Consider the following 107,613-nt stretch of genomic DNA (forward strand, 5'->3'; position numbering starts at 1 on the left):
ATTGTGTTTGGAGTGTGGACACCAGGATACATTCGGTCACAACCACTGATTCTCTACCTTCTCCCACACAGAAACTAATTAAACTCAACACTAAACTGAACCCCTGAACCCCTACTATTTTAGACTTGGATCACTCTGAAGCAGAGACTATTATTCATGCTAAATTGTGCCGAATTATGGCCCTAGTTCTGGAACTCTTACTCATGCATGGAGTCTATCTGAACTCAGTGAAATTCCTCTCCTGAGTAACACTGCTCATAAGAGAGAGTATTGTAGGATCAGACCCCTGGTGAGTTTGGTCCAGTAGGGAATAGTCTGAAGCTAAAAAACTTATTTTACTTGAGATGTGAAGGTGATTTCCATAAATGACTGTCCAAATATCCTCTCTAAAGTTGATGACATATCTGCTGATATGATAAAAGCATCTGGAATTGATTTGTAACAGTCAGAGGCAAATACTGAAAGCAAATTTACACAATCGCTAATTTCTTTTTAATCAGTGGCTTTAGACCCTTCAGACCAGTCCTTTAACATTTACATCTGAAACCCATAGAGACAATATACAGCTCATTTTCAGTGAAATACCTGTTCCAGCCTTGATACTCAATAAGCAGTCTATTATCCTGCCCTGGTTATATGGGAGATTAACAAGAATAACTCATTACTATTAATGGTGGCTACATGCATAAGCCCTCCCTTACATCAATGAGAAGATAATGGACCCCAAATACATGTACATTAGAGATGGGCAATGAAACATAAAGTAAATTTCACCTGTATTATTTGCTTTTCCAGTTAAGGACAAAGTAGCCTCTTCTGATAAGTACCATTATTTTCTGGTAACATGAGCTAAGGTGAAGTGAGGTTCCCATTATATACACATTATATGAAAATCTAATTATAGTATTAATCTTACTATTTCTGTAACTGATCTAGGGCCCAGTGATTGGTATCAGTGTTGATTCTTCAGTGTGTCTGACAGGGCTTGTGTTGCATATTCAATACTTCATGCTCATAGCCTCGAGGGAGCACTGTTGTGCAACATTTTTCATATGTCATGAATGATGCAGAACTGGGATATTAATACTGTCTCTATTCTCGGTTAATTTGCCAAATACGAACATTCACACACTGTCTGGGCAGCAGAATAATCTAGAGGCAGCCCTGCCTGGATGGATCAAAATTGCCACTAATAACCTGGCAGCATGCTAATGCATTGCCTGCTCTGTCACAGAAGATATGATTTATGAATTGCATGGAAGAATAAATAGCTCTGGATGCTTACATCTGCACTATGATAGCAATATTGCAACCCTTCCTAGTATGAGGGAAGTCTTCATTCATATGATAAATCAGTGGGAGTAAGTACTTACTTGTGGTCAGTGAGGGCTACAGGATCGGGCCCATTCATTCAGTGGGAATGAGAAGAAACCAATGATGTCTCTCTTTCTCTGCATGCAAATAAATCAATACACTTCCCTGGCAAGTCTTACTTCCTGTGTTCCTGGAATCTGGGACAGATCCATAAGCCCACTGCCATCTCTGAAACGGAGAAAGATCTGAAATGAGAGACCAATATCTGTAGTATGGTAGTAAGAAAATATTTAAAATATTAACATGTAGGGTTCAGAAAAAATGTCCTAAATTATATCTTCCCCCTTTCTCTGGTTGACTGGCTACTAGTTGGACTTCCAATATGAAACGCTGTTAGCCCATAGTATTTGATCATCATGCCCAATATCAAATACAGTAAAATGTGAGGACAAGGAACAACATGTAAGATAGAAGGATACAATATAAGAACAACACACTTCTCTTTGGGAAGATTTTTCATACTAGTTTTGATGGTTCTTTTCTCTCTTTAATTTTACTTGGCTGGAAAAGATTAAGCAAGTGTGTGAATGTGCAGCTTGACCACAATCACTTTCTTCTGCTCATTCCCGGAAGGTAACCCTTTCTAACCTAGGCTATGTCTATTTGCCTCTGTCAGATCAATTTATCCGGTTCGACTGAGTGGCAGTGAAGACACGCTCAATGGATCCGGAAGTCGATCTAATAAAGCTACCTCCCCAAAAAGCATAGCGCTGCGTTGACGGGCTCAAGCTCACTATCCTGGCTAGTCACATTCCTGTCTCTGTTCACGACACAGCCCAGAACTATTATCTTTTAATGTTTGTGTTTACCCTCTTGTTGAAGTTACTAAGACATCCAGATCATTATCTTTCTCTAATGACACTTTATGACCGGATCAGCTGAAATTTTAGGAGGGTTTAGCACTCAGATAGTCCCATCGGCCTCAAAGTTTGGCCATGCATATTTTCCAACTTCAGACATGAGACAAGTGTGAAAGTTCTCAGCTTTAGGCAAGACAGAGTCACACTTCTAATATTACAAAATTAGAAATCACATGTTCACATAAATCAAGTCTGAGCTTTTATGTAACAGGTAGCTATTATTACACGCCATGGGAGTCTTCTGATAATGTTGTCTATAATAGCCAGTAAGTGCATAGGTGGTGATATCATCAACCAGAGCTGCTAAGAGCTTTTATTATTTGTTTCCATTTCAGAGCAATAAAGCACTCTGGGAAAGTCACAAGACTCCTGCACTTCTTGGAGGCTTAAAGTCACTCAGCAATTCACAATTTATATCAGTGCCAGTCAAAGTCATCCGAATGGTCAAGGGCTGATCCTGAGTCTTGAAGACACTGAACCCATTGCAAAATCAGATCCTCAATGGAGACTAGTGGTGGTGATTCCAGCTGAGTTGAATCCTGCAGGTGGGAAAGGGTGAGGGAAGCTTGTGCTGCTGCTGTCCGTAGTGAACCTGCTTTCTGGAGGTTTAGAGCTCAGTGTCCAGTGCTCGTCAGTCTGGCACATTTCAAGAGCAGTCAATCATTCAAAAATAAACGCCTGTGAAAAAATACACCGCTCCTTCAGTCTGGCGCCTTAGGACACCACCTGATGTTTCTTAATTTACCTTAATATGCAGTGGCTGTCAAGGCTTATTGCTTAACTTTAGAGAGTGTTCAAAAATAAATAAAAGGGGGAAATCTCCCACACAAAAAAAAGTGGCCCTAAAGTTCTGCTTCAAATTAGAGAGTTCTTTCATACTTCTGGCCTGACATGGTTTCACATCAGTTGAGAAATGCAACTGTTCCATGAAACCCTTGAACAGTCATGTAGTATCAATACTCCATGGAACTTGGCAGCTGCATTGAATTACCACTTGGTCACACTGTCTTGTGAAACTGCAGCTGGAAATGTGTCTGCAGTCTCATGCCAGCTTCTCATGTTGCATGAGTTGAGATGTTCAGATGTCAGCTGGGACAGCTTGCTTTTCTTGTCTGAATTAATCCTTCCCCTGACACTCCCTTATACCCGCCCAAGGCCCTGCCTTTGAAGGCACCTGTAGTGCTTTTAGTGGAATGTTGGAATGCAAATCTGCGAGTCAATAGGACCCTGTGTTCCAGTGCACCTCCGAAAGCATTCCAGTGAGTCACAAAGTCCTCAGCCTCCAAGATATAAATTACATGATTTAGGAAATTGAACAATTGGATAATGGAGAATTTTTAATAGCACTGCTCAAATCGAAGTGTGACCTGTGGAATAAATATTAAACTAACACGAATGCTGCCATTTCAACTGACAAAACCTGGGAAATTCTGAATTCAGGCTGCCACTCTACCCTCACCTCATTCCTTCGTGTCTGGGTAGTTTTGGCTGCTGAAAGTGCGGATAGAGGGCCGTACATAGCCCTGACATTCTCTGGATCTTGGCAAATCACCTAACTCATCCATTCCTCCACTTACTCCTCAGTAAATTAACACTCAACTCACCTGTCTCTCAGGGGTTCTGTGAGGAAGGATAGTCCAGTGGTTAGAATGCTAGCCTAGGGTTCAAAAGAACAGGGGTCCATTCCTGCTTCTACTGCAGTCTTCCTGGGCAACCTTGGGCAAGTCATTGAGACCCAGAGGCTTTTAGGCTCCTCACTTCCATTGATTTTAATGGAAGTGAGGAGCCTAAATACCTTTGAGAATCTGGGCCTGAGTTTCTCCATACCCCAGTTCCTCATCTGTAAAATGGGGGAACTGCTGTTTCCTACCTGACAGGGTTTTGTGAGGATAAATGCACTAAAGATTGTGAGGTGCTCAGATACGGTGGTGATGGGGTCATATAAGTACCAGAGCTCAACTGCGAAGCTTCACTAATTAGTATTTATAATGAACTTTTAGGTCCTCAGATAAAATGTGCTGGAGACACGCTAAGGATTAGGGTGGAATCTTTGTCCCCTTGAAGCCAGAGGCACAACTTCATAGACCTCTTCCTAGATTTTCTTTTACATCTTTCCCTTCAGGAATCTGTCTATTCCTGAGTTTAGTTTTTAGGTCTGAACCTACACTTCATCACTACACATCTCTGCCTGGCTCTGCTGTCCCATGTCTGGTGATTCTTGAAAGCATTATTTTTAATTAATTCAATAAAGCTGTATAGGCCATGGTTCTGTGATGTATTCTGCATGTTTTGTTTTTAATCCTTGGACTAATGGACCAGCATCATTATCACTTTTACACCCCAGACCAATCTTTTACACAACAGGCTGCAAGAGCTCTTTTAGAGCCATTAACATTGATAGTGTCAATGTGGATTTATGGAGCCTTTAATCTGCAGATCCATACCTGTGCAGTCACCCTGAATGCTCAATCCTTCATGGAATTGCAGTGTGACCTTATCAAAAGTGCTATGCATTGGCTTCTTTTCTAAGAGAGATAAATTAGTCATTTTATTCTCTCTCTCTCTCTCTCTTTCTCTCTTTCACACACACACATTATTTTTGTGTTGCAGAAGAAGAGGGGAAGGGATAGATATAGATAGAGACATAAACCTTGCCATTCATTGGATATTTATTTACACATATAGGCCCAGGTTCTCCCCTGTGATACAACTGATTTGTGCTGTACTGCCTGTGAATACTGGACCTAACACAGGCATGTGTTAGGCACGTGTAGGAGCATCCTACAATGGCAAAGAGTCCACTTGGCTGCTATTGTAGGGGGCATGGCCAAGGGAAAGAGATTGTGGCTGGGACTTCCCTGTGTCCTGGCAATCTCTGGCTCCTGTATCAGCCCCTGTGGCCATTTGCATTTGACGCAAGTTAGAGCAGCCTTCAGGTTGCTCTAACTTATTTAAGGGACTTGGACTAGTATACTGCTGCTCAAGAGGGAGGGAGTGCAAAGCTGATTAAAGGCACATTTGTGCTCCACCTCACACCCCCCTTCTTGGGTTGCACTGTGCACTCCTTCACCATAACCAAGGATCTGGGCTAGACAGCATATCCCATGTATAGTGAGCTCAGATATGGGAGAAAGGCAAGATAATTGGGAAGGGCATAGGGAGCGAGAAGGGGAATAGGGAGAAAATAAAGCAGAAAGCAGGATTCTGTAGTCTCATAGGTGAGGGGGAGTTCTGTGGGAACCATGACTTCCCTACCTACATTTCACTGTACCCATGGGCCATAGCAACTGTTTCATTAGCCACAGTGATACGTTCGATACAAAAGGTGTGAAAAAATCCATTATATAAAAAGCTAGACCACATGCTGCTGAACTTGTCTCTCTACTCAATTACCTGAAATGCTGTTTTTCCATAGTTATCATGCACTCATGGCCCAGCATGCCAGTCTGCTGGGCTAACACCTTTTATTGATTTCCAGTGTCAGGGCATGATCTTGCAAAGTGCTCAGTGCTTCCTGCCTGGTACTGGGCATCCTCAGCTCTCATTGGCTTCAGCGAGAGTTGAAAATGCTAAGCATTTTGCCTCAGCGGGTCCAAGGAGCATGAAAAATGTCCTGTGCACAAAACAAAACAAGGGTCATGTCAGCTTACAAGAATAAAAAAAAAAAAGGAAAAAAAAAAGTGTCTGCAACCAGCAAACTTTCATTGCTTCAGTTTTTATTATCTTTAGTCCTTTGAAACGTATCTGAATCTATTTCCAAAAATCTTGAAGTTACATTTCTAAAATAGAAAACCGATGATCCTGCAAGAAGCTCTGCGTGGATGTACCTGTGCACGCACATGAAGCCCCTTGCAGGATGGGGGCCTTTAACAGCACTAGAAAAAAGTCCTTTGTCCGTAGAAGAGCGAGGGCATGGGGAGTGGCTATGCTATCTAATCCCAGTTGTGACACATTTAGCACTAATCTGGTGGGACCATCTCTTGTAGAGAAAGTGTCATTCAATCTGGATTCTTAGTCAGCCAAAAATCCACATATCCAAAAACCCAAAAAGCTCTGCTTCCAAGATGAGAACTTGCATGCCAAGTGATAGCCTGGATTGGAATGGTTTGACTGAGATATAGACCCCTGGAAGGACAGGTTTAGAATGAGACAACCTCACTGGTAGTGATGCCAGTGGGTATCATTCTAATAAAGAGAATCTTAGCAAACTTCAGTGTCACCTTATGAATGAAGGATCATTGAAGGGATGGGGAAGGATAATCTTGTGGCTAACCAGAACTAAGATCTGGATTCCTGGGATTTATGTTTCCAGATCTGTCTAGACTTCTTGTGTGTCTTTGGACCTGGGTTTTCAAACGTGACCTCTATGGGCTGCCCAGGTTTAGGTACTGAGGGTGAAATCCTAGCCCCACTGAAGTCGATGGCAAAATGTCCATCAGTGTCAATGGAACTGGGATTTCATACCTTGGACCTGATTTTCAGAGGTGCTGTGCATCTGCAGCTCCAGCTGAAGTCAACGAAAACTGTGGATGTTCAGCAGCTCTAATAATCAGACCTTTGGTGTGTATAGTTGGGCATCCGAAAATTCAGGTATCCAAAATCTGAGTCCACTTTTGAAAATGTTGGCCCTAAATCTCTCTGTGCTACAGTGTCTTCCTTTGTCAAATGAGGATACTAACATTCCCCTTCCTCACAGGGATGTTGTGAGGCTCAGGAGATTAATGTTACAGAAGTATTTAGCAGTCTGTAGAAGGAAGGTGCTATGGAAATACAAAGCAGCACTATCAGCAGCCTCCACAATGAACAAGGCTTCCCAGGAATCAGGGGGGAAACGACAGATTTCATGCACTGGTTATGGCAGATTTCGCAGACTGTGCAGGGTTGTTGGGGGTTGATGTCAAAGCACAGATATAATTGATGTTCTTTTAAATGGGTCTGGTCATTAGATAGGAAAAGAAACAGCATGAAACATTCAGCTCCACTCTGTGGCTTCTTCTTTCTGACACGTTTTCATTAGGCTGCAGAGGAGAGGAGAGCCCAGTAGGGATGTGCCATGCTACTGGCTGTCCAGTGCTGCCCATTTTTATGGCTGCCTGTGGTTCCTCTGGCAGAGAGGAGGTGGTGAGATGTGTGTGCCACGGCAAACTTTCCCAACAGAGGCTTTGCCTCAGGGTCTCTTTTGGCCTCTGATGGCATTCAATCCAGAAGTGACCCTGTACAATTGCTCTTTAATTGCTGCTCCAGAGGTAAGCATAGATTAGCATAAACAATTAAATAATGAAGAAGTAAAAGCGCTCCTTATTTGTACAACAAATATAGATTCTAGGACACACCCTCCCTTGACATCTTTTAGCTTTTTATCTGATTCTGAAGTCCTTGGCAGGCAATATTCCTGCTACTGACGTCGATAAGAGATCCAGGCATGGCATGATTGTTCAATTGGACCCATCTGTGTCAGATTTATGGAGCTTCGGGAAGGTCTGGGCATCGCTGCAGTAAATCCTTCCAGACACACTAAATATAGCTTCCTGAGATAAGCAATAAAGAAGGAAAAAAAAGAGGTTGGCAATATCTTCTATTTGACTACTGAATATCAAAACAGAACAAGCATACTTTCCAGAATCATGCACACATCAGGCCATGAAAAGTGGAGGTAAAATAAAGTGATAGACACAGCCCTAGGGAGAACAATGAATCAAAGGGGAAGCACTTTAAGCATGTGAGCCCCATAAACATCAATGAGATACTCACATGTTTCAAGTTATGTATCTTCCTGAACTGAGGCCTCAGGTAGTAGGCAATTGGACTAATCCTGGGCTACCTGATTCAGGAAGGGTTTGCAGAATTAGGCTTTGGAAGTGTAGCTATCTCCCCTCAAGAAATATTCACTTCAGGGTTATCTTTATACCTTTCTTCACAACCTCTGGAGATTCAGTATGGTTTTCAGATGCATAAAAAGGCCTGATCGATGCACAGTCACTTTTGTATCCTGTCTCAGTTTATCCAGATAAAACTGGGAGAAGAATCCTTTCTGTGGCAAGCTATTTATTATTTCAGTTGCAGTGTGTTGCTATTTCTCTGCGATGGTTCCATTGTGTTATAATTTTTGTTTGAAAATAGTTTGTGCACATGGAGTTTTCAAAAGCAGGAACTGGCACAAAGAAAGTAGGAAACTGAAATAAATTACACAGAGGCGAGGTACTTGCAGACACAGCTGCAGTCCAACTTTTTTACACTGTTTCCAGCTGATAGCAGAGAATTTAACTCAATCCAGCATAATACCAACCTGTTCCTGTTGTTTCTGAAGTAGTATTTTTACATTCTGATACCAGTGTGCTTGACCGAAAAGTGCAGCATGAGACTTTTTTATTCAGGTTCTAAAGAATGTTCCCTCTGCATTCATAAAAAATAAAACGAACCTTCAAACATTTCCAGCAAAAATAAATATAGCAAAAGCTCCTTAAATCCATGGCCTTCCAGGTAATTTGGTGTCTTCTGTGGGCACATTAATTTCATCTTGAATAAAATGTGTTTCATTGTGTTTGACTGCATTAATTGGTGCATGTCAGATTACGTTCAGTGAACAGGTCAGAAAATCAATATGTATCGCTATTTGAAACCAATGGGATTTGTGTCCTTTTAGAGGTCTGACTTCTTGTTTTAGGAATTGTAGGGACTTTTTTCCTTGTTTGTTTTTGTTTGTTCTTTCTTTCATGGCTGCTGATTTGAAAAACAACAGTTAATATGAGGTTTTCTCATGACTTTGGGCATAATCCTGCTTTTCTTGGGTATAATAAAGGAATGCTTTAATGGGCTATTTGTCTCTTCAGCCTCATGATGTTCAAGCGAGCACTCTATTCTGACACCACTGCAACAAGTTCTCTTGGGTTTATTTAAAGGAAAAATACCACTGATCATTCATGGTGCAAAAGTCACATTTTTGCCAATAGCAAAGCTCTTATTGACTTCAGAGGGAGGAGGAGCAGTCCCAGAGATGTACAGTGAATTTTGCTATGTATCCATTTAGCTCAGTGGAAGCAGTGGAGGTACCACATTATGATCAAATAGGTCTTTTCCATCTCTTATTTCTGTGATCTTATTATCCTGTTGTGTTGGTGCTTTGCAGCAGGAAGCATGTTGCAGAGTACAGGATGTATCTGACCCACTCCTTGGGCTGTGGTGGAGTGGGGGATGGACCAAAGGCTCAGTCTCCTCTGGAATCCTTCCCTCCCATTTGGGGGGCAATGTGTGCCCCCAGAGATACATAGAAGGAGAACCCATACTCACACAAGCACAGAGACTGCACATGCAGTTGGCTTTTAGGTGGGGGGTGCAACATCCAGTATCAACTGTTACAGCTCTCTCAGGGGATTTGCTGTGTGGCTTAGCAGACCTTGCACTAATCTAGAATTCTGGAGACCTTGGTTCTATTCTTGGCTCAGCCATTGACCTGCTGGATGACCTTGGGCAAGTCACATCACTGCTCTCTATGCCCCAGTTTTCCCATCTGTAAAATGGGCATAAGGATACTGACTCCTATGTAAAGTGTTTTGAGATCTGTGGATGGAAAGTGCTATATAAGAGCTAGGTATTATAATTTGTGACATGTATAGTGATATTTGGATAAGTTTATATAGATGCAGAATATCTCAAAATGTAGCAAAGTATGGGCTTTGGTTGAAGAACTTGGTGGAAGGTAAGAGATGGCCCATTAAGGCCTTTCTACCTCTAACTTCTCTTTACGAATGATTCAGATGTGATTTACGCACATAAAAATACTAAAATAAATCCATTCATATGCGGGCACATTTTAAATGAATGTTGCTGTGGTTGCATTATCCCCTTTTCCCCTGTCCGCTGCTCATAAATATTCTTGTTAGCGAGTTTAGGAAACAACAGCAAAACAAAGGCTAAATTTGAGAAAACTGCCACCTGTTCTTGGAGAATCTGCAAAGAGAAAAGGTGGTGAGTTCATCACTTCACTGCTCTGGATATTTACAAAGCTCTGCTCATGTGCAGGTGTGGTGCAGGCAGGGCGGTGAGTCTGTCTGTCTGTCTAGCCTCTGCTATTCAGTGGGCTATGGCTGCCCCTTTAAGGAGCATACGTGTCGGGTTTTTGCAGCTACCCAAGTGGGACTGGCAGGGTTTGATCCCAAACCCTCTGAGGCCAATAGCAACCAGGCTCCCCCCTTGACGGGCTGCGAAGATTTTGGACCAGAGCCCTCCCCGCCGGCGTTGCCCTTTTAAGAAGTGGACCCCACCCGCAGCAAGCGGTTCCCTGGAGGCGACTCTTTCCCTTGCACCGCGCGACCTCCCCGGCTGGGAGCGGAGGCAGCTGTTCTCTCAGCCCGGCTGCTGCCAGCGAGAGACGGCGGGCGGAGGGGGCTGCCCTGCCCTGCCCAGCCCAGCCCCTGGATGCGGAGCCGGAGATGGTAGCGGGCAGACCCCAGTGAACCAGCCCCTCCTCCTTGGACCGGTGCTTTCGGCTTCAGAGCGGCTGGAGGGACCCGCCGGGCGTGGAGGGGAGAATGGGATGCTGCACCGGGCGCTGCACCTTGATTTTCCTCTGCTCCCTGCAGCTGGTGAGTAGCCGCCGGGAGATGCACGCCGGGACGATGCCCTGAACTCCTAGCCAGGGAAACTTTTTAAACCGGTTTCCAGCCCAACTCGATCCGGATCGAGCTGACGCCGGTTTCTCTACGGGCAGAGGGAGGGAGGGAGGGTGGCTGTTGCTGGGTCCGCACCCGGGTCAAGCCCGCTTCTTCCCCCCCCCCCCCCCCCAGAGGAGGCACAAGCCATCCGGCTCAGAGCCGCCTGCAGGAATGGGGAGTCCCGGGCGTGTGGGTGAGTAGGTTGAAAATGTCACCCCCCGCCTCTGCGGCTGCTGTCTAGTGCATGGAGTGATGCGTTTATCACGGACTTCGATCCCTTTGAACTTCCAGCCTTTGGATTTACATTATGAAAAGCGGGGAGTGGGGGAGTAAAAGTCCGGACGTGCTCCTGCATTGCCCGTCCCTCGGGGTTTGCTTGCTCATTGTACCGGTTTATTTTAAAATGTGGGGGGCACCTTTTAAAAAAAGCTGTCTTGAACTTGTAAGCTCACCCCTGGTGGGGCTTTTTTGTTTTTTAAATTACACCTGATGTGAAAAATGGAGAATTCTCATAATGATCCTCATCCCCGACAGCAAAAAGTTCAAAAGTGCTGAAATAATCAAGCTATCCAGAGGTAAATAATACATAAGGCTGCAAAAGGAAGGATTCATTTAATATGCACTTCTTCCTCACTGATTGTATGTGTTCATGCATATTTAAAACGACTTATTTAAAACAGTCGCATAATTGTGCAAATATATCTAATCCGAAGCAAACTCCTCTAGCGTCTGAAAGAGTGGGGGTTTTGTACAGCACGGCTTTCAGTTACATCTGCATACATGTCAGTGCTGAACAGGGATAAACAAAGGTCTGGTTGTTTTATGATTGTCTGTGCATCTAGCTTGTATCTGGAGGTTCCCCTTGTCAATTGCTAATAGGCTTTAGGGTTTCTTTTGCCTTAAAAAGGAAATGCCCTTCCTTTATTTAATTTTTGTGTGTTTTTTTTCTAAATTTGTTTTATTTAGGAGAATAATCTGTAGATTTTGTTGAGGAAAGGAGCCAATTTATTTTAAACCCTGGAGTAAGTTAGTGCCACTGAACACTCTAGGTAAAACTGTGTTTTGGAATTGTTTACTGTGACAATAATTTATTTCCCCTGAAGGGACAGGTCTATGGAGGAAAGAAGCTCTCATTTAGCAGAAACTGGAGGCTGCTAGTTTTTAAAACCTAAATCACGTCTAAAATTTGGGAGTGGAGAGAGAAGTTTAGCCCATTCACTGTGACTAGCATAACTAAAAGATGTAAGATTTGCCTTGTGGATAAACAAAATAAGGTGCTGTTGTTTGCATGAAGCATATTACTAGACATGTTTTATGCATGATGATGATGGTGGTGAGTATTTAGTCATTTGGTGTATGTGTTTTTTCCCTTAATTTTTCACCCACACTGTACAGAAGAAAGAGACTGTAGCCGTGTTACATTTGAATAAATTAGTGCTAGAACGCCTAATTGTCTTTTAAATCCAAGCAGTGTATTGCCTGCTTTTAAAAAACACTCTTTTTTAACATTAACTGCTGCTGCTGCTCTTATTTTTGACAAGCATGGGAGTTTTCTGGTATCCAGGATACTGGAACAAAGAACCCCATGCATTTTTTTCCCTTCAGACCCTCCTCCTTGAAGAAAAGAATCAGCTTTGCCCATTCTTAAGCAAGTTTAGATGCCTCTGCCTTGGAGATTTCCCATGGTACTTGCCTTGGTAAATTGGTAGAGATGAAAAATGTAAAGTATGGGGAGGGAATTCCTGAAGCTCTGTCCTGATGAGCGTGTGATCTAGAGCTGTTGGCTAAACTCCCAGTAAGTTACTGGGGGAAGCCGTGAGACCTTTCCCTGATACATTTCCAGCTCTCTTTGTGCATAAATTGTCACATCATGTATACATCAATATAGCTAAGTGAACTGCAATAGAATGAGATACTGTAGGTAATGGAATCAATTAATACAAAAAACAGAAGTGATCAGACCATCATCATTAATAAATTATAAAGATGTGAACTTTCTTTGATCTGCTTATGTCTCTCTTCTATTTCACTTGCTACTCTGAACGTTGTGTATTCTTCCCGCTGTGCTTTTCCACACACTGGGCTTCCCACAACAAAATCTTGGGGTGAAATCCTGGCTTTACTGAAGTCAATGAGAGTTTTGCCATTTGACTTCAGTGGGGTGAGGATTTCACCCATGCAAGCCTAAGTGCATGCTTTTTATACAACCTTATTTGGAAACTGCGCATTCTACTAAATATATTTATCCAGTGCAATACCTGACTTTATAGGGAGTTTTTATAAAAATAATAAATACAAGAAAAACAAGAGTTCAATTTGCAATGGCTCGTGGAGGTCTTATTACTCCTTATGTGCAAGTAGTTGGATAATATGGCAGCTGTGCGTGGAAGTGTTCACAGATCCTGAATTGTTCACAAATTGCAGCAGAAATGGATGCCTGAAAAACACCACAAAATACCGAAGTATATTAATCATTATTGTTTGTTGTTCTCCTAATTAGAAAAGTTTGTCATCCAGCTGGAGAGCAAACACAACAATATGTGAATTAGGTGATCACCTATACCACATGAATGCCAAATAGAGCCTCAGCAATGCACAGGCGGCAAACTCTTTGTCTAAACTAGATAGAGCAAGCTAATGAATACGTTTGAAGAGAATCAGGATTGAGTCGCAATTGATTCGCTGATCAGAAAGAGGCTGCAGTTGTAATGAATAATTTGACTCTCTCTAGTCTTAAACTGTCGTCCCCTTGAGCCTTCTGAGTTAAAGTTTCACTCCTTTGCGGCTCTGTGCTGGTGTGCCTAGAGAAAGAAAGGGAACTTCGGGTGCCCTTCCCTGCCACCCCTATGCATGCAGCAGGGCGAGGTAGCTCCACTGGTCCTGATCCAGTGTGGCCTTCAATGGAACTTAAGCATGAGCTTAACATTAAGCACGGGCTTTGGTATGTTGCTAACTCAGGGCCATAATACATAGAAGAGTATGAGGTGGGCTCAGCTAACATGCTGCCTGCACCCCTCATTCCTAAGGCAGGGCCCACATTCAGTAGATTGACTGCTCGCCATTAATACACCTAGTATTTCTGCCCTCAACCTACCAGCAGAAAAATATCTATCTATCTTTGGTCCCCATCACTGTGCCTGGCAAGGGAGAGTTGGTTCTTGCATTGACAATCTGTCCTTTTAATTTACACTGTATTGAGAAATGTAAGGGCCCCGTAGTGTGAACTGAAGGTCAAGACACAGCTCTGCTTTTGTTGTCTTTACATCACTTTAACTCAGACACTAATGTTATCTGACTGGACTCCCCCACCCCACATGAATCTTTGTTTAAATAAGAATGTTAGGGAAAGTTTAAGCAAAACCTAAACCAGTTGTATGTTTACCAGTGATGGACTGGTACCTGGACTCTATCCCTGTGAAGTGAGTTAGAGAAATGTGCAGTATAGAAATTAACGTTAGAAAAGATTTCTAGTGCAGGATTTCACAATCTATGTGGAATACTGCAGACTGGGTCACTAGGGGGGCATGCACCAGGACTGTGGGATTGGATGGGTCCCGGCAAGAAACTAGGGACAGTTGCTAGGTTCCAGATAGGAAAAATGTTAATAACCGCTGAGCCAGTCCTTCCTCCCTGCCAGCAGCAGATTGTTCCTAACAGTATATTTCTTAGAGTAATAACTGATTGTGTGCTGAAGGCGCCATCTGAATTTATTTCAACCAGACCAGGCATGGAAAAATTCCCTCCTTCCCTAGAACCCGTGCCAACAAACCGAGCAATTGTTGTTTAAATTCAATCCATGGGTTGGGAGGTTAGATGCCAAGCATAAGCCTGGAGGCAATTTTACAGATAAGTTTATAACCCCTCTTCTCAGAGGCTTTACATGGAAAAAATGACAAACATTTTGCAGTAACAGTGAGAGACGAGCCCACATAGAATTTCTACACACAGAAACAAACCAAAAGTAACTACATCCATGTATTTATTTATTTCCACTCTCTGTCTCTTTCCCCCACACTCTTTTCCTGGCAATGACTTTTTAATCTCTTACAGAAGTGGGTGATCAAGTTTGGAAAGTTTTTGAAACCAGCATAGATCCTTTACTAGCAACCTTCTCTAATGACTAAAGTGGTCGTGTCAGCTTGTTCTAGCAGAAAGTTGACAAACTAAAACACTGGAAAATTCCAAAAGGTACATTGGCCTTTGGGATTACGCAGGGTGTAAATCAAAACAGAATATGGCCAAAAAATGAATGAATATATATATAAAATGTATAATCTTCCCGCTCCGTTTCCTACATTAAAGGTAGCAACAGACCTGAATGTTGATTTTAAATCCACCCACCCTCAATCTCCAATACAGGCAAATCTTGGATTCACATATGGGCTCCCAACTTTTCAGCTGGCTCTTCGCCCTTCTTTATATATTGAGCCGAACCAAGGAGCCCAAAACTTTGGAGAAGTTCACAGGAGCCTGTCAGTTGTAATTCATATGCTCTTTGGGGCAGGAACTCTCTCTCTCTCTGATGGCCTGCAGTCCCAAGCACACTGTCTGCGCAGCATAACAATCAAGTAGTAGACTCTGCCTGGCCTGTACGTGAGTTAGGGCTGGGAGAGAGGGTAGAAGGAACCTTCTCCTGTACTTTGTGCAGCTTGGCAAAGAAGCAAGCAGAAGTACATTTCTTGAACTTTTTGAGTGCAGGGACTGCTCCCTCACTATTCTCCTGGAGGGGCCCAGCATGCCAAAACTGTGTGGGAGGAGGAGGCACCTTTGCCCCCCAACACCTGCCCATGGAGCAGAGCTGGCACTGCTGGAGGAGTTAGATACATCTCCTGAAGTGGTACTGTATGCTCCCTGGGTCTCCCCCGGGTGGTATGATTTATAGACTCCTAGACGTTAAGGTCAGAAGGGACCATTATGATCATGTAGTCTGACTTCCTGCACAACGCAGGCCACAGAACCTCACCCACCCACTCCTGTAATAGACCCCTGACCTCTGGCTGAGTTATTGAAGTCCTCAAATCATGGTTTAAAGACTTTAAGGTACAGAGAATCCACCAGCAAGTGACCCGTGCCCTATGTTGCAGAGGAAGGCGAAAAACCTCCAGGGCCTCTGCCAATCTGCCCTGGGGGAAAATTCCACACAGCTGCTAATGCTGCACTATGCCTAACTGGCGTATCTGAACCCAGAGTGGGTAAAACAAAAGCAGGTGCCAGTATAAGCCATGTGCCCATTGCTTATCACACTGATCTGAATCATCTCATTGTTACCTTGTGCTCCCCCATCCGTTTATCATCTTCCCCTGCTTTCTCTCATCTTATACTTGGATTGTAAATGCTCCAAAGCAGGGGCTGTCTTCTTGTTATGTTTGTACAGCACCTAGCACAATGGGGCCCTGATTCCCGCTGAAGTACTGCCACAAATTATACAATAATAGCCACATTAAACAGATGCTGTTTCCTGAGTGTGAATGCTAGACAAAGTAAAGTTAAAGCTGTGGCATTAACGGGGTTGGTTTGAAAATTTCCATTAAAACTGGTCTTTAGTGGAAAACTGGTGTTTTGACTAAATGACTATTCACTTTCCATGGAAAATGTTAAGTTTTCATCAAAATCCCAAAACCATTTTGGCTGAAAATGTTCAGGTTTTGGTTTGGTTGGGTTTTTTTGGACAAAAAGTCAAAATTTCCTGTGGCGAAAAACCCTGGTTTCCAAGAAACGTTAGTTTGTAACGATTCAGACAGGGAGTTCCGCTACAAAGCTGGAGAGCAGCACAAGGGAAGTGTTTCTTGTGCAGTATCTGGTATTTCAAAGATGCTGCACTCAGTTCACATTGCTCAGACAATCCAGATTCATACTTCCCATTGTGGCAGTAGATTACCAGTGACTCCCAGGAATCTTCTGCTTTTGTGTTCTCGAAACAATCCCATTCAGAGGTTTCAGACCATGAATGAAATCTGGCAAGGTCCAAAATAAAAACAATTCCCTCTGCCCTTCAACCTCTTTTTCTTAAAGTGTTTTGGCACAAGCTTGGACTGGTTCTTTTGTGATACGATCTTCTTGTACATTTTAAATGTATTGGAAGCACGAATAATGCATAGCAGAAATTCTTCTCTGACTTCTGCTGATGTGCTGATGGACGTGACATTGTGCTATGGTTTATACTATATTACAATGGCTCTCGGCCTGTCCAGACTACTGTACCTCTTTCAAGAGTCTGATTTGTCTTGTGTACCCCCAAATTTCACCTCACTTAAAAACGACTTGCTTACAAAATCAGACATAAAAATGCAAGTGTCAGAGCACACCATTACTGGAAAATTGCTTACTTTCTCCTTTTACCATATAATTATAAAATAAATCAATTGGAATATAAATATTATACTTACATTTCAGTGTATAGTATGTAGGGCAGTATAAACAAGTCATTGTCTGTATGAAATTTTAGTTTGTACTGACTTCTCTAATGCTTTTTATGTAGCCTGTTGTAAAACCAGGCAAATATCTAGATGAGTTGATGTACCCCCTGAAAGACCTCTACGTGTACCCCCAGAGGTACGTGTACCCCTGGTTGAGAGCCACTGCTATATTGTATGTATGTGTGTAATTGGATTGTACAGTTATTTTTCTAACTGAATTTTGTCCCACATAATCCGACCAGTGGTGGCTGAAATTTTACCAGATTTATAACTACATCTAAAACTTGATTTGGGAATATATATATATATATATATCATGTGATTAAATCCACTGTTGGTGTATAGCATGATTAGCCTGGCTGCACTGAGTGAAAAGCCAGAGCCGGCCACACACACACACAAGAATATCCTCCTTAGACTCAAAACAACTTCTCTCTCCTGCTGCTTTCACTGTAGGTGCCTTGTCTGATTTCTTTAAATCTTACTTTGCCACTGGGATGAGATCTCTGCAGCTGCAACTCAATGGCTCTTTTCCTATATCACTGTATTCCCTGCTCTTTTTAGCTGCCCCTTGTTTAGGTTTTCCTGTTCATATCATCCCTGGGCTCTACCTTTCATCTCTCTCTTCTCTCCATGCATTTGAGCCTTTATGGCACAGTTCTGCCAACAGACAGGAATTTGCTTTCTTTGCACTGAGCTTGATTCTGCAACCTTTACTCACATTAAGTAGTAATTACTCCAAAAAATAGTCTCATTGAACTGAACAGGATTAGTCCCATGAGTAGTTTGATACTCAGCATAAGGGCTGCAAAACTGGGTCTGTTCTAAGTAACAGATAAAGAGAACCTCACCTGAGTTTTGGCATATAAGGTATTTAAGGTTATTTGGGACCTGGATCCACACAAAACGTTGGGGGCCCCCAGGCTGACTCTTCCGCAGCGATCTCATTTTTCCTGCCCCCTCTTTGTTCCTGCTCTTCCTCACTTCCGATACAATCCATCCCACCTCAGGTGCCTGGCTGGCAAGAGACAGCCTTGCCTGGCTACAGCCTGCTGCTCTGCTTCTCACTTGTTTCTTCTTACAGGCCCCTCGGACTCCAGGAAACAGATTTTATGGATCTTGCCTCTCCATTTTATCATGGGATTTTTTTTCCCATGCTCTGTCCCGTTACCCCATATGCTGTGTTCATCATCAACTCTTGAGCTTCATTAACTGCTGCATAGGCAGATGACGCTTGAATACAAACAACAGCACAAGGTAATCCTGGAGGGAAAAGTAGTGGGGTACCAGCGGCAGCAGATTATCAGGCTCCATTCAGCAGGCATTATCCGTGTACGGAAAAGATAAGTGAGTCCAAATAACGAAAATGAGGAGCTTTTATAGCTGCATGGGAGAGGACGTGAATATGTAGGTCTGGAACTGTGACAGGTTTCTGTGAGGAGTGGAGCTACACCTCTTTCTTCATTCTCTTTCCCGCCTCTCCCTCCCTGAAACGTATCACACCAGCTTGGTGTGTTGCTCATCTTCACCGATCTCTCTGGTTTATGGCTTATTTTATTTTATTTTTCCGTAAGAACGGACAATGATCTGTTGTTCTGGGGCTGATTCCCTTTCCTCTTCGCTGTGTCTAGGCGCTGGCTCAGATGGAATTAGGGTGACCAGATTTTACAGGGACAGTCCCGATATTCGGGGCTTTTTCTTATATAGGCACCTATGATTCCCCAACCCCATGTCCTGATTTTTCACATTTGCTATCTGGTCTCCCTAGATAGAATGCCACTGGAAATGACATTCAGCTCAAGAAAACACCCAGCATAGCACAGTGCCAGCCCAGAAGAAGAGCTGAGGTTGTTCCATTATGTAAGGAGGCTGGGACAGAGACCTGCAGGGACTGTGCTCTTGAACCACTTGGACACAACCAGTCAGGACTCTAGTGCTTCGGCGTCTATCTCTCGGGTCTCCAAACGCCAGTGCTGCAGCCTCCTGACTCTGGCCCCGCTGTGTTCAACACGCCTGCTCCGCCTGGAAATCCCCTGCGGGACCCCCCCTTGGATGGGTCCCGGGAGTTCCTCCACGCCCAAAGGGCCATGCACCCCGCCTTGCAGTCAGAAGCAATTCACAGCCAGCGTGAAAGTCAGAAGGGTCTATTAGTTCTCAGCTTCACAGCGTAGAAAGATGTTGCTAGCTATCAGCCTTAACTAGGAGTTACAGCAGCAACCACCTGGAGAGCCTGATTCTGCGGCTCCCTCCCCGCCGGGCCCACCCGGGGGACTGGCCTCTTTCCCCAGCCACCCCAGTCCCTCCCCAGTCCTTTGTCTCCTTCCTGGGCAAGGTGGCCACTCCTTCTGCTCACATCCTGTTGCAACTGGGTGGGCCAGGGCAGGGGGTCCTGGTTAGGTCTGCATATGTGTGGCTGGGGAGGGCCCATCTGCCTTCTAGTGGTCTTTGAAATGATCACATACTCAGATCACATCACCAAAATACATGAGCAACACATGGGGGTGGGGGGGGGGAGGGGGAGGAGAACTGAGGCACATATAGCATTCAGAGAAAACCCCAAGAATATCTCCACTTTGTCACAGAGACTATGTACATTTTCACTGGGATGTAAAAGGCAGTGTTTCCAAGAACCTGCTACAAGGGACTGTTAAACCGGAGATCTTGGAAGGATAAAACTAGAGAGCGAAAGGCCTGATTCTCATTTCTGCTACACCAGGGTAAATCTGGAGTAACTCCACTGTAGTCGGGAGAGTTGAAGGTGTTGTTCGTGACCTATCAAATCCTAAATGACATGAGACATGCCTTTTCCCCACTGATATACCGCCGCAGTTGTGATCAATGGAATTTGTTCTGCTTTCTTATAGAAGAGAGGGTGGTGGAAGGGCATCCTGCACCTGGCCTCAAATTCTGGAACTTGCTTCCCTCGCTGCATGGTCCAAAATAGCCCAACACGATGCCTAGAGCCGGTTGAAAATTGTCTGTCTCAACTTTTTTTTGATAGAACACTGGGCTTTTCGACAAAATGAACATTTCCACTGAAGGGCCTGCTTTCCTCGAAAATTTTGGATTTTTTTTTTGGTCTGAAACCCAAGCAACAAACTTACTGGCAAAAAAACCCCCAAAAGTTTGTCAGAATTCAGCAGCGCTTCTCCAAAATTATTGTGGTTGTCAACACCTGCCATGTTTTCAGTTTTCTTTTTTTAATGAAAAGTTTAAAAATGTCACTAAAATTTTTGACAAACATGAAAAATGTTTTGGTTTTTGTCAAAATTTGTCATGAGAAAAAAAAAAACCTTTTTCCAACTAGCTCTATTGCTGAACTTTTGGGCACTCTGCAAACCATTAACGTGACAGGGTTTTGCAGGAAGATTGAGGATATTTTCCTGGGGTGGAGAAGAGAAGGCTAAAACGAGCTGTTTCATTGGTTTGGTTTATTGGCTGGCTGAGTTAATCTGTTATCTCTGTAGGAGTACTGAATGCTTTTTGTATGGACACTTTTATTATTTAAATCTAAAAAAATAAAGAAATAAAATCAAATTTATGCGGTATCTCCAGTCTGAAGCATTCAAAAGTAGTGAATCAGGCCCCCAGAAATCATGAAATTGTCTTAAAAATCATGAGATTTTAAAAGTAATTCAATTGAGCTTCTGTATCATTTGGTCTTCTGGTGCTTGAGCATTTAGTGTTCACGGTTTCAAGTTTTGTTTTTTTTTCAGTCATGAGGGTTAGAATCTTACTCTAAAACAAAAAACGAAACAAAAAAGGCCGAGATTCTCTGGTGATAATGTGACTCCCAGAATTGAGGTTTTATGAAAAACAGCAGATATTGTAAAACACGAGAGAATTCCATAAGAGTAGGCAGCACTTTTCTCTGGATTTTCACTGGCTAGCTGTGATCAGAGCGTGACCCTAAATGCATATATAAACTGACAGAGAACAGAAGTTTTGTGTCCATTGCACTCTGAGTTTTACATATTTTAATTTGTCTCTTTAAGGGGGAAATTTAATAACAAAGGATCATGTCCGCAGTTGGTGTAAATGAGCAGCTGGTGTAAATCAGCAGTAAATCATGACTTCACTTATGCTGATTTATATCAGCTGTGGAGCTGGCCCAAACTGCCTTTTCCAAGCAGTATTTTTGGCCTCATTTATAAAAGGGCATAATTGCCATTTCCCTGGTGTCTGTGGCTTATTCTCAGGACAGCTGCTTCGGTGTCAGGATGCTAGACATATGTACGTTGGTTAGCAGAGAAACTGATGTCCCAGATTTTCATTATGTGGTGAGGACTCAGTGCAGAAATGAAGACAGCAGCTTTTCACGATCCCTCTTGTCTATCACTTCCCCTTCTCCCACATGTTGTTTGGGTGAATCCAAGTTGAGTAATTTATGCATCAATTTCATTGCTACCTTTCCGCTGAAATTATGATATCGAAACTGTGCTCTCAGATGCCATCTGCCATGGCTTAATGAAAAGATAATGTGGGAATCAATGCACCAGCTTGCCTCTGTCACCTGCTTATGGAAGGCAAACACTAGGCACTGTTGTGCCAATTTACTTTGCCACCTTTCAGTGACTGCCCAACTCAGCAGGAAACTGCACCAGCTGCTTTCAGGTCCTTCTCAGAGCAGGAGCTTGACAAATAAAGTTTTTGCTTTCTCCCTCGTTTTCTTTTTCCCTTCGAGGAATACATTCTTCCCCCAAACACTTGGAACTCCTTGAAACCTGGACAGTCGTCACATTCCTGTGCTGGTGGAGAGAGGATGCACGCTCCACCCGGACCCAGATTTTCTGAAAAACGGGGAGCGCATTTCCATGCCTAATTTCTACAGGGAGTGATCACACTCAGACATGCAACAGGACTTGTGCACACACACCCAGCTTGCATGTATGATTGTGCATCTGGGGACAGATCCTCAGCCCCGGTCTACTCCCTTTTGTGCTGCTCCAGTAGAACAAAAGGAGACTTTGAGCTTTCCAAAAGGCTGCTGAGGATTCCTCCGACGTTCAGTTTTACACTGCCTGTTCTCCCCCAGAGACTCCAAATAGGGTGTTCTGGAGCATGGTGGGTCAAACAGAGGGCTGTGCTTTGGCACGGCTGAGCCACTGAATGGGACCAATTCCAGCTGACATAAGTTTCAGCAGCCTTGTAGTTCAGTCTCCCTGGCCTGCTCAGATCACCAACAAATCTGTCAGTTTTAATTGTGTTTCTCTGTGACATGGACACCTCTCTCATCCCAGTAGCTACTCGACTCTCTTTATAACAGCCAATTTGCTTTGGTTTGTGTGCATCACCTGTCAGACAGTAATGACTTTGGGATGTCACCCACCTGTAGAAAGCCAGATCAGAACTGGTGATCTGGAGGTGAACGGCATTGTACGCCTTTGCCAATCCCAACTGCCAACCAGACCTCAGCCATACAGATAAATGAGGTAAGGATTCTGCCCTCCGCAGGAGAGCTGGTTAAACTTCCCATCAAGAGTAAAACATACTCAGTGAAAAAGGATCTTGGTATAAGTAGCTATTAGTGGATGTACAGTCAGGAAGCGCCCACAGCAAGGGAGACTTCTTCTTATTAAATGTTTCATAGGAGCCCTGCTTGGGGATAATGCTGCATCCCTTTCAGGGATACTACCACCTCCCCAATGGGACAGACCGTGGAATTTCCGGAAAGTGTCCTCACATGGAAACGGCGGGACCTGCTGAACTTCAAGGGGACAGCGGGAGGGGGGAGTTGAAGGTTTGTGTGAATAGTCTGGAATCAAATCCAATATTTTCCCAATTTATGGCCTGGCCAGGAAGAGAAAGCCATTTCTAATAAAACAGGCAACACAATTATTGTGGTATCGCAGAAATGATGTCCCAGCATAACCAAATAAGATGGGTACTTAAGTTCTCACTGAGTCCAGACCGATATATCCTCTTGGTAATAATACTAGACTCTGACTATTACAGTCCAGCAGATAATTACCAGGTGGAGCTACGGCAGGACAATGAGCTATTAATTGCAGTAAGGTTGTTTATCCCTGAAGGATGAACACACCAGAGACAGTGCCCTACACAAGGTTACACTCAATATTTTATAAGTACCATGTGGGTAATAAAATACCCTGTCCCCATCTTTAGTGTCTTCTATCTCACCTTCTTCTCCATTCAACTGAAGCTGTGCTTAAAAATGAACATCTCAAAGGGATAGTGCTTCCAGAAGATAATTCAACAGGAACCATTTTACTGGTCCAGGGCTGTTGCCAAAGTGTCACCGCAACATAAGGGATGTGGCATCCCACATCTAACCAAACTCTCCTCAGGAAGGCAGACTCCTTATGTCATTCAGCTGTCCAGGTGGGAGACTGGTTGGCAAGTGGGACTGGGAACGGAGTACAGAGCCTTTTACCTCAAGGATGCCAGCTCTGATCTTGCCTTGCATGACATTGCAAAGTCATTACTCTCTGACAGATGATGCGTAAAAGCCAATGTAAAATTAAAAAAAACCCCCAACATTTTTGTTTGAATATTAACATTTGTGATGGGCCTGCAGACTAAAAGCCCTCTGCTAATCCATAGAATAGAGCAACTATTCTTGCAATGTTTCCATCAAGGACTGGAAAGAGAGCTTCCTGAGCTTTGCCCAAGTCTGCAGACTCAACACATCTCAGTCGCTTGAACGAGCATCTGAACTCTTGGTTATCCAAACAAAACCCCAATCCCAAACTCTTTGGGGTTCATCCATTGTTACAAATAAACTCTTGAGGCAGTTGGTCCGATGTGTGAAGAATGGGTGCACGCAGCTGTACATGTCTGCTAAGTACATACATGCAGTAAACTGCATTTTGTGGCCCAATAGGAGGAAAGAAAAGACACCCAATTAGCATTTGTACATATAAAATTACTGTAGAAATCTGATTATCCTAATTTCTTAAAAATCTCTAAATATGTACTTTTAAATCTACTAGTAGCTCTTTCTTCACAGACTGTTTATCATGTGTCTGTGCTGGAAAGGATGGGTTTCTAACACACTCAGAGTCTAAGGAAAGGTGACGGTCAGTTTCTTCCTTTTAAACTGAGCCAAACAGACCAAAGCCTCTTGCCTTTTTCCCTCTGCTATCCAGAATAACAACTTTGGAGATTCAGGAATGTGTCTGTATGTGACTCGCAAATATGCATGGCCACTGATTGCTCGCAACATAGGGCAACGTGTGGGCCCGTGGGCTTCAGATCAGAAGCAAGAGTGTGGTGTCAGTTTCAGACAGCACAAATTGGGAAATTAGATGTGCGACGTTACATGGGCCCTCAATGAGGCCTTCTGCCCTGCTTCAAACAATGAAGACTGCATCTCTGACCAGATGACTAATGGCTCTTTGTTTTATTTCCTCAATGACAGTCCCGTTAGCGCTGCGGCGAACGATCCCACTGTTAAATATACAGCTGTGTAATAAAGGATCTGCAATCCTGTGCGCTGGGATTGAGTGGATACTTGAGTGAATCATGTAAAAAACAATGAATTTCTGAAGAAGTTCATGGTGGCAGCAGGTGGGCGGGCAGAGAAATTTGTCTGCAGCCTGCTTAGCCAAAGAATATTTTCCTTGCATAAGAAGTAGCCCCAAGTTTCATTTGTGCTCAGATTTCTCATGAGGGTGATTCTTGGGGGGGAGGGGGGGGGGGAGATGACATCCATGTAAGCAGAGCCTCCCAACCCACACATCAGGGCAGGTATAAACCAATCCAGATGGAATTCATTTTTGATGGCCAAATGCTAACTATATATTTCTTATATAAAAAGCAGGAAAATCCTGCTCTGGGGGACATGATAGCTCATGTGTTGGTAAAGAGATAAGGATTTCTTTTCATGTTCCAGCAGGTCATCCTTTAAACTGTAACCCCGATAAAGAGCGATTAAAAATTACCACCTGATGGGATTTAGGTGGGGTTGAGAAAAGGTCCTGTTGCCATTAAGGAATTTCACACTAATACAGGCAGCTGAGGGACATGCACAGCACCAGTTTAAAATGAGCGCTCCCTTCCGTGTGTTACTGGATTTAACCGCACTGGAGGAAGAAGTCGGTGTAGTTACATGGGTGTGAATTTCCTTCATGTAGACAGGGCCTCAGTCTAGTTCCAAGCAGCCAGATGTCCGCACATCAGAAACCCACAACTACTGGGGCAAACTTGTTGGCACGTTTGGAGTAGAGAGAGGCTAAGGCCTGAATAGCTATGGAAACGAAATGATCTTCTCTGACCCTCAAGGTGAGCTTTCCAGGTTAGCGTGGATGTTGCCAATGCTCTGTGGATGAAACGTTTGTAACCCACGCAAGTGTGGCTTTCTGTCCCCCTCTAGTGGCTAGACCGAGTTATAGAGATTTTATGAGTCTGCTAAGGCCTTTGAGCTAATAGATCTGGTCCTCTTTTGCTGGTTCATGCTTTTAGCTCCAGGGGTCCTGGGTTCAATCCCTGCAGATGACCTATCCCAGCTCACCGTTAGGTTCGCTCTTCTGCTGCCCATACTGTGCATGTACTGTGGACAGAGAATTTAAGTCTCCAGAGCTGACATGGTGGCACCTTTTCACAAGCCACTAATTTTAAAAAAAAAAAAAAAAAGTGGGGGGGAGAGAAATTCATTTCTGCTCTTGAATAAAACATGAACCATTGAGGAGCTGCCAGCTGGTTCGGAAGAGGAGAAATAGAAGTAAATATAAACATGATGTGAAAGTTGTAGAGTCGGAGTGGTGTGACTATTGTGGGACATGCATGGAAACTTAACTGGAGGGTCAGTTGGTTAGAGGCCAAAAATATATAAACACAATAAAACACAGAACCTAGACTAGACTATAAGAGGAGCCACTGGAAATCAAAGCAAATTGGGTAGCGCTGCAGAAGAGATAAATTATGCTCATAAGATAAACAACGCTTGAGTGACACTGTATAAATAGTTACATATAATAGCTCTACTGTGTGTCTCGGCTTCTCTAATTGGAAGGCTGGCCAACATCTGGTGGAAACTCCAAGTTGCAAATTTTTCTCTTATAATAATGAAGATTTTTTTTTTCCTTTTTATTCTCCCCCTCCCATCAACCCTATTTAATACTGAGTTAAAAATCCCCCTCTACCCTGTTTAATTGAGTTGTAGGAATGGGAGCAGAATGGATGTTTCCCATGGCAAACAAAGCACAGCAGGATCTGCATTATAAGAAGAATGAGTAGAAAACGAAAATGAATGAAGAACTTGCCACTTGCTCTTATTTTATGTTGAAGCAATGTTCTCAAGGACTGAAGTCAATGGGAGTTTTATCTCGATAAGGGCTGTAGTATTTGGTCTTGGAAATGAAGACCATATTTTTAAATGTGTAGTTTTGCGTCCATGCATCTTGAGATGCGTGTTAAACCTGGAATGGTTTATCTCCATTGGCACTTGTTGGCACGCTACATTTCTCCTTTAAAAATCTGGCTTAGAACTGTGTTTTGGGTTTGTTTAAAATAATGACTTTTTTTATTTGCATTCATCCCTATCCATCCATCATGTGGGAAACCCAGCAGCATTGGATTAACACGTGAAAAACCAAAAATGAAAGTCACAGTTCTCATTTTGTCATATAATTTGAATGTAAAGCAAAGGAGAAATGAACAGCACCTCTAGTGAAAAGTAAATTAATTGTGATTAATAAAAATGAAACCATTTAAAAAACCTAAGTACTTTTTTAGCTTGATCAGCATGTACAGCTTTGTTCTCTTTCCAGATCCTTAGAGATACAAAATTGGTTTTGCACCCCAAATTGATCTGGAAACCTAAAAATCCTGAGTTTTATAAATATTGGTTAAAAAAAATAGAGGTCCAGAGAGAATGGAAGGAGAGTTAGATTTGTTACCTGTAATTACTGAAGTAATTAATCAATAATTCAAACTATGTTGGATTTTCTCCTCTTGGTGCAATCAGGAGAAGAAAATCAATGGTGATTGATTAATTGTGTAGCCATTCTATAGAAGGGAAGTTGTTTGTGGGTATACTGGGGCTGGACTGTGGTTACTGGAAAAGCCTTGGAATACTCTCTCTGTGAACATGCTGACAGTCGCTATTTTAAACAAAATACATTTGCCTTCTCAGCTTCTTCTAAAACTTCTTGTTGAATGAATTTTCTTGGCGCTAAATGATGGACTCTCTATTTTCACCCCAAATATCTTGTTTGTAGTGAAATCCTGCCCCTATTAAAGTCAATGGGAGTTTCACCACTGACTTCAGTGGGGCTAGGATGTCACCCTATAGATTTTAAATTTTGACAGGTAGGCATAAAGCATTTCTCTGAGTAACTACAGTTCCTAGAATGCTGGGATTTCTGTTAAGTATCCATGGCCAAATATATCATAGAAGCTAGACCCCAAGTGGGTTATTAGTAACATCAGACCATAAAAATGTCTGTACTGGGTCAGACCAATGGTCCATTTAACCTGTATCCTGTCTCCATCAGCGGCCAATGCCAGAGGCTTTAGAGAGAATGAACAAAACAAGTCAATTACTGAGTGATAATGCTCTGTTGTTCAGTCCCTGCTTCTAGCAGTCAGAGGTTTAGGGACACCCAGAACACAGGGTTGCATCCCTGACCATCTTGGCTAATTGCCATTAATGGACCTATCCTTCATTAGCTTATCTAATTCTTTTTTTAACCCAGTTATGTTTTTGGCCTTCACAATATCCAGTGGCAATGAGTTCCACAGGTTGACTAGGAGTTGTGTGAAGAAGTACTTCCTTATGTTTGTTTTAAGCTTGCAGTCTATTAATTTCATTGTGTGAGCCCAGGTTCTTGTGTTATGTGAGCGGGTAAATAATGCCTTTCTATTCATTTTCTCCACGCAGTTCATGATTTCATAGACCTCTAGCATATTCCCCCTTAGTCGCTTCTTTTTTAAGATGAACAGTCCCAGTCTTTTAAATCTCTTCTCATATGGAAGCTGCACCATTCCCCAAATCCTTTATGTTGCCTTTCTTTGGACTTTTTCCAGTTCTAATATTCTAATTCTTTTTCAAGTTTTTGAGATGGAGCAACCAGAACTGCATGCAGTATTTAAGGTGTGGGAGTGCCATGGATTTATATAGTGGCATGATGATATATTCCAGGGGTGGCCAAACTAGCCACATCCGGCTCTTTTACGGTTAAAACGTGGCTCGCTGAGCCCTCTATGCCCTCTATGCCCCACCGCCCCATTCTCTGCCTACAGGACTGGAGAGTTCAGAGCTTGTGCCCTGTGGCAGGGTGATGGGGCTAGAGGATTCTGCCCAGCGGGACAGGGCGGTCTCAGGGATCAGTAAGTTTGGTCACCCCTGATATATTCTGTTTTACTATCTATCCTTTTCCTAATGATCCCGGATGTTCTGTTAGTTTTTTGACTGATGCTGGACGTTGTGCAGATGTTTTCAGAGAACTATACACCATGACGCCAAGATCTCTTGCTTGAGCAGTAACAGCTAATTTAGACCTCATCATTTTGTATGTGTGGTTGGGATTATGTTTTCTAATGTGCATTACTTTGCATTTATCAACACTGAATTTCATCTGCCATTTGGTCACCCAGTTTTGTGAGATCTCTTTATAACTCTTCACCGTCAGCTTTGTACTTAACTATCTTGAGTAATTTTGTATCATCTGCAAACTTTGCCACCTCACTGTTTATCTTCTTTTCCAGATCATTTATGAATATGTTGAACAGAAGTGGGCTCAGTACAAGTCCTTGGGAGATCCCATTATTTATCTCTCTCCACTGTGAAAACTGACCATTTACTCCTATCCTTTCTTTGCTATCTTTTAGCCAGTTCCTGATCCATTAGAAGACTTTTTCCCTTATCCCATGACTGCTTACTTTGTTAAGGAGCCTTTGCTGTGGCACCTTGTCAAAGGCTTTCTGAAAGTCCAAGTGCACTATATAAACTGGATCACCCTTGTGCTTGTTGATACCCTCAAATAATTCTAATAGATTGGTGAGGCATGATTTCCCCTCACAAAAGCCATATTTACTCTTTCCCCAACATGTTCATCTATGTATCTGATAATTCTGTTCTTTACTATAGTTTCAACCAATTTGCCTGGTACTGAAGTTGGACTTACTGGCCTGCCATTGCTAGGATCACCTGTGCAGTGGGTGGTAGATAATTGGAGGATATTCCTGTAGCAATCATTTTACTATCCATACAGCACCTTATAAAAGATGATTCATTCCCAAAGGCATGGCTGACCTCTTATTTTCCACCAGTCTGGAACTCCTAGTTGTCTTTCTGATCTGCTCATAATGAGGTTTTAAGAGAGAGTCTTGTCTAATGGGTAGAGGAGGAGACTGATAATTAGGACTCCTGGATTCTATTCTAAATTCTTCCGATAGCTTACTGTGTGACATTGGGCAAATGACAACTCCTCTGTTTCCCCACGTGTAAAATGGGCTAATAATATACCTGCTTTATACGGGGGATAATGGGAGGTTTAACTCATGTTTGTAGAGTGCTACGAGTTCCTTTAATGAGACATTAGAGAAGCACAAACTATCGCCATATGTTATCATTATTGGTTGTTCCAGGGTAGCATTGTGCATGGGAACGATACAGTCTCGCAGCTCTCACATCTCCAGCTGGCAAACGTCTGCTACTACCATGCTTTCCCTATCTTCTCAGTCACATTCATGAACGGGGCAGGAGACCAATAATGTTATTATTTCTTGGTGTAAATTCAGTCAAGATCTGTGCGCCTGCATCCCCTGGAACTTCGTCCCTGCTTTTGGGCTTTGAAGTTTGGCTGTCCAGGGGAAATGATTTCACCCAAATCCCTGGAACACCTGGTCAGGAATGCAGATTTGATTCACTTGCCCATTATCTCACTGCTGCATGCTCCAGTTCTTAATCTTCTATTTCCCTTCACATGAAAGGGAGACAACTGGAAGCTTAATAAACAGCTAGAAACTCAGTACCGAATAGATGAGTTACTAGAGCAGGAGGGTTTGGGTTTATACACCAAAATTTACCTAGGGGACTTTCTCTTCCACATACTTTAGCAATATACTGAATGTTTGCAGCTCAGTTAGGAGCCTGAGGCTTTCCAATAGTTCAGATACAAACTGGCCACCTGAATTCGTTGCATTCATAAGGGACGCTGTCAGTGTAAAATGACATGAAACTGACTGCTAAATATTCACTGCCAGCTCTAGAGTGAAGGTCAAATTTTAAGCAGGACTTTGAAATTTTTTGCCCACAAAATCATAATATGTACTCATTCCCAGGCACAGAAAGGGCAATTGCATAAGCCAGTTAGTTAGAAACACAGTTACCTGATCTGCATATGCAAATAGATGTTTTGCATAGGAAAGGAGGTGCACACTCACATTTTACAGGAGAAAAAGGAGATGATTCGCATGCATCTCACATTAATTTGTTTGTATTTTATTTAAGTAAACTTGGAAAGGCTAATTTCTCATTGTTAATTACTAAATAGGATGTTGCTTTAGCCATTGCAGATACCATATACCAAGGTGCTATTTATACTTAGCATTTATATAACATTAGCACCTAGTGTCTGTATTCTGCATTCATGATATGTGACTACACTTCTCATTGGAGGCGATGCCAAAATGTCTGAGGACAGAATTTTTAGACCCATATCTCCAGGTGGAGAAGGAATCTACTTGTAATAGCGTGTGGATGCTTGAGTGCTGGAACAGATAGTGTTTTCTGCTTTAAGTGGAACCACTTTCCTGAAATCGAACATTTTCTGTCCATAGTCCTAATAACTAATACTGGCCAGAAATTGGGGGGAAAGTGTGAATTTTTCAAAATTTTATTTTATTATTTATTATTTATTATTATTTATTATTTATAATAATACCTTTGCACTTACATCCTTTGATTCAGAATCACACAGTACCTTACAAATATAAAGTGCCTTACAAAAACACACCGAAATGATCTAGGAGTACAACTCCCAGTGGGTCTTGTACTCCTAAAATCACTTGGGCATTTGTGAAATCCCACCCATTATCCCCTTTTTACATGTGGGGAACCTGAGCTAGAAAGGGGGTGAGGTACAATTTTCAGGAGTGGCCTCAATTGTGGGGTTAACTTTGGATGCCCAACTCCAGGTACCTGATTTTCAGAAATGTGGAAAACCTGCAACTTCAGATAAAATCAATGGGAATTGCTCAGTGTCTCTGAACATTGGGCCCAAAGTGTCCCAAATTGGGCCCTGGGAAACTGAGGCACCCCAAACCAGTGGCCACTTTTTAAAGCTGTGCTTGTTAGGGCAGATTTTCAAAGGTATTTAGGTACCTAAAGATGCAGATGGGCACCCAGAGGGATTTTCCGAAGTGCCTAAGCAGGTTCAGCGCTTAATCCCATTGATGTCCATGCTAATTATGGCCTAGGCACTTTTGAAAACCCCATTAGGCACCCATTGCATCTTTAGGCACCTAAATACTTCTGGAAATCTGCTTCTCAGGGCATGTCTGCTCTGCAGTCAGAGGTATGATTGCAGCATGTGTACGTACCTGAGGCATTGCATACCTGAGTTACCTTTAATCAGGCTGGCTCTGGTACCAACAGCAGTGGAGCCGTATCAGCATGGGCTAACTCTGGTATGTCTACACGTGCATCAGTCACACCTCCGACTGCTGTGTCGATATACCCGAGGTGACTTGCCTGCGGTGGGGCAGGAGCATATGGCAGAACCAAGAACAGAGACTACGTCTTCTCTCTGCCTTAACAGCAAACCCATCTCTCCTCTCCAGCAGTTACTTCTGAAGTTAGGAGGCAGCACCCTGGCTAGGAGAATGAATTATGGCTTTGGAGAAAAGAAAAGATCTGTGCTGAGATGCCCTGGTCTAAGATGGGAGGTGAGGACCATTGATAAAGTGACCTTCAAATCAGCACTCTTATTGCTCTTCCTTTTTCTCCTCTGCCTATATAGTCACATTCTTCATTCCCAGCCAGGGAAGTGCCAGTTACTGTTTTCAAGTGGAAATTAAGATGGACAGCATTTTTTTGGTGTCTAATTTTTTATAACAGAACAGCAAAATACTAGAGTAAAAAGGAGTCTGAAAGGGAACGGCCTAGACTCTTCCGCAGTTAGAATAAACATATAGAATTGCAGTACCTGCCCTAGAACACTGAAAACTGGAGACGCCAGTATGGTTGGTTTATTCCTTATTTTGTTTCCTCAATCTCATTTCCCTGGCTGTCTTCAGCCTGCACTAAGCCTCTCATTCCCTTTCATATAGACTGAAGCCGCTCTTCCCTTGACTGGAGAAGGTCTGTGTTTTCAAACCAGTCACGGTATGTCCATACTGCAGTTAGGCACCCGCGGCTGGCCCATGCCAGCGGGTTCGGCCTAAGGGGCTCTTTAGTTGCCATGGAGCTGTTCAGCTGGGGCTGGACCCTTCCACCTTGCATGGTCCTACAGCCCAGGCTCCAGCCCGAGCCTGAACATCTACAATGCCATTAAACAGCCCCTTAGCCCAAGCCCTGTGAGCCTGAGTCAGCTGGCATGGGCCAGCCACGGATTTTAATTGCTGCTCTCTGGGGCCCTGGTGCTATTCCCAGGAGCTGAGCCTGGATACAAGGTGATGGGTGCTATAGAAAACCTCAAAACAGGCAAACAGATCTCCTAACACAGCAGCAAAGACTGGCACTGATAGCAGCTGATGCCCTGATTCAGCTACTGCTACTCCCTGCAAATGACGACAGGTGTCTTACCTAGGTGTCTTACCTTGAAATTGTACATTGAGCTCAGTTATAAGGTCCTAAAATGTGAGATAAAAAAGATTGGACTGTCAAGAGATCGAGAAGGGGATTGACCCCGCATAGCTGCGGTTTGGGTTACACCTAGCACTTCCACTTTTGGTTCGCAGTAAAATAGATGCAGTCTGGCCAATCCCAAGTGTTCAAAAATCAGGAATCAGGCCCCATCCCCCTCCAAAATAATGAGATTGGCTTAAAAACCATGAGATTAAAAAAATACTAATATATTTTGGGTTCCTTTTTGTTTGCCTTCTGGTGCCTGAGCTTTTATAGTGCAATCAGGTCACATTTTCAAGTGTTTTCTCTGCAGCTGTGAAGACTAGAAACTTACTTTTCAGTTTTCAGAATGAAAAATGAGAGTGCCTCATTCCAAAGGCAGGGGATTTAATAAAACAACAAATATCACCTGACTCGTGATAACATTGCAAGAGTGGGCTGTGTGTATGCATGTGTCTGTGTGTAGCACTCTCTCAGATGTTGCCCCTAACCCAGCTCCTATCCACATACAAAATCCTTGCACCCGAGTTTAATGGTGCTTTCAGCCTGGGATCGTTGGCCTGACTCGGGCACTGAGGTAGACCATGGGCTCCCCTTTCATTGAGGTTGGTGACCTGCTCGCTTTGCAGCGAGGACACACGTTAAGCCACTTGAGTGCTGATAGTCCTCCCACAATTCCCCTTGTGTGCCCAGAAGGGCAAACAAGTTCTCCCACAATTCACTGGGGACAAGTCGTAGCTTACTGCAGCACAAAGAACCATGGAGTGTGCCCCTCAGAAGTCCTAGTGACACACACAGGTGAGGGCAGTACCAGTGAGGACAGAGTAACTCGAGCCAGGCTTTGCAGTGTGGCTGCTCCCACCGGGGCTAGGCCAACCGAGGTGTTCAGACAGGGGTGCCAGTCACCTGGGCTGTCTCTGTCATGAAGACGTACCCTGAGAAGACAGCCTTCGCATTGTTCCCTAAAGATTTTGATCGCCACTCAGGCCCTGACTCAGCAACGTGCTGAAGTATTGGCCTTAATGGGACTTACACACGTGCTTAAAGTTAAGCACGAGCTTCAGTGCTTTGCTGAACTGGGGGCTCCATCAGTTTTAAGATGCTGCTGATCATGACACCACAATGAGACAGAAGCACAGTGCGTAGCTGCTGCCTGGGGGGAGGAAAAGAAGGGTGAAATCAGTGAAATCCTGGTAAAGTAGTTTCTTTGGCGTACGTTTTATTTTGCAGAGAGCCTCCGCCTCCCCATCGGCCATCTAGCTTTGCAAAACTAAATGCAGGGAAGCAGCAGTGCGAAGTGCACTTTCCGTATCCTGGTGGGGGAGATAAATTCTTCTTTGCCCTTTTGTTTTCCTGGGGAAGCAGATGCTGGATGAAAAAGGGTCCAATAATTACCAATGGAAAATTCCAAACTGCTGCTCTTCCCCCCGTCCCAGGATTATTACCAAAGGGCTTTTATGCTATGAGCCAAGCTGCGTGGAGACAGTAACAGATCCCAATTTCCTTTGTGATTATTATTAATAATAATAATATCATTTTCCTTATCCACCACTTCTCTCCCACCCTGAGCTTTCCTTTAATGAATTCCCTTCTGTTACCGTGGACTCTGCAATGACGCCGGGCTGATTTGTAATGTAAATTGGCACCCCAGTGTACAGGCGACCTGCGAGATCACCGCAGGGCTCTAATTATAATTTTCATTAAACTCCTTCTGTTGACGAATATCTGAGCAATCTGGAGCTGCAGCAGGAGCAAAAGGAAATTAAAGCAACACTACCACTTAGCTGCAATGTCAGTGAGGGTAAACCTCCCAGCTGGTTAAGAGAAACGAAAATGGGGCCTTCCCCTTTCCTTATGGGTAAAGTATGGAAGCATTGTTTTGTCTGTTACAACAGGGCCATGCGGAGTCTAATCCTCCCGTCCCCCCATAACGTCTTACGCTGGCTTGGCAGGGGCAGAAATTGGCCTGTGTAAGTGTTTTACAAGTGATCCATTTGTGACCTAATTAAAGGGATCAGTTGCGAGAGCGCTGCCTAAAACCTAGGGGAATGATGCTGGTCCCATGACGTCAATGGCGGGGGTTGCCATTGACATCCCTGGGAACAGGATTGGGCCCTAAGCTTTGAAAACTGGATAGTGGGGGTTGACTGAAAGAGAGGGGAGGGGATATAGTGCAGCGAGGAGAGTGCTGTCGACCGGAGCTGGGGGACAGCCATGGCTGTGGCGGCCAGATCTGTACAGCTCCACCTCATTCTTCCTGCGGAGTCCAACCAATCCCACCCACGCTGGCCAATTGCCCTTCCCTGCATTACTGTGGGTGAATTCGATCCGCTGTAAAGTGCTTTGAGGTTCTTGGGTGGAGGATGCTAATAGGCGCTCAGAGTGTTATTAGCTGTTATTGCGTGGGTGAGAAAGAGGATAGGCGGGGCCTGGAGAAGGGGTTTGCAAGATCAACATGTTGTTCTGTTCATTTATTTTGTAACCAGTATTTGGAGAAAATGCTTGTGGCTCATCGCTCTATTAGGCTCAGGATCTGACCACATAACTTCCGGTTTCCTGTCATTTGGAACGTGGGTGTGTTAAATTAGTTAGGAACGAGGTTAGTATTATAGCTGTGCGCAGCATGTTCATACAGAACCGCCTGTGAAATGCACAGAAGACTGCATCTGCCTGTGTGTCAGTCTCCCAGTGGAATGCATGGTTAAGGAGGGCTAGATAGGGTTATCCCCCCTCATCTCTTCTTTATAAAAAATATTCAAGCAACGTGAAACTGATAGCCAACCAAAGTAACCTGCAGAGCCTATAAGTGGTCAGGTGACAGGTTCCCAATGCCACTGACAGACAGAATGTATATGCTGCAGTGACGTAGGTGTTGAGATTTAGGTGGGTGAAATTGGACAAGGTGGAGTTTCCAGTGTGAAAGGTTGTTTCCTTCCTCCTTGCTTTCCAAATTTATGATGAAAGTTGTATTGGGAAGAGCCTCTGATTTCCCAGCCAAAGCAAAATTGTTCCTATGCACACACCTACCCCACAAGGCTGAGGCTTTATTAGTGAACATTAAAGGTACATGATGGATTACTTGCTCCTGCTACCAATTACATTGTTAGGTGAGTGCTTAGCTTTCATGATAACGTTCCAGTGGGCGTGGAAAACAACTTTAAATTCAGACAGATTGCAGCTGTGGGCTGGCATCCCCCAAGAGACGTGATCCTAAGGGACTCCCTCTGATTCCCAGCCTGCAGTCTGCATATGTGATCATAAATTATGTCCCAGTACCGCAGGAAACTACTTAGGAGATACCATGGTGATACAATGCCATGATTCAGGCTCTTGGGGAAGATGCAAAAGGACAGAGTGAGAATCTCTTTGCCCACAAAATGGGGCTTGTTCTGAAGGTTTGGTAAGTATATTTCAGATTTGTGCTTTTATGTCTCAGATGAAGGATTTTTCTTGGGCAGTGTGTGGAAGGGACAAAGGAAGAATTGAGATAGTTCCTTCAAGATTTAAGCCAGTTTCTCTGTGCAGATTCTGCTTGTCCTTTGAGGAACTGAAGACTAAAATATTTAAGAATATTCGTATAACCCTAGGGAAAGCAGGTGCAACTGACGTTTGTGGTGTTCCTCCAGGACTGAATTTGGCCCTTCTCATTCTGGACTCTTCCTGATGTTCATCCAGATCATGAACCCAATTCTAAGTTTATCCCAAGCAAATAGAGAGAGGGCCCTCGTACATCCCAGACAAACTATGTTATAAGTATTATGATGTGTATTGTTGTAGCATCTAGGGGCCCCAGACGTGGAAAGAACCCTGTTGTGCTAGGTGTTGTACAAACATAAAAAGATAGTCTCTTCCCCAAAGGGCTTATCTACACTTTAGTATCCATCAGCTACATTTCCTATTTAGTTGCACATGTAGCCTGGAAGCCATAAGCCTGACCAAAATAACCAGCACAGAGGCTGGGCAGTGAGAATGTTTGAAGGAAATGCATTTAAGTGTGTGGTTATTTAAGTAACACTTAGCAATTTGGTTGAGAGTGAATGGTGTGAGGGTGACCAAGCAATATTCTAACTGCCTGTGTATTTAACAAGAGCTGAGTGTATTTTTCCTATATTTGGATTTACAAATCCAGGTTGATCTCAGGCATGCAAAAAGCTCTTTGAATGAGCGTGCAGCTGCCTTTTCACTTCTTACGAGGGTAGCCTTGTATGTACTATGCAGGATAAGACAACCTCTATGCTGACAAAGTGGAACTTTTCAAAGACTTTGCTGAAAAGGTTGCCAAACCATCAGCAGAGTAGATTTTAATTGCAGTTAGTTGAATTTCCTGGCTCTGTTCTTTTTGAAGTTGTGATTTTTTTTCTTGTTTCATGAAAGTAGTACCTGGGGAAGTCCGCACATTGTAGATTAGCCTTTGTTTCAGTGCATTTACTTTCAGCTAAGAACATGAGAGCTAGACTTGGTGCCCATGAAGCACATCCACCAATACACTGTACCAGTGAAAACTCCACTCAGTTGACCTTAATCACTCTGCCACTGCTGTGTGAAGGGAGATCTATCTATCCAAAGGGCCCAGTCCTGCTCTTTGTGAAGTCGATGGCAAAACACCTCCTTCGATGGTATCAGAATCTTATCACAATCATTTTCAAAACTACCAAGAATTATATTTAGCCCCAAACTGTCACAGTAGTGTACCCAAAGGCGATATACTTTCAATATGAGAAACAGATCCAAGGATAAACTTTTGGGGCTAGATCCACAAAGGGTTTTAGGCACTGCAAAGCCAGTGAGGTATTTAGGTCCTTTTGTGAATCTAGTCCTTGGGGTCCGATGCATAAAGTCGGTGTCTTATTGGATGATGGGTCCTCACTCTGTTCTACTTGATAGAGAAGTCCTGTGATGAATGCAGAATGTAAATAGTGCAGCTTTCCCACCTGAACGTTAATATTTTCTTTCTCTCCCAAATTCTTCATGGTTGAAAAGCCTCCACTGAACATGGCATGACAAAGACTTGACCCTCCCACAGGTGAAAGGAATGAGGTCTTCTCTTTGGTAGGAGATATTAGTTAAACTGTTCTTGTTAGTTACAGAATTATGTCTTAATTTAGGTTTGATTTTGTTCTGTTAATAATAGAATCATAGAAATGTAGAGCTGGAAGGAACCCCAAGAGTTCATCTAATCCTTCCCTGTCTGCGGAGGCGGCACCAAGTATATCTAGACTTTTCCTGACAGGTGTTTGTCTAACCTGTTCTTAAGAACTGCAGTATCAGCCCTTAACGTATTTGAAGACTGTTATCAGGTCCCCACTCAGTCTCCTTTTCTCAAGACTAAACATGCCCATTTTTTTAACCTTTCCTCATATAATCAGGTTTTGTTGCGGCAGAGTAACCGAGGGTTCAACCGGATGATTGGAGAGTTTGAGCATTTGCTCCCCATGAAGTGGCCGCCAGTTTGCTTTAAAGATTGTCATGCATCCTCACCTTGGCTGCAGTTATCATCTGATGATTAAGATACGTGAGAGATCTGTCTAGGGTTACTCTGAGATAGACTGGGTGGAATTCGTGTTTCAGTCAGTGTCCATTGAGAAAGATATTCTGCTCTTGATCCGCTCTGGCATGGTAAAGATGGAACACACTCAAAACGCCGGTGTGGTGTGAAGAACGGTCTTCAGATGACATCAGAAATCAGTCTCTTATAACCAACCTGACTGTGTGTACCCAGTTTTGATTTGCCACACCACTCGAGGGCCCGTCTGAACCAATTTCAAATGGGTCAGGGTCAGTGTGCAACCAGCCTTCACACTTGGGGGGCTAACAAGAGGATCCCACATGCCTCTATGGCCAAAGACAAAGAGTGTCACACGTCACTCATGACTGCCATCCGATCAGATTTGATGGTGGTCTGAGTACTCTGCACTTTGCTGATGAGGTTGCCGCAAATTGGCACAATTTGCTAATCTCTGTTTAATAGAGATTCATCACTGGTATTGCAAGGGGTATTTTAATCCAGGGATGAGATACATTAATAGATCTGTATGGGAGAAGTTTATGCAGTACTTGCCTACCTCTAGCTAGTCCTGTCAGACCTATACTTTCTTGGGGAATAACTTCATCCTAAAATGTGTGATAGCTACCAAACCTCTCCCCCTTTAGCTATAACATATTCATTTGCATTTGTATAGCAACTGTGTCCCCATGGTTGATGGATACATGCAACAGTAAATTCAGTATCATGACAGGCAGAATCACAGTCCATTTCAAGCAGGAGAAATGTACTGAGGAAAGCTTAGGCTTCCACACAGCTTGAGTCCCAGTTTTGTCTCCTATGTTTACCAAGGAACACATCCTGCCAGGAATTCAGAGTATCACACAGACAGCTAGTAACTGAATAATATAATCCAAGTAAACATATGCTTACATCCAGGATCTTTCTGAAAAGGCCCAGTGGCACAGTGCATAGGAAATGAGGCCAAAGGACTAGTGATGACATTGCGGTCAACTGAGAGAAGGTGGCAGATCGTTAGCACGGGTATATCAGACTTGAGGGAATGAAGGTGTTGTCAAAAATGTCCACGAAGTTGTTTAATGGGTGATTTCTTAGTTGTAGCTACTTGTCCTTATAAACCTCCAGAATGACCCAAGTTTAGTTTTACAGCATTAATAATCAGACGACTCGGAAGATGGCATTTGAGCTGAACACTTTCCCAGCCACTTTAATGTCTGTGTGGTTCTGCATGTAATGAACCTGGGGTATATAAGCAGCTTCTTGGGAGCAAACAAACCCCAGGTAATAGAGAATGGTGTTTATTTTATTAAATGGCAGTGCTGACCAAACACATCTGGGAGACACAGTGACAAACAGAACCCTCCTGTTCAATTAGTCTCTTGACCTCTGTGGCTCAGCAAGGAGTGCTAGGAAGGGAGCTGCGGATCACAAAGCCCGAAGGAGGGTTTCCTTGACAACACTTTTACGGAAGAAAAATGAGATTTCATGAACACAGTTGCATACAAGGCCGCGAGATGCTGATTTCAGGAGGAGCTGAGGGCACTCAGCACTTGGCAGGATTGGGCCCTCACAGTCTGAAGTGGAGGGTGGGAACATTTTTTTTTTCTTTTTCTAATAAATTTAATTAAAGAATTCCCTTTTTTGCTGTGTGGAGACAAACTCACCGTGGTAGAGAAGAGGTTTCTTATTTAAATTAATAACCTCATTAGCCACAGAATCCACCTTGTCCACACTGCAATCCACCCTGAGACAACTGGAGGGTAATTTTCTGCCCAGCCATATGGGCTTTTTCCCCCTACTCAGACTAAGCATGAGTTATTGAGGCCTAGATGTTATCCCCATTTTCAAAGATGAAAAGGTAAAATTGCAAGGTGAATAGGTATCATGCTGGATGGGCAATAGGTAGTCAGTATAATCAAACCCAAGTCACAACGCAGACTTCAAAAATCAGGAGATTGGCTTAAAAATCAAGAGATTTCTCTTATAATCCCATGACTTTGGGAGCTGGAGTTTTAAGAAAAATACAAAATATTGCAAGAGTTGCCAACACTGAATTTGCAGTGAGCTTGACCCTGCGGCCCTGGTGTGCCAAAAACACCCACTGAGGTCAATGGAAATTTTGCCTGAGTAAGAGCTGCGATTTCAAACTCTTGCTGAAAGTTTATATCTTTGGAAGCTCTTGCCACTTTAAAGTTGGCTGAAAGTTTTAATAACTTGCATGACGGCCTTTATCAGACAAAGACACATCTTAAAACTCTGGCTTTGGCTGGCTCTCTTTCCGGAGTTAGTCAAAGGGAGAATAAATAAAAGTAAGCCAGAGACTTGGGCTGTTTCTAAGCTGTAGACACACGTCATCAGGGATTCAAAGCGTCCAGGTATATCCATGTAAAGGGACACTGTAGAGTGCTCAGCCATGCCCTGGGGCCATCAGTGCTTTGTGTATCCAAGGCCAGGGAGGCATGGAGGAGTAGGAGAGAAAAGATGTGTCACTGTTGGGGCTAGTCGACAATTTCCCATCAAAACTGTTTTTCCACAGAAAATTGGGATTTTGGACAGAAAGACGGGGTGTTTTCGTTTGTTCGTTTTTAAAAAATGTCCGCTTTTATTGTCCAACCCCTCCACCTCCAAAAAAAAAAACCAAAACAAAACCAAAAAACCTCCAAAACTTTCACTTTTCAGATGAAAATGTTTTGGGATTATTCTTCAATGAAAAGGTTACAGTTTCTGTGGAAAAGCAAACCATTGTCTAAGCAGCTCTTGTCACTATGCTTATGGATCTGTTATAAAGACAGACTGGAAAAAAAATCCCAGAGCCAAACAGCCCTGAACTTTGGAAGGTTTAGATACAGACATTTTGTCAACTGGTGCCCATCTCTAGAAGGTTACCGTCAGAGTGGTTTAAAGAATCCTTAGTGTAAATAAGAATCAGACACACAGTTTTCATATTTCTTGCCTCTTTAAAATTCATCAGCCTGCTGTAAAGCCTGGAGCCATTAACATCTTGGGAAACTGTAGCTGGAGACCAATTTGCCTGGCTTGTTGGAGAAACCTTCCCACCTCCACAATGACTCATAAAAAAGTGTACCTTTGACTCCATCTCTAACTGACTCTGCGGGGACTCAAACCTAAAACCTTTCACATATTCTTCCCAAGGAGACAGATCCTTGTTGGCTGCACACAGGGTTGCATCCTCCCATCTGCTCCTCTGTTTCATGCCTGCATTCTCTATTTTGCTATTAAAAATTGAAACAAAAATTTCTCTTTAATTATTAAAGCTGAACTTGGAAAATGTAAGAGTGGCTTTCCTGCTATTAGAACACAGAGGTACGAATGTATGTGATATATGGTGTGTGCATAACCCAGTGACGGTCAATTCAGCATCATCCAAATGATCATTTTTCCTCCCACGTGACACCAGAAAGGCAATAAAAGATACAGATCTGAAGCCAATAAGATTAGGGGGCTTAAAAGCTTAATGAATTAGCAAGAACAAATCTAATTGATAACATGGCCTTGACAGTGGGAAAAAATGATGTGGAGTAAAAGGCTTACAGATGATCTCTGACCCATTCATTGGCTCCCCCTACTCCTTCCTTATCCACACCAGTGCACCTAGGGAATGGGTCAGACTTCTGAGCTCGTCAGGGTGACCGAATCTATACATGCCAAAGTGGAGGCTGCCAGGAGCATGGGGGATTTTAGGGAACCCCCTGCTGAAGCAGATCAGAGTTCTCCAATCTGCTGGCCTTCAGAACCAGGTCCAATCAGGTGGCCTTCAGAGCCAAGTACAAAACCCACCTTTTCACAGGAGCCTCCCTGCAGTTGCAGAAGCCAGGCAGAGGACAGAGGCGGAAGGGAAGGTCATAGAAAGAAAAAAAGTAGCAAGAAGAAAATAGAGAGGAGGGAAAGCCTTCAAGGGTAAGCAGCCAAACCCTAAAAGCATGGCAGCAGAGCCCACTTTTGATATGCCTCCCCCACTTTGTCCTACTGGTTTGTTTTTTTAGTAACTAGATACCTTAGTCAGATGGTGCCATGACTGTCCTTGTGTTTCTCCAGTATGCAAACACCTTTCAGCCATCGAAGCACAGATACACAAACACGGGACAGTCATGTCTGAACAAGCATTTATGTAAATCTCTGCTGTATAGGTCCTACTCTGAAAATGCCCATCACAAATATGGCTGCCTTGTCTTCTCACCCTCTCCCCAGTCTGCAATCCCACTTAACCCTAGATATTAAATGTAACAGAAAATTACTCTTAGTGGCACGGGAGAAGAGGTGAAGTGTTCCTCCAGGAACAAGAAGGAACAGAGGAAGATGGAGGATGGAAGGGGAGGTGGCTCTTTCATATGGAATCAGCTCTGGGCACTAGTTACTATGGCAATTAGACAGGCCTCTTGGGTTATTTACTAGCCAAGGCCAATAGGTAGAGCTTGTCAACATTTCTTCTTCAAAACTTTTTTAACAAACAAAAATGGTCTGTTTTCTACACTGAAAACTTTAATTATTTTTTTTTCTGTCATTCCCCCTCCCCTGCCCCCCCCCCCTCCAAAAAACAAACAAACAAACAAACCAGACATATTGAAATCTTGGCATTTTTAAATTTTCTCCTCTTCCTCCCCCCCTTTTTTTTTTTTTCTTTTTTCCCACTGAATGCAACAGAGTGAATGATGTCTCCCCTGCCAGCACTTTCTCATCTGTCTGGCCAAATTCAAGGAATCCAGTTTTGGGATTCTAATGGCTGTAGGTCCATTCTCCTGGTTTCATGTTTTATTGCCCACCTGAAATTCAAGCTAGGTTTGCACAAGAGTTAGCCCAATTTACCTCCTACCCTTGGCAGACTTTAATAGTGATGACCTTCCCACAGAATTGTAGCCTACTGGTTGTTTGTCCATTCTGTTTTAGCAAATGCTTTGTTAATTCCACCCAAGGACCAGTGGTAACCAAGAGAGCCTTGGTGTTGCTTGAGGATTCATTTCAGATACCTGGATTATACCATTAGCACTCATTGCTTGGACAACGTGAACAAGCACAGTAAATCTTGGCACTTTCTGCACATAGCGCCTTTCATCTGAGGATTTCTAAGTGCCCTGTAAAGTATTATCTTTATTCTACTGGTGGGGAAACAAAACCACGAAGACAAATGTCTTGCCAGAGCTCTCCCTTTGTATTAGCAGCACAGTTGGGAACAGAACCTACATCTCCTGGCTCCCTTTCCCCTGCTCTAACCTGTCACACTGCAGGCAGGCTGTTGCTGTCTGTTATGCCCCCTCATAAGGTCACAAATCATTGTTTAAAAATACAGGACTGATGGGAAGCGGAACAAGAAAGGAGAAGTTTAAAAAAAAAAAAAAAAAAAGAAATGGGGTGAAATGGACTGAAAATTCCCAAAGATCTTTGGGGGTATGCAGATCACGATGGAAGAAGCAGGGACAAAAGCAGCTAGGGGGACAAAGGAGACGGCAGGTAGAAGAAAGGAAAGTACGAAGAGGAACATAACTCTTAAGTAACAGTGCAAAATCCTGCCTAAATAAGGACTGTGGAACCCTCCGGGAGTTTTGTCTGAGTACAGACTGCATGAATTGACCCTGAGAGACAAATGGGGAATTCACACCTGCGCCAGTGCTAAAGCCAGCAGAGGAACCGAGGAGAGGAGCCTCTGCTATTTAGGGGCCACTAGGGGCATTGCAACAGCTCACAATTGCCAATGCATAAGACCCCCTAGCTGCTCCACTCCCCACCCACCCCTACCTCCCTCTATTACCGATCCTCTGTGCTAATCTTAGGAGGCAGTTCTGGCTCTGCATTTTACACCAGGGATTGTCCCTGCAGGCCTATGTAGCTTCTCTGCAGGTACAGAGCAGTCATGAATCAGTCCCTAGGACTGTTGGGATCATTTCATCTGACAGAGATGGCATGAGACCCATTTTGTGGGATTCCTTGGAATTAAACAACCCAACAGAAGTCACTGCTGGAAAGAAATGGTGATCTGCAGCTAGTGCGAGCTACCCCCCTCTGACGACCCCACTGGCAATGTTCACTTGTAAAAAAGGAACACTTTTTTGAACAAGCAAAGTATGATTTTTTTAACGAATAAGAACAATTCTCAATGGCAATAATGTCCTGCTGGGTAGAATCTATATCTGTCCATTCCCTACTGTGGCTGGAGGCAAAGCTGAAGGTTTCATCCTAATCCACCTGAGGCGGGGGTTTTATCACTTTACAACACACACCCCATTGTGTCCCCTTGTCTAGCTGGGCTAATTGACATGCTGTGGTGCTGGCTCTGTGTGGTACATATTCCAGTGTTAACATCACACACAAAGCCAATTAAATACCTGATTGGATGAAGTGGTCACAGTCAAGTGACCTGTTACAAGCCAATCAGCATTCAGGAATGCTAAATGTCGTTATAGTGTGCACATTAATTCCCTACTAAAAGATTAAGCATTTAACCTATGACTGCTGGTTCTGATGAGATATAGAAAATCTTTCGCGCTCACGGGAGGATACCAAATTGAACGACTGTGAAATGAATAGTATTCTCCCTGGTCCCATTTCAAAGGCACACGGCCTGCTAGCACAGTAGCAGCCTTGCCACATTTTGCAGGATCTTCCAGTTAGTAAAAATTGATCAAAATATGACAGCGTGTGTTACTTCAAAGGGAAGATTAATTTGTGTTGTATAATCCAGCCTGACTTTGAGCCAGTTCTCCCTACCCACCCACCCCTCCCATGCACCCCTTCTCCAACACAGAGAGCTGCCACTGAGGAAAAACTGCTTTTTGATCTCCTCCTTTAAGCAGCAACACTGTTTACCTCTTTGAAACACAGATTCGTCTGAGCTTTCCCCGCTGTCTTCTGAGCCAGTGGTGTCAGCAGAGAACTGTGTTCCCATGCAGTATATCTGCCTGCCGTTCCTTTGGGTGTAGTTCCATTTCGGGCACAATCCAAGCCAGAGGGAGGCGTGAAAGTGATTTTCCCACTCTGGCATCCAGGCAGTAGGAGGAACAGTGGTCATTGGATAACTATGGCACTCCTCATCATGCTGCTTCACTGGCGTGTGCAACCAGCTCACAAGGGTACAATGAGCACCCCCCTGCTTTAAGCCACTGCAAAAGTTCCGCTGCCTGGCACCCAACTGCTGTACAGACTATACTCAGGAAAAGATGCACTGCTTCCGATGTGACTTCTAGAAGTAAACTAGGAGCATCCAGTAAACGAATTCAGTGTACAAAGCTAGTACAACAATCCATCCTAATAGCTGGAGATAGCAAAGGCCCTTTGGACACTCAAATCTATCCCCTGCAAGGGTAGGAAAAGGTCCCTTGAGAGTACATACTGGATATTATGCTACACTTAATCTTGGGCATTGCTGGTCAATTTTGGCTACTGAATTGTAGGTAAGAATAAATACCAATTGGACTCTGAACTCCTATGCTGTTAGGCAAGTTTGTTTTGCTATAGCTGATCCCACTTTCTAAGGATTTGGTACTCGTGGTGGTTTTGGACATAGCATGTTGGGGTGTTTGGAATGGAGCAATAGTTTGTACACAGGAGTGTGTATGTGCCGGAGGCATGAATTAGTGAGATGGGAGGTGGCACTATCCCATTCACCTCCACCTTGCTTGAACTGTGAGCATATCAGGGGTTTTTTTTCCAGGGAAGGGAGGTAATGTTATTTATTTGTTTGTGTTAAAGTTCAGTAGGCAATTGCATGTCTAATTTGCACATATAGCTAGCTGCCTGTTCTAAGTAGCAGTCTGATGCACAGATGGCCAGCTATAGGTCTAGCTGAATAAACTGACTACAGTTATGTGCACAGTGCTGGCAAAAACACGAGTACAAATATGCACAAAATTTTGCATTGACTGTTCTGAAAATCTGGACATAAAGCACTGACAATTATGAATTTTTACCTTAAACTAATACATTAGCACCGAAAAGAGCTAAATATTGGGTGGCAGTGCTTCTCATGGGGACTACCTTCCTTCCCCATGCTATCCCAGTAGATGTACCCAGGTTTGGCATGCTCTCTTAAGAGTGAACAAATACATGGAAAACACCAGAGGCAGCTGGGGTGATGAAGTGACTCTGAGATTGAACGTTACAAGCCTCTTAACAAGCCGTGAATTTGTAATTCATTTTTTCCTCCTCTTTTCCAGCTTGCTGCATTAGAGAGACAAGTGTTTGATTTCCTGGGATATCAATGGGCTCCTATTCTAGCCAATTTCCTTCACATCATCATTGTTATCCTTGGCCTTTTCGGGACTATTCAGTATAGGCCCCGCTACATAGTGGTGGTAAGTAGCATTCACTTTCTTCTGGATTACAGTTATCCAGCGAAGACCGTAATCTGGTGTAGTAAGCACTGGGCTAAGACTGGAACCAGTCCACTCATGCACAGATATGGAACCATCAGGGGTTTTTATTCACATGTACCTGACTGGGTTGCTTTAAAGAGCACATTATTTATTTTACTCTTTTGCTGTATTTACTCAGCACTTTTGGAAGAGATTAAATCATATTTATTATTTGTATTACAGTGGCCACCAGCTGAGACTGGAATCCCATAGTGCTGAGCACTGTATGGACACATAGTAAAAGACAATCTCTTCCACTGAGAATTAACCACCTAAATAGACAAGGCAGACAAAGGGCTAGAGAAAGGAAGTGTTATTTTCTCCACTTTACAGATGAGAAAACTGAAGCATGGAGATTTTAAGTGACTTATCCATGGTTATACAGGGAGTCTGTAGCAGAACTGGGTGCAGATGCAGATACAGAGCTGGGTACTGTCTGTCTGTCTGTCTCTGGAGATGACCCCAGGTCTCCTGTGTCCCAATCTCGCATCTTCACCACAAGATCATTGAGGATTTCAATAATTCAGCCTGAGGTTATGAGTCTATTACAGGAGTGGATGCGTGAGATTCTATGGCTTGTACCCTGCAGGAGGTCAGACTAGATGAACACGATGATCCCTTCTGGCTTTAAAGTCTCTGAGATCATCCTTTCTCTCTAAGCAGTTGCTCACATCTGAGGCTCATGAGGATCTGCAATGCTGCATTGATTATGCTGGCTGGTCAGATTTCATGGTCAGTGACCACTGAATCCTTTCAGAAGCCTCCTAGACCAAAATGTCCATTTTCTGGCTCTGTTTGTTATTGGTTAGAAAGCATTGTTGACTGGAACATGGTGGTTTGATTTTTTTTAAACCAACATTCAGAAATATTTTTGGATACTTAGAATCACATTATGATGCCAACAAGCATCTCTCCTTGCAGGATCTACTGCCTTATAATTGACCTAAACTCTGTCTGATTCATGTTCCCCCTTCAGCTCTGCTTTATCACTGTCAATTATTGGACAGATAAAATCCTCAGTGACAGAGACTATAACTTAAATAATAAATTTCTGTCAGCTGGCAGTTTTTTGGGGCAGGAGACAGCTTGCAGTCACCTCTCTGTGTGAAAGCTGGTAAGATGGAGAGCAGCTAATGACTCCTGTGCGGACAACCTCCTAGCATGACACTGGGGGTCTGTAGCACCAGTGTACACCATTGATGTGGGTGGAAGACAATTAAGCATTGGAATAGAAACTGCCATGGGGAGTTCATTTAAAGGGGTGTGAATAGTATTTTTCTGAGGAATTTGGGACTTTTCTACAGAAATTGTCCTTATTCAGTTTCCCTAGGTGTTGGCAGCTTTCACACTTCAAGCAAACTAAACCCAATCAAGTAATAAACTTCTCAGAACATGAAAAAAATTAGTTCTGGCCACGCTTCATATGTAGAATTACCAGCTGCATAGAAAGCTTAGCCAAAGGACACTTCTTGTGTAAGGATAAGTAAGAATCCAGTAGAGAAAGGCTTTCCAGCCACACATCAGTAATGCCAGATACCATGGCTTCACTGAGTTAGTCTCCGTTTCTGCTTCATGCTCCTGAGACCAGCTATTTCTCTTCCCCTGGGATCCTAGGTTCTGCTGCACCATTTCCTCCAAGCCTCTTCCCCCATGCCTCTCATGGCTAGTTTGGTGCCCCACAAGCTGCTGGCAGAGTTTGTTTCTTTCATTTATGTATTTCTAAGCATGTTTGGGTCACTCATCTCCCTAACAACTACACCCTTTAGAGGAGCAAATCACAGGAAATCAAAGGGAGGCCCCCTGCACTTGCCCAGTGTTCTAACCAATGCCAAGGTTATTATCTTTCATGGTGGTGTTTTTAAATGGCAAAGTCATCCAGATTTCAGCTGGAGCCCTGCGGAAACTCCCCTTCCTCCCAACTTTTTGTCTCATCTGCCCTTAAAGGCTTCGCCTTGGGAGCTGTTGAACACCAGCCACTGTCTTCAAGCTGTGGACATGCCTCCTTTCAAAGTCTGCCCTCTCTCCTCATCAGGCTGCAGGGGCCAGGTGTTAACATATCATTGGATCTGACAAACAAAGCTTCACCAGCTGAAAACTCAGGGCCTGATCCTCAGCTAGTGTTTATCAGTACAGCTGACCACTGATGCCAATGAGATCTTTAGATTTAACCCAGCTAAAGACACCTTCACTGGGGCGGGGAGGGGTAGCATTAACATACCATGCTGCAGAGTAGGACAGGTGCTGCCTATGAGCCTCACTTTTGGGAACCAGCTCACAGGCCCATGCCCCCGAGACAGCTATAGCTTCATTGAACTCTAGCCACATGCCAGAAGAGCAGAAAGTGGCTGTGAAGCTGATATGGGGTGTTTAACTGTCTCCAGCTGTGTCCCATTGCAAAACCTGCTAGCTGCCTAGAGCAGCCCCGCTCTTCATTAATTCTCTCTCCCCTCTCCTTCCCTTTCTAGTATGCCATCTGGACTGCAGTTTGGGTCACCTGGAACATCTTCATCATCTGCTTTTACTTGGAGGTGGGAGGACTTTCAAAGGTGAGCAGAAACTTGAGCCTTGCTGATTGGAGAACAGCCTGTGTTCATCAAAGGCCAGGGAAGGGAAGGGAACCTGCCTTGGAACAAAGTGTGGGGGAGGAGACCTGCCAGGAGAAAATGGTGCCTGCTCCCTTCATGATTAAAATTAAAGAGGAAAAGTGGGAGGAAATGCTGCCTTTGTGCATGTACTGATTACAGCCTGATGCTTAGGGGCTCTCTCTGGGAGAGAGAGAGAGAGAGGAGACATATTGCAGGAATTTTGTAAGAAGCTACATAATAAATCATGATAAAAACCAGGGCCAATTTCTTGGAGTCCCCAAGCAGAAGTGTCAATGGTGGTGTGATTTCCTGTCTCTCCCCACACACACAGTGGAACCAAAGAATATTTCAAGTGAAGGTGGGAAAGAAACCTTACAGCCAGGTGCATGGAGGACCATTGTATGAGTGGTATCCCTAAAGCGGGGCCCTATGTGGGAATTTGGGGGTTAATTCCTAGCCAGGGTTCAGAGGTAACTCTGGGAGCTAATTAGGTTGCAGCAGAGCCTATTGGGGGTTAATCACACTTTGAAAGAAGGGTGCATTGCTCTGAGGAGAGAGAAATAAGGGTTTGTGCTACCCAGACAGCCAAGCAGGGAGTGCTGGGGAATTGTTAGCACTGCCCTCAATGGCTTGTACGGTTTGCACTTCTGAGTTTACACCAGGGAAGGAATGCAGTTAGGGACTTTCACCCAGTTGGTGGAACTGGGTCAAACCAAACTGCTTTCCACTAACTTGCTCAGGGGGTTTCCTTTCTTTTCATGCTACCCTTAGCCCTGCTAACTGCCCTCATGCAGTTTAGGAACAGGGATAGTTTTAGCTGTGCTGATACCCTGGGCAAAAGTTCTTCCCTATTACATCCCTCTGGGGAGTTTAGAAAACCCCCTCCTCTGTGTCCTAAATGAAGAGTAGAGCTGAGGGAAGCCAGCTAGATCCATCGTGGTCCCTCTATAAACATGACAACATAGGTGACTCTGCTTGTCATAGGCAGGCACTTCCCTGCCTCAGGTTCTCCATCTAAAAATAGAGACAGTAAAACTGGGCTAGGTAGGGTTGTTATGAGGATTAAATTAGTTAATGTTTGCAAAGTTCTTTGAAGATAAAAAGTGTTGTTATTGGCTGCTATATGAGGACAAAGTCAGAAATACTGGCAATTGGAGACAGCTCCTAAACTAAGCCCCTGCTGTAAGCAATGTGTTGCTAATTAATACTGCTGTAGCTTAATTGGCTCTAAGTGGTTAGAGGACCTGGGTTCACTTTAGAACACTTTACATTTGACCATATGTCTAAATTACAGATGTTAACTGGAACTGCTCTAAGTTTTATCAGGTTTATGTTAACTCAGTGAGTGGTCACAAAAAGCCCTTTGCAGATAGGAGAAACTTAATTTCCTAATTACCCAAGTAATCTCTAATTTCTGAAGTATCCATAGAAACTCCCAGAGAGAGAGAGAGTGCTCTCATCTGGAACAGTGATTACTATTAGATTTCAACACTGGCTGCAGTCAGTTAGATAAAAGGGGCTAGTTTTGATTAGAAACACTCCAAAGGCATCTTTCTGAAAACAGTAAAACTTGGCTCAAACTGTCCCTCTGATGTTTTACTGACTGATACTCCTGTTTTCTAGTAGCCCATTTTGGATGTCTGTTTGCTAACCTTGATTTATCTGAGTTTTACTGTTTGGAAAAAGACTTCATCATTCTGCAATTCAAACAAATAATACAAACTCCATTCTGCTACCTAAAGCCAAAGGCACTTTAACCCACTACCTTTGTCTCATGGGACACTTTCGCAAAGCTAGTAACTTTACCTACTGCTGCTAATCTTTATTTAGCCAGTTAGACTACATAGATGAGTGGGGGACTGTTGGTGTGAATCAGAGTTTATAGGTTTGGGCTGCACTGTATAACACTTATTTTGTCCCCTGGTGGATTCTCTTCCAGAGCTGTAAGAGAGTTCACACCATTGATGGGGTGGTAACTGGCAAAAATAAAGAGACCGTTTTGCTGGTTTCACCAAAGAGCACAATAATTTGCATCTGAGCTTTGATTTTTCACACATTGTTTTTCTTTGAAAAAAAATTCCATTTTGCTCGCTCTTTTCTATTTAATTGTGAGAAACTGTTGGCATCTTAAGAATGGCAAACTGTGTCCATAAACAAACAAATGGGAGATCTTGTCAGAGGGAGGCTTGTGTAAATAAATTCTGTGATTTAAGGTGGAATTTTCGGTGTGCTTTCTGGTTTGAAGGAGGAGACTTTAAAGATGCATTGTCCCAGAATCTCATTCTCCCCAGAGACCTCACAATATGGGAGACTCCACCATCCTATGTGAACAAGATGGATAAGTGCATTCAGTGGTTGTCTACACATAAATTCTGCACTGGTTTAGGGTATCTCTACACTGGAGCTGGAGGTATACTTTCCAGCTCAAGTAGAAATACCTGCACTAGCTCTGATTGGGCTAGCACACTAAAAATAGAAGGGTAGCTGCAGTAACGCAAGGGTCTAGCCACATAAGTATGTACCGTGGGTCTCAAATGAAACTGTAGTTGGGGCAGCTAGCCCCTCCTGCTGTTTGTGGTGCCATAGCTGCACTTCTGATTTTAGCATGCTAGTTTGATCAGAGCTAGTGCAGGTATGTCTGCTTCAGCTGGAAGCAAACCCAAAGTTTAAACTGGCACAAACTCCTGTGTGGACTCCCTTATTTCAGTATAGCTGAAAGGTGTTCCAGAGGGCTTAGCTACACAGATAACTGTGCCAGTTTAACTGATGGTGGGTGAATATGAAACTCTTTAGTTGAACTAGTGCAAATCTCTCTGTGGATGCTATTCTATCCCTTGAGTTGTTCGGGTTTTTTTGTTTTGCTTTTAAACTTTTTGCAAATTGACTGTTGTGAACTGGTTTAAGTTAAACCCAAACAAACCACGCTTAAACTGAAATCAGGGTGTCCACACAGGACTTTGCACTGATCTAACTAACCTAGTACAAGTTTGTACGTAGGCAAGGTTAATTGACCTAAGCTAAACTCAAATAAACCTAGTTTAAACTGAAATCAAAATGTTCACAAAGCCTTTGTGCACCAGTTTGACTCAGTCGGTTAAAAGTCACGTCTAAACTAAGGCAACTCTGCACGTGGACAGGCCTCTATCCTGGCCTACTTGAGAACCAATATGTCCTCCTGCATCTCCACAGACCTGACCCAGAACCCACGGAAGTCTGTGGAAAGACTTGAATGGGCTTCAGACCTGTGAGCTCACTGGATGAACTGCCTCTGGAAGATGGCAAGAGCATTGCAATATCAGCCATTTGCTGAGAAGCAGTGTACAGTGATGCCACGGTGGGGCAGGTATCTCTGCGTGCGTGTACGTGCGGGGTGGGGTTCCTGCCCCTAGGTCTGCGGTGTTGTAATGAATGTTCACCCATCTTTCCTCAGAGCCCCTACCAAATAGATGGGGCAGGATAGGGGAAACCATGTAGCATTTCTGACTACCCCAGTGCTTCTCCCTTTCATTTCTGACAATGATATATTGTCAGATGCCGGGCTGATATATCTGTGTCAGCAGCTGGTTAATTTATAATGACAAAATGCAGCATGGGCAGTGATCTAGAAATAATGGAGTTTGTTAAAATGGCAGCTGGTAATGACAGCCCAGTACAGTTCAGAAAAGTGATGGCTCCAGTGGGGAGGCAAGGGGGAAAAAAGACCCTGTGTGTTTCTGCTGTAACAAGTTTAATGAAGGCCCAGAGAAGTGAAAATGTGAGCAACGAGGAAACTGCCACATGCCTTTATGGCAGAGAAAGACGTCTCTGTATATTCTTTATGTGGGCTGGTGAATAGATCTGATTGTGAGGGTGGTGGCGTGAGAAAGGAAGGCGGTTGCGAGGGGCAGGGAAATAGAGAAGAGAAACTACACTGCTGTTGTGCGTTATTTGTAGAATACCCAACAGCGTGCTAGCTCAAATGAGAGTTAGTGCGAGTATGTCTGTGGCCGCTGGGAATCACATCCATAGCTCGCAGAGTAGACATAGCCTCAGTCTATGGGAAGTGTGTTGACACCCAGATTTAGATGTCTTTGATGACTGTTCACTCCTCAGCTCAAAGCAAAACTCCATCTCTTTGCTTCCTTCTTCTCATTTTGTCTTTTACTCTGCTTTCCTGGAGCACACTTCTCGAGCAGACATTACTCCTTGGTGTTGAACAAGAAAATGCTAAAACATCATGAGAACAGCCAATCTCGCAATATCTCCAATTCAGTTTTTGCAGGCCATCCAAAAAAATGAGAAGCATCTGAAATGTCAGGTGTTAGCCCAGATGCCACCTGCAAGCCTTTGGAGGTTCTCTTTTTGATACTTTATCTATAAATGTTCAAAACATTACAAGGAGAGAAAAGATCAGTGGCTACAAATTGCAGCAAGAGTGCTGCTAATATTCCTGAGCAATGTAGGCCCAGAGTTCCAGAACCCCAGGCAAAATTGCACATGCAAAAATCCAGGCATATTTTTTGCCTAATTTGCATGGGCAATCACAATAAATGAGCATTTGACAAGTCATTTGGGCATGTGATTAGTGAATGGATGAATGATTGCAGTAAATATGTATGCAAAAGCATACAGGTAGTTCCGAATATCTAGACTTTATCGTCTTCTAAGACAATCGGACATTGCGTTTGGTGTTAAACTGAACCCTCTTCATTTCCATTCCCCTTAGACTCATCTGACACCATATCAAGCTGAGTTACTTTTGTCCAAGAGGAATATTCTCTCCTCTTCTGAGTAGGTTCTTTATTCTTTGAACCAGAAAACCAGGCTGACAATTGTGCCTATTTTTTTTTTACACCTTGTCATTTTTCATATTGATATCTTTCCTTCATAGAATAAGAGGATGAGGAATGAAATATTGTCTGCCAGAACTTCATTAGGTGGACTGCAAACAAATGAATTAGCAGACAAGGCTTTAATAAAGCATTTCCTGGCTGCCTTGCAATGATTGTTTGAAAGGTCTTTGCAAAGCAGGTCCAGCTGTGCCAGTTATCTTACGATGGTCAGGCAAGAAACATGGAAGACCTGGAACTGAAATGTTGCTTTTTAGCTTCAGCAATGTGACATTGACATGCTTCCTAGCAGGTCTGGTGCAGACTCCTGGCTGTCTCTTTCTGCTCACAGTTCATAGCATGCATGTGTGACATACTGCTTCGCTGAGCACTTTGTACAGCTGCTCTATATCACTGTAATTGGTGGAACTCCTTAAGATTCCACTTCCAGAGTGCTGCCTCTCTTCCCCCTGACTTTTCACATTCTCCCTCTTCTTTCTGTCTATGCATCCATCGAGCTAGCTCTTTATGGTACCTGCATCACCGGGGTATCTCGGCTACAGCTTCAGATATCACAATAAACTCCTCTGCATCCACTCGCTGAGCACGAACACACAGCTCATTTATACAGGTTCACTTTTTAGGTTAGTGGGCGATGCCAAGCTCAATGAATCATTAAAATCATGCTGGTGAAATGTGCACGCCTCTGTCGATTTGGCTGCCACATTGATTCTTCATCATAGGCTCAGGACACTGAAGCATGTTTTGAGAGACCGTTTGTGTCTGGGCTTCACCTTTAAACCTGTCTCTGTTCATTTCTTTACATCTGGAAACTGTTCATCGTTAAATGGTGATTTTTTTTTTACATTCTCCCACCCAGGTGCGATGCTTGGCCTTTACTCTGTACCAGCACTGTTCTGATCACCTGATTATAGGAGCATAATTCTTGCTAGCCATTGGGGAAGTTATTTGTATTTCAGAGGAGAATAGGTATAGCTTCTCTGGAATAGTTCTGGCACTAGGCACATGTTATCAGATGGAGATGAGAAGAAATGCACTGTTGATAATAACTTACTCCCCCACTCCTCCTCCTCCTCCTGAACTCAGAGGATAGAAACCCATTACTTGGCCTTTAAGTACTGCAGCGTTGCGAACAGACAACTTGAGCCTCAGCAATGATAAAAGTGATTCCCTTGCTGCTTCCGTGAGATGCATGCACTCAGAATGCACCACGAGGAGATAAGAATGTCTGGTTTCCCTTTTTGATAATAAATTTTTCCAGCTTAAAAGATGCAAAATTATTCATCCATCAAGCTCTTAAGGCTTACAGAGTCAGGCTGAACTTGCTTTGAGAGCCATTACAGCTGCCTTGCCTGAAAATTAATGAAAATGGGGGAAGAAGGAGGGAGGGTTTCAGAAGGCAGCTAGTGAATGAAGAAACAGCTTTCTCCGATGATCTTTAAGTCTCAAAGGGCCAGCCTTTCCAAGGCTGATTCTGTGGGTGCTAGTGTTGGGAGGGGAATTGCCCTGAATATAAAGGTGAAGTGTGTGTAGGAGATGTAACAGGAAAAACTTCCATACTGTATTAGACTGCAGAGTTTTTTCCTCCCCACAGCACTGCAACTGTGCTGGAGAATTGCAAATAGACAGCAGCAAGGTCCAGCAACAGTTTAAATTGAAATGTGATCTTGCCTGGCCTTCGTCATGCTCTTGAAAGGGAACTTGTATCTCCACTTCGCTCATATTTCTTTTCAGATTGAAGGCTAAGGGGGTAGCAGTAACCGTTTAAATAGCCACCTGTCAAGAAATGGAGAGAATGTAGATATAAATTGATCTCTGTTCCTCACTGAAATAACTGGGAATTAATAAGTATTTCCCAACACACCTCCCACTTCTAGCTACCTTTTCTTGTGGGTTTAAAAAAAATTGCAAATGCTTTACAGAATATTTTTTGTCCCTGTTTTTTAAGTTATTTCCTTTTTTTTAACGAGCTGCTTCTGTGATTTTTAGATAACTATAGTTAAATGCCCCTTTGGGGTTCTTTGGGGGATTTTTTTATTGTTGCAATAAGGAAAACAAAATGTTAGCAGATTGCAGTCGGTGTCCAGGGATTCTTCCACTGGCCTCCCAGCTAAAGCTCAGCAAACAGAAGGCATGAAATGTTTGCCTTGAATGCTGTTTTACTATGCTCAATCACAGCAGGTGTCCTCTAAAGAGTTACTATCAGGGACACCAGTAAAGAAATGGCATTGATCTCAGTGTACTGAGAGAGCAACACCTCCATTTCTGCTCCTTACCCCAAACACGATTGGCAAAATTCCTCATCAGCCTTTCAGAACCGCGTGTGCAAAAAGGAACGCGCATCAGCTTACACGAAGAAGAACACAAGGCCACTCTAAATGACAGTACGTGAGAGTATCGTGGTGGGTTAGGCTGATCATTTGTGTGTGCGAGTGACTGCCCTGTGCCGCTTGAATGTGCAAACCTGCCCGCTTTATTCCAAGCAACTCGTAAAAACTGGGATTTTGTCTCTCTAGGCACCACTCAACTTTAGTACTGTCCTTTCTGCTCTCTGATAGCATAAACTCTGCTTGTGCTCGCAGCTGCGGCTATTTGTATGCCATAGCACTGAGCACTTTGATTTAGTATTTCATGTTCTTCTACCTGCCTAATTCCTCACCATGTCCAACATCGGTCCTTCAGGTTATCTAGGCTCTGTTCAAAATGAGACTTGCTGACGTCCAGTCAGTAAGTGTCCATCTCCTGCAGCAGAGGGAAGGAGCTGGAGCTGAGTCCTTGCCTGGAACGTGATTTTTCCCTTTCCCAGCTGGTGGATCAGCCCAGTAGCTCATGGGGTGGGGGAAGTGCAGCGGTGGCTTGGGCAGGCTGGCTGAATCTCACTGACGTGGGAGCTTGTACGGGGCATAGTCATGTGTCCCAGGGAGTGCATAAGATAGGAGGCGCGTGGTGGGGAGCAGCAACCTTATGCATGACTCTAAGGAGTGGGAGAACTTATGTGTACAAGCATACACTCCTGTTGGAGAGAGCAGGCCAGTGACTTTCCCGCCAAAATTGCAGCTTCCAGAGGCTGCAGGGGGAGGGAAATTGGCCTCTAGAAGCTTCTCCCCAGATGTCCGTTAGCGCAGAAACTGTGACACACAGCACCGTGCACCAGCTTAGTTACCCCGCAGCTGCCAATCAAAGGATTCCCCTCCCGCCCAGCCTCCAAAATGCAGAGGATTCCATGTACGTGCTGCACCGTTAATGGAGTTTCCCTGTTGTCTTTCCTTTGGTATTGGGGCTGCTTCAGCAGTGGTCGCGCACCACAGCTCGGCACCCTCCTCCATCCACGGCAAAGCACATCCCGTCTGTTGCAGTGCTTTCATCAGGAACTTGGCAGCTGTCTTTTCCTTACTTAATTATCCATGCCTCCCAAGATGTGCTTCCCAGAACACTTAATAACAGCTCCCCAAGCTATTACTGAGTGCTCGCTTGTTGTAGGCCTGGAGGCCAATCTATATAGGATACAAAATGGGGTGGCTAGCTTCTCAGGACTTGGGGACTAGGAATTAATCATATACATGCTCAGGAAAAGGAAAGTCTACATGGTCATTATGGTCCATCAAAAATCTGTCCTTGTTCAGACATTAACTGAGTTACGTACAGATCAGCTCCATTTGCAAGCCCAGTTTTCTACTTGCGATGGGCATGGATCCAGACTCTGATTTTTGCTGTTTCCTCCCCCCCACTCACACACACACACACACACACACACCCCATGGACCAATGGCTTATCCAGTCGAGTATCTGAACTGAGAGCAGCCGGTAGCAGATGCTTTAAAGGAAAGTGCAAGAAGCCCTGTAGTTATTGTTAGATTTACATTGTAAAATCCTGTGTTTATTCCGATAGGGAAAAGACATTTAGATTCTAGGACAGGTACATATAAATCCCTCTGCCCCCTTCCTTTCTCTTGCTAGAGCCAAAAGGTGTTATTGAGTCTACATCAAAGTGACATGCAAGGTCTGCTGGGGTCTCAGTGGCACTGGGCACTTAGCACTTCCCCACAAAGCATTGCTACTCTTATCTTTTCATCCCCTGCTCTCCCCACGATGCTGGGGGGGGGGGGGAGTTTTGTGACCTGAGTTGTGCAGGAGGTCAGACTAGATGATCATAATGGTCCCTTCTGACCTTATAGTCTTTGAATCTAAGTTTGTCTTTCATCAACTGCAGGGACAGTTTAACCGTGCTTTTTAAGCTGGAAGCCCCAAAGCAATATCCTAGGGGTTGCCACTGGGATTCCAGGTGACTCAGGTATCATTTTTCCCAAGGGAAGGGGGATTCATTGTTGTTGGAAGTGCCACCTCCTCATTGCCTCTCAAACCCTTGAAGTACCCTGCTGTGTGTCACCGGGTATGTTTCAGTGCACTGAACCAGGGAAGCTGAGGGAAGCAAAGTAAAAGGTAGCTGGGGAAGCCGAGACGATGTGGAGTTCTTGGGTGAGTGTTAATTACGAAGCTATTGATCACAGTGGAGGTCAGTTGTCAGAGTAATTTGACCCAAGAGGTTGATAGTAGGTCAATTTGTCAGAGTAATTTGACCCAAGAGGTTGATAGTGACTGAGGTCAATAGAAGGCCCAGAAGTGCAATAAATCGAAATACTGAGGAGGGGGGGAAATTGACAGATGGAGATGGGAGGGGAATGTATTAGATACAGTTACAGTTAGGGGCAAAGAGGAAATTAAAGTGTTAGTTCAAAAATGTTTTTCATTATTACTCCAGCAGTAGATTCTAGTTCCTATTCTTGCCAGGCGGATGTGTTCCGACATAATTCTGTGCGTAGACTTGGGTGCTCCATATTTATTCTCCTTCTGTGGCTTTTATGGGAAATTTACCTGGTTTACACATCTAAATCCCTCTCCATGCAATGAAATTGACCTGTTGGTGTAAATCATTCTCCGCATCCCTTAAACAAACGTTGAAAATAACTTAACTGCTAGTGTAGATGATGTACTTTTTTCACACACAAAGAGCAACCATTTACCTCCAATATACTGTAGTTTAAAGGAAAACAGCAAAAGAAAAAAGAACACACGTGGAGTTTGTCCCCACAAGAGAGCAGTGTGTGTATGTATCCTTTTGTCTATGACAAGCTGCAGCAGCTCTGGGAACAAAATGGCTGCTGTCTCTGACTATTGGCAGAGTTCTTAGCCATGTAAAGATGTTGTATGCAGTAGACAAAGGCATCGAAATTTGGTATTCATGTAAGCCACAATAGACGAGGTGAACCACTTAGAGCACCGTTCCCAGAAAGTGTTCTTGAGATCTGTTGCTGACAGTAGTTTTCAACACTGGATCAATTTTGCTAATGTGGATGGAACTCTTAAGAGAGCTCATTCAGGTACAGGGGGATCGAAGGTCTGTGTCAAGAAAATGTGTTGAGAATGTTTTTGTTCCTAAAGCAATCACATCTGTACTAGTCAATAACGAAGTATAATTAGAGATATTAGAATAAACAATACAGAGGTGTCTTGAGCATGAAAAAGGTCTCCAGGGTGCCTTGCTCTGAAAGTTTATAACCTATGCCAAGAATCCATTATGGTTTGACATATAATATTTGTATGAATCTAAGAGACTCGTGAATGTAGGGTGTTGTCTCTATCCTGATAGTTGCAGACATCCCAAATTTCTTGACAGCTCTTTTCTCCTCCAGGCGCCACTAGCTCCACAGTCTTGGGTCCCCAAATGAGTCTGGATGCCTATAAAATGTCTTTCTGTTGTGGCCTTGAGATACGGTGTCGTTGAAGCTACCTCACGACTGCATCCAGGCATCACCCTATTAAGCTGGGAGTGATTGACACAATGTTGCAGCACTGTGTCCTACGGACAGGCCATAGTCCAGTTCAGAATTATTAATCAGCTTGCTTGGAAAATGCTTCCAAACACCTTTTGATCCTGCTAGCGCTCACTGGGGGAGGATGGGGTGTATCAGAAGCTGTCACTAGCCTAGGAAGTCTCCCATTGATTTTAATGGGCAACTTTTTTTTTTTTAATGGCCAATTTTTAAGCCATCACTAAGCATTTTTGCAACTCTCCCCCTAAATGGGACTAGTGACTCAATTCCTCTGTAAAGGAAGATTTTTGTATCTTTTTTTCCTCCCCAGGACAGCGAACTTTTGACCTTTAATATCTCCCAGCATCAGTCATGGTGGAGTGAAAATGGCCCTGGCTGCGTAAGGAAGGAGGCGTCCATGGCTGGCATAAAGGGTTTGGACGGCCATTCTTACATCTCTGTGATTGGCTGTGCTCTGGAGTATCGGTATATTGAAGTCATGCACAGCTCGGTCCAGATTCTGGTAGCGGTGAGTACTTCCTAGTGCATTTGGTCTCCAACAAAAAGCAAAACCTTCCAAGTAGAGTTTTTGTGGGTAGCAGCTTTTAAAGAGACACTGTCAACTTATGCATTCACAAAAGCTGATCGATATTTTCTGTTCCCCTCAGTTTGTGTGCAAGGTCTCTGTGTAAGTGTCTCATAAAAGTGGCGGTTGTTTTTTAACTCAGTGTTCTATCTCAATATCTACAAGACACTTTTTTAAGAAATGGAAATCGACACCAGCAGCATAGCACTTACCATAACAAACCAGAGGTACCTCTACAATAACAAATCAATGTGTCCTTGTGATTGAGGAGGGGAAACACATATCAGTAAGGAAACAGACCTAGCTTTTTGTATTTCCGATAGTCGCTGTGTGATATTTGAAAGTGTGTGTGTGAGGGAGAGAGAGAGAGGATTTGGGGAGGGGAGATCTGTGTTTCCCTATGAAGATAATATCCTCCTTCAGAAAACAAAACAACTTTGTTAGATCCGGAAAATGGATTGTTTTGTTCACACACACCCCCCCCCCCCCCGAGCACTGTAAGTTCATGTCACGATTTGCAAATGCAACATGGGTTCAGAGTGAGTGTTCTCAGCTGGCTAGATGGGGAGAGGAAATTGATTGAGACAGGGGGAGAGAAATTAATGGGTTTGGGGCAAATATTTATAAGTTGCTTCCCCCAGTCCCTTATTGGGATGTAAACCTTAGAGGATTCCTGCCCTACTTTTGTACATCCTAGATCCTGAAACTGGGTTGCAAGCTTAAGCGCATGTGTGCAGAAGTTCCTGGAGCTCCTGCTCAGGTTTTTCTTCCATACACGGCAATTTCTGTAAAAGGGACCCATCTTTCCTGTAGTAAAGGTGGAATGTTAAAGCCCCAGGCCTGTATCTCATGGCGGCCCTGAAGTGCTTATATAATCTTACTGGACATTAGACAGACTTCCCTTGAAGACAGAGTAGAAAAGACTTAAAGGGTTTTTCACGACTTCAACCGAGCCCTGCCTGAAAATAGCCGACTAGTCCCTTCCCTCTTCAGTCTCTGAGGACCAAACTCTTTTATTACAAACTCTTTGATGCTTGCCAATAGTTCTGCTATTCTCTTTATCTCATTTTCAGGCAGATTTTATTAGAGGCTGCTGTCCCACCCAGAATGCTTTGCAGGTCCTCAGTGCTGGCGACAGACAGTAAATCCTTTTTTATTCTTCTTCTTGATTGTGTCTCCCTTAGAACTGAAGAATGGGGAGATGCAGAAATGCTATGACTTCATTTCCTCCTTGTCTGTCAGGTGTCGATGAGAACTGAATGCTCAGTACCTCGGAAGGGTGAGGCAGGGGGACCCAAAACCTCCTCTTCTGGGTTTGTAGGTTTTGTTCAGCAGCTTTAGAAAGAGCTGTTTCAGCTCCGGTAATATGAAATTCATATCTGTTAACAAATAAGACGCGGCCCTGTGTCCAATCCTCGGGAGATAATTATTCCTCAAGAGCAGGGAGGCACTGCAATATTGCTGTGTGTTCCTCCTCAGGGAAGGTTGAGTCATCCCTGCAAACATCCCCCGCCTCAAATCTGACCTTATTATGGAAATAAAACAGTGTTCCATGCAAACCAGTGGGCTGTAATAGCAGCTGTGGAGCTTCCTTGAGCCCTGCTTACAGGATAAAAGGGTAAAATCCCTTATGTAGCTGCTCTGCGTAAACCTTATCTTTACTCGGGATGAATTTCACCCAGGATGAGTGAGTGCCGTGGAAGCTTTCCTGTATGGCTCTGCTAGTGCACCACATCCCTGAATCCTGGGTGTGTCATGCGGCTCTTCCAAGCCTGGGGCTTGGTTAGCAAAAAAGACCCCCCAGGGCCTGATTCCCATCTCACTTGTGGCAGTTCTCTGCTGGGCTAACTCCATGATGTTAATGGAGTTGCTCTTATCGTTATCTGGAGTGAATGAGGTCAGCATCAGGGCCAAAGACTGTCCATTGTGATGGGTTATATGACTGTTTCTTGATCTGTACAAATATTCTATTAGGGCCTAATTTAAGAATCCATCAGACGCCTTTTCAAATTTCGTTCAGTCAGGATTTGAACCCCTGTCTCTTGCAAGTGAAAAGGGCATAGATACCAACATGGCAAAACCATGGGGCTATCCCTCTAATGCTACCTAACCTGTTGAAACACACTACAACAAAGGACATTGTGAAGAGACAGAGTGGAGGGAGATGCTTAATGGAAGCACACATCTTAGCAGTGATTGTATACTGGCATATGTAGGTTAGTTCATTTACTGTCTGTGTGCCATGGGCCCATACCAACTCCATCAAAAAATACAGCAGAAATAATTTTTGTTTTACTCATCTGCAAAAGAAAACTTGTTTTGTTTTCCAGTTTAGCAAATGTCCACCGTACAACTCCCCAACTTGCCAAGCAGCAGTTGGAAGTCCATATTCTTTTTAAATAGCTGGTCTATTTTTGGTCTGTCCATATGGCAGCTCTGGGAGTGGGGAAGGGATGGGCTTTTTCCAAAGGTCGGTGGAGTGGGATGAAGGTTGGAAATGTCTCCCCAACAGGGAGAACATTCTGCCTGCCTGCCTGTCTGCTGCTTTCATTCAAAATGACAGCTTGGAAGGTTCCCCAAGAAGATGGCCAAGCAAAGGTTGACAGCAGATGTTTCAGTGGAAAGCGAGTCAAGACACACTCTGCTGTTGGCATGTATTACATTTTCACTGATAATAATTGCATCCTGAGAGCAAAAAGGTCAGGAAATCAAACGCGTCTGGTTGTCGCTTTGGATATCTGATGACAATCCCTTTTTCACCAGCCAGCAAGAGCTTTCTAGCAGCTCAAGAATGATAGGGAAATTAATATCTTCCCCTCTTCCCCTCGTATCTCCGCCACCCCATGTTAGTGAGAGAGCGAACATGCTCAACTGACTCTCAAGTTAGAAATGAAATCTACAGTACTTCTGTCTCATGGGGAAAAGAGAAGGGTACTTAGCAGAGACTCTGTGCTGAGCTGCTTTTCTCTCAAGCAAGAATGAAAGCAAGGCGTTTGAAGGTAGCTTTGAATAGTTCATGCCCACAGGGCAGAACTTTGCAAAGGAGCGTGGAGCGGGGCTTGCTCTAGTTTTCCATCTTCATTAGGCAGCTTTCTATCCACACTTGTCTTTCCTCCTGCTCCTTGTATCCAATGTAAATTTGAGTTACTATTATACAAATAACAGGTTCATCACTCAAATGACTACTTCAGAAAATTTTATTCAGACTGAATTTGAGATTGGTTGGATCTACAGATCTTAATCAAGAGCCAAACTCAACCACAAATGAAAAATACTGAGCAAATAAATGGATGTAAAGTAGAGAGCAATCCACAGAGCTGACACACTCGTAACATCATGGACTGATGAAAACAAAGACAGAATTAATCAGTAAGTGCATGTCACCATAAGTGCAATGACATCATTCTGATGAACCACTGGTCAGCGTGCACGCATCCGTTTTTATACCCTTTGTTTACACCTCAGCATATCTATGATCACATTTAATTAGGTCTCAGTCCTCTCTTCATATGTAGCTATCCAGGTAGCCATATTTGGGTTTTCTGATTGTTGACAGCTATTTATTATGATCAGTAGTTCCAATGCATCAGTGCGGATAACGGAAATGGTCCATGTTACTCAAAAAACCCCTGAAATTCCATTGAGACTGCATTCTTTTGTTCCTTGCAGTTAACTTGTTTATGAAAAAGCTCTTATTGCTGAAGGTTATAACCCTAGGTCACTTACTCATGCTAAATCTTATGCTAGCAAACTAAGGACTAGGCCTCTGTGAGGGGGTGTATAAACCCTGCCCCCACGAAGAAGGTGTTAAAGAGCTGCTGTGAGCAACACTGGCCCCGCCCCGTCAGCCCTGTCAATCAAAATGGGGTTGAATAAGGGCTTAAAAGCAGAAAGTTCCCAGCAGTTGCTGGGCAGCTTTGGGAGAGAGAAGATGGTGGCTCTCCAGCTCCCAAGGGAGACTCCTGGAAGCCTTCAGGGGAATTGCCCTCAGGAAGGCCACATATTATTCCCCCTCCCCATGCCTCCAAGGAGACAGTAACTCTGGTATGCTGGGCAGGTAGGATAGGTTTGGCAAGCCCCAAGGAGAGCCATCAGGCAGTTGGTGCCACTACCCCTTTTGGGATTAGAGAATCTGAGCGCATGTAAACAGGACTACGGGAGTGGGACCCAAGAGCCCCATCCCCTTCAAGCACAAGTGGGCTATGTAACTCAGCTGGTATCACAGAGACCCCTACCTCGGCAGATGGAGGTACCCGAAGGATTTTTCAGTGCCTGTGCAGTAGGAGGCATCCATCAGCAGCTCAGGACTGGTGACCACCTCCCTTAGGCCTTAGTTGATGGGCAAGTTTCCCTTAATGTTAGTACTCATTTGTGTGCTCTCCTATGTCTGTTTCAGCTATACTGGCATTACTCAAAGCAAACTGCGCACTGTGTATAAAAGAAGCTAGCCTTACAAACTCTACAGTACTAGGGGAGGGGTCCTAGCTCAACATTTTCCTCCATCCGTTTCTCTGTGAAAACAGACTTTCACAGTGAAAGAAGCCCAGGCTCGGGACAACCGTGGTTCATCACTTCTTCTGTTGTGCGGCCTGTTGGTTCCCAGGCTGTTTGACTGGCTGATTGAACCCACCTGCCTATGGCATGTGTTCCTAATGAAAGGCTTAATTGGATACTTGCACTCCTTAGAGGAGGCTGGTACTGAGGTTATCTGGGGAAACAGCAGCAGAGGCGAAAGCACAAGAACATTCTTGGAGGAATTAGAGCAACAGCTTAGTGTCATTTTACATCTCTGACTTTTTTTTTCCCCCCTGGGTAACTTGCAAAGCCCTAAAAATGATCAGTGTTTCAGTGAGTCAATGGGGATTCAAACTCTTTACTTAATCTGGTCAAAGTGAGGGCTGGGAGGCACACTGAGTTAATATATTGGCCTCATGGCTCTAAAGACTTTGGGTTTGAATTTCAGTTTGAGTCACAGCTGAACTGAGTTTTGTAGTCTCTGCTGGTGACAGTTGCAGGGTGGGCATCACGCAGAGTCACAAAATCACCTGTGACATGGCTGGGGTCTGTGAAGCTGGAGAGGAATTTCTCTAGAGGCCCACGTTAAGCAACAAAACTCTGGGATTTTAATTTTATAGGGTTCTTGTGCAACCAAAAATGCTCCAATGCCCTCTTGCTCTCTGGGCATGTTCCCTTCATGCAGCTTAAAGCGTTAAATGCCAAAGAGCAGAATTGTCTAAAAACACAAACCAACAGAAGTAGTATGTCTGTCTGCAGAGTTTCCTGGTCTGAATTGCAGCTCCTCTCTTTCTCCCCTGAAGCTAGTCCAGTGCATTTTAAAAGCTCCAAGATCGACTTAGCTGGACAGGAGCATTTCCTTCCTGAGCCCGTCTGTCATGTTTCTCCTGCTTCAAGTTTCTCCTCAATAAATATACATCAACCTTGGGGCTTATGAAGCTCAAAATAATAGTATCTCTTAAGACAGTGTGCATCACCAGTCTAAGCAGCTGTGTGATCTCATTGTAACCTCTCCCTTTAGTATGTTTGTATCTATCTTATGTGAACATCTTGTCTTCCATAGGTTGTAATTAGACTTGAGTGAAAACTGGAATTTCTGTCCTATGGGGAATTCTGATGTTCTAACATTTGTTTTCATCCCAAATTCAGACAAAAAGTTGAAATACTGAAATTTTTCACAGAATGAAATGTTTTGAAAAGCTTCAGTTTGTAAATGGCAAAATGTTTTGTTCAAGCATTTCTCATCCAAATTAAAAATTTGGAAATTCCCAAACTGAAATATTTCATTTTGATTTGCTGAACTGACTCAAAATGTTTCATTTTGAGTCAGTTCAGCATTAAACTGTTTTACTATGGCTGGACTATATCTCTCATGATACATTTGCAACCATGTGACTCCCATGATGCACAATGCCACTTGGTCAGAGGGGAGATCGTGTAGCATCATAGGAGATGTATTCCAGCCAAGGAGCCTGGTCCATCACAGAGAATGGGGGCAACAGGCATCTGAACTACATCTCTTATGAGGCAAGGCACTACAATAGGAAAATGCAATTTAAAGTTGAATTGACTCAAAACTAAATGTTTTGGGTCAGTACAGCAAACCCAAATACTTTGAACTGACCTGAAACAAAATATTTGGTTTTGATTTTGATTTTGAAAAATTTAGCAAAATCAAAATGTTGGCAGAAAATTTTGATTTTGTGGAAACTGCATTTTTCATCAAAAATCATTCAGAAGGAAAATTCTGAACATACTCACTATTTTGGGGCAGGAACACAGGCCTAAGTTCTGCTCTCAGTTACACTAGTGTGAATCCAGATTATACTAGAGAAATGAAGAGCAATGTTTGACCCACTGTCTTTTATTTATCAGTCAAACATGCACATCTGTGACATTGTAGTAATAAAGGCAAAGGGGACTGTGACACAGCATGTGATGGGAGGAAGTTAATAAAAGGGAATCACCCCCGATGAATTTTATGGAGAAAACTACTTTCAATCCTTTACTACTACTTGGCCAGCTGGAATGATTTTTACTATTCGCTTCCTTGAAGTTTTATAGGTGGCCAGAATGGGGATCTCCTGCCGCACCTGGCTCCAATTTAAGTGTGGAGCCTGCAAGCTTTCGATCACCCTGTCATTCCTGAGGCCATAATTAATCTTTTGCCTTGCTACTCTTTTACACTTCTGCAGCTGCCATTCTGGTGGGGGTGGAGGGATAAATGCCCAGTTTTTTTCTTCTGCTGCTGGCAGCACTTTTGAATGAGCTCCCTGGGTGGGAGTATAAAGAACATCCTGACAGGAAACGATCCCCCAGAGACCTCGGCCCCGATGCTCTTCTCTCTTACATTGGTACAAATCAGGAGTAGCTCCATTTAAGTCACACCAGTGTAAAACCGGTGCAAGTGGGGAATCAGTTGCTGTGTCCTCTCTAGACATCTTTATGTACAGTGCCTAGCACAAAGGGGTCCTGGTCAATGTCTAGGACTTGTAGGTGCTACACTGATACCGATATTTAATATTAATGAATCCAAGATCTCCTGAAGCTCAATTGCTTAATCTATTTGGGAACAAGTGGGTGTACTACCTTTTTAGCATAAATAATTAACTTACCCCAAAAGCTGTTAAAACCGGTACGGAGTCCAGTCTAATCCATTAAAGGCCAGTCTCTCAGGTGCCACTAAAATCACCATTGATTCTTGATTATTTTCGTATTTCTTCCGCCCTCTGTCCTAGGATGACCAGATGTCCCGATTTTATAGGGACAGTCCCAATATTAGGGCTTTTTCTTAAATAGGAACCTATTACCCTCCACCCACTGTCCTGATTTTTCATAGTTGCTGTCTGGTCATCCTACTCTGTCCTGAGTCTGCTCTTGATACTTCCCTATCTACATCAACCTTGAAACATTTTCTCATGAAGGCAAGCACCTTGATGGATGGTGCTATAAAAAAAGCTAATAGATCAAAACCCTGTAAATTCTTTTCCTGTCTCTTCCTCCTCTCCCTGCTGAGGGAAAAATCAAATTTCAACAAATCAGATCTATTCCAGTTTTAGCTGGAGGATTTTTTCATTAAGGCCTTTAGATATTTAACGGCAATTGAATAGTTTTTGTATTCTGCACCAAAGAAACATACAAACCCTTCCCAGTGTCCTTTTGTCCTGGGGCCTATTCACGGAGGGTTCTTCACTCTCCTTGAATTTCTCTAGCATCAAAGATGTGCTGGTTCTTTATGAGCAAAGCTGCTCTGTGGAACGTGTTCCAGCAGAAGTGCCCCTTTTCATAATTGTTGCCATCAAGTGGCCCGCCTTTCTTTCTCCCCATATCATCATGAGGTGGCATCACTGGTGTTTAATCCACTCCTTTCCTTGACTATCAGATTGAAAAGCATTCCTGAAGGGAAAGTAGCAATATATAATAGGAGCATATAATCTTGCATCCCTTTCTCTGTCAAGGACTAATATGACTGTAGGGCTTGCAATAAAAAGGGCTGAAGTGAGATCTCAGTGGTGTATGGGCTTTGAGCTAGCCTTCTAAACAGGAGTGAAATGCAGCCATGATCTTTGACCTCTCTCCTGATGCTTCTGAAATATAAGTGAACAACTGCTAACCATGGTGGGTCTCCTGATGTATATGCCTGCCCACTGAATTCCCTCCCATCAAACTTATTTCACACAACATTGTAAACAGTCTTGAGATGAACTGTGGTGTCTTTGAGGCTTTGTTCAGAGTGCCACACAAGCTTCTTTCTCCTAATTCGGAAATCCCAGAATTCCAGAGATGTTCCCCTGAACAGGCAAAAGCCTGGGTATTTTAACAGCATAGGAACCCCCGGCTGTCCAGTTAACAACATTATTAAAAACAGGGGATGTTTTTTACACTAAACTTTCAATTCTTTCAAAGGATTTATATTAATTTCACATTAAATGGAATAAATCCACCCCCCAATTCTCAAATTCTGTGAAGAAACAATCATCAATGAACCGATTGAAAAAGCTTTGAGCCTTTTGGAATTAACTCAGTACACATGCAAGCGGACTCTCTCACTGAAGCAGACTTGGTGATGGGATTTTTATTTCATCTCTATTGGCTTTTTTTTCCCCCCATTCATAATTCATGCATGAGGAACGACATAGTGAGGTCCCAGGAGTTCACTTTATCCCCGAAGTGATAGGTTTAATTATAGCTTAGTTCAGGCAACATGAAAATACAGTTCACATTTATAGTGGATGTCCCTCCTCCCTCATCTCCGGAAACTTTCCCATTCCAGCTGAGTGAGGAGGCTAATGTAACCTTTTTAGAGAAAACGGAAATAAGTCATTGAATAAACAGTAATTTACAACTGATGAAATCCATGCCACAAAGTCATGGGTTATAAGGTCAAAGCGGAGTAAATATGAAACACTAAACAGGTAATAATGAATCCAAGATTTCCTGAAACTCAATTGCTTAATCTATTGGGAAACAAGTGGGTACTAAATTTTTGCATAAATAATTAACTTACCCCAAAGCTGTTAAAACTAATATGAAGTCCAGGCTAACCCCATTAAAGGTCACAGCCTCTCAGGTGCCACTAAAATCACCATTGATTCTTGATTATTTTCATATTTCTTCCTCCCTCTGTCCTGAGTCTACTCTTGATGTTTCCCTGAATACAACAACCTTGAAACATTTTCTCACGAAACAAAGTCAGGGGAAACCAGAAACAGAAAAACAACTCAGGCCTCTGTGGATTTGGGATTAAGAGATCTGGTAAAGTTCACTTTGTCCCCTGTTTTGTTTGTTTGGGTTTGTTTTGTCTGCTATATGGGAAAAGGGTGTTTTGGTGGTGGGCGGGTGGGAGGTAAATTTATTTGCAAAATAAACTTCCTAGCTGACCTCAATACCTCTGAATTGTGGAACAAGTTTTTAGGAGGTTTAACAGGTTGACCCTAGTAGCCTGGCTTATATGAAGCATTTATGTGACTTCTACCTTTATGGTGCCAAGATAATTCATTCTCATTCTTAGTGCTGCCCAGGACCTCTCTGATACAAACCACAGGAGTGATAGGTTTAGATAAGGTTTACCTGTGTATGATATGTATGGAGTATATACACCATTAAGAATCAAGGTGGGCATGACTGTTAATCCCCAGTCCACAGCTGGTCAAGAACATGATGGGAATGTATGAGGATACAAGAAGACCTACCTGGAATCTCCTGTGAATCAGGACAAGCATTAAATATGCCATACCCATTCTTGGATGTTTTGGTGAATATCCAATGAGTTGACCTTATCATTATTATATTACACTAATCCATATGAAATACTAAGGGCAGGATTTTCAAAGCCCACTAAGGTCAGGCCATGTCTAAGAATGTGTGGGCAGGTGTGTATTTGTACTCTGAATCTGGAATTACATGAATGCACACACATCAGAGTTTTGTGTATGCAAACGGCCAGTGAGACATCTAACTGATCATTTTGTGTGCAAAGGTCAAATTTGCACACACAGGTTACATGTACACTACAAGCTGAGGGTGTGATTCCCAGCTCACTTAGATATACTCATGCTCGTTCTCACTGTGCTAGCACACTAAAAATAGTAGTGTAGCCGTGATACACAGTGAGCGACAACATGGGCTAGTGACCCCGGAGACAAACCCACCTTATTCACGCCTGAGCTCTCCGTTTCAGGGCTCAACCAAGAGATCCTAGCCCGAAAATGATGCCAGCACTCTGACTGCAGTCACCCAAAGCGTGAAGAGCACAGACCAGTGACATACTAGAGCAATGGTTTTCAAACTGGGGTACGCATACCCCTAGGGTACACGAGCAGTCGTCAGGGGGTATGCAAGAAAAATCCTGTAATGGCAGAGGGGGAATTTTATTTAGTAAGACATGGCAATCTAATAGGTCTATTATGACCCTATCTCAGATGAGGGTACGGGGTAGACTACAGTATTTGGAAAGGGGGATACAACCTAAAAAGTTTGAAAACCCACTGCAGTAGAGGGACCAATGGGAGGATCTTGCATGGAGAAATGCTCATACGCCATTTGGACTCCCTGCCCTCTAATAGCTATCCATATTGTCTAATTAAGTAAAGGGTTATGGCTTGCTGCCTTTATCAGCAACAGGGTCAGTCCCAGGTACATGTCTGTCCTTCAACGACCACAAATTAAAACAAGCAAATCAAAACAAAAACACCTCCCAAACAAAAAAGACTCTTGGTCGTCCCCCGTCCCCGTCCCCCCGTCCCCGTCCCCCCCCCCCGTTAATACAATACAAACGAAGCAAAGCAATCCGGAGAAAAGGCTAATTCATTCTGCTTCTCTCATATGCCTTCAATACACTGTAGTTAATGGAGACTAAGGGGTAAAATAGCCCTGTCTTGGAAACTGTGCCGCAGGAAAATCAGAGAGTGAAGCAAGCTGGCTTATCCATCTTTGCGGCGCTGTACTGTACCTCCATGGAACGAGTCAAGGCCCAAGAGAGCATGCTGGGAGAGTGGGGGGGGGGGGGGGGGCGGGGTGGGTTGTTGCATTTAACTTTTAATAGGGAGTTTAAAAGAAATACAAGGTTTGGTGGGGCTGTAAAAATTGTTTAGTTTCCTCCAACTGAGGTGTTTCTTGTCTTGAGAGAGCTGCAGCACACAAGCCTGTTTTATAATCCCACCGAAGAAATCTCATTATCCTGCCTTTGGTTTTCTGGTGTGATGTATTTTTCTGTCATATTAAAAATGAATGGACTCCACTTTCCAAGTCCTTTCATGCATCATTCTGTCTTCCCTGGGAGTGAGCCGTTGTTTGCCACATTCTAACTCTTGTTCGAGGGGATTGAGTTCCTGGTGGAAAACACATAATTATGGCTTACAATAACTTTAGTAACGCAGTTAGTGTCAGACAAGATCCTGCTGCACGGAGCGTTAGGAAAGACATAATACTGGGAGCAGAGGAGATGTTTGGTCAACAGAAAGCAGAGCAAAATAAAAATCTGCTGGACCAGGATCATGCAACGTTGCTAGGGCCAGATTCTTCCTTCCTTCCTCACGCTGGGTATTGCCTTGCTGGTGAACATGAGGACCACAGGGTCTGGCACTAATATTTTAGAGCTTCTATGAACTGTCCCCAGAGTGGGGAGCCATTGTGTGTGGGGGGTGGAGGGGTTAATTGTTTTGTGGTTCTGAGGTAATGGTCCAATTTAATTTTGAAATTTCAAGTCTGTTTTCGTATTTGACACCTGGCTCTAGGCAATGAGTGATGTGTAAACTGCACCAGGTCAGGAGCAGCTCCTGGAGGTACTGTGACTCCAGAGACACCCACGGAGTCACTATTCCTCCCCTGTTTCCTCACGGGAGATAGTAATTTAAAGCTGGCCTATACCATTTTATGAAGGATGGCACACCACCCGCTGGCTCAGTTCCTCTGGCCAGGGAGTAGAGGGAGGGGAGTCGAGATTCTGCCCATTTCCCATGCAAACTGCTTCTGGGAGGGAGTAAGTAACTCCAAATACTGCTGTGAACTGGACCCAAGGTCTGGGTAGCCCCAACAGGGCTTTAAGAGGGAAGGGGTTTCTTATTACTCCTTTTGCATGGGCATGGAGTCTGACTCTGCATTTTGCCCTAGGTTTTGCCACGGTTACTTCCAATCAGTTCTCCATTTCCAAGTCTAAGATGTTAGAAAGTTCAATGTCACTACATTTAAAACAGCCAAAGTATTGCTGCATTTATGGGTCATTTCAAAACTAATTGTCCATCTCATCTGCCTACAAAGCAAAACTGAACCGAGTCCCATTCTCCTGATGGATAATGCCAAGGTAGTTTATCTCTTCACCTACCCTCTAAAGGCCTGACTATCTCTATGGCTGAATCATCCTAATGAGTTCTCCTCCCCTTGCATCCTGTTCACTAGTGAAATGAGTATTCTTCCATGTATCTATTTGATTGCTATTGCAGAAGGGGTTGTATGAATGGGGCACTGTCTGGCACATTGCACTGGTACTTCTCTGGCATCCTCATAAAAAGAAATGTTTCCAGTCCTTAAGTGGAAGAAAACCTTCTAAATGTGACCTGAAGCAGTGCTGTCTGAGTCTTCAAACAGGCAGCCTGAAGCAATAGCTCTAGAAGCGGTGTGAACCTATAGTGTGAATGATTCATCTCAGTCAGGTGTTAACTCTGAAGCTGAGTGATTACAGTTTAATGGCAACATTGCTATGCTATTTCAGTACTAATTACGTTAGCAGAAGTATCCTGCTTCTCTGGGATTGTGGGTGGTGCTTTTGATTTTGGGCAAGAATTTAGGGAGAAATATGCCACCATAGTCTGACTCCTGCACTGCATACCTTACGGCAATTTTTACTGGGTTTCACCATTCCAGTGGTGGCTGTTGAAGACTGGCTGTAAAAGTGCTGAATGATTTCTTCTCTCTGTTTTCCAGCTGGTGGGCTTTGTCTATGCCTGTTATGTTGTCAGTGTTATAACAGAAGAAGAGGACAGCTGTAAGTATTCAACAACAGATTCTTTGGCAATGGTTTTTGTAAAACACTCTCTCTCAACAGTGTTGTCCCATGAACTGGTAGTGTACGCCTTCAGCCAGTGAATGAGAGAGAGGAAGATCAGAAGAAGTGAGGTGACATTTTCTTATCAATCTTCTTTCCATCTCACCACATAAACTGCATCACTGCAACACCTGCCTGACAAGGAAAAATGACATCTGCCATGAGATCCTCTGTCTTGAACTCCCATTGTCCTCTTCTCTGATTCTTTTAGCACAAAGGTCTGGCTTTTTGCACAATGGACCATGCTTGGGTATTAGAGAAAGAAACAGTAGGGCTGATTCTCCTCTTACACTAGTGTTGATCAAGAGTAATGCCATTGAAATCAGTGGAGTATCGACAGTGTAAACTTGGTGTAAGTGAATGGAGAATCAGGTCCAGTATGTTCAACTGAGCAGGAAGGCCATGCCCTGTGTACTTCATGATAGGAGCTCAGGACAAAGTAGAGGGCAACAATACTTACAAATAACTGAACTGAGCATTTAACTTGCAAAACAGAGATGGTCCTGTACCTGGATTGTAGAAAAGATGATTGAATTAACTCTCCTTGTGCTTGATATGCAATTCTCTTAGGTACTTTAGCATTCAATATTACAGTGCCAAAGGAAAGCCACTTTGATTATAAGGTCAGCTGGATTGACCCAGGTAAATACAGTCTTATCCTGTATTGCTTTGCACTTCCAAAACTCTCACTGAACCCCAGAGTTTTTGGTGCACAAAGATTGGGTCCATTGGTTCTAAATAGCTGTGTGCCTGGGATGTTCTCTTTAGAAGTGTGTTGCTTTGGGTTGCATCTAAGGACGAGATCCTCAGTTGGTGTGAGTCAGCATAGAGTTCAAATCAGTGGCTCAACACCAATTTACTCCAGCTGGGGATCTGTCCCAAAGGCTTTATATACCAGGATTACTTCTTTGAAACTTCTAGTCCTTCACATTGGTGTGAGACGCTTTGTCCTACAAGACTGGCTGCCAAGGATGTTTGTTGAAAAATAATGGGTTTGAATTAGATGTTAGAAGTTAAGTGAGAAAGTTTATTTCAAATGGATTAAATGAGATAACTAGTCTGTCTTGCCCTCTCTATTTCTCTCTCGCTTCCTGTGTGGTTGTATTGACCACAGTGGCTTTATTGATTACTGGCTTAGAGCTAGGCGAGCCGTTTAACAAAGGCCTATATTATAAGTAACAAAAAAACAATGTTTGCTCCATCATCTTTCCCCCTCCCCTCACCAAGAATGTCATCTATATACTTTACCCAAAGGGCTTTAAATTCAATGTTACTTTAAATATTGTTTTTAAAAAAAGTCACCAGAGCTTGTTTAAACACAATGGTTTGATCACAAGAAGCTATTACAAGCAGAATGAATTATTTAGAAATATACCATTGTTAATTTCAGAATTTTTAAAATTCTGCTCCATCCCAGTTTCTCAGACTCGGAGCTGAAATGCCAGCTTGAATAATTAACAATGACACACCATCAATATTTCACAGTCACAGCAGTAGATCCTTCCAGTGACCTGAACAAATTTGAACTGCATTTTAATTTTCTCTTCCATTTGTGGTTTCTTTTAAATGTTCCTTTGATATGCAGCATGAAGTAATTATAAGTGCTGAGACACATTAATCAGGAAATCAGTGCTAACGTGATTTTCATGAGAAAACACAGCAATGGGATCTGCTAACACTGGATTGTTTGCAAGAGTATTTTAGATGCGCTAATGCGCTGTAATATATGGATGGTAGCACCAATGAACTATGGTCAGGATTGTAGAAAGTAATTAGATTTTGGGTGCCTTAATTGTTAGATGCCCAACTTGAGACAACTTATTTTCAGAGAGTGGTCGATAGGCATTTTCAGAAAAACAGGCCTCTTCAATACCTCTGGAGTTGGACACCAAAAGCCGAGGCAACCAAAATCACTAGTCACTTTTACAAATCATGGCCAATTATTTTTTTGACGTTATCAGGTAAAATTTTGAAAAACAGCTAATTGACATTGGTGCCTAAATCTCATTTTCAAAGGTGACTTAGACAGGCAGGAGCCAAATTTTTAAAGATATTTTGAAATCAGTGAGAGTTAGGCATCTAAATTCCTTTAAAATGTGGCTCTCGGAGCCTAAGTATCATTGAAAGTCACTGGGATTCGGGTCCTATGTCACTTGGGTCTTTTCGAAAATTTTGCCTATATTCCAGTCATTCCAGTGTCACAACAGCTGTGTCCTGCTGTCTGTCAGAACAAACATTTCAATGGCTGCTGAGAAGTTCCATTTCTAAATATTTTAAAACATTTTGGTAATGTTTTTCATGCTTCTCTTTCTATTTTATGTTGTGTGTTGACAAAATATTTAATAAAATTACCAACAACCTTTAAAAATGTATAACTAACTCTTAAAAGAATAGTGCCACCTTCAGGAAAGAAAAATGGAATGGTTATATGGTTAATGAGAATGTCCAGAATTATATTTTTAAAATAATATGTTTGGAAGGGATCTGAACTTTCTTACTTCAGGGCGTAAGCCACATTCTAACTGATGGGGTTTAAGAAGAAACTTTCCTTATAGAGAGAATATTCTATAACTTCTTATACTACTTGGTAATTGTAATAGGAGATCAGATAATTGCACTGGGTGGAGCATATGTCTGATCCACTCTGACAGTCTCTTTGAGAATCTTCCTTAAGTGGAGCATCTACAAAATGTTCTAGGTTAGAATTGTCCAAGGAGCCCAAGCGTATTAGACACCCAAGTCCCAGTTAAATTTAATCGATTCCTTTGAAAATCCCAACCTTGAATCTTTAAATACATTGTTGGAGCCACATAGTCTAAAAATCTGATTGATTTTTAGAAGAAGCCCGAGAGATTCTCCCTGTCAAAGATCATCTGGAAAACTCTGATAATGGGCAGCAGGGAAATTATGTCAGAAAAAGTCCCTTGACTAGTTATATTGCCATGATTTGGGTGTTGGGGAAGGGAAGCATTTTAAATATTTTTATGGATTTTTATTAAAAAATCACATTAAAGAAATCTGAAAAACACCAGGTCAGGGGGTATTGCTGTAGTTTATAATAAACCAGCTGCTACTGTCACTGTTTGGTTGGGTTTTTGTTTTTTTTCCTACAAGCAAGCAAACACCCCTTGGGTACACAACCTTCAGGAGTATTGCTTGCCACCCACTTTCATGCAGACATCCACTCCTTTACCGTCCCGCAGAGTCTTTCTTTTAGCATATTTCTGAACGGCAGTATTGTCCGCCCGTGGCTGATGCGACGTGACACGGTGTGATGATGATTTAAAGTGGGGAGGGGTGACTCCTGGGTTCCCCACTCCCGTGTTTGAAAATTCTGCAGCAGCTGGAGTCCACCCACTGAACAGTTTCCTTTCCCAAGAGGTCTAGGTTGAGTGGTCTTTAGAGGCAGAGTTTTCCAGTCTCTGTTGGGCCCCGTGTACATAAATAAATGCTGAACGAAGGGCTGTTGGCGGTCACCTTTCCGTTCTTTGCACCATTTTGTGTTAAGTCATGCCACGCACCAGCTTTCCTGCCGCTATCCTTCCCATTCGCTTTTTTATTCATTTATTTATTTATTATTATTTGGGTTTTGATTTCTTTCAGTTGATTTCATTGGTGGATTTGATCCATTTCCTCTCTACCATGTCAATGAGAAACCCAGCAACCTTTTGTGCAAGCAGACGTATCTGTAAGTATTGGCTACTGTGCTAAGAAGCGTGTGGTGCCTCTCGGCTCAGTGGCTCAAGGTTGCTCCGTTTACTCTCTAACAGGCGGATTTCTCCAGCAGGTATTCCCTTGCCAGGGTTTGACGCTTGCCAGGGGCAGATCACTGGGAGGGGTGAGGTCAAGTCCTTTCAGCTTCAGAGTGCTGTTGGGTTCAAAGGTGTGAATGCTAGTGCTGCCACCCTTGGTTTATAACATGGCCTCATTACTGCCTCTCATCATGGAACAAATTCTAGTGCCACAGGCTAAACTTCAGTAAGAAAGGTTTGTGCAAGGCAACGACATGCAGCATTCCCTCCCCACACATGGAGGCAAGGTAGGGAGAACCTGCCCACCTATTAAAGCTGCATCTCCACTCTGCACCCAGCCAGTCGTAACACAGTGGTTTAATCCATTACATCTGTGCAGTTCTACCCACACTCCAGGCCTTTGCCAATCCTCCTCCCAGAAACCCTCTGCTCTCCCGTGGAATAACCTCCAAGAGACTTGGCTCCATGGCATGCAGAGGACACATGGTCTCCCTGTGTAGACTCTCCACTTCTCAGCCACCCTGTACAGTGGAAAGATGGCATTTCCACTGTGTTTGGGTGTTGGATGGTTTACATGCAGGATGATACAGGTTTGGCCCTATGAGTTCATTTGGTTGGAATTCGGTTTCCCATGGAAACAGTGGCTTTTACATACAGCGCATGTAATAGAGCTCAGGGGAAAGACAGTCATTTCACAACTCTTAATACAGATCCATTACTGAATTCTAACTCCTGCCCTCTGATAATCCCCATTTTGTTACAAGAGCTATTGTGCCGTCCACTTGAGAGCTGCCTCTTAATTAGATACTTAAATTTAAAGGCTAGTGTTATCCGTGTTAAGCAGCAATAGACATTGAATTTCTGTTACTCAGAACCTGCAGGAGACCCCCTCAGTGTGTGGAAACTGTTAAGGGAGGATGAATTTAGGTCTGATGCTATAGCATAGTTCTTCCAAAAAACAAAAGGTGAGGGAAGAGGTGGGGTTGGAAGGAGGAAACTGACCTTAAAATACATCGGGGTAAATGCATATGCCCAGGCACATTCAAGCTCACTGTGTCACTGCATTACAAGCCCAGGAGAACAGGTGAGTTTTGAAAAGGAGTTAAATTCTTCAGAACTAAGGGGCTTACTAGCCTTATTAGGATGGATGGTGCTGGAGATTAAATATCGATTTTTTTTTTCCCCCTCTCACTTTGTCATTGTGGGATGGGATTTTCCTATGTCGGTGGAAGCGACAGGCTTCCTGGGCAGCTCCTTGATTTACTGATCTGGTGCAGTGGAGGAAAACTGCACTTTTGGGGGGGGAAAAAATAGCAAGAGAGAGAGAGATTAGGCTGCTTTTCTCTTAAAAGTAGTTGTATGTTATGTGGATAGCAGACTTCACTTACCAGTGCCAGCTTCTTTCTCAGGCTGGTGCAGCATGGAGAGCCTCTGTGTAAGTTTTCTTACAAAACCCCGGTAGCGTAGAAAGCCCCTATTAAGGCGCAAGAGTAATTCCATCTCCATTCAATTTCCAATCCATGATCCTCATGCGGAGACTGTCCACAGTGGTAGTAATTAGCGTCAGTTGTGCTGTTTTAATTTGGGGCGTATGCAGTTAGCTACCAAACGCTGGGGAGACAGCACCCATATATTTCACAATAGCCACTAACTTGTAATGACTTTTGCTTACTGCCAGTCTGGGCTCTTACCCTTCCTTCACACACACCTAGCAGGAGGGGGAGGAGAAGGAGCTGGAACACAAAGAAGGAACCATTTCCATATACCAGGGGCGGCCAAACTTACCGACCCCCCGAGACCTTCCACCCCTCTGGCCAAAATCCCCTAGCCCCACCACCCTGCCCCAGGGCAGAAGCTCCAAGCTCCCCACTTCAGTCTGGTAGGCGGAGAATACAAGGGGTGGAGGGGACTCCATGTAACTGTAAAAGAGCCGCACGTGGGTCTTGAACCAGTTTGGCCGCCTCTGCCATATACTGATGCCAGAGCACCCTGTAATCTGGGATCAATGGGATCCTGTGCCTCTTCACTGGATTCTTTTCCTGGAAGAGCCATTATCTATAATCATTCTGTAATCATCTAATGGTTTCTTATTCACTGCTCAGGTATCGCATACCTTGCTTTGGATGGTGGACATCAGTAAACTTGTCTGCCTTCCTCCAGAATTAAAATTGAGTGGCAGTTAAGAAAGAGGAACACATGCTTTTTGGCTTATTTATTTTTTGGTGCATATTACTTGGGAGAAACCAAATTCCTTTTTATTGCTAGTCAGTTCAAAGCCCAGCCTGGATTTGTGTTTGCTGCTTTGCATGAAAGCACTCTAGCCTCACCCCAGCTTTCTCTCTAAGGGGATCACCCCCGTCTCATCCTCTCACTCTAATGGGATTACTCCCTTCATCCCAGCTTTACCTGCTGGGATCACAGACCTTCTGATCCTCCGAATGCTCCCTTTCTCTTAGCCTGTTGTACATCTTCTCCTCCATCTCTCTCTTTCCTGCCTCACTGAATATGCTCCTGAAGTTTCATAGAGTCTTAAAACCAGAAGGGATTATTAGAACATCTAGTCTGACCTCTTACATAATACAGGTCAGAGAAACTCACCCACTAATTTCTGCATCAAGCCCGTAATGTCTCTTTAAGCCATAACATATCTTTTAGAAAGGGACCCCAAATCTTGATCTAAAAACTTCAAATGAAGGAGAATCCATTATGGCCCTAAGTAATTTGCTCCAATGATTCATTGCCCTCTCTATTAAAAATGAGTGCCTCATTTCTAGTCTAAATTTGTCTAGCTTCAACTTTCAGTCATTGGATTTCATTATGCCTTTGTCTGCTACATTAAAGAGCCATCATCTAGTGGACAAGAAGCTGGATGTGAGTCGACAGTGTGCCCTTATTGCCAAGAAGGCTAATGGCAGATTGGGCTGCATTAGTAGGAGCATTGCCAGCAGACCCAGGGAAGTGATTATTCCCCTCTATTCAGCACTGGTGAGGCCGCATTTGGAGTATTGTGTCCAGTTTTGGGCCCCCTACTACAGAAAGGATGTGGACAAATTGGAGAGTACAGCGGAGGGCAACGGAAATGATTAGGAGGCTAGGGCACATGACTTATGAGGAGAGGATCAGGGAACTAGATGAGTTGTGTCTGTAGAAGAGAAGAATGAGGGGGGATTTGATAACGACCTTCAACTACCTGAAGGGGGTTCCAGGGAGGATGGAGCTAAGGAAGGTGGTGGAATCTCCATCCTTCAAGGTTTCTAAGGCCCGGCTTGATAAAGCCCTGGCTGGAATGATTTAGTTGAGGTTGGTCCTGCTTTGAGCAGGGTGTTGGACTAGATGAACTCCTGAAGTCCCTTCCCACCCTAATTTTCTTTGATTCTATGATTCACTACAAAATCTCTTCCCCATGTAGGCACTTGTACTCCTTGATCAAGTCACCCCTTAACCTTCTCTTGGATAAAATAAATAGATTGGGCGTCTTTTACTTGTGATTATAGGTTTCCAATTAGCAGAGAATATTCTTACAGACAACTACTAGTTGTTTGTTTAAAAACCCCACTGGCATACTGCATTGTTGCTTATAATTGTAATATTTAAATATGTTTAGTTAGCACCCCTTTGCCACACATACACAGCAACAAGTCTTTATAAATCTCTGCAGGTTGCAATGATTTCTATTTCAGACTGCATTGGCAATAAGGATTTCTTTTTTTTTTTGTGGGGTGAGGGTGTTTTTTATTAAGCTCCTGCTTTCGAACACAAACTGAATCAACAATGTGGAAAAATTATCACAAAGGTTTATTGTGAAAGTCAGCTGCCCTTAATCAATCTAATTGCTGCTTGCCAATCAAAGAACTGCACTAATTGTTAATGTTAATACTAATATGTTAATGAATGTGGATACAAGGCATGTTAGGACGGTTTTCAGTGTATGAGCATCTGGGTCAAAATATTAAAGAGCAGGATAACAAAGGAGTTATTGAAAAACTGAAAGCAACCCTCTCTCAGCGTGAGTCAGAGAGCATTCCCAGCCTAAGAAGTTTCCATGAATGAGGGATAGGAGGCTCAACAGTTTTATCCTTCATTAGCTAAGACAGAAATTCAGGTCATGTCTCTTTACAGCACTGTCTTCTTTGGGGCTCCTACAGAGCGGCTACTCTGCTGTGGCCCCCAGCTCTGGGCCATTTTACAGGACTTAAAAGCCAAGCTGCAAGCATTTTGTTCAACATACCTACTCCGTCAGGGATGTAACCTGAAACAATTTTTGCCACGTGGAACATGTGAAGTGCTCTTGTGATGCTGTTGAACAAACTCCTATGACTAAAGCTAATAGGCATTTAATACCATTAAGAACTCCAGTAGCTATTCTGCCCTCCAGACACTTGGAGATTTAGACCCATCATGTCACATTTCCATCTCTTCAGACCTGTTGTATCAGAGCCAATCCATTTTTATTTGTTTGAAAGAGACCATCCTTATCCTTTGAGTTTGGGTTTCAAAGGAAAGATCCCAAAGTGGAACCTCTGTTGAGCTACTCATTTTAGATCAAAACTCTCTCAAATTAATTTTGCATCATTTTGATCCTAGAAAATGTTCCCACGGTGGACTGGACCTGGGCTTGGGTTGGGTTTCCACAAAAGGTTCGCAACTGCTGAAGAACCTCTCTACAAACCTTGCCTGCGCTTGCCTGGTTCTATTATAACTGCAAAATCCCACTAGCTTTTCGAGTTTCAATTGTGAGCATTTAGCCCAGTTTTATGATTGTGGCATAAAAAAAATAAATTCTTTTTCTACATTTGCCATCTGTTTGGGTGCTAAAATTTAACCTCCTTCAAATCTAATCCAGTGGAACAGTCCACGGTATGTAAGTATGGCTGACAGGCAGCAGCTAGTTGTTTGCCAGTGAGGCAGCTCTTCCTTTCACATCTGGAGGGATAGGATTGCTCTACCTATCTCTGGCTGCGCGTGGGTAACCAGTCTCCAGAATGCTTTCTGATCAATCCCACCATGCTTCAGACAGTTCTCTAGTACTGAACGTGGCCACACGAACACTGACACCACAGGCAGTGCAGCATGCGAGGAACGGCTTACGGGAATGGAACCCATAAAACGTAGGTGTACTCCCTGAGTTAATACAGCACTGTACTAGGTCATAGATAAATGAGCACGTCTGCTTTATCACAGCTACACAAAAAAGGCAGTCATCACAACCCCAGAGGCCATTTTATATTGGCGGTTGCCCCAAGGTCCAAACTCAGATCCAGCTTCTAAAAAACACCCCAAATACACAAGGAGTATTTGCATCCACTGTTTTGGTTCAGGTCTTTCTTTAGTTTAAGTGCAAATTGGATCTGGATGCATCAGGTGATATTCTTTCCAGCTCTTAAGGCACTAGCTCCCTTCACCATACTGGGATCCAGGCAGTGTGCAATCGTGTTCCGCTCTGATCTAAAGCATTCAAAAATTCAGTTAGGAATTGTCTAATTGATTTGATTTTTGTTTCAAAGTCATTGTACCGTAGCTCCTGGTCGTTGCCTCTATCGTGAGTTTAATTGCAGAGGTTTCTTCAGGCATAACTTTTTGAAATTTCTACCTCTCACACGGACACGCATTTTTTCTTGCTGCACTTATATAACCTTAACATTTCACAAATGCAATTCATTACATTGAAGACTCAGGTGAGCTGGTAAGAGCCTGGCTCCGGAGGACTAGCACTTAGGGTTTGACATTCCTCCAGCTTTTCCAGCAAAGTCCTAGGGCCAAATTTTCAAAGCTATTTAGGCACCTACAGATACAGATAGGCATGGAGTGGGATTTTCAAAAATGCCTAGGAGCCTAATGCCCAATGATAGGAGTGAGGTGCAACGGTGCTTTTGAAAATACCACTAGGTGCCTAAGTATCTCTTAAAATAGCCCTAGTGGTGGAGAGAGTTGATTTTCAGAGCTTGCAAATTCTATGGGTGGACCACCCAGGGTCTGCTGCAGTCTACTGGCCGTGACTCCTGCAGAACACACACATATATGGGGTGCGCTACTAGAAGACAAAAATTAATCTGCTATTACTGGTTCAGTACTGTTTAAACTCTCTCATGCAAACTATTTCACCTTTGCTTTCTGAGCTGATAGATGTCCCCCTCTTCCCAGGCCTGCGTAAGTGAGGAAGATCCACAAGCTTGATAAACCTTGCACCCAGCAACCCAAGGTGCTGCAAGACATGAAGCCACCCTCGACCTGCATCGGTGGCAGAGGAAACAGGACAATGAAATCCATTCCACTTGAGTTTTTTTACACAATGAATGTGCATTGATGAATGGCTGCTAGGTTTGTTTTCATTCTGTGAGTGTCCTGATGAACCATTAGTACCGTGGCCTGGCTTGCAGTTATGGGACAGGCTGGCAGGCTTTGCTGAGCTGAACAAGTCCAAGGGGAGCCCTTCACTCTCTCTGGAGCAGCTGAGTTGAACAGCTGGGAACTTCTTCCTTCCACCATGGATCTGTAAAGAATAAAGTCCCGCAGAGCCTTGTTGTTCAGGCTTTAACAGTTTTGTAGTTTACTTTTCTTTTTTAAATGGACAAAAAGCCCCCAACACAATCTCGTCCCCTCCCTACCTCTGTGGGACTAGCTGCATTTACTGAGACGGTTGTTTTGTGTTTTTAGCATTTTTAGAGAAGTTAGCGAGCTTCCCCTCTCCCCCCATGCTTCCCTTTCTCCTTCTCCACCCCTTGTAACTTAAGGATTTGTCCACAGAGCGAGTGGACCCTGATTTCAGTCATTCATGGCCCAGTCACTAGGGCAGCTGTACTGATGGAACATCCTAATGTTGACAGGCAAAGTCATGATTTGCTCCTAGTACAACTTAGCCCACTTTCAAGGATGTGAAAGCCACACCAGGGCCCATAGGAGCTTACAGCAGCCATGGCTGTGTACACTAAGCTTACAGTGCTGCTTCTGCAGCAGAGAGAGGCTAAGGCCCAGCCCTTCACACATTAGAGACCTCTTGTGCCAGACCCACAAGGCAGACCAATTTGCTCCAGGAGAGGCCTGAGCCAAGAGGTCCATGAGGGCATTTGTGGAGGAGAAGAATTTTATTTAAGGGGGTAGGGAAAAGACAGAGAGGTTATATATCATTGTAATTAAATTGCATCATGGCCCACAGTAACTGGAAATAAATACAATAACCATCTGCTGGAGTAAGGTATTTTTGTTGGTTTTTTAAAGCAGCTGCCTTTCCTAACCACGTAAGGATCAAGCTCTGAGAAGGAATCCAACGGCAGAGCAAGGTAGTCGTCAGCTACAGTGATCATAACCTGACCCATCAACTTATTTCACTCTTATGACCTGAGTGCAATGCTAGATCTCATTGTTTAAGAGCAGTTCAGCAAGACAATCTGCTTTTTTTTTTGTACAGAGGTCAAATCAGTGAGTTTTAAGAGCCTTTAAAGAAGTGAAGCCTGCATGAGGGGGAGTTACTGGTTTCTGTTTCACTGACTTAGAACATCACTTGTTAAGAAGATTATAGAGATAATAAAGTTAAGATGGACCTTCTTCCCCTCCCCCCAGAAGCAGGTGTAGCGTTAGCAGGAGAATGAATGCTAGCAGGAAATACAGGGGGTCTGCACTAACCCCCACCTCTGGTACATCTACATGGCAGATGGGAGCCTGCTTCCCACTCCAGGTGGACTGATTTGGGCTGGCATGCTAAAAATAGCAGTGCAGATGTCGTGGGTCAGGTTCCTCAGCTCAGCCAACCCCCTTCCTCTGTGCTCAAGGGGCTAGACTGAGTCTGCACCACATCTGCAATGTCCACAGTGCTACTTTTAACACAAGAGCGTGAGCCCTCCTTGTGCCAGGTCCCCTCCCAGCAGCAGCGTAGACCTACCCTTCGCTATCCAGTAGCATTTAGAGACCAGATGCTATCTTCAGGTCAATGACCATAGCGGCCCTGAAATTAAGGATGCCCTAGAGGACATTCCCCATCAGTGCAAGATCAAGTTCTACAACAAAGGGAACTGTTGTGCCTAGAGATCTGAAACAGGGCTGACTTTCTTTGAGTCGTTTCATTGTTGAGGAAGAAAGCAATTCCCTCTCTGTGAATAGATGGTTTCATTGGATGTGCTGGGTAATTATCCCATCCCCCACCTTGGTCCACATTTTGCCACTGCTATTAGCTCTGATTCATAGCAAAAGGAAAGCCACTGGGCAGTTTAACAATATGCACCAAGTAGACAGTGCAGTGAGTCTGGGCCCTAGGCTGAAATTATTGATCATTTCTTCCTCCAGCACCTCTTCCTGTGTTCAATGCTTTTCTCCATCAGGTTTTTTCCCTGAGTCAATTGAGAGGCTGATGTTCCTTGAAAAATATTTTATCAGTATTTTACCTTACAGCAGGGAAAAAAAAAAGCTGTTTTTCTAATTAGTCATCTCCCCCCCCCCCTTCCCCTTCAGGAGGCAGTGGCTCAGTCTGGTATGAAAGACGCACTCTAGACTTTTAGCCCTACCCCCTTCTCTCTCCAGGCATGCTCTAACTGAAAGAAGAGGCCATAGTTTTAATGAAGCATCTCTCAGGAGACAGCAACTAAAAGAATTTGCTAGAAGTGGGTGGGGAAGGTATTGCTATCAGTTTTGAACAGCTGGCATGTTGAACTAATCTCATGCATTTGCTCAGTAGAGAGCTAGTGTAGATTGCATCTTGGATGTGGGGGGGGAGGAAAAGGGGGCAGAGAGTCATTTTCCAAATCTGAGTGCTTTCACCTCCCCAGGCCCCAATGAGGGATCCTGTGTGACTGGTAAAGTGAGGAACACCCCTCCCCCCACACACACACACCTCAAATAAATGCTAGGGGATCCCTTCTAGAGTTAGGGACTCAGCATCATGGATTCTTAATTCCCAATCTCAGTTTTCAACAAGAAAGTGAGGACAATTGTGAGGGATGTCACTCACTTTAGTTCCAGCATGAAGTACCCTTGAGAGGTAGGTTTACAGCAGGGGCCCTGAGGAATGGACAGAGCTGGAGTATTTGAATTTTGCTGACTTGGGCCCTGTCACCACAGGCCAACAGGCAAGCTACTAGGGACCATATTTTATACCTTATGATAGAAATCAGTGGAGGCCAATCATTAACAAAGGCACAAAAATCCCTTCCAGTTTCTGGTGCACCAATTCCATGCATTGTATTCCCATGCAATACTCTTATTTTGCTACCATAGGAAACTACATTCCACTCTCTTCTGTTGTGTTAGAGGAATGAAGAGCAGCTGAATGTTTTAAGCAGATGGGTCTTGATGTAGTTGGTTTAATGGGGCCCTCTGCTGGCTAAAAGCAATTTCACAAACTACTAAAATCCACAAGTCTTTTGCCCTGAATTTGTAAAGGGACATATACTGGTGTGAAGAACAGTGCGCGAACCTAGGCAGCGCAGCAGCCTTTCACAGCTGAAAGAAACAGCCTACACTGGATTAACTTTACAAGCAAGATTTCTTGCAGGATCTCAGTTTGTATCCTAATTATAGCCACAGTTAAGAACACCATGATCCTCCTAATTATACAACAAAATAAGCCAAGTTCTGAACTGAAGCTGGTTCTTACTCCTGGATAGTTTTTAAGTCAGTTTCAAGGTTTGAAATGTTTCTTTTCAGATTAATACGACTGTTTAAACGAGGCACAACCCCCAGGTTAATTAACAATTCCTATTTGAGTCATCATGGGTTTGTAATGAAAATGCAAACAGCCTTGTAAGTACAGATGTTCACCTCTCTTCTTTGGTAGTACTGAAATCTACGCATACCCCTCCCAACTCCTCTGATTATCTTCAAGGGAAAGATTTTAGCAGTTCAAATATCAATTCCTCTTGATAGAATATCCCCGTCCTCCAGCTGGGCTCCGGAAAGGCACCAGGCAGCTTAACTGGGGTCACCTAGACATAGCCAAGGCCTGCAGTCCTGGTAGATGTGTAGGAGCATGGAACCAGGCAAAGGCTGTAAGTGACTGGGGAGAAAAATGCAGCTGATCCTCCAGTCGCAGCTGAAGTGAAGAACATAAAGGCTTGACTCAAGCGATCTAAGGTGTAAGCAGGACCACACTATCTGGTTCATGCTCCAGACAGAGGAAGTGCTCTGTTTTGGGAGCTACTCTGAATGGTCGCTAGAGCCCCCACTCCATTCCCCCCCAACAATCAGGTGCTGAAGGAATGGCTAACAGACTAACCCTACAATCACAATCTGCTGCAGCGGGCAAGCCCTTGGACCCCAACCTTGACGGAATGTTACACTGAAGCATTTTATAGGCCAGATAACACAGAGGACCAATCTAAGAGGTAACAGAAGGTACTTTTATTCCAAAATGTAAAATATAAATCCTCAGAAAGACTTAGCAAATCATTTTTTCAAAGCCGCGAATAAGTTACACTATGCAGGCAAACTTTCCTTTAGCTGCGCCAAGATTTAACTATTGATTAAAAATAAAATCACAATTCTTGACAAGGCTCATCAGATTTCAACTAAAATAAGTCACCACTCATCCTGTAAATTGAAAACTTAGAAGTCAACTTTTCCAAAGGGATGGATCCCAACAGGTAGGGAAGAGGCTCTGCAGGATGTTTCTAGGAGTTTGTTCTGTAACCCAGACTGCTGGTGACAGACTAGGAACATCATCTCTAGTGAGAGATCCTCATGCAACACCTTCCATGATGGAAAAGGAACTACCTCCTCCACTGATGGCTAGAGGCTGGAGATTCTGCAAAGACAGCAGGAGTTTTCACAGTATTCACGTTCTCTGAGGAACTCCCCATTTACACAGTTTAATCTATCTACTCCTTTCCCTTCCCCCATGCAATTGCAGAGTTCCATTTCAAACAGGTCTCCTTCTTCAATGGGGTCCACAGCTTATTTATGGTATCACTGCTGCTAGCTATATCTCTAAGAGACGAGTTCTGTGACAAACCAAGGTCTGAACAGAGATTAGAGTCTGTGCAGCTTCCTTCCAGTGTAGGATTTATGCCAGAACAGAGTTTCTAGCCAGCTTTCCAATTCCCAAACACAGCTCCTCAGTGGAAAAAAATTGCAAGAACTCAGATTGAAGAAATCCAGTGCTCTTTTCACAAAGCAGGGATTCTTGTCCTTGTTAGCCGTGACAAAGCAGGAGAATTTCCCCTTCCAAAGATAAATAAATGCCTTTCAAATTTAGAGAAGACAGAAGAAACTCTCCCCTTCGCCCCCTTTTGGACCACATCCAGTTGCTTAGATTCTCCTGCAAGATCAGAGGGCAAGAACTCAGTGGGAAGAATCGAAGGAAACGTGGTTGGTAGCTGAAGTACAAAGTAGATGTGTAAATTCAGACCATCTACCCTGGTAGAGAAAAGACGACACTGCTTTGAGAAAGCACAAGCGAGACCCTTCCTATCCAACTGAACTATACACGAGACATTTGAACAAAATGTTTCTATAAAACCCAGCCGGTACCCCATGTTCTCCCTTACTTACCTCATGATTCAGGACATGAAAGTCCTCACATTTCCCCTGATGACCGTTCTGCAGATGGGGCACCGTCTCAGGCTGGGGGCACACTCTGCACACACCACCAAGTGGCCACAAGGAACAAAGACAATGGACACATCTTTGTCCATGCACACTTTGCACATCCGTTCCTCCTGCAACCGTCGCAGCTGCTCCTCTGTACTCAGTGGAGGCTCTGCAGAGAGAGAGAGCGAGACACACCGCATAGTTTTACTCCAGTGCAGCGTTCTCTTCCCGTTCACGAGTTGGATTTAGAAACAGTTTTCCCTCATTTTGTTCAAGTTTGTGTCCTGGCCATTGTCAGTCAAAACCCACCCCTGCTATTCCAGTCCTGGGCCCTTCACCGTTTGTCCACATGTGGTGGGTTTGAGATTTGAACCGTGGGGAACAGAGGACAAAATTCATGAAGTGTGACAATGGGTCATCCACAGTAAGTGCTCATGTGTATCTTGCTTAATACAATGGACCCTATTCCCCGAATGGGGCCTGGAGGTGCTACCATATTGCAAAATAAAATCATTTCCTCTTATTATTTAGCATGTAACAGACTGTTAAAAATCTGCCTGGCAGCACCACGTCTCCTCACCTGATTCTTTTGAGCGCTCAGCCTCAGTTTCTTGTCTCTGTCCTGATGTACCTGTCTCCCTCTGCGTAGACTCTGTAGAAGTCAGAAGGAATGAAGATTGCATTAATGCTCCTATGCTAAAAAGTACTTTAGAAAAGGGGTCCTTGGTGGTGTTTCAGTCATGTCAGTTCAAGTGTGTTCGGTCGCTCAATGAAAAGGTTTCTCTTTAAGAGGCTGCTAACCCTGCACACACAGCCGGGAATTGGACAGCTCAGCTGGGTTCTCTGACTCTCCGCCCACCACCAAGACTTGGTGATTAACCATGAATTAGATAATCCAATTGACATGAGATTCCCCTCCCAACACGAAATTCTGATTTGCGGATTTTCTAAACAGCCATTTTACAAATTGGAAATGTTTCTATATTTGGTTAGAAAAATTACAGCCAGCTGTAGTGTGTTCGGGATAGAAATGAGCAGTGCAGGGTGGCATTTGTTCTTTCCTATGTAGAGCTGCAGTTGTAGGGTAGAGGTAGCAACCCTAGACGTCTCCCTTGGACGATTGCCTGTGTCCTCATGGTTTAAGCCAAAAGTTGCATGACTAGCACATTTCCTACCCCCTTTCTCAACTTTACATCCAGCTGCTCCTCAACTCAGACAGATGGAACGGCCCTCTTGAATCATCCAGTTTAAACAGCAAGCACAATAATTCATTTCTGGATTTGCTGCAATGTCAGCACTGGTTTTGTGCCTAAGTCATGATGTAGTGCCACAGCTTTCAAACCAAGAAGAAATATTGAGAAGCAGCTGTACTCCAGGCTATTGGAGACCGCTAATGTAACAGATGTTCCAATAACTGCAGACTCCACAAGCCTCACTACAATGGGACCTCTTTCCTCAGCATCACAGGGCTATGAAGCTAAGGGAGCATTATTACATTTCATTCTAGTCCAGAAAGAGATGGTGTAGACCCGAGAGATAGCGTCACTGATGGTGCTAAATCATCAGCGACCATCAGGAGAGGAGGTGGGATGTGATTAGGTTGATCAGTGAGATTTAAGAGGCTAAACTAGCATACCTCCTTCTTCTGCACTGCTGCTTTCTTCCCCATCTACCTCAAGCAGATCCAAGACCAGTTCGGACACAGATAAGTAGCAGGTCCCAGTCAGCAGGTGTTTACTCTGGACCAAGCTCATCACCAAGCTGTGGTCAAAGCCCATCTGCAGGACATTCTGCACTATGGAAGACTGATCCAGAGGAAGAGGAGATGACAATTCCTGATTCCCCACAGGATCTGTAAAGCACAGCGAGGAGACACTTTACCAAAGAGGGGGACCATTCATTAAACAGGCTACAAACTATGCTAACTCCATATATGGCAAGGGACTCTAATCCAGTTGAGTTACCGGTCTCTGTGTAGAATAGCCTAAGAATCAAATGGCCAATCCTGTATTATACAGTTAGATATGCAAGATGGTGTTCCACATTTCATGAGGCCATTTATTAAATTTAAATGAATACAGTGGATTATGCCATATTCCATCACAGTAATAGATGTAAAACAAATATTGGTCTATGACCATTAGAATGCTACAATCTCTTTATCTAATACCACATTCCTTCTCCAGGGACACAAGCTGCCCTGGAATAAAAGGTGAAATCCTGGCCCTGTTGAAGTCAATGCAATTAACTTCAGCGAAACAAGGATTTTACCCTAAGCATCTGAGGTGCTCAAAGGCAGAACTTTCACCCCAGTGCCATTAAACAGAATTTAAAGGAAAAGCATTGAAGGGATATTAACCTGCATGCTTCACAACAGACTCCAACTGATCGATGTAAGGAACCAAGAACAGTTTTTTCCATGATTGCCCACTTCAACCAGGTTCTTACAGCTACTTCTAAAGCAGCTGATACAGTCCAGTGTCAGAAAAAGGATGCTGCAGTAGCAGGACCAGCTCTGGCGTGACAGTTCCTATGTTTCAGTTATTCTTTTTGCACTCAGGCTACTAAGCAAGAGCTCGGTTTTCACTGGTATGAAAATTGTGATGTTAAAAAAAAATGAGCTTTTTTTTTTTTTTAATATCTCAAAACAGACGACTCAGAACTGTGCTTTTATAGAGACCATGGGGAAAAATTCAGCTGCAAATCCCTCCCCACTGACCTACTCCATCCCATTCAAGAAAAGGCCTTTCCATATGAATCTGCAATAAGATAAGAAATCTAAGTAAGTGGTTCCCATCCCAACGGGTAGGCTCTTCAAAGGGCCTCCTTATAGGACAGGAGGATTAGGAGGCTGCACACTTCTCAAACTCCAATTTCTAGTAAGATGTATGAAAACCAGGTTGCAGCTCCCTAACAATTGGATTCAAGGTCTCTCTGATATTCCACTATGAAATACTGGCAGACAATTATGAATGAAGTCACGTCCCCATGCCTCCTTCATTCTCCGTTAACTAGTTTGAACTCTAAAGCATTCCCTTGGGTCTTCAAACCCATTGACATGCCCTGTTACAAAGAGTCGCCCACGGTAATTTTGTGCCAGGTTTGAAGGGATGATTGAAATTGTTCCAATTACTTAAGAATTATATTTTTAGTCCCAGATGTTTTCTGAATCCGCAAGAAGTTGCTTTGAAGTTTGGCAATACCTGTACACACCATTTACCAGTCTGGAGGGCATGTCATTTTGAGGACTCTAGCTTTCCCTGAAAACGTGCAGTTCTATCCCCATCCCCTTCCTAAATACATAAGAGCATGTTCCCCCATGACCTACCTACTGGAACACTTCCAATGCATATGCAGAGTATTTTACTCTGCGATGACGATCACAAGCAAATCCAGTAGCAGGTATGCACATAATACGCCTATCAAGAAAAGGAGCTGAACTTTCAGTAATTGGTGTCATCCTAGTCATGAAAAGTTCGCTTCCTTTTGCACATAAGAGATCTAGGACCTGCAGCAGATTTGTCAGCTCCCTTCAGAACATGGGCTGCACAGTTCAAAGCACTTGTTTCATATCTATGCTAGCCAAAAAACTCTGTTTCGTGCCAAGTCTTCAAAATCCTTTGAAAGAGCGCGTGCACACGCACACACACACGCAGCACAGAATAAAACCACCAGTGCTGCAGTAGCATACACCTGAAATGTCTTCTGTAAGCATCTAGATTGGCCTCATTTTTGTTTTAAACCGTTAATACGAAGTACCACTGTGGTGGTCATTCCTCCTCAGCCTGCTGCAGGCTACGTCTACACTACAAGCCAGGGGTGCGGTTCCCCTACCCGTGTACATATACAATGAAGGCTAGAGCAAGCATAAGTGATAGAACAGCTGCAGTAGCATGGGTGGCAGCAGCCCCAAACACACACCTGTTTCAGAAGCGTGTGTACGCAGCATGTCTCATCCAGGCCTCTGCTGCCGTTGCCCCATAACCATGGCAATACTACTATTTATACTCCCACTAGTGCTCACTGAGCTAGTGAAAGCATGTGCACGTTACCATGGGAATTTCCCCCCAGCTCATAGTGTAGATGTAGATCATGGCAAAACTAGGAAGATCTTATTCTACATCAGTTAGCAGTCCCTGGGCAAACACCTCAAACAACTCCAGGAGAGACTTTGGAAGAGCCTGAATTTGCTCACTTTTCTTTCCCAAGTGTGAGCTTTTGAAATGCATCTAATTGGCCTCAGCGTCCACCTGCCACTATTTTCCTCTCCGCAGAAATTAAGAGTGTTACAAAGACAGACATGCACAAAATCCTGTTTGCCTCATGCACTCATAGCCAAGTCCATATGATTGAAACAAGCAGTGGAAAGTGACTTCAGAAAGACAACAACATGGGCTCGAAGAAAAGATTGTGTTCTTCTAGCCTAGTCTCAGTCTGCTACCATGGGGCTGCCACCACTTCCAAAGCCTGTAAGGGTAGCTTTCTTCCCTTACAAAAACCACTGCATTCTGAACGTGAGGAGTATCCCCAATTTCTGAAGGTCTCTCTGTGTTGAGGATCTAGTCCCAACCCCCATTTCCAGAAACAGCTGGCTTCAAACTCTCCTCCCTCTCAATCTCAAAGGGCACCCAAGAACCACTTGCAAGTGCTTCCACTGGCAGATCTACTTTTAAAATAGCTTAGTCATGGGTTCTGAGGACACAGGCAATATTATCATTAGCGATGGAGGAGCCTACAGAAATGGAGTTGAGCACCCAAGATTCTGAGTGCGAACCACGTGTCTTGTCTGCTAAATTGGGCTAGGTGGTCTCTCAACCAGAAACTAGACATAACTGAGTTTAGTTCACTGGCCATTCTGAAAAGTTTTTAAAAAATCATTTTGGGTGAAATGAAAAACAATTTAAATAAATGAAAAATCAACTTAAGGAAATGAGTCATTTGAATAAAAAAATTAAATGTTTAATTTGAAAGTACCAAATGAAGTGTTCTGATTTTTCAAAATTTGAGGGTTCCCCCCACCCACGACAAGTTAGTGAATTCAAACACAAATTTGCTAAATGTTTTGTCCAAACCAAATGTGCATTTTTGGGGCAAAAAAAAAAAAAAAAAAAAGCTTTGACTGAAAAGTATCACCCAACTTTAGCAGGCTCTTTCAACAGCAGAGGTCACCTTTCTTTCCGGTCCCAGAGGAAGTTACCTAATAATTCTGGATGGTCTTTCACACATCAAAATGCAAGTCTCTTGGAAAGGGATTCAAGCTGCAAACTCTAGAATATCCAGAAGCCAGAGCAATAGCTCTACAGCACTTTCCTCAAAGAGGCAAGACAATAATGAATTGCCATACAACAAACCTTGAGGTGCAGGGGGATCTTGTTCAGCCCGTTGCCAGGAGCTTCCCTGAAAACACGACAAAACACCAGTCACAGGAGGAAAGTGTCTCCTCAAACGTTTACATCACACACACACACACACACACACACACACACTTTTAAGACTCACTGGAAATAGTGTGTCGAAATAAGAGTCCTGAACGCTGCTAACAAATTCTCTCCCCCTTGATTGCAGCAAAAACTCACACCTAAGGAGAAAAAGGCAGATCAGTTAAACAGGATACCCAGTGAGGGACAGTCGAAGTGTCTGAAATTCATCAGGGGGTGCAACTAGGCTCCCTAATGGAGCCACTTGTACATAGTGACATCTCTATGTAAAAAGCACAAACATCATCCATCCCTCCCTCTGCTGTAAGAGTCCTTCCTCTTCTAGCAGAAAGAATTTGATTGGAAGGTCCTGATCTCCCCCGCCCCCACCCTCCCAGTCAGTCTTAATTGTAGGCCTCTGATTGGTTTTTGCAATGGAGCCTGTCTGACCAACTGGATTAGAGGGAAAATGGGTCCAGTGGTCTCATGTCTAAAGACCCACCACACCAGGACTAAGCGTAACAATCTCCTGCCATTTACATGTGAAGGCCGAAATGAGTGACATGCAAATGCTGCTCCAATGCCTGTAAAAGACAAAGGCAGTGTTAAAGTTACCGTTAAGCAGTGGTAGTGTAGAGATCAACCCACAGAGAACCATCTACTGATTCTATAGAAGCAGAGGTCTGAACTTTGCAGCTCAGGCTTATTCTAGCATTTGGTTTTGATTGAAAGGCATTAGATTTGTAGATTCTTATGTATTGCATGTTTGCACAATGCCTAGCCCAATCACTTTCCACTTGGCAGTGGCCTTTAGATAGACGGGTACCATGATTATCACCCCCCACCAGAGCGAGGGAGAGAAAAAGTTGCAACCGTAACAATGCAGTGTGTTAGGATAGGGGCTGCTGGGCTAGTTCTCAGTAGGGTGACCAGATAGCAAGCATGAAAAAAATCGGGATGGGGGCGAGAGGTAATAGGTGCCTATATAAGACAAAGCTCCAAATACCAGAACTGTCCCTATAAAATCGGGACATCTGGTCACCCCAGTCCTCAGGAACTACCAAGGGACTAAAACTCACTGAAGTTCCTGCTTTGACCACAAGCTGATCATATTTATGATGCCAACAGGACATAAGCCACCAGATTCATTTCATGTAGGCTTATCATCTAGTAACGCTATTTGTTCACTACTGAGCTGGCTGTGTTTGAATGAACAACAGAGCTAGACGGCTCTACATACGAATAAGCCAGTTAAATCTCATCTGGGGCACGACGTTTGTGGCCCACTCAGTATAAAACTGACTAATGATTTGTAGCCCTGCCACCAGCCTTTGTATACCATGAGTTACCTTGGAAACCATTTGGCATGTTCCCTCCAGGGGTCATCTCCAAGCTCCCAGTTCCTCAAGCTGCCATCACAGTAAAAACACCGCACGGTGTCATCTTGACCTGAAAGAGGCAATAAGAGAAGAGCTGATGCGAGGTACGGGAGCAGCTAATTACACTAATCCAGGGGCAAGTTCCTGTTGCCACCAGTAGAGCTGGGGGCAGTACAATAGGTTTAATTGTTACCAGAACTGGCTACCAGACCACATGGTTGAGCACACACTGCACATGGCAGCTGTCCCATGACTCAGGATAACTACCTCCGCAGCCCACCCTTGTTCAGAGACAGGGAGTCAAGTTAGAGCACCGCTTCAAAACGGGAGCTCTAGCTGGCTTGCCTAAATTGCACCAATCAAGGATTATTATTATGATCCCATTCTGGGTCGAAACTTCATGGATTCTCTGCACATCCCCTTTGCGGGCTCACATATCCAAAGTATACATGTCCATTCCCACTGCACACAGCTGCCATCCCCCCCCCACTCCTGCTTCTTCAGCCACCAAAATGCTCCCCTATGAAGGCCACCTACTAGGGGTCCATGAAATTGGTACACACCACTCCCCCTGGTGATAAGAGTCACCACTACAATGACCCCAAGCCATCGAGCCCAGGGAAGAAACTGGGCCAGGGTCAGTGAGTTTAACAACATCAGCATGCCTGCTACAGAGCATGATTTTGAATATGGCTATATATAAAATTATTCCTTCCCACTCAGCTAGTCATACCTAAGTCCCATTAAAAAAGAATTTCTGGGAGTGGATAGGGCCTTCCAGTCATAAGCTCCTTTAAGGGGTTTCAATACAGCTTTTCTGAATCACTGGGCATTCAGAAGTCCTTGAAAGCTTTAAAAACAAGGGAATTATACGGATCAGCTAGACTGGGCAATTCCAGAGCATTGCCAGTCAAGTGACCTCTGGGTTTGCCATGTTGGATGGTTTCCTGATGGATCCCCATTCTCAGTATTATGTTTTCAACAGCTGGTCTGCAGGTATAAAAATTCCAAAAGAAATGTGACAAAGGTTTCCAACAGCAACCTCTGCCTTCTGGTTTATTCTGGCTGTTCTTTTGTCGGTCTTTAAAAATAATAATTGAAATAGACCAAACACGGAAAAACTTTGCATGGTGTTTCAGCTCAGCTGAAATAGGTTTGAGTTCTCAGCCCTGTGTACCTCTACATTCAAGGTACATTTTTTGTTATTTTAACTGGAGCTACAGCAAGACCCAATTCATGTGACTTTGGTAAAAAAAAAAAAAAACTAACACAATTAAAGACACAGGCAGATACACATGCACGGAAGCTAACTAGATCTTTCAGCTAGCCGTCATGTAATGAATGCAGAGTCAGCTATCATTCAGATAGCCCTGCAAATCTACTGTTTCCTGTCCAGAGTTTGCAACAATACAGAGGCAGTCACAGCAAGCTTGGGGGTAAAGGTTGCTCTTTCATCCCATTTTCCTTGAGACACATTTCCATTTTATTAGGGCATAGCATAGTGGCAAGAGCGCAGGATTGGTGCTTACGACTTAGAGAGAGGAGAATAGAACCTAAACCATGCTCAGTGACCCCTGGTCATTCCCTCCATACCTCAGTTTGTTAATCTGGAATATGAGAATACCACCTACTTCTGTCACAGAGACAATGGGTAAAAGGGGTAAAACTCATTAAATTTCCATTCATGACTCAGAATTACAGGCTGTTAGAGAGTTAGACAGTGACAGAGACTTCTCTATCGAAGAGCATGGAATTAGCTGTGATCCAGGGCCCAAAACGGATTCTGAAGAGGGGGACACTACAGACTTTTTTGTTTTTAAAGGAATAAATGTAGAATAACTCCACTCTGTCATTCCCCCGCCCATACACATTCTGCTTAAACGGTTTGATTGTCACAATTCATGCTAGATGTTACATTTAGCCAAGTGCTCAGACACGAAGGAGTGTAGTACAAACAATTGCAAGTGGTGCACATAGCAAGTCTGCAGTCACGTGCCTTCTCACCATTACCATTACCCTCATTTCTTTGTTACACCCCTTGTTGCTTCTGGTCTTAAATTTAAAGTAAGTTCTACAGAGCAGATTTTGAACTACATGTTCGTGCTAAACCTGGCCCAACAGTGGGGAAAATGTCAGTCTTTTTGAGCTGTGTTTATACAGCACCAGCACAACGGGGTCCTAGTCCATGCCCAGGACTCCTAGGCTTGCTCTACACTTACCTCGGCGATTCGGCAGCAGTTACACAAAGAACTTGTGTAACTCCCATCGACTGCTGCGCTTCTCTTCTGTGCGCCATTGGGAACCGCGTTCCCATCAACGCAGCGCTACGCCACTTGAGGAGGTGCTTTTAGTCCGTCGACTTCTGGATCGACTGAGGGGGTCTTCACTGATCGCTCAGTCGATCGGACGGCGGCAACTTAGCCGCCGCCAGTGTAGACATAGCCCTAGTTAGCACCACATTACTAAGAAGAATAGGCCCCTAATCCTGACCAAAGCTGCTACAATAAAAATAAAGTGTAAATGCAACTGGAAAAACTCAAAGACAAATTACCATGTGCTGGAATTTGATCTTACAGGTCACTCTAGTTAGAAACGGGTGTGCTTTAACTAGTTTCCCCACTGTGGCTGCGTTTGCACTACAAGCCTTAACTCTGTCCCAGCAGCTGCGTAACATTCTCACAGCACTAAGCTATGTCTGAATCTAAATTTCTCTGGGGAAGTTTCTCTGCCATTCAGGATGCTCCAGTTAAGAAGAACTCTGTAGCCCAGCCCCTCGCACCTAGAAGAGGAGAGTCAAGTTCTGTCCCTACTGGAGACGGCTTCCTAGCATGGCTGGCACCAGTGCCTGCTGCTTATGTACCACAGTATATGGGTGCAGTATAAAAAAACCCCTAAACAGAGCTAGTCTAACAGGACACACCATGAAGCTCTACACTCGCACACAGAGGGAGGCTTTTCCTACCGTACGTACCTGTAAACAGCCTTGCAGAATTAGATTTTTTAAATAAAATGTTGATGGCTAATGTGCTTATTTGTAAAGCATTTTTTAATTTTTTAGTCATTTAAATTGTCACAGAGGGGGACATCGTGAGGGGGCTCAGAATTATTTTAAAACAGTAGATGTTGAGATCCAAAATATAGTTAGCTTTATAAAACTGCTAAAACACAAGTTGTCAACATCACCTGTTAAAATATGCAGAGTAAATACCCTTAAATCCAACTCTAAGACGTTTTAAGCAACTAGTTGCCTATCTGTACATTTTTACTAATGGAAATTATGGTGACCAGATGTCCCGATTTTATAGGGACAGTCCTGATATTTGGGGCTTTGTCTTATATAGGCGCCTATTACACCTCCACTCCATCTCAATTTTTCACATTTGCTATCTGGTCACCCTAAGGAAAATAATTTTGTCATCAGTTTGTGCATGTGCAATGAGATTGACATTGATCAACATTTACCGATAAAACTGTAATCCTGCCACACCTACCTGTATAGAAGAACCCTGCTCTGGCCAGCTGCTCAGGATACAACTCTGTGTATGGTGGCCAGTTCTGGAAAGTGGCTAGCCGCATCGCCTCTGTTTCCATCTCTGGGTATTCTGGTTGGCTGGCTAGGGCTGTCTCTTCCACATCCATCCTCTGCAGGAGGCTGAGGATCTGCCCATCCACATGGTCCAAGATTTCCAGAAAAGGGAGCAGCATCTGTTGGTTGCCAACATCTTCACCACAGATGAATTTACAGGTAGGAAAAAATTTTTGGTGCTCTCGCATGGGTTGATCCTCAGCCTCCCAGCTCCTCAAGATACCACCACAGCAGAAGCACTGCACTCTGTCCCCAGGACCCAGGAAGAAAAAGCCAGCCTTAGCCAGGTCTGTGGCAGAGACAGGTGAGCTCTCTGGCCACTGCTGGAAAGTCCTCAGTCTCTTCTCCTCACTCCGCATGCTGGTCTTAGACAGCCAAAAATGCCTTGGCCCAGACCTGATCTCCTCTGGGGAAAAGCTGTCCATGTCCCAGCGCTGAGAGAGAAAAAAGATACGAGACAATCCCTCAGTGACCAGCTGTATTCTGGATGTCAGGCAGTACTCAGTCAGACTGCCAGCATGTATTCACATCTCTACAGCTCATCCTGCTGCATATTCTGGAAAGCTCATGGTCTCAACAAAGCCAAGCATGTTCCTGAATTGCAGCCAAACCAGAGACACAGATTTTCTAAGCCCTGCTGCTGCTTTTTTCCCTGCCCCTTTTCCTCAGTCCCCACTAGCGTCTGGAGGGAAGAGATCAGGAGTTTCTCACTCTTTCTGTGACGTTACAGAAGGAAGCCAGAGTGATTTGCAGGAAAAGCAAAAGCTAGGCAAGGCCTATTCAATACACTTGGATAAAGTCACTCCAGCTTTCAGTCTCGGATCGGTGACTGCTCAGTCACCTCTCTGGCCTTTAACAAAAACATAAAAAGGATTGAATTCCTCTTTATGCTTCTCTAGAGAAAGATGTTCAACAAGCCAGAGGCCTACGCAGAATAACAAAGACCCAAGCAAATGTTACCTCTTGGTATCCCTTTTATAACCCAACAAGCTTCCACTTATACAGGCTGCATATTTTATTAGCAAGCTTCTCTTTTCATAATGCGTGTTCATTGACTATGTTAATATTTCAGTCTGTAGCCAGGAGCTGAATCAGCTTGTGACTCGTCATTCCTCCGCCATCCTATTTCACAGCACACCCCTCCACTGCAGCAGAACCACTACCAGAAGTAGCCCAAAATGTCAGGGCCTGCTTTCCTGCCTTGGTTTCCCTAAATCACAGGTAAGAGTGGTAGAGGTTTGCTGCCTTCACTAGTCCTCTATCAAAGGAAGACCGAAATTAAAGAAAATATATTACTTGATTGTTCAAGCCTCCCCCCCTCCCCTCAAACTGAAGTAACATTCCCCTGATATCTGTAGCTTCATCGTAAGCAGCTCTTCAAAGCTACTCACACTTCTGTGTTGCCAGCAAAAGGAGGATCAAAGAGCAGGCTCTGGGCCTTAATCTTCTCTCCCCCAGGGGAGAATCAGGAGCGACCCCACTAAAGGAATGACTTGGGAATAGGAATCTCCATATAGTTGGCAAACAGCCATCCTGGAGAGCCTCTTTTAATAGAAATGCACCTAAGAAAACCCAGTATTGCCCATCTGTTGGCTATTAATGGACTTGTGTGGGTTAAGTTGATAGTTCTCAATACAGCATACAGGCACCCATCTAGTAACAAAATAAGATAAATGGAGATATTTAACAAGGGACATAGCCTTATAAAGACGACATTTACTATCAAGATGTGGCCAGCCATCACCTCGACCACCTTATTGCATGGTACACCCCTTTCTCTTAACCTGAGGGGAACTGTACAGCACCTAGCACATTGTAGACCCCATCCTTTATAATTAACAGCTCATTCACAGAGAGGCCAATGACAGAAGTGATGTGGCATCCTAGCTACTCTAGTAAAAGTCTGTCCAGAAGAGGGTTGCAGCACATTGGTGGGTTTGTGTGGAGAAGCTTGCTCTACTGTTGCCTGTGAGACACATGTCCCACGAGTGAAGGGCTGCGGTTGCCATTGCGAAGAGTCTAGTATTTCATGGGCACTCACCACTCACTGACCAACAGTCCCAGCTGCTCAATGGAGCCAGCGCCTCTGCCTTGCTTTCTGTGGGAGAGAGAAAACCCAGCACAGGCAGGGCAGCTAGAAGTGCCTTCCCTAGCCACCGCTGTACAAACTAAAGTGGGGGAAAGAAAGGCCCTGAGTGCCCGTGTTAAAAAGAAAGCATGTTTATGCTTAATACACTGAAGCAATTGTTTGAGGACAGGGTCACTGGTGTAAAAGAAACCTCTATAAAACTGCTAGCCTCAATGATACTTGAGGGGATTTGCAGAGCAAACGCTGCGCAGGGAAGTCAAAGGTGCCTGGAGGCTGCTTTCACCTACATACCAGATTTTGCTCTCCGATCTCAGAAGCGCTGCAGAGCGACTTGCTTGTTTGGGGCAGTTCTGTGATTCCGGCGCTATTTTAGTCCCAGGCTGTCAAAGCAAAAGTCAGCGTTAATGTCAAACTGTAGCAAGCAACGTTATTGACTAGGAACGAAGCAGCAGCCATCAGCAAGTATTGTCACTTATCTACTGTACATTGGAACAAGATTACCTAGCTGGGGAAGGGTGATGGAGAAGAGGCAGATTACCTCATCTAACACTCAATAGTGGAGCTAGACTTCGTCAATGAGGCAAAGTACAAGGCATTTAGTACATTAGGGTTTTTTTTTTTGGGGGGGGGGGGGGGGTTGAGCGGGTTTTAAACTGACAAGTAAGAGTTCACACCCCCCTGGTCATAAATCACAGCCACCCACTTCCTCCTTCCCTCCCCCAAAGAAAGCCCCCCATTTATTTGCATATGTTGAAATAATCTATTGATCCTGCTGGGACCCTTTAGCCAGAAGCCATCATAAGAACTGAATTCCCCAAGCCCAGATTGATATTTCAAGATGCCCCAGACGTGAAAGTCAGTATTTCCACCACCCAAGGCACACTTTCTTCTGGTACCAGAAATGTAAAGTAAGCCACCATTTCATCTTCCCCCAAAGCACTTACTCAACTCCAGGCCATTAAAAGTTAAGGTCACACACACCATTCATTAGCAGCCCCATTTCAAAAGGGGCACGTCACCTGGAATCCAAATATTCCCCTTTAATTTTACTCTGCACAATATTACCCAAATCAGAACACGACTGACCAGCCACTAAGCCTCAGGCCACCCAGCACTTCTAACATCCAAGCCCCTCCTGGAGAAGCTAGGTTGTCATCCCAACCCTATTTAAAGTTACCAGAGCCTATTGCCTTGTGCTGTGACTGAGGCAGGTCAGTTTTGTTTCTCTGTTTTTCTAGATAATTGCAGAGGCCTGCTGGAGGGGGTGGCACTCCGTGCAGGGCATGAGTGATTTCACCTGCTGCCTGTTGCTGGTTTCCCCTGATTGGCTGGTCCACCTTTCATCTTCCTTCACTCTGGTTGAGTGGGAAAGGACCTATGGAAAGATTCAGCTGTGTCTCCTCATAATCTTTCAGTAAGTAACTATTCCAGCAGCCAGAGAAGACCTCATCTTCTGTGTTGCAGTTTGGAAGTCTTCCCATTCATGCCCACTGTAGTTCCCCCCCTGCTGCTAAATACTCTCCATCAAAGGGGTCTTATGAGGATAAATTCTTTAGGACATAATTATCATTTACACTAAGGACTCTGTGGACTGTGGAAATTACATTTTAAGGCCACTTTACACTGCCAGGGTGGCAGAAAAGGTGTAACGTAACTAAGAGGCAAGCCTATTACTATCTTTGAATGGCTCAGATGCGTCAGTGACTGGGCTGAGCTTGTTTTTCAAAACCATTTCGTCCGGATGTTCTGGACTGCTACCAGCTAGCTCAGTGTGAGAGATTTTGGACTGATGGTAGTGTAACTGTGTAGCTTTATTTATATGTGCAGTTCATTCCGTAGTGCTAGTCCTTTGGATTGCTACGATTCTGACACCAATGGCTTCTCTTTATTTTAATATCTGTTGGTATCATCTCATATTTTTGCACTTTTCTATAGATTCCTCATCTATTTTGTGCCTTCTTCTCATTTTAAACAAAATGTATTGGAAAGTAAACATGTGACGCCAGCCATAAAGGGAGGAGGTCTTGCTCAAAGAGGTTAAAATGCTTTACTTCTGCTATCTTTTAGCAGAAGAGAATGCTCTTTAGCTTCTCCAGCATCCTGCAGTTTGAAAACTCCCTCCACCTTTCTTTGTCCTGTGGGCATGGAATGATTTTAAGGTGGGGCTTGAGTGGAACAGGGGTTTGAAAACTTCTCTCGCCTCCCATTTTCCACTGGGGAAAATAGACTCTGCTCATCTTAAAGAAGAAACCTGTTGGATCATGTACTGCTGCTCATTAACCCAATAATAGGGGCTTCAACATCCTCCTCTCTAAACAAGGCAATAGAAACAATCCTGTGTTTTTAAAATTAAAATTTTAAATTTTAAAATTAAAATTAAAATGTCAGCATAAACATCTGAGGCAGTAACTTTGTCTTATTTTTTTTAAATGTGCTTTAGTTAAAATCTTGATAGTGAAACCTAAGACATGCTACAAACAGTAGAGGGCAGTGCTTATTTACAATATTGTTCTGAGAATCCTGTTGTGGGTGAGTGTTTGGGTTGTTTTTTTTTAATCCTTCCTGAGTATATACACGATTGCCCATTAGCTTCTGCTCCTCAGGTCCTGTTTCTTGCAAGTTTATATGGATTTTGCAGAACATACTTTAAAAAATAAGACATCTGGAAAAGACACTGGGACAAATTCCCAGTTGCAGGGGATATTTTGGGGAGCTATTGGTGAGTTATAGCAAGGTGCCTGTTAATAAATAATAATAATAATTAATAATGGTTTGCTTTTGTGAAGTATCTTTCAGTCAAGGATCTTCAAGTGCCTGGGGAGAGTTGGTAAGTATTATTATCTCCATTCTATAGACGGGGAAGTTGAGGCACAGTGAAGTGAAGTAACTTGCCCAAGTTCATGCAGCAAGCATAGGCCCAGGTCTCCTGATTTTTAGGCCTCTGGTTTAATTATCAGGCCTGTTAAAAAGGAGGAAGCTGTAGAAGGCTTCAAAAGAACAGAGAGCTGGAGTGTAAGGGCCTTAAGATGAGGTAGCTTTTAATGCAAATGCTTGCTATAACAGAACTTCCTTAATTCTGTCTTACCAATGTGAATACCCAGTGATTTCCTTATCCCAAACCTGATGGTTTCAATCCACATTTCAGTAAAGATTTAATCACAGAGAAGTCTCATGTTATTAAGACTTTGTTACTTTTGCAAAATATGCTGCAGTGCATTTATTAGCAGTCTAAAAAGTATTAATAACTAAAACTAAACCACGATTGTCCTAATATGGGGAAAAAGGCGTACAATTTCCTTTTTTTTTTTCTTCTTTAACAATTGTGCATGCTCACTTGATGATTCAACCATGATTCTGGAAGGCTCTGTCTTACCAAGCCATAGATCTTTCCTGTTGGAGCTGTTCCGTTTTGTACAAATAATTAAATAATCATTGTGTCAGAGAGAGACAGACACTGAAGGTATTCTACATTGCAATAAAACACCTGTGACTGGCTCGGGTCAGCTGACTTGGGCTCATGGGAGTATATAATTGCAGTGTAAATGTTCAGGGTTGGGCTGGAACCCAGGCTCTGGGACCATCCCCCTTTGTGGGGTCTTAAAGCCTGGGCCCAAATGTCTGCTCTGCAATTTTTATAGCCCCACAACTCCAGCCTGAATCAGCTGAGCAGGGCCAGCCATGGTTGTTTTATTCCAGTATAGACATATTCTGACTCTATAGCAAAAGTAAGTGGGACACCTGGGAGATACAGCTTGAAGTCCCTACTTTGAATCAGGCAAAGCAGGGACTTGAAGCTGGGATATTCTGGGATCTCTCACTCTCCCCCTTCCCCGCCCCAAAATAAAAAAGTTTAGGTTTTGTTCTGATGTGGAATGAAAACCAATGTTGGAACCTCAAGCGAACATCCTAATCGCTGGACTGTTGCCAGTTCTGGCGTGGTTCTGACTCTGTCTCTCGTTTTGACAGGGAATTCCATCCAGGTCCTGAGAAACTTTCCTGGCGAGATTTTCATTTAAACAGAGATGTTTTTGCCCAAAAAAAAAAAAAAAAGGTTTTGATTTTGACAAATAAAATTTTCCAATGGGAAAACATTTCACTGAAAAAATGCCTCACCAGCTCTGTTCATGAGGGTAAGGGTCTGTGGTTGGGGAGGAGACATGATGGAAGGAGATCTGGTGCAACTCCAAGCTAGGCTGGGACAGTGTGGTCGGGTCATGAACTTTGGGGTCTTAGAAGCAGGAGCTCTGGTTATCCTTGCTTCACGAAGGCTTTGTTTTCCCATTTATGACTGTCACTTTCCTGCTCCATTGGCCTCATCCACTTTAATGTCCCTCAGCTCCCTTCAGTTCTGAATGACCAGCTAGTTGTCAGCCTGGAACAGAACAACACCCAGGTTCCCTGTTCCCTTGGGAGCTGATGACACCACCTCTCCCTCGTCAGTAAAATCTTTGATGGCGCCTGTCTGTTGCAGCTCCCATCGGAGCCTGCCAGCCAGCGCTGATGGACCGAAGAGCATCGCTGGCTGAAAGGAAATTCCAAGGCATTCATGCAAGAGTCCACTGTGAAAAGACTGTGCCTTCCAACCCAGTGAATAGTAACAAGGTGTGCTGAGAAAGTGACTGTATGTACACACAGTGACCATGCAATCAATTCTCCAGGCTCGGGGCAAAAAATGTCTTGCTTTTTTTTTTTTTCTATTCAGCCTGCCAAAGGATTTTTGTTTTTCTTTTTGGTCCCGTCACAATGCATGCTGGTACATGTGAAGAGCACTTCTCCTTCCTTGTCCGTGTTTACCAGTCAGGGCTTTTCACCTGCTTAAATATTTAATCATTATTTTTAATTCATCGCTGCATTTTTCAATAATAAAAAATAAGCAAAGCCAAACATGTTCCCAACAATTAATAATAAATAATCAATTGCCCATCCAAAGATCTCAAAGAACTTTACACACATTAATTAATTAACCCTGCCAAACACCACTGTGAGGTGGGTATATATTATTATAACCATTGTACAGATGGGTAAGCTAAGTACAAAGATATGATTAAGTGACTTACTGAGAAGTCCTGACTCTCAATCCTTTGTCTTAAGACTGCCTCTTGAATATTTTATTGGACGTAAGTTGTTCTATAACCTGCCCATTACTGTACTAACTCAACATCTCACAATCTTTAAAGTAAACGTTATCTACTGTAATATTTACCATAGCATTGATGTAGCAGTCCATGTTAGCAAAGGGAGTTACTCAGAATTCAATATCATTAGCTGTTAGGCCACACCTGTGGAACAGAGTCACTATTAAATGAGAAGTTTGAAAAGCACAGCAGATATCTGAACTCCTGATACAGGAAATGCCTTCAGAAGAACAGGAAACTAACATGCTTAGTCCTGATGAATAGGGTAGACCCAATAATAATATTCAAAAAACTTACAATCACCAAGCATGGTTAGAAATCAAATAGAAGAGGAAGTGTGACCGGATGCCTATCACATTGCAATTGCAAACAGCATCTTGTTGAATTGTAAAGAATTATCGTGCGAGTCCTGGCATTTCACTTTTTTTTATGGGAAGAAAGCTGGTCAAATACCACATTAGGAATACAGAGAAATTTGGGGCATGAAGGGTCTCTGGAAACTTCTATACTTGCTTAATATTTCTGTTGTGAGTAAACAACTCATGATAGTAAAGTTAATTACGTGCATAAGTGTTTGCAGGTTCAGGTCCTCATTTGTTAAAAGAACCTGTTTTTGTATGTTCCCCACTTGAATTTATTAACCCAGTTTGCAACATCCTAAATGTTACACCACAACCAACTGTGAGGTTTCATACGAAGGCTCAGAACTTCATAAGTAGCAATAGACTACAGGAACCAGTGAGCTGTAAAGCATATATTTTTATATAAAGCAGAGCAGCTCAATGTTTTGGTATGGAACTTTTCTTTTCCTAAAAAATGGTCTTTTGTGGAAAATGAATTTTTTTTATAGAATTTTTTAAAATTTATTTTTTGATTTTTTTGACCAAAAGAAAAAAATTATTTAGTTTTCAAACCTGAAAAAAAGGTTGGATTTTTTCTCCTCTATTGCCCTC

At 43.5% G+C, this 107,613-nt stretch overlaps 2 protein-coding genes and 2 long non-coding RNA genes across 10 annotated transcripts; 2 read left to right on the plus strand and 2 right to left on the minus strand.

Annotated features, from left to right (window-relative positions):
• Positions 1-6,619: 6,619 nt before the first annotated feature.
• Positions 6,620-8,374, minus strand: LOC137157317 (uncharacterized). The gene is made up of 2 exons (XR_010921056.1): positions 8,143-8,374; positions 6,620-7,762 (listed from the first exon to the last, which is right to left on the minus strand). It is a non-coding gene; the product is annotated as an uncharacterized lncRNA (long non-coding RNA).
• Positions 8,375-10,524: 2,150 nt separating this feature from the next.
• Positions 10,525-84,517, plus strand: NKAIN4 (sodium/potassium transporting ATPase interacting 4). Of its 3 annotated transcripts, none has more exons than XM_067554096.1 (7): positions 10,525-10,816; positions 46,724-46,861; positions 49,387-49,467; positions 60,477-60,674; positions 73,668-73,728; positions 77,392-77,476; positions 82,125-82,510. In XM_067554096.1, the coding sequence occupies exons 1-7, from the start codon at positions 10,763-10,765 to the stop codon at positions 82,237-82,239; spliced, it is 732 nt and encodes a 243-aa protein (XP_067410197.1). In that variant the 5' UTR covers positions 10,525-10,762; the 3' UTR covers positions 82,240-82,510. The 3 variants fall into 3 exon arrangements, with proteins under 3 accessions (XP_067410197.1, XP_067410200.1, XP_067410199.1); XM_067554098.1 differs by lacking the exon at positions 82,125-82,510 and adding an exon at positions 83,682-84,517 and having other exon boundaries at positions 10,527-10,816; XM_067554099.1 differs by lacking the exons at positions 77,392-77,476; positions 82,125-82,510 and adding an exon at positions 83,682-84,517 and having other exon boundaries at positions 10,526-10,816.
• Positions 84,518-87,844: 3,327 nt separating this feature from the next.
• Positions 87,845-102,716, minus strand: BIRC7 (baculoviral IAP repeat containing 7). 5 transcript variants are annotated; one of them, XM_067554102.1, is made up of 11 exons: positions 102,470-102,703; positions 102,002-102,087; positions 101,817-101,905; positions 99,342-99,870; positions 95,821-95,920; positions 94,554-94,632; positions 94,406-94,451; positions 90,691-90,906; positions 89,635-89,706; positions 89,016-89,223; positions 87,845-88,269 (listed from the first exon to the last, which is right to left on the minus strand). In XM_067554102.1, the coding sequence occupies exons 4-10, from the start codon at positions 99,859-99,861 to the stop codon at positions 89,024-89,026; spliced, it is 1,233 nt and encodes a 410-aa protein (XP_067410203.1). In that variant the 5' UTR covers positions 99,862-99,870; positions 101,817-101,905; positions 102,002-102,087; positions 102,470-102,703; the 3' UTR covers positions 87,845-88,269; positions 89,016-89,023. The 5 variants fall into 5 exon arrangements, with proteins under 5 accessions (XP_067410203.1, XP_067410202.1, XP_067410204.1 ...); XM_067554101.1 differs by lacking the exon at positions 102,002-102,087 and having other exon boundaries at positions 102,612-102,716; XM_067554103.1 differs by lacking the exon at positions 102,002-102,087 and having other exon boundaries at positions 102,507-102,703.
• A 187-nt stretch (positions 102,717-102,903) lies between these two features.
• LOC137157318 (uncharacterized) lies at positions 102,904-107,275 on the plus strand. The gene is made up of 3 exons (XR_010921057.1): positions 102,904-102,939; positions 104,312-104,352; positions 105,997-107,275. It is a non-coding gene; the product is annotated as an uncharacterized lncRNA (long non-coding RNA).
• Positions 107,276-107,613: the final 338 nt, after the last annotated feature.

This window comes from Emydura macquarii, unplaced genomic scaffold (genome assembly GCF_026122565.2).
Source record: "Emydura macquarii macquarii isolate MOO-44397 ecotype Brisbane River unplaced genomic scaffold, CSIRO-AGI_Emac_v2 contig_1483, whole genome shotgun sequence".
Lineage (NCBI taxonomy): Eukaryota > Metazoa > Chordata > Testudines > Chelidae > Emydura > Emydura macquarii.

What these genes read in the sequence shown, in the direction of transcription:
- NKAIN4 (XM_067554096.1), top strand. Translation starts at nt 10,763, where the DNA reads ATGGGATGCTGCACCGGGCGCTGCACCTTGATTTTCCTCTGCTCCCTG. An exon ending in TCCTCTGCTCCCTGCAGCTG is followed by an intron (nt 10,817 to 46,723) that starts GTGAGTAGCCGC and finishes CCTCTTTTCCAG; the next exon opens with CTTGCTGCATTAGAGAGACA. An exon ending in GGCCCCGCTACATAGTGGTG is followed by an intron (nt 46,862 to 49,386) that starts GTAAGTAGCATT and finishes TTCCCTTTCTAG; the next exon opens with TATGCCATCTGGACTGCAGT.
- BIRC7 (XM_067554101.1), bottom strand. Translation starts at nt 99,861, where the DNA reads ATGGACAGCTTTTCCCCAGAGGAGATCAGGTCTGGGCCAAGGCATTTT. An exon ending in ATTTCGACACACTATTTCCA is followed by an intron (nt 94,452 to 94,553) that starts GTGAGTCTTAAA and finishes TCGTGTTTTCAG; the next exon opens with GGAAGCTCCTGGCAACGGGC. An exon ending in CAGCAGTGCAGAAGAAGGAG is followed by an intron (nt 89,707 to 90,690) that starts GTATGCTAGTTT and finishes TGACTTCTACAG; the next exon opens with AGTCTACGCAGAGGGAGACA.